This window comes from Artemia sp. Qi Xiang Cuo, chromosome 12 (genome assembly GCF_049724085.1).
Source record: "Artemia sp. Qi Xiang Cuo chromosome 12, ASM4972408v1, whole genome shotgun sequence".
Classification (NCBI taxonomy): domain Eukaryota; kingdom Metazoa; phylum Arthropoda; class Branchiopoda; order Anostraca; family Artemiidae; genus Artemia; species Artemia sp. Qi Xiang Cuo.
Window position 1 is genome coordinate 6,408,814 of NC_142805.1, and position 144,179 is coordinate 6,552,992.

At 36.5% G+C, this 144,179-nt stretch overlaps 2 protein-coding genes and 1 pseudogene across 2 annotated transcripts; all 3 read right to left on the reverse strand.

Moving 5' to 3' along the window:
* Positions 1-8,941: 8,941 nt before the first annotated feature.
* Positions 8,942-9,466, reverse strand: LOC148945707 (uncharacterized). Its single transcript, XM_089098250.1, has one exon. It carries the CDS (start codon positions 9,464-9,466, stop codon positions 8,942-8,944), a length of 525 nt encoding a protein of 174 aa, XP_088954376.1.
* A 10,881-nt stretch (positions 9,467-20,347) lies between these two features.
* LOC148945708 (uncharacterized) lies at positions 20,348-91,800 on the reverse strand. The gene is made up of 5 exons (XM_089098251.1): positions 91,752-91,800; positions 52,795-52,965; positions 49,382-49,552; positions 34,248-34,337; positions 20,348-20,941 (listed from the first exon to the last, which is right to left on the reverse strand). Exons 1-5 carry the CDS (start codon positions 91,798-91,800, stop codon positions 20,874-20,876), a joined length of 549 nt encoding a protein of 182 aa, XP_088954377.1. The 3' UTR covers positions 20,348-20,873.
* Positions 45,732-47,130, reverse strand: LOC148945709 (uncharacterized; annotated as a pseudogene).
* Positions 91,801-144,179: the final 52,379 nt, after the last annotated feature.

Below are 144,179 nucleotides of genomic sequence, written 5' to 3' on the forward strand. Positions count from 1 at the left end.
CTTTGAATTTCCAATCTAATGAGCCTGTTTTGAAGTTTCTACGACAACGTCTTCAATAAACACCATATATACCCCCAGGGCATAACTTAAAACCTTTGCCCTGATGTTTGTGGGGGAGTGTCATCCTCAAAAACTTATTTTATATCTGAAAATCAACTACGCTAAACAAAATTGCTATCTCAAAATTTTGATTGGATATGTTTGGGGGAATGACAAACGTGAGGGGGGGGGGGCTAGTTGCCCTCCAATACTACCGACTATTAAAAATGGCACTAGAACTCTCGATTTCTAATTGAATGAGCCCCTTTTGAAGTCTCTACGACGACCTCTTCTATATGAAGTGCCCTGCTTTAAAGAAAAAAAAATAATAAACTGTACATTGTTAACATTGAACTTATATGCCCTCAGGGCATAACTTGAAACCTGACGGTTGTGGGGTAGTGTTCTCCTCAAAAATATATTTACTATCTGGAAATCAACTACGCTGAACAAAATGGCTATCTCACAATTTTGATTGGATGTGTTTGGGGGAATGATGGGCGTGGGGGGGGGGCTAGGTGCCCTCTAATCACTTTCGACTATTAAAAATGGCAAACATCCTTTGAATTTACAATTAAATGAGCCTTTTTTGAAGTTTCTACGACAACGCCTTCTATAAAAACCTTATGTACCCCCAGGGCATAACTTAAACACCCTTGTCCCGAGGGCTGTGGGGGAGTGTCCTCCTCAAAAAGATATTTTCTATCGCTGCCAAAATGCCTATCTCAAAATTTTGATTGGATGTGGTTGGGGGAATGATTGGCGTGGTGGGGGGGCTAGTTGCCCTCCAATCACTTTCGACTATTGAAAAGGACACTAGCCCTTTGAATTTCCAGTCGAATGAGTCTGTCTTGAATTTTCTAAGAAAACGCCTTCCATCCCCAGTAGAAGATGGCATATAATGTCTACCTCCAGCAGACCATATATTCCCCTAGGGCATAACTTAAAACCTTTGCCCTGAGGGTTGTGGGGGAGTGTCCTCCTCAAAAACCTATTTTCCATCTGAAAATCAACTACGTTGAACAAAATGGCCATCTCACAATTTTGATTGGATGTGTTTTGGGGAAAGATGGGCGGGGGGGGGGGGGGAGCTAGTTGCCCTCCAACCCCTTTGGGCTATTAAAAAGGGCACTAGCCCTTTGAATTTCGAATCGAATGAGCCTTTTTTGAAGTTTCTACGACAACGCCTTCTATAAAAAAGTTATATGCCCCCAGGGCATAACTTAAAACCCTTGCCCTGAGAGTTTTGGGGGAGTGTTCTTCTTAAAAACATGTTTTCTATCTGGAAATCAACTACGCTTAACAAAATGGCTATCTCACAATTTTGATTGGATGTGTTTTGGGGAAAGATGGGCGTGGGGGGGGGGGAGCTAGTTGCCCTCAAACCCCTTTGGGCTATTAAAAAGGGCAATAGCCCTTTGAATTTCCAATCGAATGAGCCTGTTTTGAAGTTTCTACGACAACGCCTTCTATAAAAACGTTATATTCCCCCAGGGCATAACTTAAAACCCTTGCCCTGAGGGTTTTGGGGGAGTGTTCTTCTTAAAAACATATTTTCTATGTGGAAATCAACTACGCTGAACAAAATGGCTATCTCACAAGTTTGATTGGATGCGTTTGGGGGAATGATGGGCGTGGGGGGGGGTCTAGTTGCCCTCGAATCACTTTCGACTATTAAAAAGGGCAAACACCCTTTGAATTTACAATTGAATGAGCCTGTTTTGAAGTTTCTACGTTAAAGCCTTCTATAAAAACTTCATATACCCCCAAGGCATAACTTAAACACCCTTGCCCTGAGGGTTGTGGGGGAGTGTCCTCCCCAAAAAGATATTTTCTATCTGGAAATCAGCTACGCTGACAAAATGCCTATCCCAAAATTTTGATTGGATGTATTTGGGGGAATGATGGGTGTGGGGGGGCGCTAGTTGCCCTCTAATCCCTTTCGACTATTAAAAAGGGCACTAGCCCTTTGAATGTTCAATCGAATGAGCCTGTCTTGAAGTTTCTAAGAAAACGCCTTCTACCCCCAGTAGAAGGTGGCATATAAGGTCTACCCCCAGCAGATCTTATAATCCCGCAGGGCATAACTTAAAACCCTTGCCCTGAGGGTTGTGGGGGAGTGTCCTCCTCAAAAACACATTTTCTATCTTGAAATCAACTACGCTGAACAAAATGCCTATCTCAAAATTTTGATTGGATGTTTTCGGGGAAATGATGGGCGTGGGGGGGGGATAGTTGCCCTCCAATCACTCTTGACTATAAAAAGGGCACAAGCCCTTTGAATTTCCAATCGAATGAGCCTGTTTTGAAGTTTCTAAGACAACGCCTTCAATAAAAACCTTATATGCTCCCAGTGTATAATTCAAAACCCTTGCCCTGAGGGTTGTGGGGGAGTGTCCTCCTCAAAAACATATTTTCTATCTGGAGATCAACTACACTGAACACAATGGCAATCACTTTAGACTATTAAAAAGGGCACTAGAACTCTGGATTTCTAATCTAATGAGCCCCTTTTGAAGTCTCTACGACGACCCCTTTTTATATGAAGTGCCCTGCTTTAAAGAAAAATAATAATAAACTGTACATTGTCAACATTGATCTTATATGCCCTCAGGGCATTAATTAAAACCCTTGCCCTGAGGGTTGTGGGGGAGTGACCTCATCAAAAAGATATTTTCTATCTGGAAATCAACTACGCTGAACAAAATGGCTATCTCAAAATTTTGACTGGATGTGTTTGGGGGAATTAAGGGCGTGGGGTGGGGGGCTAGTTGCCCTCCAATCACTTTCGACTATTGAAAAGGACACTAGCCACTCCCATTTCCTATCGAATGATTCCTTTTCGAAGTTTCTACGACAACTCCTTCGATACGAAGTGCCCGGGTATGGAGAAAAAACCAAAAAACAACACATTGTGCCCACACCGTTCTTTACTTAGGCAGTGCTAGCGCGCTGCCTATGAAACACAAGAAAAAAAAAATCTGAGCCATTAGACTCATCAGGAAGAACTCTTTCCATTACAAATATGACTAGGCTTAACAAAAGAAATGCAAAAAGCCTGACGCCGAGTAAGTCAATCTTGGTTGCAATGGAAACCGAGCTCAAGAATGATCTATATCTTTAAGGGCAAAAAATCCCTTTCAAGCACTACAAGGCAAAGCCTTTATACTGCATCAAATGTATGTACATGGCCACACTAAAAATAATTTTCAGCATCAAATCCCTCCTGCTCCAAAGGTGGAAAAGCCTACCATAACTCAACATCATGTCCTTCTCCTGAGCCTTACTGCAAAAAATGTAAGATCAAAGGGCACAGTGCATTTTAAAAAGATCTATGCCCCTCCCACCATCTACGAGCAGACATGCTGAGAATCGCAACTGAGCAATACATTCTTTTCTCAATCGTCGCAGCAAAAATACCTAAGACTCCAAAGCCAAGTGCTGTCCAGACATGACAAAGAACCAAGGCCTTCTCAAGTCATAATTCCTCTGGTCTTAAGGAAGAGACATCCAAAATGACAAACAAACTACGGAGGAACAATTCTCCCTCAGTGACAGTGGATGATAACTCAGAATTTATGTCTTCAGAAGAAAACATGGAGGTTGTATCTACTAGCCATGAATATTTTCAAGATTTTGCAATGGAATATCGTGTCTCTAAATAGTTTAAAACTAAATGAACTAATTGAATACATAATTAGATATAATATTGATCTTGTTTGCCTCCAGAAAAAAAATTTACACAGTGTCAGTCTCTTGGAATACCTGGATTCCATTTTTATTGAAAGGATAGATCAACCGGTAGGAAAGGAGGGGGAGTGGCAATTCTCATAAAAAAGGATATACCACATTCGGCAGTAGCCCAAAGATAGTACCGGAATGAGATTGATGTGGTCAGCGTGAATTTAAATCTCCAAGATAGACATCCCTTAAAAATCTCATCCTTTTACAATCCTAATGGCAGCAATGATATTAAAACCATGCTTGAAGAAGAAACAAGATATAAGAACGCTGTCATTTTAGGTGACTTTAATGCTCATAGGTGACTTTAATACTCATATACACTCCAACATTGCGGGTAAGAATATAGAAGAATATATCCTCACCTTTAACAATTTCACAGTTCTATTTCCGCATGGCCTCCCCACCCACCACAGTATCAGGGATAATACCTCATCAATGATTGATTTGCAGATTGATCCAACATGGCTTAAGTCTGAAATCAAGATTTCTGTTGTCCCAAATCTTCAGACCGACCATACTGCAACCCTTGTCGAAATTCATGCAGCAAAATACACTCCTGCTCCCCCGACAATGAGATTCAATCTAAAAACAGCAAACTGGACCCTCTTCAAAACATATTAGATAGTACTGATTACTTTACTATCAGGCTAGTGGAAGATATTGAAATTAAAGCCAGACAACTAACAGATACTCTCTTAACAGCAGCAGAAAACTCAATCAAGAAGTTTTCTGACCAAATGCCTATTTATTCGTTAAAGAAGTCGAACAAAATCTGGTGGAGTCAAGACAGCAGAAGTGCAGTTCTAAGTAAAAAAAAAAGCAAAAAAATTTTCCAGAGGCATCCAAGCCAAGAAACTTTCATTGCTCTTAGCAAGGCTGAAGCTTTAGTGAAGAAAACAGTTTTGAAGGCCAAGCACTCAGCTTTTAATGACTTTTCATCCAAAATTGACCAGGATGTTCTTTCAAGTAAAATTCATTCGTTCATAAATCGAATGGCTGGCAATAACAAAACTTACAATTCAAAGATCCCCTGTCTTACAACAACAAAATCCACTTTAAAAACTGGCAAAGACATTACTGAAGCATTTGCTATTCATTTCAACAGAAATGTCCTCACAGTGCAAAGAGGAAGGCCTAGAGTAGGCAAGTTGCATGAGAAGACAAATTTCAAGAAGGAACTTGTATGTATGTTTACCACATATGAGCTAAAGGAGGCTATAAGGTCGTCCAATTCCTCTTCAGCATCAGGAGAAGACGAAATAGGTATCCAGTGGATCATAAATGCAGGATAAAATTTCCATAATGCCTTACTTCATGTATATAACTACGCAAGGACTACAAAAATAATCCCAAGGATATGGAAACAGGCAATTTTAATCCCAATTAGAAAAAAAGGCAAACCTCCAGATTTAATCAATTCCTAAAGGCCTATCTCACTACTACCAGTACTTGGAAAACCTTTTTGAAAAGATGCTACATAGGAGGTTAGAACTGTTTGTGGAAATTAATAAAATTCTATCTAATTCCCAGGCTGGCTTTTCGTAAAGGGCGTAATACTGTAAAGAATGTAATCCAGCTTGAAGCAGCTGCAAGAAATCCCATAGATAGTGGCTAGATCATGATAGCAGTCTCCTTTGACTTTGAATCAGCTTTTGACCACGTTTGAAAGTATCTCATTTGTCAAATTCTAAAAGTGATGGATTTCCCGGATGGAGTCATTAAGTTCCTCTTCAATTATCTATTTGATAGAAGCTAGTAAGTCCGGATGCAAAATAAGGTGTCCAGTATTTCAGCACTACATGCTGGTTTCCCACAGGGGTCCATACTCAGCCCCTTTCTTTTCTTATTAGTTTGAAGTGAGTTTCAGTTCAGCAGTGATTCAATATCCAAACTTGAATTTGCTGATGACTTAGTTCTTTGGTCAGTAGGTAGAGATGTAAATATTATTGACAATAATATTAACTTAGCGTTAGATGAGTTAGCAACTTTTTTTGCTGCATTTTTCCTACCTTTCTCCAAGTCTAAGACAAATGCAATCATATTCTTCAACAAAAAGTCCGTCATACCACCAAAATTCTTCGTCAATATTGTGGAAATGGAATATGCCGTAGCCCCTAAATTCTTATGAGTATACCTGGATCCAAGACCGACTTGGCAAAATCAAATCAACTGTGTAAAAAAAATCATGTAATGAAAGGTTACTCATCCTTAAGTGCCTGGTGGGGTCAAAGTGGGCTAATTCCCAAAAAAATACTCTTCGATTTTTACGGAGAATATAGTAAGACTAATCTTGGCAAATTAAGAACAATCTAAAATATGGCTAGCAAAATTGCCCTAGGGCTTCATGCTCAGTGCTCCTCAAACAAAGTGAAACCCTTCACTGGCCTGCCCTCTATTTTAGAAAGACGAAATATGCTTATCATTTAATATTACAGCAAGATACAAGCTATAGGTCACGAGTATGATATTTTTAAGCTCACTTTTGCCAAAGATGGTACCTCCCATAGTTTGACAGCTATGAGGTCATGGAAAACATTTAACGAGCTTGTCCCATCTTGGAAACTCGACTCACCCTGTTTCCGTCATTTTCTTGTCCCCTCAAGATGGCAAATGTCACCTCCAAGTGGTTGACTAGTTTTGATACCCTTTCAAAAGACAAAGTACCTGCTAATCCAAATTCAGACACTTTTTCATGAGAAAATGACCACTTTGTATCCAGATTCTCTCCAAATCTACACTGATGGCTCAGTTGAATGCAGTACAATCCGCCCTGCATCTGTTATCCCAAGCTATGCACCGAATAGAAAAACCAGACTTTCTGACAAAAGTTCCATCCTCACGGCAGAGCTATCGGCAATAAAAGAGGTTATAAAGGGCATCAATATTAATCCACCGGCTTCCAAAAGAGTAGTATTGCTCTCAGACTCCAAAGGCACCCTTCAGCTCATTGATAATATCTATTGGAATGCTAAGGATACAGACCCGAGGCCAATCAGAGGTCAATTAATCAGTCTCCAAAACAGCTTCATTGAAGTCAAGATCCAACATATCCCCAGCCCCCAAGGCAGCAAATATAATGAGGTAGCAGACCAGTTAGTTAGTAGCTCCTTGAATAATCCAGTCAATCCCAATTTGAAGGCCAAGAGCTTCAGAGACATACTCAGAAGAAGGGTTCCTTAAAAAACAAAAATGCCCATTCCATCCTTATTTCCATCACAGGAAGATAACATTCTTTATTATAGATTCAAAAGCAACTCATTGATCCTGAGCAGGGGTGAAACTCCAGCATTTTTATTTGGGAGAAGGGGGCAAGAAAATTCCATATCTGAATAGTCAAAGGGCATGGGAGGTATAATATTTTTTCTGCTCTCCCTGCTACCCCCAAACGACGCCCCTGATCCTGAGGAAACAGGAGTTTATTTTGCATAGAGCCGATTCTCTATACAAAAGTATTTTCCATTTCCTAAGACATAACAATATCTGCGAGTAGTTCACATAGATGGTAGCAAAACTTATTCCTGACCCATCATCCCCTGTAGATTGAAAATGTCGTGACGCCAAAAGGAGACCGAAGTGGATTCTAGAAGGTTTAGCATTTCAAGAAGAAGAAGAATTAGGGGATAGTATAAAATTCGGGCAATTTTATTGCCCAAATCGGAATTGGGAACAACAGCAACACTTTAAGAATATTGTAATAACATTTCTTGTGATATATATTTCTAGATTTATCAGTAGTTAACTCAACCGATCTTGCTCAAAAACCTCCTCTGGAACACACTTTGGTGGGTTTTTTTGTGGATGGTGAAGTTTTTCCCTCACTAGAGTGCAGATAGTCTGGTATTTTTCTTTTTGTTGTTTAGCATAAAGCTTATTCCAATAGGCAATGTAAAGAACAACCGGTGGAAAAATCCCCCCGAACCCCACCCCAAAGACCAACAAAATCGTTCCACTTATGAATATAATTTAGCATTTTCAGCTAAATTATATGGCCCACTAGAAATTTACCCATTTTTCTAACCTAATCCCTCTCCAATATAGCCAAAAGTAGCTAAAGTAGAAATTTACAAGTTTTATTTTCCTAACCTAACCCCTTTCCAAGAGAGTGGAAAGTAGCTAAACTGGAATTTTATCATAAAGTAAAATGAAATCATTTTCAAAATTTAGAATTAGGCTATCCTATTCAAAGTAGACTAGTTTTCATAATTTTTAAGTGTTTCCTTTTGAGCGGGGCAAATGAACTAACTTGAACTTGACCTAGCACTCTTACTGAGCAGGGTCGCCAGCGTAGAGGGAGCTAATTGACAGCGCTGTCAGTCTTCTCCAAGCAGCTCTGTCCAGGGCTAGGGATGGGGCCTCATTAGGGTCGATGTTGCGGTTGAAAAGACGTTGATTCATAACATCAGCCCATCTGGTGCGCGGCTTCCCTGGAGGAATTTTTCAGACAATCGAGATATTGAAGTCCAAAATGATCCTTTCAAGGGTAGTTGGCGGGAGGCGGAATAAGCGGCCGTACCATCTTAGAGAACGACCTTCTACTTGGGTGGAGAGTTTCGCTAACTTGAAGGTCTTCCGGATCTCTGTATTGCAGATCTTGTCATACTATTTGAAGCCTTGAACTCGACGCAGGTGTCTAGTTTGGATGGCATCGATCTTTTTTAGCTGTGTTTGGGTTATCCGCCATGACTCAGAAGAGTACAGAATGGTGCTTGAGACTGTGGCGTTGTAAATTCGGGCTTTTGTAAGGTGACTAATTTGCGGTTTGTGGAAGACTGCTCTCAGGAGCCGTCCGAATACAGAGTTTGTATTGGCTGATCTTGCTGATATTTCGGTGCCAAGTTTGCCCTTTGATGATATAATTATTCCTGCTTTGCCGCGTCAACAGTTTGGCCGTTGATCTCAACAGTTTAGGGTGATGCCGATGCGGTCTTTTCTATGGGCATGGTCTTCATTTTCTTCCAGTTGATTTGCAGCCCAAATCTAGAGGCAGTGGAGGAGAGCGTCGCGAGTGTAGTTTTAAGTTGGTCGAAATTTTCGCTAAGGCCGGCTACATTGTTGGCAAGTTCAACATCAGACATAAGTCCTCCCGCCATAACTTATGCCAAAAGGGCGCGCTCGGTGTGTTTCGTTCAAAATGTGGTTGATGACACAGTAAAACAACTCAGGTCAGCAGCGCATCCTTTCCGTATACCATTTTGATGGAAAAGGAAGAGGAAAGCTTCCCGTTAACAAGGATGGCACTTTCTGTGCAGCTGTAGAGTTCTTTAAAGAGGCTGACTATCTTTGTTGGTAGGCCCGCAGCTTTCAGGATTAGCCAAAGGGACCGTCTGTCAACGGTGTCAAAGGCAGAATGAAAGTGAATGAAATTTATGTTAGCTTTTATGCTTAATGTCTTCTCAACGATCTGTCTGACCGTATGAATCTGTTCTTTTGTCGATCTTCCTGGCATGAATCTGGCTTGTTGGGGGCAGTGCAAAGAATGTACGAAACTTATTGCAGGTTTCAGCAGTAGTATTGTTAACAGCTTTCCAGGAGCAGAGAGTAGGGTGTTACCACGGTAGTTGCTGCAATCCATCTTGCTGCCCTTGCGCTTAAACACTGACACGATGATTCCTTTCTTCCAGTGCGACGGTATAACTTCAGTGTGCCAGATTACACTGAACACTATCTGCAGCCAAAGTATCATTGCTTGCTGCCCGTAGTAAGTAACTCTGAAGTGATGCCCCAGGTGTCAGCTGCTTTATTTTTTCAGTTTCCTCACGGCCGATTTAATCTCCTTATGAGAAAATTTGGCACCGTCGGGGGTATGAGTAGCTTCTGCAGCAGTAGCAACAAGCCCTGGGTCAATGCAATCGGGTGGATCTGAGTTTAGCAGCTTATTACAGTGTTTCTCCAAGAGACCAACACATTGAGATTGATCGTAAATGGTTTCTCTATTCATTGCTCTCAAGATTGTCGACATCAAGGTATGTTGGCCAGTCAGCTCAAGCAGGATCTTGAATGTTGCACCTATGTCTATCTTTTGGGCAGATTGCTCGAGCTCAGTGGTATTGCCCGCAATGAAGTCTTTCTTGTCCCTGTGAAGCAAGGAGTTACGTTATTTGTTGACCTCTCTGTAGAGTTTCATATCTCATCGGAATCTCGCTTGCCGTCTCTGCTCAATTTTTTCAAACGTCTGGTTGCTAATCCACTTTTTATTCTTTCACGGCTTCGAGTCCAAAACTTCGGTAGCTGCTCTCAGAATATTGTCTTTGATAGTGGTCCATGCTGACTTGCTTTCTGAACACTGGCGGAGAGCCTCGAAGCAGTTAGAGACTTAAACCATATACTGCTCACGAGCCAGGGGACCTTGCTTCAGTCAAGAGATGTCTTTCTTCTTGATGGATGACGAGTTACTCTTATTGGCCACCAGCCGGAGTTTGATCCTTGCAGAGATGAAACAATGGTCGGCATTGCCTAGCTAGGTCCCTCTGTATGAGTGGTAGTTCTGGACAAACGAACTCCAGTGTCGTCGAACAATGATGTGGTGAAGCATCTTTTTTTCCCTCCCGTCATTGCTGTACTATGTGTACTTCACAATTTCTTTTCTCACAAACAAGTATTTGTGACTGATAAAGCGTGGGTGATGCAGCAATTGAGCAGTTGCATCAATTAATTAACCAGTACTGATAATAAAGATGTTTGACAAAGAAGCGGGAAAACTAAGTATACTCAAAGATCAGGATATTTGTATTCTCTTTCTTGTAAAAATTAATAGTATATGCATTTTGATTACAAATGTAGAATGCATGCATGCATAGGAGAATAATGCGGAATGTTTTTAGCTGATTGAATATTATATATTTGTTAAATATTTTTCTCAATTTTCAGGAGCTTGCTAAGACGTGTAAATAAAGTTTTAGAACATTCTTGTCTGCATCCATGTAGATTTTTATGGAAATCAGGGCGTCACCATAGCTTGGTTTTGGTTCCCCTCTGGCCAATTATATCTAATATGACAATAAAAAATCTAATACCATTCCATTCATAAATTGTTCCAAACCCTTATTAAATGACTTCACAATTAAAAAACAAATTGGAAGAGTCAAATAAATATTGTTGCAGGCTAGAGTAGTTCAGCGTCACGTTGAAAATACTACCACGATTATTTACAAGTCAAAACATTTCACAAATTATTAGCGACGTCATTACCACTATAGTTGATGAAACTATATTAATTAAAATTGTGTTTGGAAAAGAAAAAATATAGACAAGGAGTAAGTTAACAAAGAGTAAGTCTTTTAGTTCATCATAAGTTCCAATCCTTACATGTTGTTAAAACTCTTTGCATGCTTTTCTTTTGACAAAAACTACATTTGTCACGGTTCTGGTTAAGTAAATTCGTGAAAGTTCCACCAAGGTACCATAGAGAGCCAACCTAAGAATCATTTTCCTTTTTAGAATAGGGAAGGATGAAAGAGCTTGTGACGAACCTTAGACTCCAAATGATACACAGGGTAAAATTTCCTTTTGCCTTGGTAAAAATTATTTCCGTGGTAAGGGAAACCTACTAAATTTTTCACTTTTTCTACAAAGCAAATATAATATAAAATGAACCAATACATAACTTCAAGGGCTTCAAAAATCTTTGAACATATCTATAGAGGCTACTGAAAAGAACAAACTCTAATTGATGAAAGTGAAACTAAACTTCTCCATTCAATGTTCTACTTTTGAAATTTTTAGTTTAAAATCGGTTTTTAATTTTAAATTTTTAGTTATAATATTTGTTTGTTTGTTAGTGTGTTGTTTTCAAATTCAATTCTATAACACTTTTTATAGTGTGTTTTTTTTTTAACAGAATAGGCTCTTTAAAATTATTCTTCGTCTTTAATATTCCTTTCTAGTTAGAATTTGGTTAATTCTAGCTGAATACCTAGAAGTGATTCAGTTTTATCCAAATTTAAATTTTCTGCCAGAGTCTGGGGAAAATATCATAGGACAGATTTAATTAATTGTCATTGCTCACGAGGCTCTGAAAGGGTTATTTATTTAAGGCTTTACCTATTTGAGAGGCCGAAAGTTTATTGTCAATACCATCATTTTTATATAATCTACAATCTATATTGATTGTGTTACTTAGAAATATACTAAATTTATAGAACCCAAATATAAAATCGTATTGAGCCTAGGATGCAAGGAAATTCACTGAAAGGATCAGAAATAAAAAAGTACGAGAGCGCGTTTTAAGTGCAGAAAAGACTGGAAGACAGCTGCCCCTCCCATAGCACTTTTCCCCTAAAATTACAGAATCAAAATTTCAAGGTATCAATTTTGCTTAGCAAAGCAGTAAAATCCAATAACTGTGCCTTTAGGGGAAAGCATAAACACCCAAAAGCCTTGGGAAAGGGTTATAATTTATGGCATTTCACAATTGTTTAAGCATCGTATTGGTTAATTTGAAAGCGTGCAAACTTTTTTTGGGAGGGAGGGGGGATTTTCTGGTTAAGAGGGTTCTGCACGACGAGAATTTTTCGTTAAGAAAGAGAAGTTTCTGGGAATTTGCTTTCCGGGAGAAATTTAAAACTAGTGGGATTTGCCCGGATTTATATTCGAAAATCGTTATGTCTGTCTTATTTTTTCTCTTCCACCACCGTTTGAATTTAAGTCTTTTATGAAAGTATGAATTTATGGAGGATTTTCAGCAAGGATGAAAATTTCTGGGGAAGTGTTTTCAGGAAGGGGCTATTTCAAATAAGAGGAACTTTATTTTGAGGCATTTTCTATGGGGAGGAGGGAGTTTTCCATAAAAGAGAGCTGAATGTCCCAGCATTATAAGAAACGCTATCAGAAATTAAAAAGAAACACAAGGGGTTTCAGATGAAAATAATAAAAAACATACAAACATAAAATTAACAAAAATTATTTTGCATATGAAAAGGTTTACCGCCTTTCAATAATGGTATTATAAAACAGTTAAAAATAATAAGCTAGATGCTCCAAACCTGGAAGGAGAGTGTGGACTGAAACAAAGTTTGGGGTATAAGACAGGAAATTTGGGGTTGGAGTTCAGAAACAATGCCTGTAAAAAATGTCAATATCCCGTATCTATAAATCCTAAGAAAATCGAAAATATTTATGTGTTGATGAGTACAGGTACAATCTGCTTCTTCCAAAACGTATTTAAGTCTATTATAAACCTAAGACAACAAGTCTTTAGACTTAAGACTTAACACTATTGATCGTATTATTGGTTAAGTTTGCATTTTTATTCGTTTTGCCGTTTTTTCATTGACAAATAACACTTGAAAGTGTTTCATTCTTGTAAATTTATGCAAAACGGCATCCCTAATTGCAAGCAATGTTACTGAAACAGTAAAAAAAAGATTGAAAAAATAGTGCTTATAAAGATAACCTATTTAAGTCTATTATAAACTTAAGACAACAAGTCTTTAGACTTAACACTGTTGATTGTATTATTGCTTAAGTTTGCATAGTTTGTAGTTTCGTCTTTGACAAATAACACTTAGAATTATTTAATTTTTGTAAATTTATGCAAAATGACATCACCGATTCCAAGCAACGTTACCGAGGCAGTAAAAAAGAATGAAAGAAAAAAAGAAAGTGCTTATAAAGATAACTTATTTGAGTCTATCGTAGGCAGCGCAATCGCCCTGCCTAAGTAAAGAACGATGTTGGCACAATGTATTTTTATTCCTTTAGACCAGGGCACTTCGTATCGAAGGAGTTGTCGTAGAAACTTCAAAAAGGGCTCATTCGATTGAAAATTCGAGAGGCTTGTGCCCTTTTTAATAGTCGAAAGTGACTGGAAGGCAACTAACACCCCTTCCACGCCCACCATTTCCCCAAACACATCCAATCAAAATTTTGAGATAGCCATTTTGTTCAGCGTAGTTGATTTCCAGATAGAAATTTTGTTTTTGAGGAGGACCATCCTCCACAGCCCTCGGGGTAAGGGATTTAAGATATGCCTTGGGGGCATATATAAATGTTGGCACAATGCATTATTTATCATTTTTTTCCCTTTAGTGCCCTTTTTAAGAGGCGAAAGTGATTGGAGGGCAAGTAACCCCCTCTCATGCCCACCTTTCCCCCAAAAACATCCAATCGAAATCTTGCGATAGCCGTTTTCTTCAACGTAGTTGAAAGTTCTGAAAATTAGGTCTTTGAGGATGACAACCCCCACAGCCCTCAGGACAAGGGTCAAAAGTTATGCTCTGGGGGCATATTAGGTTTTTATTAAAATCTTTGTCATAGAAACTTCAAAAAAGGCTCATTCGATTGGAAATTAAAAAGGCTAGTGCCCTTTTCAATAGTCTAAAGCGATTTGAGGGCAATTAACCCCCTTGACACGCCCACATTTCCCCCAAACACATCCAATCAAAATTTTTAAATAGCAATTTTACACTTCAATGTGGTTGAAAATTTTGGAAATTAGGTCTTTAAGGGTGACAATCCCCCCCCCCTCAGAGCCCTTGGGGCAAAGGTTGTAAGTCATGCCCTGGGTGCATATAAGCTTTTCATAAAACAGAGTTGTTATAGAAACTTAAAAAGCGGCTGATTCAGTTGGAAATTCAGACGGCTAGTGTTCTTTCTAATAGTCAGCGCTGATTGGAGGACAACTAACCCCCTGTCAGACCCACCATTCCTCCACACATCTAATCGAAATTTTCAGATAACGATTTTGTTCAACGTAGTAGAATTAAGCAATAAAAACGGGTTTTGATTTTGATAAAGCAGTGAATAAATACAATAAAATAAACACTTAATTAAACAAGCATACCCCGAATATTTCGGCCCCACATCCGGGAGCCTTTCTCAACGAAAAAAGGGAGAAAATGAAGCAAAAATGTTCTTTTTTAAAACTTAACTTACATCAGAATAAAACATACTAAACACACGAAGAGAAAGAAAAAAACAAAAGAAAAGAAATATAAATAAATAAGTAGGAATCAAAACTCACAAATTAATTAACACTTTCATGCACTGGCGTATAAACAAAATCGAATGTCTATAATGATACACTCGTCTTCTGACAGTATATAAATGGAAATCTATAAAAAAAAAACGAAGAATATATTTATACTTAAGCCAAAACAAAAAAGGTCAGCTAACCCTCGGCCCATAACCTCTAATTTAATATCACGAGTTCATCAACCAATTTATGAATTATAAATTGATTGGATTCGTTTGGTTGCAAGCCTAGCTGCTGTTCGTTTACTTTTCCCAGCATTTAACCCATTCGGACCTTTGTTCGCAAGGTCATCATTCGTTTCAAAGAATTTATTAATATCAGAACTGGTGGAATATCTTACCTGCTTTTTAATTAAACTATTATAAATTGAATTGATCCTGAATTCCCGTTCATCTCTATTGATACTAATGCTCCCATAGATCATCTGTTTTATTTCTACAATTTCCCTGAAACTTTGTAAGAGTCCTACAGACGAATCTACTATTTTTGTTTGATCAAATAAAATACCGTGATGAGGAAAATTATGAACATGTTCTGCAACAGCTGACTCAAACGTTTCCAGTGTTTTATTGTGTTTTAGAGAGCAATCTATAGTATTCTTGTGTTGCTGTAGCCTATTTTCTAAAATGTCTGTTGTGTTCTTATCACATAAAATTTACCACAAGAGCCATTGTATTTTGTATACTCCCTTTTGCATATTTCTTGGTACCCTGTCTTTCCCCTTATTTACCAAAGAGCTTATAGTTTGTCCTGATTTCAATGCCGGTTTAATATTATGTTTTTTTTTATTCTCTTCTTAATTTTTGTGATAATATTGGGATAAAAGGCAATATTGGGCTATGGGCCGGAGGTTAGTTGACCTTTATTGTTTTGGTTTAAGCATAAATATATTCTTCATTTTTTGATAGATTTCCATTTATATAGTGTAAGAAGACGAGCGTATCATTATAGACATTTGATTTTGTTTATACGCCAGTGGATGGAAATGTTATTTAATATGTGAGTTTTGATTCCTACTTATTTATTTATATTTCTTTTCTTTCTCTTCATGTGTTTAGTATGTTTTATTTTGATGTTAGTTGAGTTTTAAAAAAGAACATTTTTTGTTTCATTTTCTCCCTTTTCCGTTGAGAAAGGCTCCCGGACGTGGGGCCGAAATATTCGGAGTGTGTTTGTTTAATGAAGTGTTTATTTTATTGTATCTATTCACTGCTTTATAAAAATTAAAACCCATTTTTCTTGTTTAATTTTTCGTAAATGGAAAAGCAGTGTGGTCTAAGAAATTATTCAACGTAATAGAAAGTTCTGGAAATTAGGTCTTTGAGGATGAGAACCCCCCCCCCCCAGGCCTCAGGGCAAGGGTCGTAATTTATACCCTGGGGGCATATAAGTTGTTTATATATTTTTTAATAGTTGACAGTGATTGGAGATAAACTAACGCCCCTCTCACGCCCACCATTTCCCCAAACACATCCAATCAAAATTTTGAGATAGAAATTTGGTTTAACGAAGTTGAAAGATCTGAAAATTAGGTCTTTGAGGATGACAACCCCCCTCACAGCCCTTAGGGTAAGGGTTGTAATTTATACCCTGGGGGCATATAAGGTGTTTATAGAAAGCGTTGTCGTAGAAACTCAAAAAGGGCTCATTCGATTAGAAATCGAAACGCCTAGTGTCCTTTTTAATAGTCGTAAGTGATTGGAAGGCTTGACATTTTTATAGTTAAGATCGATGTGGGTACAATGTATTATTTTTTTTTTTTAGACCAGGGCACTTCGTATCGAAGAAGTTGTCGTAGGAACTTCGAAAAGGGCTCATTCAATTGAAAATAGAAAGGTCTGATGCCAAGTTTTAATAGTCAAAAGTGATTAGAGGGCAACTAATCACAGTGATTGGAGGCCATATTTATTGTAATTTCTGTTCGTTTTGGGTTTCATTTGTTTATCGATGCTAATTTGTGGTAGTTTCACGCTTGGTAGATTATTTGATTTTATTTTTGTTCATTTTTGGTTTAATGGAGTTGAGTTCTTTACTTTTCTTTGAAAAAATTATTTTGTGAAAAAAGTTTTTTTTATTAATTTTAGACTTGAGACTTAAGTCTTTAGACTTAAAACTTTACACTGGTGATTGTATTATTGCTTAAGAACGCATAATTTTGCAGTTTCGTCATTGACAAATAACCCTTAGTAATGTTTCAGTCTTGTAAATCGGTCCGTTCATCTTTTGTGTTGAACAATCGACTTTTATTTCATTAGTCTACTTTTTGATGTTTATTTACATCTCACCCTGCGTTTATAATATTCATTTTATTGCTTTATGCGTAAAATAATTTTAGCGGTAAAATAATCTCGTAAATGTAATAATTAATTTGTACACGAGAAAATTTAAAACATTCGTCTCAAAACGTACATTTCTATTTCTTTTTTTTAAAGTTTTCTATTACTTAGTCACGGAGAACTGGTACGGCCTTCGTCACTGTTTTTGTTACTTTCTTGACAAAGAATGAACATGGGGGATTAGCCCCTCTTTTTGAAACTCCCTTTTTTTTGTTCTGCCAATAATTTGTAGATTTCTTCTGCCATAAAAAAGTCAAGTTTTCATTACGGAAAGGAAACCAAACATCATCTGATGACTGACATTTTTGGCCTAGAATTTCCTAATCCTCATGGTCTTTTAAATAGCAGCTATTCTTGACTTAGAAACAAATGAATGCTTTTGTCTAGATAGCTGAATTGTTTAAAATAGACTGAAGGACAAATAACCATTATTCCAGGTTTTGCATATGCCCCCCCCCCATCTTTCGGGGTAATGGCTAAAAGTTATACTAAATGCTCATTGTTAACATATAAGGTAATATGGGTTTCTAAATTAGCTTTAGTTATTAAAGCAAAATTTTAAGGAAATGTTGAGAGGAATGTCGAACACAATCAAAACATTCCATGTGTTTTCTGGTTGTGAAAACGGAATTCCAGCAATATTAAAGAGCAGCGGAGAGTATTAAATTGAATATTTTAAGGTATGTTGAGATGTTGAAGAAAGATTTTAGGTCAACCAGCCCCCCGCTCTTTTTAGTTGCCCCCTTCCAAACAAGGACCGAAATCTTGGTATTGTCATTTTGTTAAAACTAATCAAAAGGTCTTATAGCTATATTTCCAGAAACGCCACGCCTCATAGCCTCAGGGCAAGGATTGTAAACCATGCAATTTACCCATTGTCTATATACAGGGTTTATCATTAGGAAAAAAGGAATATCTGATTTTTAGTGTATCCGTAAAGGCTAATGACATGAAAGACAGAGGTCAAGACCCCTAGAGGCATAGCTACCTAAACTTTTCACCAAAGACATGACCTACTTTGCTTGATGGTAAACAATTTATCAGAAGAAGCCAACAATTTAGAACTGACTTTATTTAACACATCTTTACAACTGACTTTATTTATTTAACACATAGTACATTAGAAAAACATGTAGTAGAACAAAGATGTAAGGAAAGTTCTTATTAATTCTTGTATTATTATTATTAGAGTCATTCATTGGTATTCACTCATTGTCCTTAGGGTTTTTGTCAGTACAATTCAGGGCACTATAATTTTTGCCTTCTGGAATCTTTGTAACCTGTAAGTCATCATAATAATCTTATATTTTTATAATCATGTATCTTAATTGTTCATGTTGACATTTATAAAAGATTATTGGTCCAAACCTCCATTTTTACCTCAAGGCCACAACCCAAACTTAAGGTAAACATAGCTTATACTTTTAGGCTAACTGTTGATACACGCTTAACACATAAATAAACTAGGCTAAACGAAACCTGAAGCCAAATGCAACATCTGGCGAAAGCTAATAATAACACCCTTCTCCACATTGTCCCTCTACAAATGGAACTACCAGATGCGGATATTCACAAAAAATGGTGGGTGCGTGTAATTTTCAAGATTAGCTACTAAGGGTGATACGACTAAGGGTGAACCACATGTCCAAACCTCTATTTATACCTCAAGGCTACAACCTAAACTTAAGGTAAAAATAGCTTATAGTTTTAGGCTAACTGTTGATACACGGTTAACACATGGATAAACTAGGCCAAACAAGACCTGAGGCCAAATGCAACATGTGGCAAAAGCTAATAATAACACCCTTCTCCACATTATCCCTATACAAATGAAACTTACAGATGCAGAAATTCACAAAAAATGGGGGGTGCGTGTAATTTTCAAAAATAGCTACTAAGCTTGATACGACTAAGGGTGAAGGAACGACTAAGGGCGATAAGTTAGAACTTTAAATATATGTTGAACAACGAAAGAAGGGCAGTCCCCCCCCCACTTTTTCCCTTTTAGATTTTCTCTAAACACTGATAGATATCTTAAAAATCTATTTTATTCGAAATAGTTACAATGTCTAACAGCTAAGCCTCTGGAGAAGCCATGCCCCTGCAGCTCATAAATTATGCAGTTTGTCATTTTTTACATAAAGGATTTATCATTAGGAAAGGGGGGATTTTTTATCCTGGATGTGTCCAAAAAGGCTATGGGCACTGAAGCAAAATCTTGGGAAATATGTCGAGCTAAATAAAAAGAAAATATATGTATTGAAGTTTTCAAAAAAGACATATCTGCAGTAATTTAGGTACAGACAAGGGCATGAGCTTGAAACTTTCAGGGCCACTTCTACTGCTGCTACTATTGCAGTGCGGCGGCAAATGAGACTGATTGTGACTGCAAAGTAACTACTTCACACTGCGACACTTCAAAACTGCGAGTATTTGCAACTGCTACTACATCTATTGGTGACTGTATACAGAGAAAGTAGAGAAGAATGAAACTGAACTTTGAAACTTTAATGTTGAAAAAAGATAGATGTTGAAAAGGGGAATGTAGAAAATTGAAACTTTGGCAATTAAAAACGAACAGAAATTAATTTTTAAAATATTATCGAAAAAGAAGTTTTTCAAAGAAATGTATAGAGCCATTTTAAACTTAGGGCTAACAGTGATAAATTCCTGTAATAATTCAAAACTGAAGACGACCAGCACTAACTTTTAAACAGTAACTGAAGCCAAAACGATTAAAAATTAAACAATCAAAGCAAACAAACACACAACTGGTACTAATATAAATGAATAAATAAATCTTAATACGAGTAGAACTTCAATTGAATATTCAAATCAAACTTGAAACGAACAAAAGCACTACAAACAAGAGATTGACAACTGCCCCATTCCCTAACTGTAAAAGTCTAAAGCCTTCTTTGTCATCTATTCTATAGTGAAAGCGAATTATATAACAAATATATTCTCTCTTAATTACAACATTGAAAACAAACATATAAATTACAATGAAATAAAATCTTGAACTACTGATCTTTCAGAAATCAACATCATAGTATATGACATGTTTTATTTGATTTATTAATTCTTTCCAAGAACTGTTCAAGACACATATAGTTTTCAGTTCAACCCAAATCACGCAGTGGGTTGTAGACTTTTACAGTTAGGGAGGGGGCAAGTAGCAAAACCTCTGTTTGTAATGATTATTGTTCGTTTTAACTTTGCGTTGAATATTCAATTTAGGTTTTACTCGTTTTAAGATTTATTTATTTTTTATTTACACTATATGAGTTATGACAATTAATGAAACAGAAAAAAATATATATATTACTACATTTAGAAACATGAAGGTGTTCATTTAACTAAAAAAATAGGAAGAAACCTGCAGCAGAAGATAAATAGATCCTAATCAAGCAAGGGTTTAGATGAAGAACGCTTAGTTTCTTAAATAATAGGTTCTGCTTTATTATAGATTTTCGGAAGTCTCTTCAGGGACGAAGAAAAGGTCAACATCTAAATAGCAGGACAATATGAAACATGAAACTGAACTAAGCTGTATAAAAATATTCACATAACTTGGTGTGGAAGCATGAGTTTTAAAGTTCTAAGAATTCCAAGACTTCTGGAAACTTCCATCTTAATCAGTAGACCCAGACACCGTGCCGATTTTCTTTCCGGTGGCGAATAGCTTATTTTAGTAAAAACGCTGGCCCGCCGCGGCATGCCACTGCCTTTTCTTATTAGAAAGAAGTTTCAAATCTGCTCAAAATACTCCAAGTGACACATCATCCAAATCCGAAAATACCAAAGAGTCTGTTAAAGCAAAACCACGGAGGAACGTACTGCAAGAACACTAAGAACAAGAACATCTCTAATATAAAAAGGCATAGTTAAATTCAAGAAAAACTCAGAATAAGCAACATCACTCAAAAATCTGTAGAATCAAAAGTCTTTTTTCAGACTTATTGAGCAAAATATTTTTAAATAGACGATAGAGCTCGCCTCCTTTCGTGTTTTTTTGTTGTTGTACTCCATTAAACCCAGTAATTGCACTATAACAGAACAATAGTGAAGCAGCTCTTATTCTGCGCATGCAGCAGAACACAGAAGAAGATAACGATTGATAGGGATGGTAAAGGGAAATTTCCTAGAAAGGCTTATGCATAAACGTTATTATTACGATTTATTTTTAATACAAAAGAACTCTTTATTACTAGATTTTCAACTAAGGACCTTGTTTTGAATACCGTATCTTCGTTAGAGCTTTAATATGAAGCAAACTCCCAAAACCTATTGAAATATGGTTTATGGAATTTGAACTTAATGCATACCTCACTTTGTGAATGGTTTAAATATTTGGGAGCAATATTGTAAAATAAAGGTGGTTGGACAGAATATTTCAAAGATATGACTACGAGAAGACAACTTTAAAACGGACATTCTTTAAGGTCAGCAAACATATTAATGAAAAGGTAAAGAAAGAGGAGCAATTCAAGTTTATGCTTTTTTCTGTGATGTTCTTTTTTGGAAAGACGAATTTTTTTAGTTATGATATTGTGATATTTGCCTTAGAACCCTGTTTTGTATTGCTTTAGCGGCTTTTAAGAGAACTTTTTAATATTATGAAAGAAAAACTTATAATTGGCATATCACACTTTAGGGTAGACAATGCATAAATCACATTCTGTATTTGGCTCTCACCACAGCCATAAAGAGGGACCCTAAAAAAACTGTAACAAGTTGAGCGTAACAAATTAGCATTTGCGGAACTCTGTCCTGGAGACCCACTGGAAAAGAATGTCATTAACACTTTTTCCTAACAAATTTATCAAATTTCATATTGCACTAGGACAATCTTTCTTAAAAGAATTTTCTCATGTGTACAAACTACAGAATATCAACCACTATAATTTCTACCAAACCTTAATTTGGGAAAAAAAACTAGTTTTACTAAACATGTTTCAAGCGATCATGGTTGCAGCGGCAGCTGCAACCTAGTAAAGAGCGAACCACAGCCCATAGTAATGAAAAGTTGAAAAAAAAGTGTTTTAAAAAAAAACTCTAGTGATAAAAAATTGCCATTTGACACTGAATCAGGAATGGTAACTATTGTTTCGGTTAGTCTTAGAAGTAAAAGTTTATTGCGAAAAGAAATTTATGGTGATTTCGAAAGAGCCTAAAACCCCTTAAAATGGCGTCAAATCGAAATAAAAAGCACACCATTAGAATCAGCATGTTTGAAAACCTTTTATAGGGTAATTACAGTCCCCCACCTTGAACACCAAGGAAAAGGACTCTCATGCATGGGTAGCACTAATCTGTCTCCTTTTTTTCCAGGGCTAGCGGTTTACCAGAAGATCATAAAGAGATGCTTAATGGCTCATTAGAAAGCTGTTTCTCACATCCACGTGCTTTTTACAAATTCCACTATCTGCAAGTACCATATGGCACAAAAATGGCACATTTGTGCCATTTCTCAAGGGGTTGGGCTAGCGGGCTAGAAAAACATCGTATACAGATGTTTAATAGCTCACATTAAAGCTATTTCTCATATCTACGTTTTATTCATGAATTCTACCACCTGCAACTGCCAAATGACACTATTGATGCCATGTCTTGAGTGGAAAAGCTAAGGGCTAGTGGGCTGCCAGAACTACTTAGAGAGATGTTTAATAGTTGATTTGAAAGCTATTGTTAATACCTACGTGATTTTAATCAGTTTTGCCATCCGTAAGTGCCAAATAGCACAAAAAATGGCACCTTTTGTGCCACTTATTAAGTCGAGTTTCGAAGTATATAACGGTACCATCGAAATAATTATGGTCCAAAACCCTTAATTGGAGATTTACAAGGAACCCTCACCGTATACTCCCATCCCAGCCCCCTTAGTAAGTCTCATTAGTGCGTTGGATAATTCACTATGAACTCTTTAAGATAATGGAATGGTAACTATTATTTTGGTTCGTCTTAGAAGTAAATGTTTATTGCGAAAAGAAATCTATGGTTATTTCGAGAAAGAGCCTGAAATCCCTTGAAAATGACGTCGAATCGAAATAAAAAGTGCACCATTAGAATCAACATGGTCGAAAACGTGTTGTGGGATAATTACAGTCCCCCACCTTGAACACCAAGGAAAAAGATTTTTTTTGCATGGGTAGCACTGATCTGTCTCCCTTTTTTTCAGGGCTAGTGGTTTACCAGAACATCATAGAGAGATTCTTAATGGCTCATTAGAAAGCTGTTTCTCACATCTTCGTGCTTTTAAAGGCGGTATATTTGCATAAACGCTAATCTGAAACATATTAGGAACTGTAGTGAATCACTATTTTGTGTTTTTTTTTTTTATAGTTAGCTTGTTGTATCATTTATTCAATTTAATCATGAATCTACGCGTTATATCGTGAAAAATCACTAGATTTAGGTAAAAATCACTAGTCTTAGAACGAAAATCACTAGCTAGAAAAAATCACTAGGCAACATAAAAAATCACTAGAAATAGTGATAAGTCGCTAGGGGTGGCTAGCCTGCTTCTCCTGCATACTCCCTTTGTTATAAGATTAGTGATTTCTTATTATATTCAATGTTTTGAATGATGTTTTGTTTGAAATTTTATTTCTTCAGAGATAGAAGGGGTAATTCTTTATGGCATCAGTGGCTGCCTTAGTAAATATGATCAAATATTTGAATAGAACAAGCTATCAATATAAATATTTTCCATTCACAACCTGAGGAAAATAATAACAAACTCACCATTTTTTGTTGAAAATCAGTCGTTGAATCTATGAAATTCATTTTTTCTTCAATTTATGTACTTCGTGAATATGAGCTAGTTCAAAATATGAATGATGAATTGTTGAAAATTCGGTTTTCTTATATAGCGCAAGAAATACTGTATTCTAGGAAGTATTTTTAGTGCTAATTGCTAAACATCTAAATGTGACCTACTTTTTACACATTCTCTAGGGAGTGTTTTCTGCTATTTATCAATTGTTTCGGCGAATAGCGGATATATACTGCTCTTTGATTTAAGGGGGAAATGTAAGTTTTTGATAAGCTGAGTAGGGAAAGGAAAATGGAAAAACTATTTATATAAGAAAAAACAATAAAAAAAGGTAGGATGGCACATAGGATGCAAACTGGTTACAGCTTCTATTCATAAGGGTTTAAAATTGAATTTGTGCCAAAAACAATTATTATATTCGGAAGAAACCTAAAAATAGGCATCAAGTTGTATGTTCACTTGAATCATATGTCATATTTGTGAATATTTTCAACTGAAACTAAGAAGTGACATTAAAACGTCACATTTGAAAGCTATTTCTCCAATATGAGTTCTTTTATGATTAGATAAACTGGAAATGAAAGTAAAAGATTTCTTACTAATATCACATTCAAAAGGTTTTTCTCCCGTATGAGTTCTTTGATGATTAAATAAAAAAAAACAAGTTTTTTTTTAACTGAAAGTTAGGAACGACGTTAAAACTTAAAACGAACAGAAATTATTCCGTATATGAAAGGGGCTGTCCCCTCCTCAACGCCTCGCTCTTTACGCTAAAGTTTTTTATTGCTAAAAAATAGAGTTGGGAGAAAGTCAAACTTTAGTGTAAAGAACGAGGCGTTGAGGAGGGGACAGCCCCTTTCATATACGGAATAATTTCTGTTCGTTTTAAGTTTTAACGTCGTTCCTTACTTTCAGTTTAAAAAAAACTTCTTTTTTTATTTAATTTTTGAATGTTTTTGAATTAATGCAGGTTTCGATTTTGGCTCCCCGTACATGAATAATTACAAAACAATTTGAATATCAATTTTACTTTTATTTGGTTAAATGGCTTTCTCGAAACTTGTTTATTTTATTTACTAACGTTTTTATTAGTAATAAATATACGTAACTTACGAATTAACTTACATAACGAACTTCTATATTTATAGATTTTTAATACTATATTAGGGGGTTTGCCCCCTAGTCAATACCTTACTCTTTAAGCTAAAGTTCAAATTTTGTTCCAATTCTTTAAAAATGACCCCTTCATTCTGTTTCTTGCAATATTAGCAAGGTCTTTGAGTATATTCTTTTACCTAATCTACCTCAAAATGTTTTTTTCTTTGGTGAAAATCAACTTGGTTTCAAGCATGGTTTGGGGTTCCAACATGCTCACTATGTCCTTTCTTCTATTTTTCTGTCTAATTCCTCTAAGGGTAAAGGAATATATCTCTGTAAATTTAATATTTCAAAATCTTTTGATTCTGTTGTTCATAACCAGCTTTTCTTTTCTTTGGCTTTTTCTGGTGTTAATTTTTCAGTTATTTACCTTCTACGGTTTTGGTATTCTAATTCTTACCTCCGCCTGAAATCTTCTCCAGAAACAACTATTAAAGTGCTTCGTGGTGTTATGCAGCGAGGTGTTTTATCACCAACCCTGTTCAAAATTTGTATTTCTACTGTTCTGGAAAAGATCTCAGGCACTTATTTTTCCGGTTCTACTGATATTTCTTACATTGCCTATGCTGATGACATTCTGTTGATTAGTCGTACTAAGTCTGCTCTTTCTGCGATGGTTTCCTTGGTTTCTCAGTCTTTCCTAAATATTGGTCTATCCCTGAATCTTGACAAGTGTGAATTCTTATCTTATAATCTGTCTTCGTCTACTCCTCTGGTATGTAGTGAATTTTCTGTACTTTCTGTCTCTTCCTTTCGGTGGCTTGGTATTACTGTTTCTAATTCTCTAGCTCTCCTTCGTAAACAGATTGTTGCTGATTCAGTAAGAAAAATTCAGTTCAGAGATTCAAAAATTGTTGCAAACCGTGGAAAATATAATAGAAGAGCTCTTGGGTGCTTATTCTCGACTTTTTCTGATCATTCTGTGCTTTATTTTTCGGGTGTTCATTCTGTTCTTAAGCTAAAGGATTTAAAAAAGATTAAAGTTACTTATTTCAAATTTTACAAATTTCTTCTTTCTCTGCCGCCATGGACTAGAAATCGGTATCTAGTTAAAAAATTGTATGTTACGGATGTAACTCAAAAGCTCGGTGACCTACACAAAAAGCTTTCTACAGATGCATTTTGTAAATTTGGCCCTGACCACGGTCTTTTACAGTTCTTTTCTTAGTTTAATTTAATTGCTAGTGTTTGTTGAGTTCTTTTTTGTTTTTCTTTTTTATTATTATGTACTCCACTTGTACTAGTTTTTGTTAGTTGTGGGTAAATATTGATTGATTGATTGATTGAAAGGCCGTTAATTAGAATAAATAGCTCTTATGAAAGTACTAAAAAATTTATGGCTTAAAGAGCGAGGTGTTGACTAGGGGGGAACCCATTCATATACGTAATATTTTCTGTTCGTTTTAAGTTTTGATGTTGTTCCTTACTTTCAGTTGAAAAACTTTTTTATTTATTTAATTTCTGATCTTTTTCTATAATAATGATGGGAAATCTGGCGCCCCCTTCATAACAATGTCCCCACCCCTATGAAAACTTCCTTCATGGAAAGATCCTCCCATATAACCCCCGAACCCCCCCCCCCTCCCCCTCCCCATCTACCAGAAAAGATCCTCCCTGAAAACGGCTGTATACTTCGCAATAACCAATACTATATGTTAACATTGGGTAAAGTTCATAACTTTCAGCCCTCCCCCTGGGGACTTCGGGGACTAAGTCATCCTAAAAGACATAGTTATCATATTTTCGACAATGTTGAACAAAATGGCTATCTCAAAATTTTGATCAGGTGACTTTGGGAAAAAAGATCGTGGGAGGGGGCTTAGTTGCCCTCCATTTTTTGGTCACTTATAAAGGGCACTAGAACTTTCAATTTCCTTTCCAATTAGCCCTCTTACGATATTCTAGGACCACTGGGTCGATACAATCACCCCTGGAAAAGAAAAAAAAAATTAACACGCTCTTTCTTCTGGCAAAAAATGCAAAATTCCACATTTTTGTAGATAGGTGCTTGAAACTTCTACAGTAGGGTTTTCTTATACGCCGAATATGATGGTGTGATTTTATTATGGTTCTATAACTTCTAGGGTATTTTTCCCCCTTTTTTCGAAAATCAGCCAAATTTTCTCAGGCGCGTAACTTTTGATGGGTAAGATTAAACTTATATTGATGAAACTTATATATTTGAAATCAGCATCAGAATCTGATTCTTTTGATGTATCTATTGGTATCAAAATTCCGTTTTTTATATTTTCGGTTACCATTGAGCCGGGTTGCTCCTTACTTACAGTTTGTTACCACGAACTGTTTGATTAGATGAACTGGAACTTGAAGTATAATATTTCCTACAAATATCACATCCAAAAGGTTTTTCCCGAGTAATAGTTCTCTGATGAAAAGATAAACTGGTACTTCTAGTAAAATAGTTCTCACATACATCACATTTGAAAGGTTTTACTCCTGTATGAGTTCTTTGACGAATAAATAGATGGGCTTTTCGGCAGAATGTTTTCTCACGTATATCACATTTGAAAGGTTTTTCTCCAGTATGAGTTCTTTGATGACTTGATACATTAACACTTGTAGTAAAGTGTTTATCACATATATCACATTCAAAAGGTTGTTCTCCCGTATGAGTTCTTTCATGAATAGATAAGTTGGAACTTGAAGTAAAATATTTTTTGCAAATATCACATCCAAAATATTTTTCTCCTGTATGAGTTCTTCGATGAAGAGATAATTGGAACTTGAAGTAAAGTATTTCTTACAAATATCACATCCAAAAGGTTTTTCCTGTATGACTTCTCTGATGAGAAGATAAATTGGTAATTGTACTAACATTTTTCTCACATACATCACATTTGAAATTTTTTTCTCCTGTATGAGTTCTTCGATGAATTAATAGATGGGCCTTTGTGAAATGTTTTCTCACATATATCACACTCAAACGATTTTTCTCCAGTGTGACATCTTTGATGATTCGGTACATTACCACTTGTAGTAAAGTGTTTATTACATGTATCACACTCGAAAGTTTTTTTTTTCAGTATGAGAAGCCTCTTGTTTTCCCACATCATTTTCTACAAATACATAAATGTGACTCGGCATCTCATTTTGACAATTTTAATTCATTTTTTTTTTAGACATAAACTTGAAAGACCTGGCATGCTAGTTTTCCGGGAAGAATTTATCGGCAAATAATATCGGTATCGAACCCCAAAAATACATATCGTTCAGGCCCTAATTATTACATAAAGAAAGAAAAACAAGCAAAAATGGGGTTTTTATAGGCCAAATGAAGATACTGAAAAAACAAAGCGAATATTTCGAGAGGACAAACGCCTCTCTTCTTCAGCGCGAAACGAAACGATGTATCAATAAAAGCTAAAAATTAAAAGAATTAAAACCAACTACCTAACAACAATAAAAGCGAGTTATTCACCAATATCCGCGATTTGCACAAAATCCAAAAAAAACATGAACTGCCATCGACGGATACTAGCGAACAACTGACAAATGAAAGGAATCAATTCATTCACTCGAAAAAAGCAAAACGAACCAGCAATTAAATAAGTTGGAAAACTATGTCATTTGATTTCGGATTTTAATTAAGGCATTTCTTGCAGACACCCTTTGAGACCTAAGGGGTTGTTCAAGTGTTTGATTAGATGACTGGGAAAGTGGTTCAAGGTTTATTTCCGGGGATTACTAACGTATCGGCTTCTCTTTTGAGGAAACCGAAATATGACTCGTTTATTCTTAAATCACCGGAATCTCTGTTTAAAGCTAGACCTAAATGTTGGTATTTATATTCAACAGCTTCTCTGTAGTGCTGGACAATACCTTTATCATGCAAAATAAGACTAGCTTGATTAAACAAAATAGTATGGTCTCGTTTTTCAAAAATGTGCTCTGCAAGGGCAGAGTCAAAATTTTCTGGTTTTTTCCGCTTTTTAAGTGTATTATTAATTGAACTAGAATGCTGGGTTAATCTATCTGTTAGTCGTTGATTAGTTCTTCCGATATACCAAATACCACACGAACAAGGAATTCTGTAGACACCGGAATTTTCATCTATAGGAATAGGGTCTTTACCTTGATAAATTTGGGACCTGATTGTTTTACTGGGTTTATAATAAGTGTAAATGTTATTTTTCCTTAGATTTTTTGAAATGTGGTCTGAAACTCCTTTAACGTATATGAGGTCAAGATAAACTGAATTTTCCCTTTGATTTGTGTTTTCTGTGGAACTATCTGATAATCTTTTAATTAGTTTTGTAATTAAAGAATTTATTAAAATAATTGGATAACCATTCCCAAATAAAATATCTCTAAGGTGGTTGAGTTCTAAATCCAAGAAACGTGTTGAACAAACTTTCAATGCTCTATCAACTAGAGAAGTGACAACTCCTCTTTTCACAGCAGGAGAATGATTGGAGGAATAACTTAAGTAACGGTCATTATGTGTGGGTTTTCTATATACATTAAACTCGAAACACGAATCATTTCGGTGCACCAGAACATCTAAGAAAGGAAGACGCCTCTCTATGTCTAATTCCTGAGTAAATTTCACTTTTGGATCCAAGGAATTGAGCAAGTGAAGAAAAGAACCCAGAGACTCGTCACCATGCTCCCATAAATAAAAAATGTCATCTTTAAAACGAAACCAAAATTCAGGTTTACAAGAACTTTGCAAAATAACCCTTTCTTCAAGGTCTTCCATGAAAATATCAGCCTGTATTGGAGAAAGGGGGGCACCCATGGAGAGCCCATACTTCTGTCTATAAAAAATGCCTCTATAATGGAAGTAAAAAGAAGTTCTGTTACAAAAGGCTGTAAGCGAAATAAGCGTCTGATTCGAAAAAGTAGAATTTTCTGATATAGACGGGTTAGAATTAAGTTTTTGCTCCAAAAACAGTTCGGCCTTTTGAGGATCACAATTGGTATACATTGAATCTGCATCAAAACTGCCAATTCTTGTATTTGGTTTAACCGAAACTTGCTTTACCTTGGAAACAAAATCAGCGGAATTTTTAATATAGGATTTTTGAGCCTGAATTAGTGGGCGAAATATCACTGATAAGAATTTTCCTATTTTTGCTGTAGGAGAATTAAAAGAAGAAACACTGGGTCGAAGTGGATTATCGGGCTTATGAACTTTAGGAAGACCATAAAAGCGAGGGGATGTGCATCCGCGTGGGTAAAACCTTTTGTACAACTGATCTGTAATTTCACCTTTTCCTTTTAGATAAGAAAGCTCTTTTCGGACTTCCTGTACAAATTTTTCTGTGGGATCGGTAGATAATATTCGAAATATTCGCTTTGTTTTTTCAGTATCTTCATTTGGCCTATAAAAACCCCATTTTTGCTCGTTTTTCTTTCTTTATGTGATGTCAGGCCAATGTGGTTTAAGAAATTATCTTCCTAATTATTACATTACTTACAGTGTGGTATCAATGAAAAAAAAATCCTGAACAAGCGAGCAAACTTCTTACGCCATTTAGATCAAAGAGTATACAGTGGTCATGTATCATGTTAATGTCTCATCTGTATAGTAATGTATTAGTTTGTTTAATTCATTTTTATTTGACAGGCTTGTTGGGTTCATCGCTGTATGTTTTATAATGTACTTATGTTGTACTTGTATACTCATTTTTCATATACTCTGGAAATGATTTACTAATTTTATAAAAGTCCATTTGAGGCAGTATTCTTATAACAGTTCGAATTCTCTATTTCTCTCTTTATTCAATAATTCTGAATTCGGGTTGTATATCAATTTACTTAATAGTGGGTTCGTATATAAAAAAAACATAATTGAACTGTAATAGTTCAAGTTCAAGTTCAATATGGGTTTTAATTAAAAAAAATATATATATAAAAATACACTTAACTCAATTTCTTGTGCATTGATGCATGTTTGGGCCCGTAATAATTGCATACTCTAATTACAACGTGGTCTTCTGTCTTCTCCAATTTCCAAACCGCCATCAACTAACAATAAAATAAATACAACTTCTCCTCCACTCACACCCCTTGAATTATCAAACTAAAATATGATAATTATTAATAATATTGAAAAATTCTAAACATAATAATAATAAAATAAATCTAGTAAATAAATATTTGATCTTTTAGATATTTTTTCACATTCTTTTTAAAGGAGCCGAGAGACCTATATGACTTCAGCTCTTGCGGAAGTGCATTCCACTGTCTAGCACACGCAATTCTAGGAGAAAATTCCGACCTAGCTGTCGGTGTCGGGGGTATATAAATGTCTGATGAAGATCGTGTATTTAAACTATGGATTTGTAATGTTGGTGTGAATAAACTTTTAAAAGGTGATGGGAGTGTTCTTGAAAAATATTTGAAACAAAAAACGATACACGATAGTATGTAAAGTGATGCCATTGATAGTCTGTTCAGTGCTGGGCCTAAAATTTGAAGTACTTTATTGTGAACTGAGTCTAGTCTCTGTAAATGTGTCTTGAAATTAGATTGCCAAACTGTAGAACAATATTGAATGTGAGGTTTGATAACTGCATTGTAAATCAGGATCAGTATTTTTTTAGGGAAATGGTGACTGAGTTTTCTCAAGATTCCAAAGGTTCTTGAAAGCTTCGTCTCGACACTTGCTATGTGGTGTCTGAACGAGAGGTTTCCGTGGATTAAAACCCATGGGTAACGAACTTGGCCTTTTTCTGGCCTTTTGATAAGTCAACAAGAGGTTTCAATACCAATTACATCAGGAGCCAGCGAATCTATACGTGAAAAAAATAAAACACTCGATTTGTCAATGTTGATGACTAGACGATTTGCGTCCATCCACAGGTACGTTTCTTCAAGAATGGCTTGAAGCTTCGTTTTGAGAGACTTGATGTTCCATTCTGAGCTTGCCATAAGTGAATCATCTGCAAATGTCGTTAGTTCGTTTTCGGCTTCTACTATAGAACCCGGCATCGTTTGTGGGTGACATAGTTTGCGGCAATAAGGGTTACGACTTGCAGGAGTCAGTACTTGCTGAAGATCATTTACGTGAACAAGAAACAATACCGGTCCCAATTTAGAGTCCAGTGGCACCCCGCAGTTAACTAAGACATCATTTGTATGGTCATTTCCTGTGTACATTCAATGATTTTCCAGGTAAGACTTAAACCAATCTAGGACTTGGCAACGAACTCCAATATGATCCAGCTTTCCTAGTAATATTTCGTGGTGCATGCTATCAAATGCTTTCTTAATATCTAGAAGCACTGCTGCAGGTAAAGCACCCGAATCTAGGATTCCGTTTACGAATAAACTTAGTAAAGTAAGGGCATCTTCGGTTGAATGGCCAGCCCTAAACCCAAATTGGCGGCTGTTAAAAAAGTCTTTGGCCTCTAAATATTGGTAAAGCTGGTTTTTCATTGGCGTTTCAAAGACTTTCGAGAAAACTGATAAGATTGAGATTGGTCTATAATTTTCTGTGTCTGTATGACTTCCACCTTTGTGAAGAGGTATTATCTTTGCCTTTTTTAACATTTCAGGAAAGACCCCTTTATCTAATGAAATATTTACAAGGTAAGTTAGCGGCTCAGCAATGGTCGTCACTACTGCTTTCAGTTCCTTTGTCTGGATTAGGTCGAAACCTGAAGCAGAAGAGCCCTTCAAAATTTTTTACGAGTAATTCGAGCTCACCTAGTGTTACAGGACTCCCTGCCATTGATTTCATACACTTTGGGCCAAGGTATTCTTTGTATGATTTAGATGGTATCCCGACGGAATTTGCTGTGGTATCGCCAATATTTGCGAAAAATGTACTTAGTGATGCGGCAACCTGTGTAGGTTCGGTAATTTCTTCATCATTCACGACCAATTTCGCTGGTAATGTAGAAGACCTAGTGGTTGGCCGTAGTACCGAGTTGATAGTTTGCCAAACTTTTCGACCATTCTTCCCGCTTTCCGTCAGCTTTTGCTGAAGGTAGCCACGCTTTGCTCTTCGTAACACAGTCCGAAGGACTTTCCTGTATTGCTCATACTCCTCTAGCCGCGCTAAGCTCGGAAAGCGTCTATACTCTCTTCAAAGGTGTTTTTTCTTATTCACACAGGCCAGAAGACCATCCGTGATCCAGGGGCTAATTGGCTGGTCTTTTTTTCGTTTATTAGTTCTCGGGTTCTCACGCAACATCTACTGTATACATCCAAGAACGTCGAGTAAAATGACCCAAATGCTTCGCTTACATCTTTAATCTCCATTACGTTATCCCAGTTTAATTGCTCTAGTTCCTGTTTTAAATTCTTCAAGTTTTCCTCTGTTAAACATATAATTGGTAACATAGGGTTAATTCGGGACCTTATCTTAGCTGGTTCTGAAAGGCCGAATGTTGCATGAATGGGGAAGTGGTCTGATGTGTCGCTGACAAGGACTGCCACCGACTCTGGGAGCAAAGAGCTGAATGTGTTGTCGATAAGTGATTGCGTACTCTCAGTAACCCGTGTCGGAATCGTAACAGCAGGATATAGGCCTGAACCTGCAATATTACTTAGCAAATCTGCTGCTTCGGCCGTTAGCGGAATATTGAGGTTAATATTAAAATCTCCGATGAGAATAAGCTCATTTTTTTGACACTGTGCTAGCTCCAGAACTTGAGCCATATGTTCCATAAACTGTGACGTTGACCCTGACAGAGAACAATAAATTTCACCCACAATAACTTTTTATTTGGGGAGAGCCATACTTCTAGGAACAACGACTCGAAAATTCCTTCAATATTTCGTGTAAGGTCTTGCCTAATTGGAACCGTGTATGTGTCGCGGATATAAATTGCTATACCACCCCTTTTCATCTGTTTACTGTGGAGAAAATGGCTAGTTTAACCTGGAATATCTAAAAGACTGTCGGTTTGTTATGTAACAAATGTTTCACATAGGCCTGCACAATCTGGTCTAAGCTCCTGACATGTCGACTTTAGATCAGAAAATGAGGAATACAGTCTTTGGCAATTCAAATGAAATATCAAAAGTTAAGAATCGGAAGACCTCCCATTAATTAAATTAGAAATTACATATTTACTTCTAGGAAAATTTTTATCATCAAACAAATGGAGATCATTTTCTTGACCAATTTCTTGATCAAAAATAAGCTTGAGATTTAAATAAGACACTTCTAAATTCTTTAATCTATGTATATCAAAAATCTCTGATACCTCTCCGGGATGAAGCTGAAGAAAGAGTCATCACTTACCAACTGCAATCGGCGGTCCGGCGTGAAAATTCCAAAAGAGCGAGGAGTCAAAAACAATGAACATACACGATTGAACTTCTTTATGGAACACTGAAAGGAAACAAAAACAAACTAGATACCTTGAATCTCGGGAACATGAAAAAAGAGAAATGAAAATTGAACAAATATGAAACAAAAAATGAAGAAAAAAAAATTTTCGCTTTACATCCTTCACTGTCATACAACTTAAAACAGAATTACTGTGCGGCTTCAACAATAATTAAAAAAAACTTCTCACGATATCACTTACATAAAAATTAAATATCGGAGAAAAAAAAAATGACAAAACTACTGGTCGGAAACAACCTCCTCTGGGTCATATTTGGTAAACAGTTTTAGTGGATCGAAATAGTCATCATCGTATTTAACCCACTGCTGTGAGCTTTTTGACTTTTTTGTCTCCAGCCAGAGTTTCACGTTACGCTGGACCCCACAATTCTCACTGACCTTCTCTGCTCCCTTTGCATTTTTTAGCTTGTAACCGAGAGCCAATAATTCCTTTCTTAGCTTTCCTAATTCAGCAGGTAAGTCAGTTGACACGCTGTAGCCCGTTTTCTTTTGTTTACCACATTCTTTAATAATCAATGAGCGATCATAATTCTTGAGCTGCACGAAAATAGCCTCAACTGTTTTTTTCCTACCGCTCCGCAGACTAGGGCCAACACCATCATCAGACGTGGTGAATTTTTTGACCCTATACACAACACTGATACCTATTTGATCAGGATCTGCAACTTCGAGTTTTCTTCCGAAGAAATTTTTGTACTGTATCACGAAGATTTTCAGATTCATTTGGCGTATCGATCCCGTGAAGCAGAATATTGTTTCTCCGTGTATGTAAATCCACTCGAAGTGCAGACGATTTCACCTTAATCAGTTCCAATTTTAACAACTTATTTTCTGTCTTGAACACCTTATTTTCTTGTTGTAGCATCGAAATCGTAGCAGTTAACTCATCCATTCGCCGGTCAAAATTCTCTTTTGTTAGTGATGTAGCCATCTCTTATTTTTTCAACAACAATGCCGCACAATTCCGAAAATCCTTGAAAAGTCATGAAAGGAAACTTACTCGCAAGGGCCCGTAATTTGTAATATCCAGATATTACTTAGGGCCCACTTTTAGCAATTGCAATCAGTCAAAACTTATTATTCAAATTGTTTATCCAAGCAGCGTCCTTTGGACAAGTGACGTAGCTAATCAAAATTTATTTCACACCCGGAGACCTTCACTGTCTGAATGCTAACAGGTAACCGAAGTTCATATCCATGAACTACGTTAGCCCCCTACTCTTATAAATTAATGTAATTTCTTCAAATAGCTTAATTATATCTATCTCTAGATAAATTTATATTTTGGTTATAAAATAAGACATTTTAAATAATTTTACACTATATTCGAAAAGTTTATTCAGGGTGTTAAAGCAATTAAGGATCTATCTTATAACCAAATCCACAACTTCTTATCCAAACTCTTTTTCGTTCCAAAGAAGAACTTGTTTTATATTTTCATTTTATCGTGATACGTTTTTTAAGTATATAGGAGGTGGACATCATACTTAATATGTGGTTGGTAAGAAATTAGGAAAAGTGTGACTTCCTTCCTCTGGTCACCAAAACAAGTGAATTAAATTTTGTTTTTTTCAAAAATAAAGGTGTTTATGGTGGTCAAAAAGCAAATAAAATAAACTATACTTCTTGGTAGAAAAAATAACAACGAATCAAATCTGCATCGACCGATAGCATAACAACTATAAAATATGCACTGTGCAACAAGCAACAATTGTGATAATCCTGAACACATAAATTTTAATCTCTGTCTTTTGAATCCAAAAGCTGCAGGTAGCCAAGAGCGCTTTTAGAAGAATCATTAAAAATTATTAAATAAGGTTAATTCAGTGGTACTATCTTATTGAGCGCAGTCCACATTCAAACCTGTAAAAGGCAATATTTATGAAAAAATTCCCTTTGTAATTGAATTGACTTTCCTTGATTTTTATTTAAACACACTATTAGAGAAGGCTTACCCCGGGTAGCCATCCTTAGTCAACCTCTAATTAATCAACATAACTCTGAGTTTCAATCACAACATGCAACATTTGAGCTTTAAGGTGGCTGAATTTTTTTTTATCTTTTAAAAAGCTCATTATTCTAACTAAACGGCATTTGTATTTCAGGAGTAATTCTTAAATAACGGGAACGAAAAGTCAAAGTTTAACCTAAAACACGATGTACTGAAGAGGGAGCAACCCCTCTCATATAATATAATGTAATTTGAATTTTATAGATGATATAGATCTATGTTTGAGAATATAGATGATACAAATGTTTAATTTTAAATAAAAGTGCTAAAAAAAGACAGAACATTTTTACTAACTGTTTCATCGGGGCTGTAAGCAACGAAACAATCAAACTATAAAATGTTAAAAGGCAATTTGATTCATCTTAATTTATAAATTTTGAATGTTTTTCAAGAACTGAGATCCCCGGCCCCACCGCATTCTAGGTGTCTTGGGCTCATATTTGCGCTCCTGTTTCAAGTACCACAATAGTGTCGTAATTTGTTCTGATAACTTTGCATTTACTTTTATTGCTACTAAGGACTTGTTGCATTATCAAACTGGCTGTCTCTAGGGTGAGGCTCAAGAGGAATACTAAAGTCCCACCCCAATTTTGAAATACAATTAGAACTTCGTACAATAATAGCTAAAAATATCATCAAAACAATTTTGTTTTCCTGTTATACAAGGTCAAGCCTGACCCCCACCCCCCACTAAAAAAAGAATAAGGCACATACTTTTTGAGATATCTCTCTCATTTAGTCACCTATGGCTTAAATTTCACACGACATGTAAGAGCCAATATGTGATTCGGAATTCCATTGGAATACATAAGACAGCTCGTGCAAGAGAATCAAAGTCTCTGCACTAATCCATGCTGCAGTTTATGCACCAGATTTAATGTGACAGACCTTCCGCAAATTAGGAATTAACAGAATACATTCAGAAGCATTTGAAAGAGGTTAAGCACTCTGAAAAGCGTGGGACCATGGGTTGTTTGGAGGACAAATGATCAATTTCATTTGATATTTTGGGGGCTATCTTGATATTTCATTTGTGCTACTAGAGGTGATTCGAATAAACCAATGTTAAATTCAAGAAATTTGAGGATATTGGCCCTTTATTGTTCACACTATTGTTGAAGACACTAAGCCTTTTATTGTTCAGTTTTTTTCTGTCGGATTTAAAGTTCAGCTCTGATAATGCTTGCAAAACGGAGTTTGGTGACGATCTTTTTATTTGGAGCTCTGGATCCCATACAAATGATATTGCAACAGAATGAAACCAAATAATGAAAGAGCCGAGGGCTTTTTCTATGGCTTATTCTCTTCCAGTTCAATTCAATTCAATTCAAACTTTTTATTTCCTCCGAATGCAAAGAGTAAAAATTAAAAAAAAACGCTAATCAACAGGTCATAAAATTCTTTTAAACTGTATAACAACAAATACGCAAAAGCCTTCAATCAAACTTACCACACAAATTAACACTTCATTCAATAAATAATAAATCAAGGAAAAAAATTAATTAAGCTTCATGTGCTGCTTTATACAAATTATGAGAAACAAGAGGTAATTTGGATAAAAATTTCTTTTGCTTTTTCTCCAAAACTTCAACAGTGTTGTTTTTTTTATGTTTTTATTAAAAAAGTATTTGATTCAGATTTAGAAAAGCGGCAAAGGAACTTAGCAAAATTAAAAAATGTGGTTTTTGCATGCGCAATAATATTAATTCTAAAAAACGGGAGAAGCGATGAAAAAAATTAAATCTGAGGCAAAGCGACTGTATTATATACCCGAGCCAGTGATTTCTGAGAAAGAAGATCGCATAGACAAATTACTGCCCCGAAACTAGACGCTATTCTACTTTTAACTGCTTTGGAAATACAAGCACGGCATAGAGCTAAAGTTGGTCCATAAGGCACACCAAGATATAAAAAAGATTCCAAAGGTTTTAAAATAATATCATAAATACGAATAGAAGTTTCTGAGTTAATGAAATCATTAGCCTTAGGACCAAGAATTAAAAACTGATACTTTTCAGGGCGAAAACGAAGTCCCTGCTCATTAAAAACCTTTGCTAAAATATCTAGATTTTGTTGAAGTGACAGAAGTGATCGACTCAAAAGGAGTAAATCATCTACGTAAGCAATCCACGACAGAACATAACCGTCACTATAAATAAAAGTCAACTGAATTTGATCAAATAGCCCCGAAACAGTAATATTGAAAATCGAAGTAGAAATAATGCTTCCTTGCCTCAGCCCCCTACATAACTTAACATTATAATCACTAAACTGATTCTCCCACTTAATACGAATACGAGAGGAGCCATACCGCTTTTTTAAAACCAAAACTACCGGTAGTGGGATATTATTCTTCAGAAGCGCAGTCATAGCCCAAGAATGGAAAATTGAATCATACGCTGCCGCAAAATCTAACGCAAGTGTATAAACTCTATACCATTGATTACAATAGGATATTATTCTTGAAAGGAGGGTATGAGCAACATCCATGCTTAGACCCTTACGGAACCCAATTTGATTCAGGCCTTGGTTACAAGACTCCTGATACTTTAGTAAAACTAACTCAAAAACTTTGCTAATTTGGAACGAAACAGTAATCGGCCTGTAATCAGAACATTGTTTCGTATTCCCTCCTTTTTTTGAAAGGGGTGAAGTGGTAGCACAAGAAAAGCTAGTTGGAAGAACTCTAGAAGAAAGAATAGTAGTAAAACGAGTAGCGAGAAGAAGCATTGCTTTGGGGGATGCCCATTCTATATGGTTAGAATGTATACCATCATGATCAAAAGAATGCTTACTTTTTAGAGCTTTAATTGCTGCCGTTACATCTTCAACAAAAACAGATATTTTACTATTTGGGCGGGGCTTTGAAATTTCTTCCGATAATAAAATGTAAAGCCATGATTCAACTGCCACATCACCGGATGAAAAAAATATGATTATAATGAGTTATCCAATCATCTAGTTTCAGAGAACTATTAGAATCTGGTAAACAATTATTATTACGACGTCTAGATTTAACCAAACTCCAAAGCTCATTCTTATCTCTAGTAATCCTTGAACCGATTTCATCTTTTATAATGTCATTATGCAAACGCTACTCAGCCCGAAAAAACGCCTTTCTTTAATTTCATACCATCATACAATGGTCCAGATCACGGTTTTCCCGCGTAATTCCAAAGGTAACAAGCTTGAGATGCATTCTTTTGGCTTTGCTTTAAAATCGGGTTAAGGTTCCAACCTAAAACACGAGATCCACGACGGAAAGAATCAGTCGTAAATGCTTTATTAGCCCCGACTTTTAAACTATGAACAATTTCAAAGTAAAATAGATCAATATCAATTTGATCAACATCCTCAACATCCTGATCCGGATCAACATCAAGGCAAGGGTTTTAAGTTATACCCTGGGGGCATATAAGGTTTTTTATAGAAGGCGGTGTCGTAGAAACTTCAAAAAAGGCTCATTCGATTGGAAATTCAAAGGGCTAGTGCCCTTTTAACAGTCGAAAGTGATTTGAGGGCAACTAACCCCCCTCTCACGCCCACCTTTTCCCCAAACACATCCAATCCAAATTTTGAGACAGCCATTTTATTAAACGTAGTTTGAATCGAATAAAATAACAACAAACAAGAGATTCGGTATCACCTCACTGCAGAAGCCTAAAACCCCGAACGAACAGAAATTAAAATTAACTTTTTTACAAATGTGAAGATAGCCGGGGCAAATATAACTAACTAACGTAATCTTACATTTTTTCAACATTTTTTATTATTTTCCGCCCAGAAATGTTGTCCACACACGGGTTAAAAACGCCGTTTGATTAAAAATAGTTGAAAGGTTAAGTAACAAAACTCTGGCGCCGACAAAACCCCCCAGGGCCCGGGGGCAGGAAGTAATTCTCGCATAAACGTCAGAGAGGGCTCATTTGATTGTAAATTGGAAGTTCTAGTCCAGATCTTAAGAGTCAAAATTGATCAAAGGGCAAATAACCCCCCAGGCCCTTTTTCCCCACCCCTTCCTTTGAACTAATTCTGTTTATACCTGAAGGCCCAATGAAAGTTATAATGTTTTGGTATTAACATACACCTATTAGGCATCTGATCTCCTCCCTAACAAGGAAAGAAACAGAGAGTGTAAGACAGTAGCGGATCCAGGGGAGGGGCGAGGGGGATACTAAACAGACTTTTCGAGCTTCGGAAAGAAGTTCATATGTTTCTTCTGGAGCAAAAGTCTGCATTCAGTTCACCTTTTGAAAACCAAGACTGGGTCTGCAGGCTGGCCTATCCTGCGGATGTTTTCGACAAACTGAATAACTTGAATCTCTCAATGCAAGATTTCCGGACAAAGACTCCAATAAACAGCGTTAGTGTCTTCCCGACCCTTGACAAGTTTGCGGACGATAGTGAAATTGATAAACCCAACACCATGTATGATTGTATTCGGAGCATCTGACAAAGTTGCGAGATGAACTCGTGTCATATTTCTCATCGATTATGACCCCCGATAGAACCCAGGATTGAATCCAAAATCCAGTTGCCAGTTGACCTCAAGCTCCGGTCTTAGTGACAAGCTTACAGAGAGTCTGATCGAACTTGCCAGTGATCGCGCCTTAGAACTGAAATTCTAAAATGTAACTGTTTCCCAGTTTTGATTAGAGGTGAAAGCACAATACAAGGAACTAAGTGAAATCGCCATGTCTGTTTTGTTGCCCTTCGGATCCACTTACCTTTGTGAAGTGTCATTTTCGTCAATGTCATTGATCAAAACCAAACATAAAAACAGACTGAGTGTACAAAATGACCTTATAATTGCCATTAGTGACGTCGAGCCAAGATTTGATAATACTTTAGCTAAAAAGCAGCCTCAAGTTTCTCATTGATTTTGTACGTACTTTTACACATCTGTGCACCGTCATATATGACAATAAATCTCGTGTTTTGGAGAATCTAACTTTAGTTAATAAAAGTAAAACAACGATTCTCAAGAAAGGGGTACGCAACCTTTTGTAGCCTTGATTAGAGGTACGCGGAACGAAAAAGGTTGGGAGCCACTGCCCAAAGCCATTCCTGAATAAAGTTTTGACCATCGGCTTGGACATAGTATGTTTTGACTTAGTATAACTTCCATTGAATATTCTCTTTAATATTTACCTTCCTACCGTTAGAAGTAGCATACTAGTAGTGCTGTGTTAGTAGTAGTATAAAACTAGTAGCAGTTATGATACATATACATTGGCTCTTCGTCAGTTAAACATCTTCCTCATTAAGCCCTGGAAGTTTGAGCTTGATATGTTAAGCTGTTCCTTAGATGTTGCTCAAATACCTTTTTCATAATCTCTATGCATATAGTATGCTTCGATTTATTCAACTTTCCCCTCAGTATTTCCTAAAATTTTCACCCAATTATCCTCAGTCGTAGTAGTAGTGGCAACAAAAGCAGTAGCTGTAGTGATGGCAGTTGAAGTGGTAGCATTACAAGTAATAGTCGTAGAAATAGCGTAGTAATATTGCCTTTTTTGTCGATTGATTGTTCCCTTTATCATTCCCTAGTCAAAACTTAAGACCTTTATTCATTCCAGAGTTATGCCCTTTTGAACACCTTCGTGCAAATTATGTGTTTTCATTTAGTTCAACACTCTTCTTTGTGTTCTCTAAAATTTTCACCTGAACGGCCTTAGTCTATTTGAACACTAAAGATTAAACATGTCCTCTTTTCCATTCACAAAAAATTAATAAACAATTTGTGAACTGAAAAACTTCAAGCCCATGCAAGTAATGATCAAAATACTTTGATAAAGTATCTCAAATATAAAAGTTCAAAAGTTTTTAAATATGTGTTTCAAATACTTGGCAGCAAACTTTTCTCTTCTTGAGGCACCCATCTTACTTTGAAAAAACTATATGAGAATCTGCATGTTTCAGAGGACTGTAACATTTCATTTTACCCAGATTCTATCTTTGTGCCCAATCAGGACAACCAATTGAGTCTTGGCACCAATAGCTCATCACATGCATTCATCAGTTTATCTGTCTCCTGGACGACTGTGCTTAATTTACAGCATAAAACATTGAATGCTATTTGAAGAAAAAGCTTCTGCCCCGTGTGTTCACATTTTATCTTTTTGTCTACTTCATCATCCCTTCACAGTGCCTTAGATTGTTTCAACTTAATACTTTAGGCCTGTTTGGAATTGCTGGTACGTACAGTTGATAGATAATCTGTATGTGCAAATTGTGATTTGATTTAGCCCAACATTCCCCTCAATAGCCCAGGAAATATCTACATTGTATATATAATTACCTACACTAATTGCGGTTTTAACTTCATTGGTAGTAATACTACTGCTAGTAGTGGTAACAGGCAAATCGGGTATTTTTTATTAGAACAACACAACCCTTGACATACCCTGAAAATTTCGACCTAATATGGTCTTTTGACAGCCGACATGTTTAATGCTATAAGCTGTTTCTATGATCCCACAAGTATTTTCTGAAATATTCACTTTCATGCACTTAGCCTTAGTTGTAACAGTAGTGACAGTTATAGTAGTAGGAGTATTATAACTAGTTTTAACAGTTGACCACTAACAGTATTTGCAGCATTACTTGTATCAGTAGTTGTATGTTGGGTTTTCGTCAGTTGAACATCTCCCTCATTAAGCCCTGGAAGTTGATACAGTAAACTCTTCCTAAGATATTGGTGATACACCCTTTTGACAATATGCAGGCATATAGTATGTTTCGATTTAGTTCAAATTCTCCCCCCCCCCTCCCCATACATTTCCTCAAATTTTCATTTCAATTTTCTCAACCTTAGTAGCAATCACTACAGAAGCGGTAGTCAGGGACGCGGCTAAGAAGGAGGGGAGAACCAACCTCCAATGGTCCATAGAGTCGGTATGCAACACCGACACCTTGAAATATTTGGCCTCTTACTTTAGCTTCTGTCCCAGCTTTTGTTCGCTTGTTGACATTGTATTAGCGAAGGTTTTGACAAAGCTGTAAAAATATAAGCAGTTGTGGTTCTTTGAGACTATGCTCCTTCTTCAGCTGACTGTCTGGCAAGCCAAATACAGGTCTATTGGCAAGTTTCATCAACCCGATAAAGTTCCTAAAAGTCTCATGTGACAACAACTTTGTTCCAACTATGCATTCACTCGTGATTAAATTCCCCTTTCTTCCTGTTACCACGGCATCTCCAGAGCGTTGATTTGGCATGCTAAATCAGTTCTCATGGAAATCAGACAAGTGAGGGCAGGATGAATGGTCTCGAACACCTGTCTATCAATCGGGATGTCAAAGTGGATATTGACCATGTTTTAAGCAACTTTGGGAGGAAATCAAGAGGGATTAATATATAAGAAATACTTACAATCTTTTTTTGTTTAGTCTGACTCAAGGATTATAGTTAGAGCTCTCTAATTTGCTCAACTTAACTCTTTATTTTATCTTTCTTTTAGGAGTATAGTAATAAATAAGCTAAAAAGGGGACTATGGCAGCTGCTGAGCCGTTTCTGAACCTCTGATAGCGGTTATCTAGTCCAACTCCCCCCCCCCCTTGGAAATCCTAAACATATCCGTGAAGATAACCCTATTAATTTTAAGTGCTGTGGAAAAGTTTTTTTGGGACCTTTCTGGCCATTTTTAGCCCTCTGTGTTATAGAAGGGACAAACTTCAAATGAACCAATCCTTTGAACGATTTTTTGTTTGAGTCCCTTGACCCCAAGACTTACGAGTGTAAGTTTCAGAACAATGAAGGAAGTAGGCTTTTGGGGCTTGTTCTTGGGCCCCTGGCCTCTCTCACAGAAACAAGCTGATGGTCCTTTTGACCAAGAGAAAGTTGCTTGAAAGTTTCACACCATAGGAGTCCCAAGATCAAACTTTCATCCCCTTTCTTCCGTTATATAATATTCATATACAAAATTCGTTGTTAACATAAATTAATGGCTTTATTCCGAGGCCTCTGCGGAGTTAAGACATCCTTGGGTGCATGATTATTTAAACTTTCAACTATTAAAAAAAAATTAAAACCTCGATATTTTGAACTAATGTTCTAAAGGTATTCATAAACCGGGTGTCAAAAAAAAAATTCAAGGATAGAAGTTGGTCACTCTCTAATCAATTCTGAATTTTAAAAAAGACACAAAAACTCTCAGTTTCAAATGAGAATCTTCTGAAATTTAAAAAACCAAGGGAAGGAGAGTTTTAGGAGGGGCCTCTTTTTTTATAAAATAAGTTTTGCTCATTTTAGGGTTTAAAACTGCTTTTTAATTTCTTGTGACAGTACTTGTTGCGGTACTGCTTGTTTAATAGCAGAAAATGCAGTCAGGTTTGGATTATGTTTGCCTTATCAGATTTGAGGTTCTAGGGATCGCTAGCTACGCAAAGGCATCAAGAAGTTGCTAAAGGTATTGTCTGAAAAAGAAACGCACAGTTGAGCAAATAAAAAAACTACGTATATCAGCCATTTCTCATAAACTACTAGGGAGACTGAGCTGACGCTTCGAAGAAGCGTTGGATGTCAATTGGACCTCAAATTTTGATTTAAGGAATGGACTGAGAGGAACCAAAAGACTATGTGCGTCCAGTCGTCTATGTGTGCAGCCAAGGGCAGATTCACTCTTCTTTATAAAACTTGGCTGGACTTCTGATATTTTATAATCTAACTGAATTAACATGCACCCTTGATCGACGCTTAATCGCTTTTAATAGTTAACTTCAGATAGTATTCAGTTGAAAAAAAAATTAGGGGTTCAAAATGACAAACAAGGGAGAAAATACAAAATATCTCGTAAGATTAAAACTTATTGTTGTAATCCCGTCATCATTGTAGATTTTCTTTGGTTTATCTGTTCCCCAATCTCCCTAGAACTTGAATATGGTTTGTAGAGATAGCAAAGGACAACTTCCTAAAAAGACATATATACACTTTATAATAGTTGCAAATGTTATTTATTAAAAAGAAGTCAGACATAGCTCAGGTTCAAAACTAAAATCAAAGTGAAAATATGACAGAAAAACATAATCCTTAAGCTTATCTGAATCAATTGTCACCTGACACCGCTGTTATGAAGGCGATACTGTTATCTTAGTTGGTACTATTACAGCAGCATTTTTTGGATTTAATATATTTTTTTTCAATTTAAGGAAATAAAACAAAAAAACACAAACAATATTGAAAATATATACAAAGCAAAACAACAAAACAACGTTTCCTTTCTTGAAAAGAAAAACGACATTTCAGATAAAATACCAACGAGGATAAGAAGACAGCTCAGAGGACATAGTTTCTAGGCTTGAGCATACTGTCAAATTCAACTCCAAATCCCACATGTACTAGTATATGTTTTCAAAGAAGGGGTGCACTTCTTGTATGATTTTCTTATGCTTTATAAAAGAACATATCAATTGTTTAATGAAAGCTTGAAAAAATTGTATATCTTTTTATTAGGTATTTATAGATACGCTTAGGCTTTGTGGGCATTTTGAAAAAGCTTTTTTGATGAATTGCCGACAAAAATATAACGTAATCTCAAAATTGCCATACAAAAAGTTTTTCTCTGGCATAAATTGTTAGATAAATAAAACATTAAAATTTTGATAAACATATAACGCCCAAACACAATCAAATACACAAAGGCTCAGTGTGGCTTCTTAGACGATAAGATAACCCAGTACTCGAAGTAAAACATTTCTTACACACATTGCATTCGAAACATTTTTCTCCAGTGTGAGTTCTTTGACAATCAGATAGGGTGGATTTTAGGAGGAACTTTTTCTCACAAATATCACATTCAAAAGGTTATTTTCCAGTATGAGTTCTTATATGATGAGATAAATTAGAACTGGAAGTAAAATATTTCTTACATATATTGCATTCAAAGGGTTTTTCTTCAGTATGTGTTCTTTGATGAATAAATAGGTTGGCTTTTTTGAGGAATGTTTTGTCACATATTTCACATTCAAAGGGGTTTTCCCCCGTATGACCTCTTTGATGACTAAATAGGTTGGCTTTGTCGCGGAATGTTTTGTCACATATTTCACATTCAAAAGGTTTTTCACCAGTATGAATTTTTTTATGATAAGATAAACTGGCACTTCTAGTAAAACATTTCTTACAAGTATTACATTCAAACGGTTTTTCTCCCGTATGAGTTCTTTGATGAATAAATAGGGTAGCTTTTCTGCTGAATGTTTTGTCACATATATCACATTTAAAAGATTTTTCTCCCGTATGAGTTCTCTCATGAATAGATAAATTGGAACTTGAAGTAAAACACCACTTAGATACATCACATTCGAAAGGTTTTTCTCCCGTATGAGTACTTTGATGACGAGATAAACAGCTACTTTTGGTAAACCGTTTCTTACATATATCACATTCAAAAGGCGTTTCTCCAGTATGAGTTTTTTTATGATGAGATAAACGACTGCTATGTGTAAAACATTTCTTTACATATATCACATTCGAAAGGCTTTTCTCCAGTATGAGTTCTTTGATGATCAAAATGGTGGGCTTTTCTACTGAATGTTTTGTCACATATATCACATTTAAAAGGTTTTTCTCCCGTATGAGTTCTTTGATGACGAGATAAACTGGCACTTGTAGTAAAACATTTGTTACACATATCGCATTCGAAGGGCCTTTTTTCAGTATAAGAAACCTCCTGTTTTGCCACATCATTTTCAGCTGATGCATATATGTGACACGACATCTCACTTTGACAGTTCGAATTCATTTCCTTTTTCAGACATATTCTTGCAAAGTGTTTATTCTGAAAACACTTTGAATCCTTTATTCCTATCTTTATTCGATTAATTCAAAAAACCTTTTTCACAAAACAAGTTTTTCAAAGAAAGTAAAGAGCTGTATTAAGTCATAAATGAGCAAAAATAAAAATAAATTAATCTTCCATTGGGAAAACTACCAAAAATCACCATCAATAAATAAATGAAACTCAAAACGGACAGAAATTAGAATAATTGACCCAGTCAAACTCAAGACGAGCGAAAAGTAACATAAATAGGGCTGAAATCCCCATCCCTTCCCAAGACAGGAACATAATTTGGACTTTACTGAAAAAAAATGACCGGGGATTGTCAGTTTAATATACGTACATATATTTATTCCTTAAAGTTTTAAAACTTTTTGATTTATTAAAGTAAAAAAACGTTAAAACACTTGAAATATAATTTTGTTTTCAGTAAATGTATTTTATGTCCCTCTAATCCCTTTCGACTATTGAAAAAGACAATAGAACTTCTGATTTCCAATCCAATGAGTCCCCTCTAAAGTTTATACGACCATCCTTTGCATAATAACTTATATGCCGCCTAAGAATTAATTAAAACCCTTCCCCTGAGAACTCTGAGGGAGGGGAGGGAGGGTGTAATCTTCAAAGACGTAATGACTGGACTTTTTAACTATGCTGAATAAAATGGCTATCTCAAAATTTCTATCGGATATACTTGGAGTAATGATGGGCGTGGGGAGAGGGCTGGTTGTCTCATTCCTAATCCAATGAACCCCCTCTGAGGCTTATACGACCACCCTTTCCAAAAAAAACCTTAAAAGTCCTCAGGACATAACTTACAACCCTTGCCCTGAGTGCAATGGGGGTGGGGGATTTATAATCTCCAAAGACATAATTACTGGACCTTTCAATTACGGTGAACAAAATGGCTATCTAAAAATTTTATTTGGATATATTTGGGGAAATGATGAGCGTAGGGGGAGGGGGCTGGTTGCCCTCGAATCACTATAGACTATTAAAAAGGGCACTAGAACTTTCAAATTCCAATCAAAAGAGATCTATATATATATATATATATATATATATATATATATATATATATATATATATATATATATATATATATATATATATATATATATATATATATATATATATATATATATATATATATATATATATATATATATATATATATATATATATATATATATATATATATATATATATATATATATATATATATATATCTGCCTGTAATAATTCAAAATTCTGGTTGAATATCAGTTTACTTAAGGGTGGATTTGTCAAAAAAAAACATTGCTATGCTGTATCATCATTGAACTATAAACCACCTACTTTTATCAATTAACAGTTTGTTCAAATAATAGTTTACACAAAACACTGCAGGTAACATAAAGTCATAAGGCTGCGGGTGGCCAAAGAGGGCTTTTAGAAGAACCCTTAAAAGAATATGAAATAAGGCATATCCTTTTATCATTTGATACTCTTATTAACTGTCCCTTGAAACATAGTTTGTAAGCCACAATTTACAGGTTTATGATAATAATCTTAAAAGAACACCCTTATTATTAGCATATGTTGATTGTTATCTGATTGTAAATGTTTTAAGAAAATTGTTAGGACTATGCAATAATCAGTGAAAGTATGCAAGGGAATTAAGTTAATGGATTCCATTCTGGAATTTACAGCCGTCGTAAACATATAGAAGGCAAAGATTTTGAAATCATCCTTGAAGATTCAGCTCCATGTAAATTAACCACTTTTTTGGAGACTGTGTTCCCAAACTGCCAACAAAAATCAAAAAACAATCAAACAATCAAGGGAAACTAAGGTGTTTCTATACAAGAATAACTAAGCTACGGAGTTGTTTATTGGCTAATTATTGAGGTATATATGCTATAAAAGGCATATTACTTTTATTCCGCATACCTACACCAATATCTTTAAATTTTAAAGTTCTAATGAGTCCTAAAAGCAAGAAAAAGTTCCAAATAAAATTCAGTTTGTCGTTTTATTCAGAAGTTTAATTGGGATATAAAATTTTATTTCATATTAATAAAAAACCATCTTGGATTATTGCTTACTAAATGTCTTGTTTTTCAAATACAACCAATCTAATCAGATCTAATCAGATGCAACAAACACCTCTCTTTCCTCCCTGCCACAATTTCAATGGAACTTTGAGATACACCTTCTGAATTTGGACATACATAAGATGAGAATATCTGAAGCATACCTTCGCCCTCGTCAATTTTCAACTCCAGCTTAACCGGGTCAGCATTATGATGACAATCATCAGAGATGCCAGTAGAAATAGCAGAAAGTTTGGCTTCTTGTTTCATTAATAGCATGGTATGTGTACTTCTAAATATATCCTTATCATCATTTGAGGATTCATCTTCAGCTTCTACAAAAACAGAGCACAAATTAAAGAATTTTTTTATTTATTAAGTAAAAAAAAGTTAAAACATTTGAAATCTAATATTGTTTTCAATAAATGTATTTGGTTTCCCTCAAATCACTTTCGACGATTGAAAAAGACACTAAAGCTTCTGATTTCAAATCCAATGAGTCCCCTCTAAAGTTTATACGACCACCCTTTGCATAAGAACTTTATATGCCCCCTTAGAATAAATAAAAACCTTGTCTTGAGAACTCTGAGGGGGGGGGGGAGGAGGGAGGATGTAATCTTTAGAGACATAATTACTGGACTTTTCAACTACGGTGAACAAAATGGCTATCTTAAAATTTTTATTTGATGTACTTGGAGTAATGATGGGCGTGGGGAGGGGGCTGGTTGTCTGAATCCGAATCCAATGAGCCCCTTCTGAAGTTTATACGACCACCCTTTCCACAAAAACCTTATAGGCCCTCAGGGCGTATTTTACAACCCTTGTCCTGAGTGCAATGGAGAGGGGGGTTATAATCTCCAAAGACATAATTACTGGACCTTTCAACTACGGTGAAAAAAATGGCTACCTAAAAATTTTGTTTGGATTATTTGGGGAAATGATGAGCGGGGGAGGGAGCTGGTTACCCTCGAATCACTTTCAACTATGAAAAAAGGCACTAGATCTTACAAATTCCAATCGAAAGAGCCTATTTTGAAGTTTCTACGACAACCCCTTCTATTCGTGACCTGGTCTTTAAAATATATATATGTACATATATAATATATATATATATATACAAATATATATATATATATATATATATATATATATATATATATATATATATATATATATATATATATATATATATATATATATATATATATATATATATATATATATATATATATATATATATATATACATATATATATGTATATATATATATAATATATATATATATATATATATATATATATATATATATATATATATATATATATATATATATATATATATACATTTTGATATATATTTGTATATTAATTTTTTGATTTTGAATCGCAGTTATCAAGTATTTTGCAGTCAATAAGAATTCCAAATAGGGATAGGTCCTTTTATTAGACAGTGAAACGAAAATATAAAACAAAGACTCTAAATATTTCGATGACACAGTCAATCATCATCAGTAGAGTTACTAATATATCAAAATTAAAACAAACTACTTTTATACTAAACAAAATAATCACTTCCGGGTCAAAGTAAGTTACCGGTCCATTGACTTAGAAAGTTCACTAACTGTTCTTGAATTTTTAATACTGCGTTGAGTAAAGGTGGTACAATTTTCTTCGAAATTGTAGGTCAAAGCAGGTTACTGGTCCATTGACTTAGAAAGTTTACTAACTGTTCTTGAATCTTGTAATACTGTGTTGAATATTCTTCTAATTAAAAATGAAATAATGCTGAATTTACAGGTGCTAAATTTATCATTTTATTCTTCGAATAGCAAATGAAATGTTGCTGTTTCTGAAGTTGGTCTCTCATCCCCGTATATAAGACCAACATAAGAAGTTGTATATATATATATATATATATATATATATATATATATATATATATATATATATATATATATATATATATATATATATATATATATATATATATATATATATATATATATGTATATATATATATATATATATATATAATATGATATATGATATATATATATATATATATATATATATATATATATATATATATATATATATATATATATATATATATATATATATATATATATATATATATATATATATCTGCCTATGATAATTCAAAATTCCGGTTGAATATCAGTTTACTGAAGGTTGGATTTGTCAAAAAAAAATATCCATTAACTATTAAAACCTCCTACTTTTATCAATTAACATATTTTGTTTAAATACTAGTTTGCACAAAACGCTGCAGGTACCATAAAGTCATAAGGCTGCAGGTGGTCAAAAAGGGCTTTTAGAAGAACCCTTAAAAAAATATGAAATAAGGTATATCCTTTTATCATTTGATACTCTTATTAACTGTCCCTTGAAACATGGTATGTAAGCCACAATTTACAGGTTTCTAATAATAATCTTAAAAGGACACCCTTATTACTAGCAAATGTTGATGGTTATTTGATTGTAGATGTTTTAAGAAAATAGTTAGGATCATCCAACAATCAATGAAAGTATGCCAGGAAATTAGGTGATTAGATTCCATTCTGGAATCTACAGGCCTAGTAGACATATACAAGGAAAAGATTTTGAAATCATCCTTGAGGATTCAGCTCCATGTAAATTAACCACTTTTTTGGAGACCGTGTTCCCAAACTGTCCAACAAAAATCAAGAAACAATCAAACAAAACTTGAGGATTGAGCCCGATGTAAATTAACCTTGAGCTTATGACTTGAGCTATACTGAAAACTTATCAAATTGCAAAAAGTTCACCCTAGACATTTTATTTACCTCAAGTATAAGAAACAAGACGCAATGCACAATGTTGCCTTTTGGCAAAAACGGAATAAAAATTAAGCAAATAATTTGGTTGTAAATTGAACAACTGTCTAAGTAGCAACTAAATAAAAAACGCAAAGCACTTAAAATTGAAAAGAAACATTGAAAAACATCAAAAAATCTGAGAGTGAACCGAACCTTAGACCAAGGCCGTACCCAGAGTGAACCGTAAGAGAACCGAACCTTAGACCAAGGCCGTACCCAGAGGGGGGGGGTCGGGGGGATTGAATTTAGAGTATTTTGGAGAGAGTGTTCCTAAATTGTCTCCAACAAAAATCAAGAAACAATCAAGCGAAACAAAGGCGTTTCTATAAAAGAACTATTAAGCTTCGGAGTTGATATTAAGACATATGTAATTATTGAGACATATATGATATAAAAGGCATATTACTTTTATTCCGTATACCTAAACCAATATTTGTAAATTTTAAGAGTTGTAATGAGTCCTAAAAGCAAGAAAAAAATTCCAAATAAAATTCAGTTTGTCGTTTTATTCAGAGGTTTAATTGGGATACAAAATTTTATGTCTTAATAATCAAAACCATCTGGGATTATTACTTTCTAAACATTTTGTTTTTCAAATGCAACCAATCCAATAAGATGCAATAAACACCCATCTTTCCCGCCCTCCCACAATTTCAACGGAAGCTTAAGATACACCTTCTTAATTTGGACACGCAAAAATGCGTATCTGAAGCATACCTTCGTCCTCGTCAATTTTCAACTCCAGTTTAACAGGGTCAGCATTATGATGAAAATCATCAGAGATGCCAGTAGAAATAGCAAAAAGTTTGGCTTCTTGTTTCATTAATAGCATAGGTGGTGTACTTCCAAAAATATCTTTATCGTCATTTGAGGATATATCTTCAGCTTCTACAAAAATAGAGTAAAAATAAAATAAACACTCAAAACAAATATGTGAGCTGACACATGATTTTGATATGTTAGTTCGATGATGAGCACAAGTAGATTGATCCACCCCACATTTAGACAAGAGCACTACATTTGGAAAAGAAACTATAATACTAGGATAATGGCCAATTATCATAGGCTCTGTCAAAAAGTATCTTCATCAAGGTTATAGTAACAAAAAGCCTAAGAACTATTTAGAAAAAAAACTGTCAAGTTAGAAAAATATAGCATTTCAAGCTGATTAGTAATTCACCACTCAGGTGAAAATGCATAGTGGCAAAAAAATTGACTAATATTTTGGGTTATGTTAATAGTAAAAGTTTATAAAGAAAACAAATTTATGGGAATTTAAAAAAGAGCTTGGCTCCATTAGATTGAAAACCATTAGACGGAAGTTTACTATCTTCAGTCTTTAACATCAGATTCTTTTAGAAAAACAAAAATAAAATACGCATTTTGAGAAAAAAACAACAAATGACAAAAAAAGAATTTCAAAAAGGTGAAACCAATTTAGTGACAAGCCTAATGCTGTAACTTACACCAAAATGGAATTTTATTTATATCATTAAATTCGTTAGTTTCCGATCCATCCATTTATTCTGGCAGAATTATGATATTACTTAACCTTTTTCCTCGAGTCGGTTCTAGACCAGGGCTGTTCAACCTAAGGCCCACGGGCCACACTGCGGCCAAACTGACATTAACTAGTCATTTCCCAGTGACTAGTAAGCAAGTCATTTTCTAATGACTAGTAAACTATTCAATTTTCAGTCTATTTTGTTTCAAGTGAAAATGCAGCCCACTATAAAATAAGGTTAAGCACCCCTGTTCTAGACTTTCTTTAAAAACTGGGAAATTGACCTTACTTCAAGATTTTCAGCCAATTTTCTATCTAGAACACCAAGCATAACATATTTGAAAATTGTACTTCGAAGATTTATGGAGTTCAATTTTAGTTACAAAATTATATCATACTGTCGTCTAACATTATAACATTAAACTGTAAGAGAGCTATAAACACACTAGGCGTTTGTATTCCTTCTTGATTTATCCCTCTCCCAGTAACCAACAATGAGGCAAATTTTCAAAAAATCTACCGCACAAAAAATAACTTAAATTCAAAGCAAATTCATTAACTATAGAGGCTATTTATTTTTGTTGAGTCTCAAATCTTGAGTCTCCACATTTTTCACAAGTAAACTCTGTTTCTCTGCTGCAGTTTTTGTTAAGTCTCAAATCTCAGTTTCTGTTAAGTCTCAAAATTCCAAAATCTCTAACTGAGGATTTTTCAGCAATTAATACCATTATATAGACAAAATTCAGATTAATTTTATTAGTTCTTTCCAAGACTATTCAAGACACATATAGTTTTGATGTGCTTTACATGAACATTTGTTGGGAATTTCGAAAAAGAGCCGGAAACCCTGGTGAATCTTCTGCTTCTTTTCCAGTACAAAAGAAGCATTTCATTTTTACAGGGGTGTTGAAACAAATAATGAAAACATGGAAATCAGCCCTATGTTGCAAAATTATTTTTATCACAACCTTTCCTTTTTATCATTGGGTAAAATGACCGTTACTGTATTTGAATTTTGGGACTATGAGTTACAACAGTTCATTAAATTTAGAAGCAGAGTAATTTAAAAAAATTGAAATTAATTTTGAGAATTTTTAAGACCAGTCTGCCAAAGAATTAACATCAACCTCAACTTCGACTTGAATAAAAAGTTAAATAACATTTTGCATGGGTAGCACATATGCATCCCTGTTTTTTTTTCTCCCAGGGATTATTGTGCTAAGACAAAGGGCTTTAAATATTGGAAGACGGCTGATTTGAATTCAAATGGTGATCTTTAGTGCCCTTCTGGAATTTGACCTGTAAAAATTTATACTGGGTAAATTTTGAAACCCGTTATGGAAGTTACTATAATCCCAAATTCAGTCACCGACCAGTTCCGAGCTTTATAATCTGGATTATTTGATTCACTATTATGTCAAGGTCCATGAAATTTAGTTGCCCATAGTGCAAACTTCGTGCAGCTAGTGGAACAATGCAGTGCAGTCGGTGTCAACAGTGGTTTCATCCAAAGTGTGCAGGCATTTCTATTGAGGAGAGAAAACAATGTAGTGAGTGGTTATGTTTAAACTGCCAGTCCCCCCGTTCTCTGAATGATGACCCTGAACCACCTTTATCACAACTTTCTCTTACCCCTGTCTTTAAACCACGCTGTACACCCAAGTCTGTCACAAAATCAACAACTCCAAAATCAGTCTTTAAAAATCAAGCTTCCCAGGTCCCTCCTTGTGTTGATTGTGTTAAATTTATCAAACAGCCTGCTAATTCTCGAGCTAAATACAATTCACAGTTAGAGAAAAATTCAGACCATGAAGCAGCCATAAAAGATTTGAAAAACAAGTTGACGGATTTCTTAGCGACCAAAAAAAGGGTAGAGATATACTCCATGAACATGATCTGGAAATTAAAAACAAAGTGAAGATAACAACTCCTATAATTCCCATCGCCTTCTTATGGAAGATGAAATTTTAACTCTACAAAACAATCAAGTGACCCTAAAATCAAAAATCATTAAAGTTCAAGAGAACTTAATTAACAACGAAGTAATTATTACTACACTAGGGGATCAACTATCAAAGTTCAGTAACTCCAGCATTAACTGCAAAATATCCCAAGAGAGCATACAAATACCTACTTGTAGTATGACTACGGAGGAAGCTTTTGAGTTCATGAATGTTTCAGTGACTTCCGGTTTGTTACATAAATTATCAGGTGATAATGAAACAAGTGAAAGGAATAGCATGGTTCTTGAGAAGTCATTACCAGGTTTTTTCAGGTTCATACATTTTTATTAACAAAAAAAACAACTCAATGTGAAAACATGTCGTACTAAAGCAAGAAGATGTTTTAAAAAGCGACCGGTTGGATATCATGCATGCCAATTCAACATACTAAATAAAATGAAAAAAGGGCATAACAATAATAATAACTGAAATTAATGATAAATATATAATGGCACAAAATATAAAAAAATAAAAATAAAATATCTACAAAAAAAAAAAAAAAAAAAAAAAAAAAAAGCCTTCTCTCGAACCTTTAACACTACCAAATTCCTGAAAAGAAATGATTTTTAATACGGGTTTTAAGTTGGGGCACACATTCAGCTTGACAAACAGAATCTGGAAACGAATTCCAAACTGACGGGCCCATGGGTCTGGTCACTTGACTCGCTCTCGTTGTGTTCCGTGGCTCAGATGCAAGACTATCCGCACTCCTAGTCAAATAATCGTGATAAAACAAATTAGGCTTAAAAATATTCATATAAAATTCCGGTGCAAGACCATTCAGACACTGAAATACAAATACTCCAATTTGATAATCCCTTATTTCACCAACCTTTAAAATTTTAAACTTTCTAAAAAGTGATTCAGTGCTATCAATACCACGATCATACCTTCCAATCAACCTTATAGGCTTATTCTGCAGAACTTGAACTCTTCTAAAATTGCAACTAAAAGTGCTCGCCCAAATCAAACAACGATAATTTATATAAGGTGATATAAATGAAGAATACAATAAAAGCAGAATTTTCCAAAATAAAAAAATGTGAAAACGGTTAAGAACTTCTAGGCCCTACACCAGCTCACATGCTATGAAGTCGCAGTGTTTTCTTAACCTCAAGTTTTGATCCAGGATGAATCCCAAATATCGGATCTCTTCGACTTGTGAGAGCGGTAGGCCATTGTAAATAATGACACCAGGGAGTGGGAGCAGAACCAGTCCTCGTAAACATCATAAAATTAGTTTTTGATGCATTGACGCTAAGTAGGGCAGCACAAACAAATTCTTGTAGGCCATCAAGCACCTTATTCGCCTTGAACAAGAGCTCTTGCAGCAAATTTGCTGCAATCACTAAAGCCGTGTTGTCAGCAAACGAAGTAACTGAAGCTCCGGGAATGTAGAATCTCATTGTGTGTACGAATATCAGGTACAGGAGAGGACCAAGAACTGAGCCCTGTGGAACACCGCACTTTATGGGAAACGGCTGAGAAGATTTGTTACTCAAAGTCACTCGTAGCTTCCTTTCACTTAAATACGATTCAAACCAATTTAAAACACTACCCTTTATGCCTAAATAACACAGCCTTTCCAATAAAATCTTAAAATCAACAGTGTCGAAACCCTTTCTAAAATCAATAAAAACGCCCATGCACAGCTCGCCATTCTCAAGTGCTGAGTTAATATTTTCCAGAAGATGCTGGACTGCCTGCGTCGTCAAATGTCCTTTCCAGAAGCCAAATTGACCATCATGTAAAACACCAATTTTCATCAGATACTCATAAAGCCGGTGATGAATAATCTTTTCATAAATTTTTGAATAAATCGGGAGAATTGATATTGGTCTCCAATTAGATATGTCAGTTCTGACTCCACCTTTGTGCAACGGTACAACCTTAGCTATTTTAAGCGCACTAGGAAACATCCCCTTTTCCATAGAAATATTGATAAGGTATACGAGGACAGGAAGCAAATAAACCGGAACCGACTTGAGCGTTCTAAGGCTCATTCCATCAACTCCTGCACTGTTTGACTTAATCGTGCTAACAATTTTGCGTACCTCATCTTCAGTATAAGGCTGGAAATTCGTTTCGAAACCTCTTCCTCGCTCATCCAAAAAACGGCTTGATTCGAAAACATGGGAGTTCCTTGCTTCTTCTTGAATCTTGCAGCCAATTTCAGAGAAATATTGTCCAAATGCGTTTCAGATTTCCTCAGTTTCTTCCAAGGTCCTATTATTTAGCACAATTTTTGGCTCCGATGGCTTCAGAGGACTTTTTAGAAGACCATTCACAACTTGCCATGTTGCTTTGGGGTTACCTGTACTTTCTTCAAATACATTTGTAACATATGCCTTCTTTTTTTTTCCTTCTTAGGGCATTTGCCCTATTCCTTAGCTCTTTATACATCTCATGGAGCTCATTATTCTGCGGATGATTCAGATGCTCCTCACACGCCTGATTTCTCATATTAAACAGATTAAGCAGCTCATCATTACACCATGGTTTTCTCGGTTTATTCTTTCTAGGGTTTGTTTCTTTAAGCGGACACGTGCTATCATAAATATTCGACACTTTTTGGTTAAACTTTTCAAATGCTTCCGACGGATGATCTTCATTCAGTACTGTTTCCCAGTAAATAACACTAATTTGTTCTTCAAATTTTTTCAGATTAACTGGCTTCAGTTCACGCATTGGTATTTTATTCTTTCTGTTATTTTTCTTCACTTCAGAATTCAAATGCAATACAACCGGAAGCGAAGATATAGTTATTATTTTGAAAAAATTACGAAAGAGAAGGATACAAGGAAAAGAAATGCAAAGATAAGCAGAAAGGAAATGTGATCTGTAATCATTTTAATAGTAGTTCCTGCAAATTTCGCAAACAATGCAAGTTTCTACATATTTGTCGTCATTTTATTTCGGGAATCTGTGTGTCTGATAAGTGTATTTTTAATCATGTTTACCTGCGTTTTGTTTTATATTGTATTGATAAATCGTGTAATTTTGCACATATATCTTCAGGGGTAGAGGGTAGGTTTAAAACCCAACCTTTTTTAGGGCAGTGCCGAAAGTATTTACGACCCCCTCCTCCCCAGAAACGTGTTCCATTTGACTTTCAGCCCTATCCCTCTGCATACCCGATGCAGAGCAGTATACCCCAGGAATCCATCTCACGATACAATCCTCCACCCCAAGTACTTGAGCGTGTCCAGTCAACCAAACATCCAAAATCACTTTACTCAATTTGGACCATCCCCCCCCTCACCCACATTCCTCCAAAAAATCCACTTCCCTTCGCATCGTTCCTCTCTGTGCGTCCAAGAAGTTACCAACTAGTTCTGGACTCCACCCGTAATTGGCCGAAATAAACCCGACCCCTCCCCTCTCAGAAACCCTTGCCCCGTGCTTCCTTCTCCCAACATCATCTTGCCTTCCCATCCTCCCATATAAAGAACACTCCTAATTTGACTTATTCCTGGATCACCAGTAAACCTTTCCCCCAACCCTTGGACTTTATCCCCCCTGGCTACCCTACCAGTGTGACTGGTTTGAGAGTTTCTACATACAAAAATTATTCTGTAATAAATTGTCTGCCCTATAAATTATCCGCTCCATCTCATCGCCCAGTTAAAGCTTCACTCTCAAAATCCAACCATAGACCTGATAATGCTTCACTGATTACCCGTTATTATCATAGGCAGCGTACTAGCGCTGCCTAAGTAAAGAAAGATGTGGACACAATGTGTTGTTTTTTTTTGTTTTTTTTTCTCCAGGACTGGGCACTTCGTATAGAAGGAGTTGTCGTACAAAGTTCGGAAATCGCTGATTCGATTGGAAATTGGAGTGGCTTATGCCCTTTTTAACATTAGAAAGTGTTTGAGGGCAACTAACCCCTCCCACGCCCATCATTCCCCCAAACACATCCAATCAAAATTTTTAGATAGCCATTTTTTTAAGCGTAGTTGATTTCCACATAGAAAATATCTTTTTGAGGAAGACACTCCCCCAAAACCCTCGGGGCAAGGGTTTTACGTTATGCCGTGGGGGCATATAAGGTTTTTATAGAAGGCGTTGTCGTAGAAACTAAAAAAAGGCTCATTCGATTGGAAATTCAAAGGGCTAGTGCCCTTTCTAATAGTCGAAAGTGATTGGAGGGCAAATAGTCCCCCCCCCACGCCCATCATTCCCCCAAACACACCCAATCAAAAATTTGAGATAGGTAGCCATTTTGTTCAGCGTAGTTGATTTTCAGATAGAAAATATCTTTTTGAGGAGGACACTCCCCCAAAACCCTCGGGACAAGGGTTTTAAGTTATGGCCTGGGGGCATATAAGGTTTTTATAGCACGCATTGTCGTAGAAACTTCAAAAAAGGCTCATTCGATTGGAAATTCAAAGGGCTAGTGCCCTTTTTAAAAGTCGAATGTGATTGGAGGGCAACTAGCCCCCCCCCTCACGCCGATCATTCGCCCAAACACATCCAATCAAAATTTTGAGATAGCCATTTTGTTCAGCGTAGTTTATTTCCAGATAGAAAATATATTTTTGAGGAGGAAACTCCCCCACAACCCTCGGGGCAAGGGTTATAAGTTATGCCCCGGGGGCATATAAGGTTTTAATAGAATGCATTGTCGTAGAAACTTCAAAAAAGGCTCATTCGATTGGAAATTCAAAGGGCTAGTGCCCTTTTTAATAGTCGAAAGTTATTGGAGGGCAACTAGTCCCCCCCCCCCGCCCATCATTCCCCCAAAAACATCCAATCAAAATTTTGAGATAGCCATTTTGTTCAGCGTAGTTGATTTCCAGATAGAAAATATCTTGTCCCCCCCCCCCGAACGATGTGGGCACAATGTATGTTTTGTTTTTTTTTCTCCATACCCGGGCACTTCGTATCGAAGGAGTTGTCGTAAGTTCGAAAAGGGCTCATTCGATTGTAAATTGGAGTGGCTAGTGTCCTTTTTAATAGTCAAAAGTGATTAGAGGGTAACTAGCCCCCCCCCCGCACATCGTTCGCGTTGTCGTAGAAACTTCAAAAAAGGCTCATTCGATTGGAAATTCAAACGGCTAGTGCCCTTTCTAATAGTCGAAAGTGATTGGAGGGCAACTAGCCCCCCCCCACGCCAATCATTCCCCCAAACACATTCAATCTAATAGTCGTAAGTGATTGGAGGTCAACTGCCCCCCCCCCCACGCCCATCATTCCCCCAAATAAATCCAATCAATATTTTGAGATAGCCATTTTGTTCAGCGTAGTTGTTTTCCAGATAGAAAATATCTTTTTGAGGAGGACACTCCCCCACAACCCTCGGGGCAAGGGTTTTAAGTTATGCCCCGGGGGCATATAAGGTTTCAATAGAAGGCATTGTCGTAGAAATTTCAAAAAAGGCTCATTCGATTGGAAATTCCAAGGGCTAGTGCCCTTTTTAATAGTCGAAAGTTATTGGAGGGCAACTAGCCCCCCCCCCTAACAATGTGGGCACAATGTGTTGCTTTTTTTGTTTTTTTTTCTCCATACCCGGGTACTTCGTATCGTAGGAGTTGTCGTAGAAAGTTCGAAAAGGGCTCATTCGATTGCAAATTGGAGTGGCTAGTGCCCTTTTTAATAGTCAAAAGTGATTAGAGGGCAACTAGCCCCCTCCCCCCACACCCATCGTTGGCGTTGTCGTAGTCACTTCAAAAAAGGCTCATTCGATTGGAAATTCAAAGGGGTAGTGCCCTTTTTAATAGTCAACAGTGATTGGAGGGAAACTAATCCCCCCCCCCCACGCCCTTCATTCCCCCAAACACATCCAGTCAAAATTTCGACATAGCCATTTTGTTCAGCATAATTAATTTACACATAGTAAATATCTTTTTGAGGAGGAGACTCCCCCATAACCCAAGGGGCAAAGGTTCTAAGTTATGCACTGTGGGCATATAAGGTTTTTTATAGAAGGCATTGTCGTAGAAACTTCAAGAAAGGCTCATTCAATTGGAAATTCAAAGAGCTAGTGCCCTTTTTAATAGTCGTAAGTGATTAGAGGACAACTAGCCCCCCCCCCACGCCCCTCAGTCCCCCAAACACATCCAATCAAAATTTTGAGATAGCAATATAGTCGAGAGGGCAACTACCCCCCCCCCCCGAACGATGTGGGCACAATGTGTTGTTTTTTTCTCCATACCCGGGCAATTCGTGCCCGGATATGGAGAAAAAAAAAAAACAACACATTGTGCCCACATCGTTCTTTGCTTAGGCAGCGCTAGTGCGCTGCCAATGAAAAGTTGGGCGTGAGAGGGGGGTTAGTTACCCTCCAATCAATTTCAACTATTAAAAAGGGCACTAGCCCTTTGAATTTCCAAACCTTATATGCCCTCAGGCCATAACTTAAAACCCTTGCCTCGAGGGTTGTGGCTGAGTGTCCTCCTCAAAAACATATTTTTTATCTGGAAATCAGCTACGCTGAACAAATTGGCTATCACAAAATTATGATTGTATGGGTTTGGGGGAATGAGGGGTGTGGGGGGGGGGGCTAGTTGCCCTCCTATCACTTTCGACTATGAAAAAGGGCACTAGCTCTTTGAATTTCCAAGTGATTGAGCCTTTTTTGAAGTTTCTACGACCACGCCTTCTATAAAAACCTTATTTGCCCCCAGGGCATAACTTAAAACCCTTTCCCCAAGGGTTGTGGGGGAATGTTCTCCTCAAAAAGATATTTTCTATGTGGAAATCAACTACGCTGAACAAAATGGCTATCTCAAAATTTTGATTGGATGTGTTTGGGGGAATGATGGGCGTTGGGGGGCTGGTTGCCCTCCAATCACTTTCGACTTTTAGAAAGGGCACTAGCCCTTTGAGTTTCCAATCGAATGAGCCTTTTTTGAAGTTTTTACGACAACGCCTTCTATAAGAATCTTATATGCCCCCAGGGCAAAACTTAAAACCCTCGCCCCGAGGGTTGTGGGGGATTCTCCCCCTCAAAAACATATTTTCTGCCTGAAAATCAACTACTATGAGCAATATGGCTCTCTCAAAATTTTGATTGGATGTGTTTGGGGGAATGACGTGCGTGGGGGGGGGGCTAGTTGCCCTCTAATCCCTTTCGACTATTAAAAAGGGCACTAGCCATTCCAATTTGCAATCGAATGAGCCATTTTCGAACTTTCTACGACAACTCCTTCGATACGAATTGCCCGAGTATGAAAAAAAAAAAACACATTGTGCACACATCGTTCGGGGGGGGGGGGGGGTAGTTGCCCTCTCGACTATATTACTATCTCAAAATTTTGATTGGATGTGTTTGGGGGAATGATGGGCGTGGGGGGGGGCTAGTTTCCCTCCAATCGCTTACGACTATTAAAAAGGGCACTAGCTCTTTGAATTTCCAATTGAATGAGCCTTTCTTGAAGTTTCTACGACAATGCCTTTGTATAAAAACCTTATATGACCCCAGGGCATAACTTAAGACCCTTGCCCCGAGGGTTTTGGGGGAGTGTCCTCCTCAAAAAGATATTTTCTATCTGGAAATCAACTACGCTGAACAAAATGGCTATCTCAAAATTTTGATTGGATGTGTTTGGGGGAATGATGTGTGTGTGTGGGGGGGGGGGGGGCTAGTTGCCATCCAATCACTTTCGACTATTTAAAAGGGCACTAGCCACTCCAATTTGCAATTGAATGAGCCCTTTTCGAACTTTCTACGACAACTCCTTCGATACGAATTGCCCGGGTATGGAGAAAACAAAACACATTGTGCCCACATCGTTCGGGGGGGGGGGGGCTAGTTGCCCTCCAATTACTTTCGACTATTAAAAAAGGCGCTAGCACTTTCAGTTTACAATCGACTGAGTCCATTTTGAAGTTCTACGACAACGCTTTTTATAAAAACCTTATATGTCCCCAGGGCATAACCTATAACCCTTGCCCCGAGGGTTGTGGGAGAGTGACCTCCTCAAAAAGATATTTTCTATCTGGAAATCAACTACGCAGAAGAAATTGGCTATCTCAAAATTTTGATTGGATGTGTTTGGGGGAATGATGGGCGTGGGGTGGGGGGGGGGGTTGCTAGTTGCCCTCCAATCACTTTCGACTACTAAAAAGGACACTAGCCACTCCAATTTCCAATCGAGTGAGCCCTTTTCGAAGTTTTTACGACGACTCCTTCGATACGAAGTGCCCGGGTATGGAGAAAAAAAAACAAAAAACAACACATTGTGTCCACATCGTTCTTTACTGAGGCAGCGCTAGCGCGCTGCCAATAAAAAGGTGGGCGTGAGAGAGGGGTTGGTAACCGTCCAATTAATTTCAACTATTAAAAAGGGCACTAGCCCTTTGAATTTCCAAATCTTATATGCCCCCATGCCATAACTTAAAGCCCTTGCCCCGAGGGTTGTGGGGGAGTGTCCTCCTCAAAAACATATTTTCTATCTAGAAATTAACTACGCTGAACAAAATGGCTATCTCAAAATTTTGATTGGATGTGTTTGGGGGAATGATGGGCGCGGGGGGGGGCAAGTTGCCCTCCAATTACTTTTGACTATTAAAACGGGCACTAGCCGTTTGAATTTCCAATCGAATGAGCCTTTTTTGAAGTTACTGCGACAACGCCAATGATGGACGTGGGGGGAGGGGGCTAGTTGCCCTCTAATCACTTTTGACTATTAAAAAGGGCACTAGCCACTCCAATTTGCAATCGAATGAGCCCTTTTCGAACTTTCTACGACAACTCCTACGATACGAAGTACCCGGGAATGGAGAAAAAAAAACAAAAAAAGCAACACATTGTGCCCACATTGTTAGGGGGGGGGGCTAGTTGCCCTCCAATAACTTTCGACTATTAAAAAGGGCACTAGCCCTTGGAATTTCCAATCGAATGAGCCTTTTTTGAAGTATCTACGACAATGCCTTCTATTGAAACCTTATATGCCCCCGGGGCATAACTTAAAACCCTTGCCCCGAGGGTTGTGGGGGAGTGTCCTCCTCAAAAAGATATTTTTTATCTGGAAAACAACTACGCTGAACAAAATGGCTATCTCAAAATATTGATTGGATTTATTTGGGGGAATGATGGGCGTGGGGGGGGGGGCAGTTGACCTCCAATCACTTATGACTATTAGATTGGATGTGTTGGAGGGAATGATGGGCGTGGGGGGGGGCTAGTTGCCCTCCAATCACTTTCGACTATTAGAAAGGGCACTAGCCGTTTGAATTTCCAATCGAAAGAGCCTTTTTTGAAGTTTCTACGACAACGCCAACGATGTGCGGGGGGGGGGGGCTAGTTACCCTCTAATCACTTTTGACTATTAAAAAGGACACTAGCCACTCCAATTTGCAATCGAATGAACCCTTGCATCGAATGGGGCAAGGGTTTTAGGTTATGCCCTGGGGGCATATACGATTTTTGTAGAAGGCATTATCATATAAACATCAAAAAGGCTCATTCGTTTGGAAATTCCAAGGGCTAGTGCCCTTGTTAATCGTCGAAAGTTATTGATGAGCAACTCGCCCTCCCCCCCCCTGAACGATGTGGGTACAATGTGTTGTTTTTTCTCCATACCCGGGGCAATTCGTATCGAAGAAGTTGTCGTAGAAAGTTCGAAAAGGGCTCATTCGATTGCAAATTGGAGTGGCTAGTGCCCTTTTTAATTGTCAAAAGTGATTAGATGGCAACTCGCCCCCCCCCCCCACACCCATCATTCCCCCAAACACATCAGATCAAAATTTTGAGACAGCCATTTTATTCAGCGTATTTGATTTCCATATAGAAAATATCGTTTTGAGGAGGACACTCCCCCAAAACCCTCGGGGCAAGGGTTTTAAGTTATGGCCTGGGGGCATATAAGGTTTTTATAGAATGCGTTGTCGTTAAAACTTCAAAAAAGGGTCAATCGATTGGAAATTCAAAGGGCTAGTGCCCTTTTTAATAGTCAAAAGTGATTGGAAGGCAACTAGCCCCCCCCCCCCACGCTCATCATTCCCCCAAACAAATCCAATCAAAATTTTGAGACAGTCATTTTGTTCAGCTCAGATGTTTTCCAGATAGAAAATATGTTTTTGAGGAGGACACTCCCCCACAACCCTCGGGGCAAGGGTTTTAAGTTATGCCCCTGGGGCATATAAGGTTTCAATAGAAGGCATTGTCGTAGAAACTTCAAAAAAGGCTCATTCGATTGGAAATTCCAAGGGCTAGTGCCCGAAAGTTATTGGAGGGCAACTGGCCCCCCTTCCCGAAAAATGTGGGCACAATATGTTGCTTTTTTTGTTTTTTTCTCCATACCCGGGCACTTCGTATCGAAGAAGTTGTCGTAGAAACTTCGAAAAGGACTGATTCGATTGGAAATCGGAGTGACTAGTGCCTTTTTTAATAGTCAAAAGTGATTAGTGGGCAACTAGCCCCCCCCCCCCCACGCCCATCGTTGCCGTTGTCGTAGACACTTCAAAAAAGGCTCATTCGATCGGAAATTCAAAGGGCTAGCGCCCGTTTTAATAGTCAAAAGTGATTGGAGGGCAACTAGCCCCCCCCCCCGCGCCCATCCTTCCCCCCAACCCCTCCCATCCCAATTTTGTGCTAGCCAGTTTGTTCAGCGTAATTGACTTCTAGACAGAAAATATTTTTTAGAGGAGGACACTCCCCTACAACCCTCGGGGCAAGGGTTTTAAGTTATGCCCTGGGGGCATATAAGGTTTTTATAGAATACATGGTCGTAGAAACTTCAAGAAAGGCTCATTCAATTGGAAATTCAAAGAGCTAGTGCCTTTTTTAATAGTCTTAAGTGATAGGAGGCCAACTAGTCCCCCACCACATCCATTATTTCCACAAACACATTCCATCAAAATCTTGAGATAGTCATTTTGTTCAACGTAGTTGATTTACAGATAGAAAATATGTTTTTGAGGATGACACTCCCCCACAACCCTCGAGGAAAGGGTTTTAAGTTATGGCATGGGGGCATATAAGATTTGGAAATTCTAAGGGCTAGTGCCCTTTTTAATAGTTGAAATTAATTGGACGGTTACCAACCCCCCTCTCACGCCCACCTTTTTATTGGCAGCGCGCTAGCGCTGCCTAAGTAAAGAACGATGTGGACACAATGTGTTGTTTTTTGGGTTTTTTTTTCTCCATACCCGGGCATTTCGTATCGAAGGAGTCGTCGTAAAAACTTCGAAAAGGGCTCACTCGATTGGAAATTGGAGTGGCTAGTGCCCTTTTTAATAGTCGAAAGTGATTGGAGGGCAACTAGCCCCCCCCCCCACCCACGCCCATAATTCTCCCAAATACATCCAATCAAAATTTTGAGATAGCCATTTTGTTCAGCGTAGTTGATTTCCAGATAGAAAATATCTTATTGAGGAGGACACTCCCCCACAACCCTTGGGGCAAGGGTTTTAAGTTATGCCCTGGGTTAATATAAGGTTTTTATAGAAGGCACTGTCATAGAAACTTCAAAAAAGGCTCTTTAGATTGGAAAATCAAAGGGCTAGCGCCTTTTTTTAATGGCTAAAGTTATTGGTGGGCAACTTGCCCCCCCCCCCCCCCGAACGATGTGGGCACAATGTGTTTTGTTTTCTCCATACCCGGGCAATTCGTATCGAAGGAGTTGTCGTAGAAAGTTCGAAAAGGACTCATTCGATTGCCAATTGGAGTGGCTAGTGCCCTTTTAAATAGTCGAAAGTGATTGGATGGCAGCTAGCCCCCCCCCCCACACACACATCATTCCCCCAAACACATCCAATCAAAATTTTGAGATAGCCATTTTGTTCAGCGTAGTTGATTTCCAGATAGAAAATATCTTTTTGAGTAGGACACTCCCCCAGAACCCTTGGGGCAAGGGTTTTAAGTTATGCCCTGGGGACATATAAGGTTTTTATAGAACGCATTGTCGTAGAAACTTCAAGAAAGGCTCATTCAATTGGAAATTCAAAGGGCTAGTGCCCTTTTTAATAGTCGAAAGTGATTGGAGGGCAACTAGCCCCCCCCCCACGCCCATCATTCCCCCAAACACATCCAATCAAAATTTTGAGATAGCCATATTGTTCAGCGTAGTTGTTTTCCAGATAGAAAATATCTTTTTGAGGAGGACACTCCCCCAAAGCCCTACGGGCAAGGGTTTTAAGTTATGCCCTGGGGGCATAAAAGGTTTTTATAGAAGGCGTTGTCGTAGAAACTTCAATAAGGCTCATTCGATTTGAAATTTAAAGGGCTAGTGCCCTTTTTATAAGTCAAAATTTATTGGAGGGCAACTAGCCCCCCCCCCGAACAATGTGGGCACAATGTGTTGCTTTTTTTTTTTTTTTCTCCATACCCGGGCACTTCGTATCGTAGGAGTTGTCGTAGAAATTTCGAAAAGGGCTCATTCGATTGGAAATTGGGGTGGCTAGTGCCCTTTTTAATAGTCAAAAGTGATTAGAGGGCAACTAGCCCCCTCCCCCCACGCCCATCGTTGGCGTTGTCGTAGACACTTCAAAAAAGGCTCATTCGATCGGAAATTCAAAGGGCTAGAGCCCTTTTTAATAATCAAAAGTGATTGGAGGGCAACTAGCCCCCTTCCAGACCCCCATCATTTCTCCAAACACATCCAATCAAAATTTCGAGATAGCCATTTTGTTCAGCGTAGTTGATTTCTAGACAGAAAATGTGTTTTTGAGGAGTACACTCCCCTACAACCCTCGGGGCAAGGGTTTTAAGTTATGCCCTGGGGGCATATAAGGTTTTTATAGAAGGCATTGTCGTAGAAACTTCAAGAAAAGCTCATTCAATTGAAAATTCAAAGAGCTAGTGCCCTATGAATAGTCGTAAGTGATTGGAGGGCAACTAGCAGCCCCGCCCCCCCGACGCCCATCATTCCCCCCCACACATCAAATCAAAATTTTGTGATAGCCATTTTGTTCAGCGTAGTTGTTTTCCAGATAGTAAATATGTTTTTGAGGAGGACACTCCCCCACATCCCTCGGGGCAAGGGTTTTCCACAACCCTCGGGGTAAGGGTTTTAAGTTATGGCATGGGGGCATATAAGATTTGGAAATTCAAGGGGCTAGTGCCCTTTTTAATAGTTGAAATTAATTGGACGGTAACCAACCCCCCTCTCACGCCCACCTTTTTATTGGCAGAGCGCTAGCGCTGCTTAAGTAAAGAACGATGTGGGCACAACGTGTTGTTTTTTGGTTTTTTTTTCTCCATACCCTGGCACTTCTTATCGAAGGAGTCGTCGTAAAAAATTCGAAAAGTGCTCATTCAATTGAAAATTGGAGTGGTTACTGTTCTTCTTAATAGCCGAAAATGACTGGAGGGCAACTAGCCCCCCCCCCCCCCCCCACGCCCATCAGTCCCCCAACCATATCCAATAAAAATTTGGAGATATTCATTTTCTTCGGATTATCTGATTTCCTGCTAGAAAAGATCCTTTTGAGGAGGTCACTTCTTGACAAACCTGAGGGATCGAGATGACAACTATGCACTGGGTGCAGCTCAGCTCTTCATATAAGGCTCTGTCATGAAAACATCAAAAAGGCTCACTTAATTGTACATTCAAAGGGCTAGTGTCCTTTTTAATAGTCTAAAGTTATGGGAGGGCAACTAACCCCCCCCCCCCGAACGATGTGGGTACAATGTATTGTTGTTTTCTCCATACCCGGGCAATTCGTATCGAAGGAGTTGTCGTAGAAAGTTCGAAAAGGGTTCATTCGATTGCCAATTGAAGTGGCAAGTGCCCTTTTTAATAGTCGAAAGTGATTGGACGGCAACTAGCCCCCCCCCCTCCCATCATTCCCCCAAACACATCCAATCAAAATTTTGAGATAGCCATTTTGTTCAGTGTAGTTGATTTCCAAATAGAAAATATGTTTTTGAGGAGGACACTCCCCCACAACCCTCGGGGCAAGGGTTCTAAGTTATGCCCTGGGGGCATATAAGGTCTTTATAGAAGGTATTGTCATAAAAACTTCAAAAAAGGCTCATTCAATTGGAAATTCAAAGGGCTAGTGCCCTTTTTAATAGTCGCAAGTGATTGGACGGCAACTAGCCCCCCACGCCCATCTGTCCCCCAAACAACTCCAATTAAAAATTTGAGATATCAATATTGTTCAGCGTAGTTGATTTCCCGACAGAAAATGTCATTATGAGGAGGACACTCCCCCAAAACCCTCAGGGCAAGGGTGTTAAGTTATGGCCTGGGGGCATATAAGGTTTGGAAATTCAAAGGGCTAGTGTCCTTTTTAATAGTTGAAATTGATTGGACGGTAACCAGCCCCCCTCTCACGCCCGACTTTTTATTGGCAGCACGCTAGCGCTGCCTAAGTAAAGAACGATGTGGGAACAATGTGTTTTTGTTTTTTTGTTTTCTCCATACTCGCGCACTTCGTATCGAAGGAGTCGTCGTAGAAACTTTGAAAACAGCTCATTCGATTGGAAATTAGAGTGGCTAGTGCCCTTTCTAATAGTCGAAAGTGATTGGAGGGCAACTAGCCCCCCCCCCCCCGCCCATCATTCCCCCAAAAAAAAACCAACAAAAATTTTCGTTATCCCATTTGTTAAGCGTAGTTGATTTGCAGATAGAAAATATCTTTTTGAGGATGACACTCCCCCACAACCCTCGGGGCAAGGGATTTAAGTTATGCCCTGGGGGCATATAAGGTTTTTATAGAAGGCGTTGTCGTAGAAACTTCAGAAAAGGCTCATTCGATTGGAAATTCAAAGGGCTAGTGCCCTTTTTAATAGTCGAAAGTTATTGGAGGGCAACTATCCCCCCCCCGAACGATGTGGGCACAATGTGTTTTTTTTTCTCCATACCCGGGCACTTCGTATCGAAGGAGTTGTCGAAGAAAGTTCGAAAAGGGCTCATTCGATTGCAAATTGGAGTGGCTAGTGCCCTTTTTAATAGTCGAAAGTGATTGGAGGGCAACTAGCCCCCCCCCCACACCCATCATTCCCCCAAACACATCCAATCAAAATTTTGAGATAGCCATTTTGTTCAGTGTACTTTATTTCCAGGTAATAAATATTTTTTTGAGGAGGACACTCCCCTAAACCCCTCGGGGCAAGGGTTGTAAGTTTTGACCTGGGGCATATAAGGTTTTTTATAGAAGGCGTTATCGTAGAAACTTCAAAAAAGGCTCATTCAATTGGAAATTCAAAGGGCTAGTGCCCTTTTTAATACTTGAACATTACTATCGGGAACATAGCCCCCCCCCCCACGCCCATTGTTTCCACACACCCAACCACTAAAACTTATGTGACAGCCGTTTGTTTTAGTGCAGTTGATTTCCAGATAGAAAATATCTTTTTGAGGGGGACACTCCCCCAAAACCCTCGGGGCAAGAGTTTTAAGTTTTGCCCAGTGGTCATATAAGGTTTTTATATAAAGCATTGTCATAGAAACTTCAAGAAAGGCTCAGTCAATTGGAAATTCAAAGAGCTAGTGCCCTTTTTCATAGTCGTAAGCGATTGGAGGCCAACTCGCCCCCCCCCCACGCCCATCCGTCCCCCCCATACCTCCAATTAAAATTTTGAGATAGCTATTTTGTTCAGGGTAGTTGTTTTCCAGGTAGAAAATATGTTTTTGAGGAGGACACTCCCCCACAACCCTCGAGGCAAGGGTTTTAAGTTATGGCCTGAGGGCATATAAGGTTTGGAAATTCAAACGGCTAGTGCCCTTTTTAATAGTTGAAATTGATTGGAAGGTAACTAACCCCCCTCTCACGCCCACCTTTTCAGTGGTAGCGCACTAGCGCTGCCTAAGCAAAGAACGATGTGGGCACAATGTGTTGTTTTTTTGGGTTTTTTTCTCCATATCCGGGCACTTCGTATCAAAGGAGTCGTCGTAGAAACTTCAAAAAGGGCTCACTCGATTGGAAATTGGAGTGGCTAGTGCCCTTTTTAATATTCGAAAGTGATTCGTGGGTAACTAGCCCCCCCCCCCCCCCCCACGCCCATCATTACCCCAAAAACAAACCAAAAAAATTTTTTTAAATCCATATTGTTAATCAGAGTTTATTTAAAAATATAAAATATCTTTTTTAGGACGACACTCCCCCACAGCCCTCGGGGCAAGGGTTTTAAGTTATGCCCTGTGGGCATATCAGGTTTTTATAGAAGGCGTTGTCGTAGAAACTTCAAAAATGCTCATTCGATTCGAAATTCAAAGAGCTATTGCCCGTTTTAATAGTCGAATGTGATTGGAGGGCAACTAGCCCTCCCCCCCCCTGAACACTGTGGGCACCATGAGTTGTTTTTTCTCCATACCCGGGCACGTCGTATCGAAGTAGTTGTCGTAGAAAGTTCGAAAAGGGCTCATTCGATTGGAAATTGGAGTGGCTAGGGCCCTTTTTAATTGTCAAAACTGATTAGAGGGCAACTAGCCCCCCCCCCCCACGCCCATCGTTGCCGTTGTCGTATAAACTTTAAAAAAGGCTCATTCGATTGGAAATTCAAACGGCTAGTGCCCTTGTTAATAGTCAAAATTGATTGGACGGCCCCTAGCCCCCCCCCCGCGCCCATCATTCCCCCAAACACATCCAATCAAAATTTCTAGGTAGCCATTTTGTTCAGCGTAGTTGATTTCCAGATAGAAAATATGTTTTTGAGGAGGACACTACCCTACAACCCTCGGGGCAAGGGTTTTAAGTTATGCACCGTGGGCATATAAGGTTTTTATAGAAGGCATTGTCGTAGAAACTTCAAGAAAGGCTCATTCAATTGGAAATTCAAAGAGCTAGTGCCCTTTTTAATAGTCGTAAGTGATTTGAGGGCAACTGGCCCCCCCCCTACGCCCATCATTCCCCCAAACACATCCAATCAAAATTTTGAGATAGCCATTTTGTTCAGCGTAGTTGATTTCCAGATAGAAAATATGTTTTTGAGGAGGACACTCCCCCACAAACCTTGGAGCAAGGGTTTTAAGTTATGCCCCGGGGGCATATAAGGTTTCAATAGAAGGCATTGTCGTAGAAACTTCAAAAAAGGCTCATTCGATTGGAAATTCCAAGGGCTAGTGCTCGAAAGTTATTGGAGGGCAACTAGCCTCCCCCCCAACAATGTGGGCACGATGTGTTGCTTTTTTTGTTTTTTTTTCTCCATACCCGGGCACTATGGCCTGGGGGCATATAAGGTTTGGAAATTCAAAGGGCTAGTGTCCTTTTTAATAGTTGAAATTGATTGGACGGTAACCAACCCCCCTCTCACGCCCGACTTTTTATTGGCAGCGCGCTAGCGCTGCCTAAGTAAAGAACAATGTGGGCACAATGTGTTGTTTTTTTTTCTCCATGCCCGGGCACTTCGTAACAAAGGATTCGTCGTAGAAGCCTTGAAAAGAGCTCATTCGATTGGAAATTGGAGTGGCTAGTGTCCTTTTTAATAGTGGAAGTGATTGGAGGGCAACAAGCCCTCCCCAACGCCCATCATTCCCCCAAACACATCCAACCAAAAATTTGAGATAGCCAATTTGTTCAGCGTAGTTGATTTTCAGATAGAAAATATCTTTTTGAGGATGACACTCCCCTACAACCCTGGGGGCAAGGGTTTTAAGTTATACCTTGGGGGCATATAAGGTTTTTATAGAAGGCGTTGTCATAGAAACTTCAAAAAGGCTCATTCGATTGGAAATTCAAAGGGCTAGTGCCCTTTTTAATAGTCAAAAGTTATTGGAGGGCAACTATCCCCCCCCCCCCCCGAACGATGTGGGCACAATGTGTTGTTTTTTTCTCCATACCTCCGGATACCTCCCATACCTCCATTTTTTTGTCACATCCAATCAAAATTTTGAGATAGCCATTTTGTTCAGCGTAGTTGTTTTCCAGATAGAAAATATGTTTTTGAGGATGACACTCCCCCACAACCCTCGAGGAAAGGGCTTTAAGTTATGGCATGGGGGCATATAAGATTTGGAAATTCAAAGGGCTAGTGCCCTTTTTAATAGTTGAAATTAATTGGACGGTTACCAACCCCCCTCTCACGCCCACCTTTTTATAGGCAGAGCGCGAACACTGCTTCAGTAAAGAAAGATGTGGGCAAAATGTGTTGTTTTTTGGTTTTTTTTTCTCCATACCCGGGCACTTCTTATCGAAGGAGTTGTCGTAAAAACTTGGAAAAGGGCTCATTCAATTGAAAATTGGCGTGGCTTCTGCGATTTTTAATAGTCAAAAGTCATTGGAGGGCACCTGGCCCCCCCCCCACCCCACGCCCATCAATCCCCCAAACACAACCAAACAAAAATATGAGATAGCCAATTTGTTCAGCGGAGTTGATTTCCAGATAGAAAATATGTTTTTGAAGAGGACACTCCCCCCAACCCTCGGGGCAAGGGATTTAAGTTATGCCCTGGGGGCATATAAGGTTTTTATAGAAGGCGTCGTCATGGAAACTTCAAAAAGGCTCATTCAATTGGAAATTCAAAGGGATAGTGCCCTTTTTAATAGTCGAAAGTTATTGGAGGGCAACTATCCCCCTCCCCCGAACGATGTGGGCACAATGTGTTGTTTTTTTCTCCATACCCGGGCAATTCGTATCGAAGGAGTTGTCGTAGAAAGTTCGAAAAGGGCTCATTCGATTGCAAATTGGAGTGGCTTCAAGAAAGGCTCATTCAATTGGAAATTCAAAGGACTAGTGCCCTTTTTAATAGTCGTAAGTGATTGGAGGGCAACAAGCCCCCGCCCCACGCCCATCATTCCCCCAAACACATCCAATCAAAATTTTGAGATAGCCATTTTGTCCAGCGTAGTTGTTTTCCAGATAGAAAATATGTTTTTGAGGAGGACACTCACCCACAACCCTCGGGGCAAGTGTTTTAAGTTATGGCCTGGGGGCATATAAGGTTTTTATAGAAGGCGCTGTCATAGACACTTCAAAAAAGGCTCATTTGATTGGAAATTCAAAGGGCTAGTGCCCTTTTTAATAGTTGAAAGTGATTGGAAGGTAACTAACCCCTCTCTCACGCCCACCTTTTCATAGGCAGCGCGCTAGCGCTGCCTAAGTAAATAACAATGTGGGCACAATGTGTTGTTTTTTGTTTTTTTTTCTCTATACCAGGGCACTTCGTATCGAAGGAGTCGTCGTAGAAACTTCGAAAAGGGCTCACTCGATTGGAAACTGGAATGGCTAGTGTCCTTTTTAATAAACGAAAGTGATTGGAGGGCAACTAGCCCCCCCCCCACGCCCATCATTCCCCCAAACACATCCAATCAAAATTTTGAGATAGCCGTTTTGTTCAGCGTAGTTGATATCCAAATTGAAAATATCTTTTTGAGGAGGAAACTCCCCCAAAACCCTCGGGGCAAGGGTTTTAAGTTTTGCCCTGTGGGCATATAAGGTTTTTATAGAAGGTGTTGTCGTAGAAACTTCAAGAAAGGCTCATTCGATTGAAAACTCTAAGGGCTAGTGCCCTTTATAATCGTCGAAAGTGATTGGAGAGCCACTAGCCCCCCCCCAAGCCCATCAGTCCCCCAAACAAATCCAATCATAATTGTGAGATATCGATTTTGTTCAGCGTAGTTGATTTCCAGATAGAAAATATCTTTTTGAGGAGGACACTCCCCCAAAACCCTCGGGGCAAGGGTTTTAAGTTATGCCCTGTGGGCATATAAGGTTTTTATATAAGGCATTGTCGTAGAAACTTCAAGAAAGGCTCATTCAATTGGAAATTCAAAGAGCTAGTGCCCTTTTTAATAGTCGTAAGTGATTGGAGGGCAACTAGCCCCCCCCCCCCGAGCCCATCATTCCCCCAAACACATCCAATCAAAATTTTGAGATAGCGATTTTATTCAGCGTAGTTGTTTTCCAGATAAAAAATATGTTTTTGAGGAGGACACTCCCCCACAACCCTCGAGGCAAGGGTTTTAAGTTATGGCCTGGGGGCATATAAGGTTTGGAAATTCAAAGGGCTAGTGCCCTTTTTAATAGTTGAAATTGATTGGAGGGTAACTAACCCCCCTCTCACGCCCACCTTTTCATTGGCAGCGCACTAGCGCTGCCTAAGCAAAGAACGATGTGGGCACAATGTGTTGTTTTTTGTTTTTTTTCTACATATCCGGGCACTTCGTATCGAAGGAGTCGTCGTAGAAACTTCAAAAAGGGCTCACTCGATTGGAAATTGGAGTAACTAGTGCCCTTTTTAATAGTCAAAAGTGATTGGAGGGCAACTAGCCCCCCCCCATGCCCATCAGTCCCCCCCACACAGCCAATCAAAATGTTGAGATAGCCATTTTGTTCAGCGTAGTTGATTTGGAGATAGAAAATATGTTTTTGAGGACGATACTCCCCCAAAACCCTCGGAGCAAGGGTTTTAAGTTATGCCCTGGGGGCATATAAGGTTTTTATAGAAGGCATTGTCGTAGAAACTTCAAAAAGGCTCATTCGATTGGAAATTTAAAGGGCTAGTGCCCTTTTTAATAGTCGAAAGTTATTGATGGGCAACTCGCCCCCCCCCCCCCTGAACGTTGTGGGTACAATGTGTTGTTTTTTTGTCGTTTTTTTCTCCATACCCGGGGCAATTCGTATCGAAGAAGTTGTCGTAGAAAGGTCGAAAAGGGCTCATTCGATTGCAAATTGGAGTGGCTAGTGCCCTTTTTAATTGTCAAAAGTGATTAGAGGGCAACTAGCCCCCTCCCCCCACGCCCATCGTTGGCGTTGTCGTATACACTTTAAAAAAGGCTCATTCGATTGGAAATTCAAACGGCTAGTGCCCGTTTTAATAGTCAAAAGTGATTGGACGGCAACTAGCCCCCCCCCCCCCCGCGCCCATCTTTCCCCCAAACACATCCAATCAAAATTTTGAGATAGCCATTTTGTTCAGCGTAGTTGATTTCTAGACAGAAAATACGTTTTTGAGGAGTACACTCCCCTACAACCCTCGGGGCAAGGGTTTTAAGTTATGCCCTGGGGGCATATAAGGTTTTAATAGAAGGCATTGTCGTAGAAACTTCAAGAAAGGCTCATTTGATTGGAAATCGAATGCCCTAGTGCCGTTTTAAATAGTCAAAAGTGATTGGCTGGCAACTAGCCCCCCCCCCACACACACATCATTCCCCCAAACACATCCAATCAAAATTTTGAGATAGCCATTTTGTTCAGCGTAGTTGATTTCCAGATAGAAAATATCTTTTTGAGGATGACACTCCCCCAAAACCCTAGGGGCAAGGGTCTTAAGTTATGCCCTGGGGTCATATAAGGTTTTTATAGAAAGCATTGTCGTAGAAACTTCAAGAAAGGCTCATTCAATTGGAAATTCAAAGAGCTAGTGCCCTTTTTAATAGTCGAAAGTGATTGGAGGGCAACTAGCCCCCCCCCCCGCCCCTCATTCCCCCAAACACATCCACGCCAAAGTTTGGGCTATCCATTTTTGTCCGCGGAGTTGTTTTGCAGGCAGAAAATGTCTTTTTGTGGAGGACCCTCCCCCAAAACCCTCGGAGCAAGGGTGTTAAGTTATGGCCTGGGGGCATATAAGGTTTGGAAATTCAATGTGCTAGTGTCCTTTTTAATAGTTGAAATTGATTGGACGGTAACCAACCTCCCTCTCACGCCCGACTTTTTATTGGCAGCGCGCTAGCTCTGCCTAAGTAAAGAACAATGTGGGCACAATGTGTTGTTTTTGTTTTGGTTTTTTCTCCATACCCGGGCACTTCGTAACAAAGGATTCGTCGTAGAAGCCTAGAAAAGAGCTCACTCGATTGGAAATTGGAGTGGCTCGTGTCCTTTTTAATAGTCGAAAGTGATTGGAGGGTAAATAGCCCCCCCCCCGCGCCCATTCGTCCCCCCACACTATCCCATCAAAATTTTGAGATAGCCATTGTCGTGAGCTGAGTTAAATTACATATAGAAAAAATCTTTTTGAGGAGGACACTCCCCCTCAACCCTCGGGGCAAGGGATTTAAGTTATGCCCTGGGGGCATATAAGGTTTTTATAGAAGGCGTTGTCGTAGAAACTTCAAAAAGGCTCATTCGATTGGAAATTCAAAGGGCTAGTGCCCTTTTTAATAGTCGAAAGTTATTGGAGGGCAACTATCCCCCCCTCCGAACGATGTGGGCACAATGTGTTGTTTTTTTCTCCATACCCGGGCAATTCGTATCGAAGGAGTTGTCGTAGAAAGTTCGAAAATGGCTCATTCGATTGCAAATTGGAGTGGCTAGTGCCCCTTTTAATAGTCAAAAGTGATTGGATGGCAACTAGCCCCCCCCCACACCCATCATTCCCCAAACATATCCAATCAAATTTTGAGGCAGCCATTTTGTTCAGCGTACTTAATTTCCGGGTAAAAAATATATTTTTGAGGAGGACACTCCTCCAAAACCCTCGGGACAAGGGGTGTAAGTTATGCCCTGGGGGCATATCAGGTTTTTATAGAAGGCGTTGTCGTAGAAACTTCAAGAAAGGCTCATTCAATTGGAAATTCAAAGAGCTAGTGCCCTTTTTCATAGTCGTAAGTGATTGGAGGGCAACTTTCCCCCCCCCCACGCCCATCATTCCCCCAAACACAACCAATCAAAATTTTGAGATAGCCATTTTATTCAGCGTAGTTGTTTTCCAGACAGAAAATATGTTTTTGAGGAGGACACTCCCCCACAACCCTCGAGGCAAGGGTTTTAAGTTATGGCCTGGGGGCATATAAGGTTTGGAAATTCAAAGGGCTAGTGTCCTTTTTAATAGTTGAAATTGATTGGAAGGTAACCAACCCCCCTCTCACGCCCGACTTTTTATTGGCAGCAAGCTAGCGCTGCCTAATTAAAGAACGATGTGGGCACAATTGTTGTTTTTTGGGGTTTTTTTTTCTCCATACCCGGGCACTTCGTATCGAAGGAGTCGTCGTAGAAACTTTAAAAAGGGCTCACTCAATTGGAAATTGGAGTGGCTAGTGCCCTTTTTAATAGTCGAAAGTGATTGGAGGGCAATCCGTATCGAAGGAGTTGTCGTAAAAAATTCGAAAAGGGCTCATTCGATTGCAAATTGGAGTGGCTAGTGCCCTTTTTAATAGTCGAAAGTGATTGGATGGCAACTAGCCCCCCCCCACACCCATCAGTCGCCACAACACCTCTAAGCACAAGATTGAGTTAGCCAGTTTGTTCAGCGTAGTTGATTTCCAGATGGAAAATATCTTTGTGAGGAGGACACTCCCCCAAAACCCACGGAGCAAGGGTTTTATGTTATGCCCTGGGGGCATATAAGGTTGTTAGAGAAGGCGTTGTCGTAGAAACATCAAAAAAGGCTCATTCGATTGGAAACTCAAAGGGCTAGTGCCCTTTCTAATAGCCGAAAGTGATTGGAGGGCAACTAGCCCCCCCACACCCATCATTCCCCCAAACACATCTAATCAAAATTTTGAGATAGCCATTTTGTTCAGCGTAGTTGATTTCCAAATGGAAAATATCTTTTTGAGGAGGACACTCCCCCAAAACCCTCGGGGCAAGAGTTTTAAGTTATGCCCTGGGGGCATATAAGGTTTTTTAGAAGGCATTGTCGTAGAAGCTACAAGAAAGGCTCATTCAATTGGAAATTCAAAGGACTAGTGCCCTTTTTAATAGTCGTAAGTGATTGGAGGGCAACAAGCCCCCGCCCCACGCCCATCATTCCCCCAAACACATCCAATCAAACTTTTGAGATAGCCATTTTGTACAGCATAGTTGTTTTCCAGATATAAAATATGTTTTTGAGGAGGACACTCACCCACAACCCTCGGGGCAAGTGTTTTAAGTTATAGCCTGGGGGCATATAAGGTTTTTATAGAAAGTGTTGTCATAGAAACTTAAAAAAAGGCTCATTTGATTGGAAATTCAAAGGGCTAGTGCCCTTTTTAATAGTTGAAAGTGATTGGACGGTAACTAACCCCCCTCTCACGCCCAACTTTTCATAGGCAGGGCGCTAGCGCTGCCTAAGTAAAAAACGATATGAGCACAATGTGTTGTTTTTTGTTGTTTTTTTTCCATACCCGGGCACTTCGTATCGAAGGAGTCGTCGTAGAAACTTCGAAAAAGACTCACTCGATTGGAAATTGGAGTGGCTAGTGCCCTTTTCAATAGTCGAAAGTGATGGGAGGGAAACTGCCCCCCCCCCCCACGCCCATCATTCCCCCAAACACATCCAATCAAAATTTTGAGATAGCCGTTTTGTTCAGCGTAGTTGATATCCAAATTGAAAATATCTTTTTGAGGAGGAAACTCCCCCAAAACCCTCGGGGCAAGGGTTTTAAGTTATTCCCTGTAGGCATATAAGGTTTTTATAGAAGGGGTTGTAGTAGAAACTTCAAAAAAGGCTCATTCGATTGGAAACTCAAAGGGCTAGAGCCCTTTCTAATATTTAAAATTGATTGGAGGGTAACCAACCCCCCTCTCACGCCCGACTTTTTATTGGCAGCACGTTAGCGCTGCCTAAGTAAAGAACGAAGTGGGCATAATGTGTTGTTTTTTGGGGTTTTTTTTCTCCATACCCGGGCACTTCGTATAGAAGGAGTCGTCGTAGAAACTTCGAAAAGGGCTCATTCGATTGGAAATTTGAGTGGCTAGTGCCCGTTTTTAATAGTCGAAAGTGATTGGAGGGCAATCCGTATCGAAGGAGTTGTCGTAAAAAGTTCGAAAAGGGCTCATTCGATTACAAATTGGAGTGGCTAGTGCCCTTTTTAATAGTCGAAAGTGATTGGATGGCAACTAGCCCCCCCCTCCCACACCCATCAGTCCCCCAAACACATCGAATCAAAATTTTGAGATAGCCATTTTATTCAGCGTAGTTGATTTCCACACAGAAAATATGTTTTTGAGGAGGACACTCCCCCACAAGCCTTGGGGCAAGGGTTCTAAGTTATTCCCTGGGGGCATATAAAGTTTTTATAGAAGGCTTTGTCTTAGAAACTTCAAAAAAGGCTCATTCGATTGGAAACTCGAAGGGCTAGTGCCCTTTCGAATAGTCGAAAGTGATTGGAGGGCAACTAGCCCCCCCCTCCTCACGCCCATCATTCCGATAAACACATCCAATCAAAATTTTGAGATAGCAATTTTGTTCAGCGTAGTTGATTTCCAGATAGAAAAAATATTTTTGAGGAGGACACTCCTCCACAACCCTCGAGGCAAGGGTTTTAAGTTATGGCCTGGGGGCATATAAGGTTTGGAAATTCAAAGGGCTAGTGCCCTTTTTAATAGTTGAAATTGATTGGACGGTAACCAACCCCCCTCTCACGCCCGACTTTTTATTGGCAGCGCGTTAGTGCTGCCTAAGTAAAGAACGATGTGGGCACAATGTGTTGTTTTTTGGGGTTTTTTTTTCTCCATACCCGGGCACTTCGTATTGAAGGAGTCGTCGTAAAAACTTCGAAAAGGGCTCATTCGATTGGAAATTGGAGTGGCTAGTACCCTTTTTAATAGTCGAAAGTGATTTGAGGGCAATCCGTATCGAAGGAGTTGTCGTAAAAAGTTCGAAAAGGGCTCATTCGATTGCAAATTGGAGTGGCTAGTGCCGTTTATAAAAGTCGAAAGTGATGGGAGGGCACCTAGCCCCCCCCCACACCCATCATTCCCCCAAACACCGCTAATAAAAATTGTGAGGTAGCCATTTTGTTAAGAGTATTTGTTTTTCAAATATAAAATATGTTTTTGAGGAGTACACTCCCCTAAAACCCTCGGAGCAAAGGTTTTAAGTTATCCCCTGTGGGTATATAAAGTTTTTATAGAAGACGTTGTCGTAGAAACATCAAAAAAGGCTCATTAGATTGGAAACTCAAAGGGCTAGTGCCCTTTCTAATAGCCGAAAGTGATTGGAGGGCAACTAGCCCCTCCCCCCCACACCCATCAATCCCCCAAACACATCCAATCAAAATTTTGAGACAGCCATTTTGTTCAGCGTAGTTGATTTCCAGATAGAAAATATCTTTTTGAGGAGGACACTCACCCCAAAACCCTCGGGGCAAGAGTTTTAAGTTATGCCCTGAGGGCATTTAAGGTTTTTATAGAAGGCATTGTCGTAGAAACTTCAAGAAAGGCTCATTCAATTGGAAATTCAAAGGACTAGTGCCCTTTTTAATAGTCGTAAGTGATTGGAGGGCAACTCGGCCCCGCCCCCTGCCCATCATTCCCCCAAACACATCCAATCAAAGTTTTGAGATAGCCATTTTGTCCAGCATAGTTGTTTTCCAGATAGAAAATATGTTTTTGAGGAGGACACTCACCCACAACCCTCAGGGCAAGTGCGTTAAGTTATAGCCTGGGGGCATATAAGGTTTTTATAGAAGGCGTTGTCATAGAAACTTCAAAAAAGGCTCATTTGATTGGAAATTCAAAGGGCTAGTGCCCTTTTTAATAGTTGAATGTGATTGAACAGTAACTAACCCCTCTCTCACGCCCACCTAAGTAAAGAACGATGTGGGCACAATGTGTTGTTTTTTGTTTTTTTTTCTCCATACCCGGGCACTTCGTATCGAAGGAGTCGTCTTAGAAACCTCGAAAAGGGCTCACTCGATTGGAAATTGGAGTGGCTAGTGCCCTTTTTAATAGTCGAAAGTGATTGGAGGGCAACTAGCCCCCCCACCCCTCACGCCCATCATTCCCCCAAACACATCCAATCAAAATTTTGAGATAGCTGTTTTGTTCAGCGTAGTTGATATCCAAATAGAAAATATGTTTTTGAGGAAGACATTCCCCCAAAACCCTCAGGGCAAGGGTTTTAAGTTATGCACTGGGGGCATATAAGGTTTTTATAGAAGTTGTTGACGTGGAAACTTCAAAACAGGCCCATTCGATTGGAAATTCAAAGGGCTAGTACCCTTTTTAATAGTCGAAAGTGATTTGAGGGCAACTAGCCCCCCCTCCCACGCCCATCATTCCGCCAAATACATCCAATCAAAATTTTGAGAAAGCCATTTTGTTCAGCGTAGTTGATTTCCAGATAGAAAATATGTTTTTGAGGAGGACACTCCCTCAAAACCCTCAGGACAAGGGTTTTAAGTTATGCCCAGGGTGCATATAATGTTTTTATAGAAGGCGTTGTCGTAGAAACTTCAAAAAATCTCATTCGATTGGAAATTCAACGGGCTAGTGCCCTTTTTAATAGTCAAAAGTGATTGGAGGACAACTAGCCCCCCACCCCACGCCCATCAGTCCCCCAAACACATCCAATCAAAATTTTGAGATGGCCATTTTATTCAGCGCAGTTGATTTCCAGATAGAAAATATGTTTTGAGGAGGACACTCCCCCACAACCCTCAGGGCAAGGGTTTTAAGTTATGCCCTGGGGGCATATAAGGTTTTTATAGAAGGCATTGTCGTAGAAACTTCAAAACAGGCTCATTCGATTGGAAAGTCAAAGGGCTAGTACCCTTTTTAATAGTCAAAAGTGATTGGAGGGCAACTAGCCCCCCCCCCCGCCCGTCATTCCCCCAAATACATCCAATCATAATTTAGAGATAGCCATTTTGTTCAGCGTAGTTGATCTCCAGATAGAAAATATGTTTTTGAGGTGGACACTCCCCCAAAACCCTCAGGGCAAGGGTTTTAAGTTATGGCCTGGGGGCATATAAGGTTTTTATAGAAGGCGTTGTCGTAGAAACTTCAAAACAGGCTCATTCGATTGGAAATTCAAAGGGCTAGTTCCATTCTTAATAGTCGAAAGTGAGTTCCATTCTTAATAGTCGAAAGTGATTTGAGGGGAACTAGCCCCTGCCCCATGCCCATTATTCTCCGAGACACATCCAATTAAAATTTTGAGATAGCCATTTTGTTCAGCGTAGTTGATTTCCAGATACAAAATATGTTTTTGAGGAGGACACTCCCCAACAACCCTCAAGGCAAGGGTTTTAAGTTATATCCTGGGGTATATAAGGTTTTTATAGAAGGCGTTGTCATAGAAACTTCAGAAGGGGCTCATTTGATCGGAAATTCAAAGGGCTAGCTCTCTTTTTAATAGTTAAGTGATTGGAGGGCAACTAGCCCCCCCCCCCCCCCGCGTCCATCATTCACCCAAACACATCCAATCAAAATTTTGAGATAGCCATTTTGTTCAGCGTGGTTTATTTCCAGATAAAAAATATATTTTTGAGGAGGACACTCCCCCAAAACCCTCAGGGCATGGGTTTCAAGGTATGTCCAGGGGACATAAAATGTTCTTATAGAAGGCGTTGTCGTAGAAACTGCAAAAAAAGCCCATTCGATTGGAAATTCAACTGGCTAGTGTCCTTTTTAATAGTCGAAAGTGATTGAAGGGCAACTAGCCCCCCCCCTACGCCCATCATTCCCCCAGACACATCCAATACAAATTTTTAGATAGCCATTTTGTTCAGCGTAGTTGATTTACAGATAGAAAATAGGTTTTTGACGAGAATACTCCGCCACAGCCCTCAGGGCAAGGGTTTTAATTTATGCCCTGGGGGCATATAAGGTTTTTATAGAAGACGTTGTCGTAGAAACTTCAGAAAAGGGCTCATTCGATTTGAAATTCAAAGGGCTAGTGTTCTTTTCAATAGTCGAAAGTGATTAGTATTATTTTTGTTGTTCTTGTTCTTTAGACCAGGGCACTTCGTATCAAAGGAGTTGTCATAGGAACTTCAAAAAGGGCTCATTCGATTTAAAATAGAAAGGGCTGATGCCCTTTTTAATAGTCGAAAATGGTTGGTCGGCAACTAATCCCCCTTCCACACCCACCCTCTCATTTGCCCCATATGTTTAAAAACTAAATACTGCTTCAATATTAAATCAAAATGCACTGTGATAATGCTAATTCCCAATAAGGAATCTCAGCAGTATCCCAAGAACGACTGACGATATTCTGTTCAAACTTTCGAGGCTACTTCTGCTCTTAAAATTTAACCAAATCAAAATAGTGTAAGTGTATCCAAGCTATCAAAGAAAATAAACAGATTTTTTTGCGAATGGTATCAAGTTTTTCATTTAAGGTCAACTAGAGGAGGTATGAAACTAAGTTAAACAGTACTATTTGTGTCCAGATTTTTAAAAGGGTATATGTTGTTAAAAATTGCTGAAAGTTTTTCTCCAGCATATAAATAGCAGGCCCAACTATAAAGTCTTAAAAAAACGAAAAGATTTAAAGTATTATTCTCTTTTTCCCTGAAAAGACTATGTCAATATAAACCGAACAGAAATAAATTTTAAAAACTTTTTCCACAAAATAAGTTTTTCAAAGAAAAGTAAAGAACTCCATTAAACAAAAAATGAGCAAAAATAAAATAATCTACCAAGCTCAAAACTAACACAAATCAGCATCGATAAATAAATTAAACCCAAACGACCAGAAATTAAAATAAATAACCGAGTCAAACTCAAAACGAGCAGAAATTAACATAAGTTGGGCTCAAAATCCTTATGCCTTCCCAAGGCTAAAACATAATTTGCACTTTACTGAAAAACATATAAATGTTTTTACTTTTATAGCTTTAATAAATCAAATAATATTAAAATTTTGATTACTAAATATCAGTATATGTTTATCAAACTGACAATGCACATTTATTTGTATTTTTTCAGTAAACTGCAAATTTTGTTCTGGCCTCAATTTACCCACAACTTTTAAAAGTGAATATTTCCCTCCCAATTCAAAACCAGTTTAGTAGTCTCTTGGTCCAGGGTGGTGAGTTTGAGCCTTACGATAAACCTTCCTACAATACCCTGAATGATAATATTTTACATTTAGGGGATGTTCTCACCACTCCCAGCATTAATTTTAATACTTACACCCTGCAAAATTTGGCTCAGAACAAAGCTTTTTTGAAGACATTTGTTGTTTAAGAGTTTGATAAAAAAAAAAACGTTATCGTTTTTCCCCGTTTTCTTCCTTACAATCCCCGAAAGTTTGAATTTTGAAAAGTTAATCGAGGTAGAAGCAACAGCAAAATTGAACCATATTGATATAACTGCGGTTACTGAATTTCTGGCTCAAAATCCAGATCTTCTTAAAACGACTGGTTTTCAAGAGTTTATAAACCTACGCCCGGTTAACCACCCACTGAGGAAAAAGACAGAGGAGTAATGATTTTCGCAAAGGATTGCCTATCACCTACCCTTATCCATGTGCCAAGACTAAGTGATTGTGATGAAATCATTTGGATATCTACTAAGCCCAAATGCCTACCGCGGCCTTACACTAATTTAATAATTTGCTCATTTTATTATTCACCAAGACAGAATGATTGTTATCATCAAAATTTTCATCACTGGCTACAAGCAAGTCGTGACTTTATGACGAAATAGTATCCAATTGCTGGCATTTTTATAGCAGGAAACGCAAACGAACTAGGTCTTAATTATCTGTGCAAAGATCAGAAGCTTAAGCAAGTTGTTGATTTCCCTACTACAAAAGGGTGAATCAGTTTGGATGCTATTTGCACCAACCTTACAACCTTTTACAATATTCCAACTATCCCCCCCCCCTTGGTGGTGGCAATCATTTCATGCTACATTTGAAACCACTGCTAGTTTTTCAAACAAATTACTTAGTTTCTGAATTTTCGTACCGGCCAATAACAAGTCAAGGGCTTATTTTATATTGGAACTTGGATTATGTCGGACAGTTGGGATGATGTTTTGTCGTTTGTAAATCATAATTCAAAGGTTAGTTTGTTTCAAACAAAATTAATGACAAATTACCAAAATTGTTTCCCAGAGGTTACCAAGAAGGTATGTTCCTCAGATAAACCTTACATTAATGAAAAAATAAAAGAACTAATCCATTCAAAACTAAAAAATTTTCCCTTTGGAAAGAAAGAGGAAACCTTAACCCTCCGTAAACAAATAAAAAAAGAAATACGTCGTGCTGCTTCTCGATATAGTAAGAATAAATTAAATTACTTAAAACAGAGAAAACTTCAGCAATGATTTAAGAAATTGAAAGAAATAGGGGGTCACTCGTGCAAGAACCTTGATTTTCTTCTGGATGAACCGCCTGAAGAGACAGCCAATGAGCACCTAGCTAGCACTGTGCAAACGTTTCGTCCTCTCTCGGAAAACCAACTAATCCCAGAAACTCCAAAATATGAAATCCCTGAAATTTCAGTGAAGCAAATAATAGAAAAAATACAAAAACTGAAAAAAATAGTATTTGATTAATCTAATAAAAGCATTCCCTAATAAATTATCAACACTCCTTGTTAGTATTTCTAATGATATTAGTAATTCCGGATGCTACCCGTCGTGCTGGAAGCTGGGATATATTACCCCAATCGAAAAGAAGGGAGGCCTGAACGATTTTACTGGAGTACGACTAATCACCTTGACTCCAGTTTTTTCAAAAATGTACGAGGATTTCTCAGCTAATTGGTTAAAAGCAGAGATTCTTGAACTTATTGACTTACAACAATTTGGAAACCTGAAGGAGACATCTACTTCACACTACCTTGTTGGTCTTCTTGACACCATTCTTAAAAACCCAGATACTTTGTTGAATATTTTATTAATTGATCTCCAGAAAGCGTTGGGCCTAATTGACCACAAGATCCTTGTAAATAAACTGCTGACGGAGTTTCAAGTGAGTCCCTTTCTAGTTAAAATTGTTGCCTTCTTTTAAAAAGATTGTTGTCAAGTCTCAAATTTAAAAAATTTTCTTCTGATCCCTTTCCTATCTTTTGTGGGGTCCCCCAGGGAACTCTGCTGGGTCCCATTATATTCCTTATAATGGTTAATAGCCTCATGACTAACCACACAGAGCGATGGAAGTATGTGGACAACCTATCTCCACTTGAGGTTTGTCAACAAAATATTAAAGCTCAATTATGACATTACTTGACGATGTCAAACAGGATGCTTCTTTGTCAAAGATGAGAGTTAACGCTAATAAATCGTCAGTTATGACAGTTAATTTTTTATAATCATCCCCCTCTTTTAAAAACCCCATTCCTCTCAAAATCCCTGTCAAGTGAATTAAACTACTTGGGGTGACAATTACTGCTTAATTGAAGTGGGACACCCATGTTCAAAACATCCCCAAATAAGTTTCCCCTTCAGATTCCCTTTCGAAACTTTTGATAAAATTTTGTTGCCCCCCTAAGGATCTTCTCCGACTTTTTTGTGCCTTTATTCGGCCAATACTCGAGTCTGCTTGTCCAGAGTGGCATTTCGGTCTATCTTCGGAACATATATATATATGATTGAAAATATCCAAAAACGAGCACTTGGAATCATAAATGGTAAAGGAAAGGTTCCATATCATCATTTTTTAGGTAAGTTCAAGCTCACTGCATTGGCCAAGAAAAGATACCTCCTGTGCTTTTGTTTCGGTACCAAGACCCTATATATACACATACATCCCTATATATATATATATATATATATATATATATATATATATATATATATATATATATATATATATATATATATATATATATATATATATATATATATATATATATATATATATATATATATATATATATATATATATATATATATATATATATATATATACCCCTAACCCCAGTTTGCCCCCCAGCTGAAATTTAATTTCTTCCAAATCTTGTAAAAACTCACATAAACCTGCATAATTCAAGCAACAACAGAAACAGATCAGTTCTTTAGTAGCCTACATATTTACCTTTATAGTACTATAGGCTACCTTTATATAGGCCTAGTACTACAGAGTACCTTTATAGTATATTTAAAATACTAAATACTACTTTTATGGCACTAAACAGCTTATTTATTTTAGTTTTTAATGCCATTTTCACTTGATTTGGGAAAACTGGCTTCAACTTTGCCTCTGTACCCAGGATTTAGACAAGATTATGCCCCTGGGTTGCAATTGTAAAGTTCAAACTTTCCTGTAGACTGTAGAGTTAAAATTACCTCCTGAATCCAAATTTATAATGTTGTGAGATTTTGTCATAAAACAGAAGCCGAAGACATACATATGAGACAAAATTGTACTTGGCAAAGTCCTTCAACAGTTTCGATTGTTATTTTATTTGTGTTTTCCTTTTAATGAACTTCGAATTAGTTTTGTACATTTCTTTATCATATATTGTATTTATCTTCGACTAGTATTCAAAATAATTTTCAAAGATAAACAGCAAACCCTCTTTCTATATCGCCCAAAATGTCCCCAAGAGTTTCATTTTCATTGTCATTGGATGGTTTTTTTGCTGTCATACATGCCAATGACAAATCTATTCAGCATAGCGGGTGTAGCATCAAAGTCCCTACAGCACTTTCCCTGGCAATTTAGCCTAAGTCGGATGGTCACAGTAGACTTAACCATTTTAAGGTGCATCCTGTTTCGAATTTTGTACTTGACAAGATTCATAACAGAAAACATTCTCTCTAGAAGGGGTTGCTGATGGGTAAGCTTAAGACAGAAAGAGCTGCTTGACCTATGTCGAACAAAGGTCAGCTTTTCCCACTCTTTTATGTATTTTTTTCGAAATTTGACCACTTTCCTATTTGTTTTTTCACCCTAAAATAATGCAAGCTTAGATAATTTAAAATTTAGGTTGTCATGGAGCCTGGAATATGATATGAGAATCCCTACGGCGTTCAGAAACTTCCACCTCGCTTTATAGACAGATTCCTGAATCTGGCAGTAGAAGTTGTCAGTAAACACCAGACTTTAATATTTTGAGTTATGTGATTGTTGTTGTGAAGGCAAAATGCGCCCACTTTGCGCCGAATCTTTTTGACATGCGCAAAATCGGCACAATGCGCCAATTGGAAAATTCAATAAGCAATCAACACAAAAAAGCGCCCATGGCAAGCAGCGTATTGTAAAAAAAAAAATAAAGATTTGCTCGAGGTGTTACCTTTCGACGTTTAGATCCTCTTAACGTAAAATAATCTTATTACCAAAACAATTATTTTTCTTTTCCCTAATGATGCAAGATTCCGTGACCTGTCAGACCCTAAGTACGTTGAATTATTCGATGCCTCTGGCGTCGTCATCGATGAACAATTTCACTCTTATAGTTAATCCATTGTTAATATTTTGCTGAACTTGATATTTTACCCAGCTTATACAAAAAGTTTACGGGGAACACAAAACTTTAAGTGAATTAAAAATAGCTACCATCATTGAACATAACATATAAAATTTGCAAGGGAAACACAAATCCTTAAGAAAATTCAAATTAGCTACCATCATCAAACATAACATAAACTTTGCACGGGGAACACATAACTTTAAGAGAATTCGAATTAGCTACCGTCATCGAACATAACATATAAAATTTGCAAGGGAAACACAAACTTTAAGAGAATTCAAATTAGCTGCCATCATCGAATATAACAAATAAAGTTTGCACGGGAAACACAAAACTGTAAGAGAATTCCAATTAGCTACCATCATTGAATATAACATATAAAATTTGCAATGATAACAAAAACCTTTAAGAGAATTAAAATTAGCTACCATCATCGAATATAACACAAAAAATTTGCATGGGGAACACAAACTTTTAAGAGAAATCAAATTAGCTACCATCGTACAAGTAAAGGAAACGATCAAAAATGGGGTTTTTTAAAGCCAAATGAGAATACAAAATAAACAAACAAAACCAATATTTTGAGAGGACAAACGCCTTTCTTCTTCAGCGTAAAATTAAATAATATATTCAAGGAAAGTGCCTAAGAATAAAAAACAACAAAAAACCAACGTGGAGAGTCAATGCGAAAAGAACCAAAAAACCGATGAAAAAAACAAAAAACTAAAAGATGAATAAAATTCAATAAAAGCCAAAATTTATAAGAATTAAAACCAAATACCTAACAATCATAAAAGCAAATCATTCGAAAATATCTACGATTTGCACAAAATCCAAAAAATTTTGAACTGCAATCGACGGACACTAGCGAACAACTGAGAAAAAAAAAAAAAAATTCATTCACTCAAAACAAAACGAACCTGCAATTAAATAAGCTCGAGAACTATGTCATCTGATTTTAATTATTGCATTTCTTGCAGACACCCTTTCAGACCTAAGGGGTTGTTTACGTTTTTGATTATATCATTGGGAATGTGATTCAAGGTTTATTTCAGGGATTACTAAAGTATCGGCTTCTCTTTTGAGAAAAGCGAAATATGACTCATTTATTCTTAAATCACCTGAATATCTGTTTAAAGCTAGATCTAAATTATTATTATTATTGTTATTTATTTTCTACCCGTCAAAAAAATGTTCAAAAGACGGAGTATCACTAAAAAAGAAAACACACCCACAAAACATATAAAAAAAACCACATCGAACAAATTACAAAGACGAAAAACAAAAACTCAGTTATACACTGCACTGCAGGTACGTAACATATTTCACTTTTTAAACTCCTAAGTACTGAACAAACATAAGCAATATGAGCATCGTTGCATCAAGACACAATTGGTAAAAATTTAAACCAAATAATCATCAGTGAATTAAAAAATGTATAGAGAAAAATTGACACCAAGATTGAAAATAACCAGTGTCACATAAAATGGACTCTTACGAAAAGAGACTAAATAATCATTTAATTTAAAATTGCAACAATTACAATGTTAGTGCAATTACAGCTGACTTAATTAAACTTGGAGCCGACGATAAAATTATAAACTCCCACATAATAGATTTGAGGCAGGAAAGGCTTTCCTCATTTTCAATTAAGTCTTTGTTTATTTGTAACCCGTCTACAACAAAAATAAAACACAGACGGAGTATGAACGAAAAAAAAAGAAGAAAGGATGAGGTACTAGGGCGAACAAAATTAATTTGACAGCGATTCACTGCAAACGATACCAAGGTTGGGAAGAAAATTTCTCGTCGTATCGTTTAATTATAGCTGCCGTCGGGTCTGCAATTATAAAATTTTCAACAAGGTGCGAATTTCTTGTCCGTGGCAGGAGCCGCAACAAGAACTTCGCATACTTAAAAAACGTGGTTCTGAGCTTTCTTTTCTCTGGCTCGGAAAAAATTCTCCAAAATGGGCTTAGATACAGGAAATGGGGAAGGGATACTACGCTATAAAGTTGAGCCAGAATTAAACGATTGAAAAAGGGTTTTAGACGAAACTACTCTACTGTAAGCAAAAGCCAGGCGTTTACGGAGATGATCAATAAGAAGGGAGCGGGTAGTTTTGAGATCCTTCCCGATTGGTAAGCCAAGGTAAATAATTTTCGAGACAGGGGCTACAGACAATTCTCCCAGCCTCACAGGCAAGACCTCTTCTTGGCGCCAGTTGAACAGAAGAATCTCCGCCTTCTGCGGGTTAAATTCAAGGCCAATGCGACTGTAATTTGATTGTAGTGTGAATAAGGTGGTCTCTATACCTGCGACTGTGCGGCTGGGGTTCAGAATTTCATCGGCGTAGGCTATCATTACGTCAATTTCACGAGCTATGCATGTTGTCTCGATAGTGGACTGTGGCTCAATAATACAGCTATTAAAGGCACAAGGAGATATGACTGATCCTTGTCGAGCACCCTTTTTTACTGGGATCACAGGATTCCCTTGGTTAGACAGCTTCAAGTCTGGTGTATATTCAGCGAGGGCTTGACCATTGCCAGAAAGTAGGAGTTCAGCATGTAGGTAGTCCTACTTGTCTTTAATGGGTAGTGGTATGTCCTTTTGTACACCTCTCTTTCCCATGTCCAGACTGAGTTGGTCATGAAGAAGTGAGTCGTAGGCACGGCGGACGTTATGTAGACCTATACCAATGGACTCCTTCGATTCATCGGTGTCAATCAAGCCTGAAGCCAAAGCAAAAATGGTGTGGCCGCAACCATGACCCTTCTGGAACCCAAACTGGAAAGGGAGAGTCCAGTATTTTTCTTGGATTTCATCACTGACCAAAAGTTCAAAGACTTTGCAAAGCATTGGTGTGACTGTGATCACTCCGAACGAAGCACATTCCGAAGTACTTTTTCCTCTCTTCGGGACTGGCCTAAGCAACCCAGTACTGAATGCCAATGGTACGAGTCCAGCGGTGAAGATCATTTGAAAGAGAAGATTTAGGTGTCCCATGAAAGTCGGGCTGCAATGGCTAAGGTGAAGGGCGGATACACGGTCAATGCCAGCCAACTTCTTCTTTTTCAACTGTCTGATCACGGACGTCACCTGTGATGTGGTAACTAGGAAATCTGAATCAGGAATTGATGAGAGGAGGGATGAAAGCTTTTCTTGAACAGAAATGTTAAGATCCTGTTTTGGGGCTGAAAACTCATCAAGGTAATAGTTTATCCATGTTAAAGACGGAATATCTGTCTCGGGAACCACTGACTCCTTTTTAACAAACATTTTACATAACATATTAGGGTTTGTAATTACTTCTTCAGAAGGCTCATATTTCAACAAAGCTTGGTATTTAAGAAATTCAGCCGCTTCCCTGTAGTGCTGGACAATACCTTTGTCATGAGAAATTAAACTAGCTTTGTGAAATAAAATAGTATGTAAAAATCAAAGATATGTTTTGCAAGGGCAGAGTCAAAATTTTCCGTTTTTTTCCACTTTTTCAGGTTGTTATCAATTGAGATAGAGTGTTGATTTAATCTATCCATAAGCCGTTGGTAAGTTCTTCCGATGTACTAAAGACCACACGAGCATGGAATTCTGTAGACACCAGAGTTCTTACCTTTTGGGATTGGGGCTTTACCTTGATAAATTTGGGAACTGATTTTGGGATTTTGGGAACTGAATTTGGGAAGACTTGGAATATTTTTGTTATCACCATATCACTACTACACTCTGTTGGCTTTATCAATTTCATTCTGGAATTTATTTAGTTGAAATGAGAGACTTGGAAAATTTTCGATGCATTGTGTCTTGTCATAGTTCTGGTTGGAATTTTTCGTTGAAATGTAATGCTTGGAATATTTTTGTATTGCCGTCTCGTGGTTTATCCTGTCATTATTAAGTGTTATATCATGATTTACCTTCTCATAGCAACACTCTCTTCATGTTTCAAAGTTCATTTTGGTTTTTTTTCATTGATATATGAGACTTAGAATATTTTTTACAGTTTCGTTTCGTGGTTCACCGTGTCTCTGCTATATTCTGTCGGTTTTTTAAAGTTCAATTTAGGATTTTCCCTTGAAATGTAACACTTGGAGTATTTTGTAGCGTTGCAGTTTGTCACTGATACACTCTATTGATCTTTTAATGCTCACTTTGCAATTTTTTCATGAAATGCCAAACTTAGAATATTTTTATTTTGTTATATCATGATCTACCTTGTAATAGCTACACTCTCTTCATGTTTCAAAGTTTATTTTGGAATTTTTTCGTTGAAATGAGAGACTTTGAATATTTTTGACGCATTGTGTCTTGTCACTACTAAACTCTGTTGATATTTGAAGCTTCACTTTACAATTTTTTAATTGAAACGAAAGCCTTGGAATATTTTTTTACTGATCTACCTTGTCAGTGCTTTATTCAGTTGAAGTTTCTTTATTTACTTGGAATTTTTTCCTTGAAATGACAAACATGGAATATTTTTTTATTGTTATGGCATGATTTACCTTCTCATAGCTATACTCTCTTTATATTTCAATGTTCATTTTGGAATTTTTCATTGAAATGTAACACTTGGAATATTTTGTATAGTGTCATCTCATGGTTTACCGTGTTTCTGCCATATTCTGTCGGTGTTTCAAAGTTCAATTCAGGATTTTTCTGTTGAAATGTAACACTAGGAATATTTTCGTAGCGTTGTGTCTAGTCACTGCTACACTCTGTTGATCTTTTAATGTTCACTTTTCAATTTTTTCCTTGAAATGCCAGACTTGGAATATTTTTATAGTTTTATGTCATGATTTACCTTGTCATAGCTACACTCTCATCATATTTCAAAGTTTATTTTGGATTTTTTTTTGTAGAAATGAGAGTCTTGGAATATTTTTATAGTGTTATGATGCGATTTACCTTGTCACTGCTATACTCTGTTGGTGTTTCAGGTTCATTTTGGAATTGTTTCGTTTAAATGAGAGACTTGGGATATTTCTGTAATAGTTCACCATATCCTGCTACATTCTGCCGGTGTGTCAAAGTTCAAAACAGGATTTTTTGCTTGAAATGTAATAATTGGAATATTTTTGACGTGTTATGCCTTGTCAATGCTACACTATTTTGCTCTTTTAAGGTTCACTTTGTAATTTTTTCATTGAAGTGTAAGTAAATAAAAGTTCAAATAGGGATAAAATCCATTTAATAGACAGTGATGATGATAACAGTGATAGAAATTCACAAAAATACCAGATATTTCGGTCACATATACAGTGACCGTCATCAGTAGTAAAACTAAAATAAAACAATTTAAAACAAAAGTTTATAATCTAAATCAAATAACACTACATATTGTTTGAATCTCTAATTCTTTTCAAAGCAAAGGCGGAAGCTATTCTCTTTGACCTTCTTGGATTCGGTTCATTAGCGTTCAATGATATAACATTTGGACAGAGGTCAACTACATTGGGTGAATTGAACTTTACTCTGTCAGATTTTAATAAATTATTATAGACAGAGTCCAGCCCATATTCACCTGTATCCCGATTCAAAGAAATATTCTTGAATAAGATTTTCTTTATTTCAAAAATTTCTCGAAAATTTTGCTTTAAACCCCGATCCCTAGAAATCAAAGAGACATTCTCGAACAAAATAAAATGGTCTGGAAAATTAAAAATATATTCTGAAAGGGCTGAAGTAAAATCTTCAGACTTAGAATCTTGCTTTAAAGCCGAAGAAATAGAATCTTTGTGTTGTAATAATCTCATTTCCAAACTCTGGTTAGTACGTCCCACGTATGAGCTTCCACAAGTACATGGGATCTGATAAACCTCACTTTGTTGCCCCAACGAAGTTAGATCCTTCCCAGAATTAGGAAAACTACCCAAAGTATTATTACTCTTTAAAGCTACCCTTAGACCATTGCTTTGTAAGATTATTTTAAGTTTTTGACTTAGCCCGGTTACCTATGGTAAGGAACAAAAAAAATCCTTCTCCCTAGTAGTCTCAAAGACTTCATTAGAAATCTCTAAAAACCTTTTTCTTCTTTTTGAAAAAGTCTGGTTAATTAACCATTCTGGATACATGTTACTTATTAGTATTTTCGTTAGAAAAGACAACTCCTCCTCAACAAACTTTGGAGAGTAAACATTAAAGATCCGATCAGTTAAAGAAATGATCAAACAAATTTTTACTCGGCAAGCGTGACCGGAACTATAAGACAAAAATCTATTGTTATTTGTAGGTTTTCTGTAAATTTTAAAATCCAGACTATTTTGATTTTTCAAAAGAAGAACATCAAGAAAAGGAAGTTTCCCATTCTCTTCCAATTCAACGGTAAACTTTAAATCCCCTCCCAAACAATTAAGATATTCCAAAAATCCTTTTAATTCCTCCTCCTCATAATCCCATACTGAAATATTATCATACATATACCTGCCCCAGAAAATATGTTTTAAAAAATATGAATCTAACGCAATTGTTTAAAAATTATACACAAAAAAATTAGCTAACAAGCTAATATTAGCTAATAGCTAATAAGGGGATAAAGGGGCCCCCTTACGTAAGCCATTTATTTGTTCGAAATACTCCCCTCTAAATTGGAAAAAATAAGAGAACTTATTGCACAACGTTACTAAATACATAATTACAGAAACTTCCAAATCTGTTTTGCCACTAATCAAATCCAAATTTCTTAAGAGCTTTCCTTCTAGAAGAGTTTAGGCTGCTTATACATCAATATTTGTGTACATTGATACAATGTCGAAGCTTGAAAGCAAATAATTAGAATAAATTTATACTTTTTTAAGTTTTTCAACCAAATTCGAATAATTCTTAATATAAGAAATTTTTGGACAAAAGTGGTTTACAGATTGACACTAACCATTTGCTCAAAACACTTGTTGGTGACCTTGTACTTGACATAATTGGTCGTAATGGTAGGTTAGGCTTATGAATTTTGGGAAGTCCATATAATTTAGGGCACAAAGAACTGCGTAACAGGCATTTGTATTAAAGTTGAGGCGTAATTTGTCATTCATCCTTTAAACATTTCAAGTCGTTCTTATACTTATTTGTAAACTAATCTGCTGAATTATAAAATAACTCCTTGTATGTTTTTTCATACTCTAATAAACTTCTTAATTTTTAATAATAATCCTCAGTATTCATCACAAGTAAAAGTGTTACTCTTATCTGCTTTTGTAATGGTAATTGAACCATCCTTTTTCCATTATTGAAACCGAATTTTCCTAGTACGACCATCAAAGACTTAAGAATTCTTAAAAACTTGAAAAAGGATGGTTCAATTACCATTACAAAAGCAGATAAGAGTAACACTTTAGTTGTGATCAATACTGAGGACTACGAATCAAAATTAAGAATTTTACTAGAGGATGAAAAAACATACAAGAAGCTATCGTATAATCCTACAGACTCTTTTACAAATAAGTTTAAGAAAGAATTGAAGTGCTTAAAGGATGAAGGAAAAATTACACCTCAACTCTATTACAAATGCCTGCCACGCAGTTCCTTGTGCCTTAGATTATATGGACTTCCCAAAATTCATGAGCCTAACCTACCATTACGACCAATTGGGTCAAGTACAAGGTCACCAACAAGTGTTTTGAGCAAATGGCTAGTGTCAATCTGTAAACCACTTTTGTCTACACAAATTTCGTATATTAAGAATTCTTCGACTTTGGTTGAAAAACTGAAAAAAGTAGAAATTTCTTCGAATTCTTTGCTTTCAAGCTTCGACATTGTATCAATGTACACAAATATTGATGTAGAAGCAGTCGAAACTCTTCTAGAAAGAAAGCTGTTAAGAAATTTGGATTTGATTAGTGGAAAAACAGATTTGGAAGTTTCTGTAATTATGTATTTATTAAGGTTGTACAATAAGTTCTCTTATTTTTTTAAATTTAGAGGGGAGTATTTCGAACAAATAAATGGTTTACCTAAGGGGGCCCCTTTATCCCCTTTATTAGCTAGTATTTTTGTGGAGAATATTGAAACAATTGCGTTAGATTCATATTTTTTAAAACATATTTTTTGGGGCCGGTATATGGATGACATTATTTCAGTATGGGATTATGGGGAGGAGGAATTAAAAGGATTTTTGGAACATCTTAATTGTTTGGGTGGGGGGATTTAAAGTTTACTGTTGAATTGGAAGAGAATGGGAAACTTCCTTTCCCTGATGTTCTTCTTTTGAAAAATCAAAATAGTCTGGATTTTAAAATTTACAGAAAACCGACAAATAACAATAGATTTTTGTCTTATAGTTCCGGTCACGCTCGCCAAGTAAAAATTGGTTTGATCATTTCTATAACTCATCGGATCTTTAGACTTTGCTCTCCAAAATTTGTGGAGGAGGAGTTGTCTTTTCTAAGGAAAATACTAATAAGTAACATGTATCCAGAATGGTTAATTAACCAGACTTTTTCAAAAAGAAGAAAAAGGTTTCTAGAGATTTCTAAGGAAGTCTTGGAGACAACTCGGGAGAAGGATGTTTTTTGTTCCTTACCATATGTACCCGGACGAAGTCAAAAACTTAAAAGAATCTTACAAAGCAATGGTCTAAGGGTAGCTTTAAAGAGTAATAATACTTTGGGTAGTTTTCTAAATTCTGGGAAGGATCTAACTTCATTGGGGCAACAAAGTGGGGTTTATCAGATCCCATTTATTTGTGGAAGCTCATATGTGGGACGTACTAACCAGAGTTTGGAAATGAGATTATTACAACACAAAGATTCTATTTCTTTGGCTTTAAAGCAAGATTCTAAGTCTGAAGATTTCACTTCAGCCCTTTCAGAACATATTTTTAATTTTCCAGACCCTTTTATTTTGTTCGAGAATGTCTCTTTGATTTCTAGGGATCGGGGTTTAAAGCAAAATTTTCGTGAAATTCTTGAAATAAAGAAAATCTTATTCAAGAATAATGCTTTGAATCGGGATACAGGTGAATATGGGCTGGACTCTATCGATGATAAATTATTAAAATCTGACAGAGTAAAGTTCAATTCACCCAATGTAGTTGACCTTTGTCCAAATGTTATATCATTGAACGCTAATGAACCGAATCCAAGAAGGTCAAAGAGAATAGCTTCCGCCTTTGCTTTGAAAAGAATTAGAGATTCAAATAATATGTAGTGTTATTTGATTTAGTATATAAACTTTTGTTTTAAATTGTTTTATTTTAGTTTTACTACTGATGACGGTCACTGCATATGTGACTGAAATATCTGATATTTTTTGTGAATTTCTATTACTGTTATCATCATCACTGTCTATTAAAAGGATTTTATCCCTATTTGAACTTTTATTTATCATCATGGAAAGGCAGTGTGGTCTCCGAAATTATTGAAGTGTAAGATTTGGAATATTTTTGTAGTAGTTCACCATATCACTCGTAGCGTTTTGACTTTTCACTGCTACACTTTGTTGATCTCTTAATGTTCAATTTGGAATTTTATCATTGAGGTGTAAAACATGGAATACTTTTTTTTAGTGTCGTCTTGTGGTTCACAGTGTCTCTGCTATATTCTTTCGGTTGTTTAAAGTCCAATTCAGGATTTTTTCGTTGAAATATAACACTCGGAATGTTTTTGTAGCTTTGTGACTTATCACTGCTACCTTCTGTTGATCTTGTAAGGTTCAATTTGCAATTTTTTCTTGAAATACTAGATTTGGAATATTTTCACAGTTCTATGTCATGATTTTCTTCGTCATACTTACACTCTCTTTATGTTTAAAAGTTTATTTTGGAATTGTTTCATTGAAATGAGATTCTTGGAATATTTTTATAGTTTTATGTTATGATTTACCTTGTCACTGCTACACTCTGTTGATCTTTTAAGGTTCACTTTGGAATTTTTTCGTTGAAATGAAAAACTTGGGATAAATATTTAGTAGTTCACAATATCACTGCTAAATTCTGTCGGTGTTTCAAAGTTCAAATCAGGATTTTTCTTTGAAATGTAACACTTGGAATATTTTTGACGTGTTGTGTCTTGTCACTGCTACACTATGTTGATCTTTTAAGGCTTATTTTGTAATTTTTTCATTGAAGTGTAGTGCTCATGAGTGCTCATGATAACCTAAGCTAGATGAGCCTAACTTAAACGTAGAGAAAGCTAACTTTTTGCATGCAACCCACTACAAAGATATTTCAGGCCTAATATTTCAAAGAAAAATTCCAAAATGAACTTTGAAACGTAAATCAAGTGTAACAGTTATAAAGTGTATCATAACATAATACTAAACAAAATATTGCAAGGCTTACATTTCAATGAAAGCATTGCAACCTGAACTATGAAACATCTACAGAATGGAACGGTGACAAGACACAACACGTCAAAAATCTTCCAAATCTCTCATTTCAACGAACAAAATTCCAAAATGAACTTTAAAAAGTAAAAAGAGAGTAGCAGTGATTTGGTGAACTACTACAAAAATATTCAAAGTCTAACACCTCAGTGAAAAAATTCCGAAGTAAACCTCATGAGATCAACAAAGTGTAGAAGTGACAAGACACAGTACATCATAAATATTCCAGGTCTCTCATTTCAACGAAAAAATTGCAATATGAACTTTGAAACATCAACAGAGTGTAGCAGTAACAAGACACAACAACTCAAAAATATTCCAAGTCTCTCATTTAAATGAAAAATTCCAAAATGAACTTTAAATGAAATGAAATGAAATACGTTGATATTTCATTTAAATGAAATATCAACAGAGTGTAGCAGTGATACGGTGAACTGCTACAAAAATATTCCAAGTCGTGCACTTCAATGAAAATTGCAAAGTGAGCCTTGAAAGATCAACAGAGTGTAGCAGTGACAAGACAGAACACGTCAAATATATTCTAAGTGTTACATTTCAACAAAATAAATTCTGAATTGAACTTTGAAACACCTACAGAATGTGGTAGTCATATGGTGAACTACTATAAAAATATTTCAACTTTAGCATTTCAACAAAAATTCCAAAATCAAGTTTAAAACATCAAAAGAGCGTAGAAGTGACAAGGTAAATCATAAAAAAAAACACTATGAAAATATTCTCAGTCTCTCATTTCAACGTAAAAATTCCAAAATAAACTTTGAAACATGAAGAGACAGCTATGACAAAGTAAATCATGACATAACACTATGAAAATATTTCAAGTCTAGCATTTCAAGGAAAAAATCGCAAAGTGAACCTTAAAAGATCAACAGAGTGTAGCAGTGACTAGACACAACGATAAGAAAATATTCCAAGTGTTATGTTTCAACGAAAAAATCTTGAATTGAGCTTTGAATTGCCGAAAGAATATAGCAACACGGTAACCCATGAAACGACACTAAAAAAAATATTCCTTGTCTTACACTTCAATGAAAAAACTCCAAATTTAACCGTAAAAGATCAACAAAGTTTCACAACGCTAGGAGTGATATGGTGAACTACTAAAAAAGCATTCCAAGTCTTACACTTCAATCAAAAAATTACAAAGTAAACCTTAAAAGATCAACATAGTGTAGAAGTGACTAGACAAACACGTAAAAAATACTCCATGTTTTACATTTCAATGATTAAATCCTGAATTGAACTCTAAAACACTGACAGAATGTAGCAGCGATATGGTGAACCACTACAAAAATATCCCAAGTCTATCTTTTCTTCGAAAAAATCTAAAATGAACTTTGAAACATCAACAGTGTGTAGCCGTGACAAGGTAAATCATATTATAACACTTTAAAAATATTCCAAGGCTCCCATTTCAAAGAAAAAGTTCCAAAATAAACTTTTAAACATGAAGAGAGTGTAGCTTTGACAAATTAAACCTTGACATAGCACTATAAAAATATTCCAACTCTGAGATTTCAAGGAAAAACTTTTAAAGTGAACCTTAAAAGATCAACAGAGTGTAGCAGTGACAAAACACAACGCTACGAAAGTATTCCAAGTGTTACATTTCAACGAAAAATCCTGAACTGAACTTTGAAACACCGACAGATTATAGAAGAGACACACTAAGCCACGAGACGACACTATGAAAAATATTTATAAGTCTTACATTTCAATGAAAAATTCCAAAATAAACATCGAAACATGAAGAAAGATAATTTACCTATGAGAAGGTAAATCAAGTCCTAACACCACAAAAATATTCCAAGTTTTGCATTTCAAGGAAAAAATTCCAAGTGAATAAAGAAATATCAACTGAATGTAACATTTACAAGCTAACTCAGTATAAAAATATTCCAAGTCTTACGTTCAAATGAAACAATTCCAAAGTGAACCTTTAAACAGTAACAGAGCGTAGTAGTAACAAGATACAATGCGTCCAAAATATTCAAAGTCTCTCATTTCAGCGAGAAAATTAAAAAATTAACTTTGAAACATGAAGAGAGTGTAGCTAAGACAAGGTAAATCATGATATAACGCTATAAAAATATTCCAATTCTTGTATTTCAAGGAAAAAACTGAAAAGTGGACCTTATAAAATCAATAGAGTATAGCAGTGACAAGACACAATGCTAAGAAAATATTCCAAGTATAACATTTCAAGGGAAAAATCCTGAATTGAACTTTGAAACACCGATAGAATATAGCAGAGACACGGTAAACCACGAGACGAATCTATACAAAATATTCCAAGGCTAATATATCAATAAAAAAAATCCCAGAATGAACTTTAAAACATGGAGAGAGTGTTGTTATGAGAAGACAAATCTTTATATAACAATTAGCATTGACAGGATAAATCACGAGACCACACTATAGAAATATTCCAAGTCTTACATTTCAACAAAAATTTCAACCAGAACTATGAAATATCTAGAGATTTAAATAAGAACTATGAAATACGTCTAAAATATTCCAAGTCTCTCAGTTCAACGTAAAATTCCAGAATGAGCTTGGAAACTTCAACAGAGTGTAGCAGTGATATGGTGAACTACTACAAGAATATTCCAAGTCTTACACTTCAAAGAAAAAATTCCAGGTGAACTATAAAAGATCAACAAGGTGTAGCGGTAAAAAGGCAAAAAGCTACGAAAATATTCCATGTGTTACATTTCAATGGAAAAATCCTGAATTGAATTTTGAAAACTCAATAGAATACAGCAGTGAAACGGTAAACCACAAGACGACACTATAAAAATATTCCAAGTCTTACATTTCAGCAAAAAAATTCCAATCAGAACAAGGAAACATTTACAGAATGTAACGAAGACAAGATACAATACGTCAAAAATATTCCAAGTTTCTCATTTGAACAAAAAAAAGATCCAGAATGAACAGGGAAACATCAACCGAGTTTAGCAGTGATATGGTGAACCAGTACAATATTATTCCAAGTCTTACACTTCAAAGAAAAATTCCAAAGTGAACTGTAAAAGATCAACAAAGTGTAGCAGTGACCAAAATAGTAAAGCAAACATCCTAAATCATAGGTTTCAGACAACACACACCTATGAAAGGCTAAGAAACCTAGCTCAGAAAGGAACAAAATAGTAAGCCAAACATCAACAATAGTAGGTTTCAGACAAGACACCTATGACGGAGTAAGAAAGCTAGCACAGAAAAAGTCATAAACAACAAACTGTACATTCTAAATCATAAGATGAATACGACATACACTTATGAAAAGCTAAGAAACCTAGCTTAGAATAGTCCTAAATAATAAGCGAAATATCCAAAATTTTGGGTTTCATACAACACACCCATGAAAGGCTAGGAAACCTAGCTCAGATAACTTGAAAATAGCAAACTAGACATCCCAAATCATAAGTTTCATGCAACACACACCTACAAAAGGTTGTGAAACCTAGCTAAGAAAAGTCCAAACTAGTAAACAAAACACCCCAAATCATAGATTTCTGACAAAACAAACCTACGATAGGCTAAGAAACCTAGTTCAGTAAAGTGCGAAATAGTAAACCAAGCATCCCAAATGACAGGTTTCAGAAAACAACCATGTACAAACGTTAAGAAATCAAGCTCAGAAAAGCCTGAAATAGGGAACTATGCATCTAAAATCATAATTTTATACAACAAATACCTACAAAAGGCGAAGAAACCTAGCTCAGAAAAGCCTGAAATATTAAACCAATCATCCCAATCATAAGTTTCAGACAACACACACCTACGAAAGACTAAGAAACCTATCTCAGAAAAGGCCCGAAATAGTAAATCAAGTATCTCAAATCATGGGTTTAATACAACACATACCTACGAAGTGCTAAGAAACTTATCTCAGAAAAGTTTGAAATAGTAAACCAACCATCCCTAATCATTGGTTTCATACAAAATACTAGGAAATCTAGCTCAGAAAAGTCCAAAATAGCAAACTATACATCCCAAATCATAAGATTTATGCAACACACACATACGAAAGGTTAAGAAACCTAGGTAAGAAAAGTCCAAAATAGTAAACCAAATATCCCAAATCATAGATTTCAGAAAACATACACACCTACGACAGGCTAAGAAACCTAGCTCAGAAATATTCAAAATAGTAAACCTAGCATCCCAAATCATAGGCTTGAGACAACACATCTACAAATGTTAAGAAATCTAGTTCACAAAAGTCTGAAATAGTAAAACAAGCATCTAAAATTATAAGTTTCATACAATATATACCTCCGAAAGGCTAAGAAACCTACCTAAGGAAATCCTGAAACAGTAAACCAATCATCCAACCTATTATCAACCAACCTAGCTCAGAAAAGCCCCGAAATAGTAAGCCAAAGATCTCAAGTCATATGTTTCAGACAACACAAATCTACCAAAGACTAAGAAACCTAGCTCAGAAAAGCCCAAAATAGTAAACCAATCATCCCAATAATCAGTTTCAGACAATACACACCTACGAAAGGTAAAGAAACCTAGGTAATAAAAGCCAAGAATAGTAAACCACACATTCAAAATCATAGATTTCACAAAACATACATACCTTTGACAGGCTAAAAAACCTAACTCAGAAATGTTCGAAATAGTAAACCAACCATCCCTAATCATAGGTAAAATACTAGGAAATCTAGCTCAGAAAAGTCCAAAATAGCAAACTATACATCCCAAATCATAAGTTTCATGCAACACACACTTACGAAAGGTTAAGAAACCTAGGTAAGAAAAGTCCAAAATAGTAATCCAAATATCCCAAATCATAGATTTCAGACAACATACACACCTAAGACAGGCTAAGAAACCTAGCTCAGAAATATTCAAAATAGTAAACCAAGTATCCCAAATCATAGGCTTTAGACAACACACATCTACAAACGTTAAGAAATCTAGCTCAGGAAAGGCCGAAATTGTAAACCAAGCATCTAAAATCATATAACATATACCTACGAAAGGCTAAGAAACCTACCTCAGAAAATCCTGAAGTAGTAAACCAATCATCCCTACCATTAGTTTCAGACAGGAGACACTTACGAAAGACTAAGAAATCTAGCTAAGAAAAGCCCCGAAATAGTAAACCAAATATCTCAAGTCATATGTTTCAGACAACACAAACCTACTAAGGACTAAGAAACCTAGCTCCGAATATCCCGAAATAGTAAGTCAATCATCCCAATCATTAGTTTTAGACAATACACACCTACGAAAGACTAAGAAACCTAGCTCAAAAAAGCCCCGAAAGAGTAAACCAGACATCTCAAATTATATGTTTCAGACAACACACTCCTGCGAAAGACTAAGAAACCAAGCTCAGAAAACCCCAAAATAGCAAACTACAAATCCCATGTCATAAGTTTCAGACAACACACACACCTAGGAAAGGCTATAAAACCTAGATAAGAAAAAGGTCAAACTTGTAAACTGCAAAACTCACCATCGACAGAGTTGAATTTTCTTGGTACTCCAAAGAAATTTAATTTCTTATTGTCATGACAATGCACGCATACATTTCCAAAAGTGCTACCACTTGTACTTGTTTCATAGTTTAAATACTCCTCCTTATCAGCATGCAATGCTACAATAACACTCATGTGAATACACGTTCTTATAAAAAAGAATTCTAAGTCCAAAAATAGCCAGTCCAAAAAAAGTGCTACTACAGACATTATTTTTCAAATAGTAATAGTCACGACTAGCATATTTATATCATTCCCATTTTGTATTTTGAAAAAATTAAATGAGATTTTTCCTTTTTTATGTATATTTCATGTCATTCTAAGACAGGTAAAATAAAAAGTTGAATAAAAAGTTCAAAAAAACAAAAAAAGTATAAAAAAATGGCAGGGGGAGGCAAAAATTTGGAGGCAGGTGGCTTCTTGGAGGTTCAGGTCCTTGGTGGTTAGGGTCATTAGTGTTTGTGGTCCTTCATGGTTCAAATCCATAACCATCTCACTAGTTGATTTCTAAGGCTTTCTAAGGATTGTTCTGAATTTCTATACTAAAATGCTTTTCTTGGCATCTAAATCTTTATTAGTTTCAACTTTATAGTATACTACAATGCTAAGGAATATTATACATTACCCTATTCCTTCAATATGTACTTGTGTATTATAGCAACTACGTCCGAGAAGTGAAAGCTAGGTCAAGTCAAAAGCTAGGTAAATTGGTAATAGTGTATTATACAGAACACGGCCAAGAAGTAAAGCTAAGCTAAGTCACAAAATGTTCCTGTCATCGCTAACCGTTTTCCATAGATTGGTACCAATGATATTATTCCAAATTTATGTTAAATTGCGTTAGACTTACCTTCCTCTCAGACATACCTAAACTGGTAAGCAGTTTTAACTTTTTTGCCTCTTTCATACAATCCAGAATATTATCGACCTCTGTTTCATCCCTATTATTCAATCACCAATTAAGATCATTCAGGGCAGAGCTATGCAAATGAAATACCTTTTCAAATTGTGGTAGCCTTATGAAAATGATTTAGCTTTTTATCATTATTAGTTACAGCTAATAATGCCATCAATTCTGGGGGAGATGCAAAATAGCTTTAAGCTAGCGGTTATTAGACTGTTTGACTAATTTTGACTCAGAAACATATCCGGCTTAGCTGTACATTTAGTTCAAAGGATTATTCAGGATTTTGTCGTTGAAATGTAACACTCGGAATATTTTCGTAGCGTTGTGTCTTGTCACTGCTACACTCTGTAGATCTTTTATGGTTCACTTTGCAATTTTTCCTTGAAAAGCCAGACTTGGAATATTTTTATGGTGTTATGTCCTGATTTTAGCTTGTCATAGCTACACTCCCATCATGTTTCAAAGTTTATTTTGTAATTTTTTTCCTTGAAATGAGAGTCTAGGAATATTTTTATAGTGTTATGATATGACTTACCTTTCCCCTTCTACCCTTTTTTGATGTTTTAAAGTTCATTTTGGAATTTTTCGTTGAAATGAGAGACTTTGGATATTTTTGTAGTAGTTCACCCTATCACTGCTATATTCTGTCGGTGTTTCAAAATTCAATTCAGAATTTTTTGGTTGAAATGTGGCACTTGGAATATCTTTGACGTGTTGTGTCTTGTCACTGCTACACTGTGTCGATCTTTTAAGGTTCACTTTGTAATATATTCATTGAAGTGTAAGAATTTGAATATTTTTGTAGTACTTCAATATATCCCTCGTAGCGTTGTGACTTGTCAATTCTACACTTTGTTGATCTTTTACGGTTAGCTTTGGAGTTTTTTTCATTGAAATGTAAGACGTGGAATATTTTTTTAGTATCGTCTCAAGGTTTACCGTGTCTCTGCTATATTATGTCGGTGTTTCAAAGTTCAATTTAGGTTTGTTTTTTTAGACAGTATTTCAGACAGCTAAGAAATCTAGCTCAGAAAAGTCCGAAATAGTAAACCAAGCATCTAAAATCACAAGTTTCATGCAACACATACCTACAAAAGGCAAAGAAACCTAGCTCAGTATTGTGTTAAATAGTAAGGCAACCATCCCAAATCAAAGTTATCAGACAACACATACCTACGAAAGGCTAGGAAACTTAGATCAGAAAAGTCCAAAATGGCAAACTATACATCCCAAATCATAAGTTTCATGCAACACACACATACGAAAGGTTGAGAAACCTAGCTAAGAAAAGTCCGAAATAGTAAACCAATCATCCTAATCATTAGTTACAGACAACCGACACCTACGAAAGACCAAAAAACTAGTTCAGAAAAGCCCCAAAATGGTAAATAAAACACTTCAAGTCATGTTTTTCAGACAACACAGACCTACTGAAGACTAAGAAACCTAGCTTGGAAAAGCCTAAATAGTAAACCAATCATCCTAATCATTAGTTTCAGACAACAGACACCTACGAAAGACCAAAAAACTAGCTCAGAAAAGCCCCGAAATAGTAAACCAAACATATCAAGTCATGTATTTTAGACAACACAGACCTACGGAAGACTAATAAACCTAGCTCAGAAAAGCCCGAAATAGTAAACCAATCATCCCAGTCATTAGTTTCAGATAACACACATCTACAAAAGACTAAGAAACCTAGCTCAGAAAAGCCCCGAAATAGTAAACCAAACATGTCAAGTCATATGTTTCAAATAACAAACACCTACGAAAGACTAAGAAACCTAGCTTTGAAAAGCCCGAAATAGCAAACTACACATTCCATGCATGTCATAGGTTTCACCCAACACACACACACCTAGGAAAGGCTCTGAAACCTGGATCAGAAAAGGGTTGAATTAGTAAACAACACAACACACCATCATAAGAGCTGAATTCTTTTGGTACTCTAAAGAAATTTAATTCCTTACTGTCATGACAATGCACGGATAAATTTTCAATAGTGCTGCCACTTGTATTTGCTTCATTGTTCACATACTTCGTCTTGTCAGCATTCAATGCTGCAATAACACTATCATGTGAACGCATTTTCTTATGAAAATTTTTTATGTCTAATAAAGTTCAGTCCAAAACAAGGAAAGGGGGCCCCTTGGAGTTTGGGGAGAGGGGGCCTTTGGAGGTTGAGATCCTTGGTGGTTAGGGTTATTGGTGGTTGCGGTCGTTGATGGTTCAACACCATAACCAATTCACTAGTTGATTTCTAAGGATTTCTAAGGATTGTTCTAAATTTCCATATCAAAATTCTTTTCTTTGCGTCTACATCTTTATTAGTTCTAACTTTTTAGTATACTAAAATGCTAAGATATATTATACATTACCCCCATCCTTTAATATGTACTTGTGTATTATAGCGAGCACATCCGAGAAATCAAAGCTAGGTCAATTCAAAAGCTAGGTAATTTGGTATTTGTGTATTATACAGAACACAGACAAGAAGTAAAGCCAAATTAAGTCACAAAATCTTCCTGTCATCGCTAACCGTTTTCCATAGATTGATAAGAATGATGTTAATCCAAATTTATATTAAATTGCGTTAGACATACCATCCTCTCAGACTTACCTTAACTGGTAAACTTACCTTTAACTTTTTTACCCCTTTCATACAATCCAATTAAAAATAAGAATATTATCGAGCTCTGTTTCACCCCTAATATTCAATCATCAATTGAGATCATTCAGAGCAGAGTTATGCAAATGGAATAAATTTTTGCATATTATGTTAGCTTTATGAAAATGATATAACTTTTTATCATTATTAGTTAAGGGTCAGAGTGAACAAATTCTTTATAAACATTCTTTATCGATAACGTTTGTCGGATACGTCGGATAAGGCAAAATTTATGTATTAGAATGAATAAATTCTTTATCAACATTTTTTCTCGGTTACATCAGATAACATTCACAAAATCTAAGTAACAGAGTGGATAAATTCCTTATCATCGTCCTTTGTCAGATATGCCTGATAAAATTGAGTAAATATAAGTATCAGAGTGAATAAATTCTGTATCAATGTCTTTTGACAGATACTTTTGGTAACACTGATAAATTTTAGTATCAAAGTGAACAAATTCTTTTTTAACATTCTTTATCGATAACGTTTGTCGGATACGTCGGATAACATTGACAAAATCTATGAATTAGAAGGAATAAATTCTTTGTCAACATCTTGTGTCGGATATGTTGGGATAAAATTGATAAAATCTAAGTATCAGAGCGAATTGATACTTTATCAACATCCTTTGCCGGAAATGCCAGTTAACAGTATCAAAACCTAAGTGTCAGAGTGATTAAATTCTGTATCAACATCTATTGTCAGATACTTGGGATAACATTGACAAAATCTAAGTATCAGAGTGAATAAATTTTTCTATCATCACCTTTGTCGGATAAATCGGATAAAAATGAAAAAATCTAATCATCAGATTGAATAAATTCTGTATCAACATGTTTTGTCGGATACGTCGGATAAAATTATCAGTCTAAGTATCAGAGTGAATGAATTCTTTATCAACTTGTTTTGTCTGTTACACTAGATAACACTCACAAAATCTAAGTGTCAGAGTGAATAAAGTCTCTACCAACATCCTTTGCCGGATAGGTAGGTTAACATTATCAAAAATTAGGTGTCAGAGTGATAAAATTCATTATCAACATATATTTCCAGATACATGGGATAATATTCATAAAATCTGAGTATCCGGGTGATTAAATGATGTATGTCATCACTTTTGTCAGATACTTTGGACACTATTGACTAAATCTAAGTTTCAGAGGGAATAAACTCTTTATCAATATCATTTGACAGATACGTTTGTGAACACTGACAAAATTTAAGTATCAAAGTGAACAAACTCTTTATTAAAATTCTTTATCGATATCATTTGTCAGATATATCAGATAACATTGACAAAATCTATGTATTAGAATGAATAAATTCTTTATCAACATCCTTTGTCGGATACATCAGGTAACATTCACGAAATCTAAGTATCAGAGTGAATAAATTCCTTATCATCGTTTTTTGTTAGATTTACCGGATAAAATTGAGAAAATCTAAGTATCAGAATGAATAAATGCTTTATCAACATCTTTTGTCAGATATGTCGGATAAAATTGATAAAATCTAAGTTTCAGAAGCGAATAAATTCTTTATCAACTTCTTTTGTTGGATACATCGGATAGCATTCACAAAATCTAAGTATCAGAGGGAAAAAAATCCATTATCATCATCATTTGCCAGATACGCTTGAGTAAATTGAGAAAATCCAACTATCAGAGTGAATATATTCGTAATTAATGTCTTTTGACAGATACGTTTGATAACATTAACAAAATCTAAGTATTAGAGTGCATAAATTCTCTATTAACATTTTTTTATCGACATCATTTGTCGGATACGTGGGGTAACATTGAAAAATCTATGTATTAGAATGAATAAATTTTTTATAAGCATCCTTTCTCGGATACGTCAGATAAAATTGACACAATCTAAGTATCAGAGTGAACAAATTCTTTATGAATGTCCTCTGCTGAATACTTCGGATAACATTATCAAAATCTAAGTAACAGATTGATTAAACTCTATATTTTCATCCTTTGTCGGAAACATAGGATAACATTGACAAAATCCAAGTGTCCGAGTGAATAAATTCATTATCAACATTCTTTGGATACGTTGGATACCATTATCAAAATCTAAGTTTAGAGTGATTAAATTCTATAACAACATCCTTTTTTCGGATACATAGGATAAAATTGACAAAATCTAGGTGTCAGAGTGAATAAATTCTTTATCAATGACTCTTGACTGATACTTTTGGTAACACTGATAAAATTTAAGTATCAGAGTGAACGAATTCTTTATTAACATTCTTTATCGATTACATTTGATAGGTCGAGATAAAATTGAAAAAATCTAAGCATCGAAGTGAATAAATTTGATATCAACGTCTTTATCGGATACATCAGATAACATTCATAAAATATAAGTTTAGATGTTGTGAATGTTATCTTATGTATCAGACGAAGGAATTTGATAAAGAATTTATTCACTCTAATACATCGATTTTAACAATGTTATCCAACGTATCTGACAAAGAATTTTGATAAAGAATTTAATCAATCTGATACTTAGATTTAGTTAATTCTATCTGATGTATCTGACGAAGATTTGATCGAAAGATTTATTCACTCTGATTCTTAGATTTCGTCAATGTTATCCCTTATATCTGACAATAGATGTTGATACAGAATTTCATCACTCTGACTCTTAGGTTTTGATAATGTTAACCGACATATTCGGCAAAGGATGTTGATAAAGAATCTATAGGTTCTGATACTTAGAATTTATCAATTTTATCCTGACCTATAAGAAAAAAGATGTTGATAAATAATTTATTCATTCTGATACTTAGATTTTTTTCCATGTCAACCTATCTATCTGACATATGATGTATGCAAATTCCTTTTCTCACATCAACGTGTTTTATAGGCATTCTAAATGTTTGATATGCCAGCATACTCTAAAAAATAATGAACACATAACAATGTAATGCATAATATATTTTTAATGAAATTAAGTCATGCAGAATATTACTACAAAAAAATATATAATTAGACATTATTAATATCAATGAACAACTTTGGACATTTTGAATCTGTTCCATGAAATAGTTCACCATGTTCTTTCTTGTTATTGTTGGGGAGTGTCCTCCTCAAAAACATATTTTCTATCTGAAAATCAACTACGCAGAGCAAAATGGCTATCTCAAATTTTGATTGGATGTGTTTGGGGGAATGATGGGCGTGGAGGGGGGGGCTAGTTGACCTTTAGTCACTTTCGACTATTAAAAAGGACACTAGCCCTTTGAGTTTCCAATCGAATAAGTCTTTTTTGAAGTTTCTACGACAACGCCTTCATTAAAAACCTTATATGCCCCCAGGGCATAACTTAAAACCCTTGCCCTGAGGGTTGTGGGGGAGTATCCTCCTCAAAAACATATTTTTTATCTGGAAATCAACTATGCTGAACAAAATGGCTATCTCAAAACTTTGATTGGGTGCGTTTGGGAGAATGATGGGCGTGGGGGGGGACTAGTTGCCCTCCAATCACTTTCGACTATTAAAAAAGGCAGTACCCCTTTGAATTTCTAATCGAATGAGCCGTTTTTGAACTTTCTATGGCAATGCCTTCTATACAAACCTTATATGCCCCCAGGGCATAACTTAAAACCCTGCCCTGAGGGTTGTGGGGGATTGTCCTCCTCAATAACATATTTTCTATCTGGAAATCAACTACGCTGAACAAAATGCATATCTAAAAATTTTGATTGGATGTGTTTGGAGGAATGATGAGCGTAGGGGGGGGGGGGGGGGGCTAGTTGCCCTCCAATCACTTTCGACTATTAAAAAGGGCACTATCCTTTTGAATTTCCAATCGAATGAGCCTTTTTTACGACAACGCCTTCTATAAAAACCTTATATGACCCCAGGGCATAACTTAAAACCCTTACCCTGAGGGTTGTGGGGGAGTGTCCTCCTCAAAAACATATTTTCTATCTGGAAATCAACTACGCTGAACAAAATGCCTATCTCAAAATTTTGATTGGATGTGTTTGGGGAAATGATGGGCGTGGGGGCGGGGGGCTAGTTGCCCTCCAATCACTTTCGACTATTAAAAATGGCACTAGCCATTTGAATTTCCAATCGAATGAGACTATTTTGAAGTTTCTACGACAACGCCTTCTATAAAAACATTATATGCTCCCAGGGCATAACTTAAAACTCTTGCCCCGAGGGTTTTGTGGGAGTGTCCTTCTCAAAAATATATTTTCTATCTGAAAATCAACTGTGCTGAACAAAATGGCTGTCTCAAAATTTTGATTGGATGTGTTTGGGGGAATGATGTGGGGGGGGGGGGGTCTAGTTGCCCTCTAATCATTTTTGACTATCAAAAAGGGCACTGGAACTCTTTATTTCCAATTGAATGAGCCCCCTTTGAAGTTTCTACGACGACCCCTTCTGTATGAAGTGCCTCTGGAAAAAAAAATAATAATAAAAAATTGGAGCCGTATTCACTTGGAGGTGATATTTGCCATCCTGGAGGTACGTGAAAATGACTGAAACAGGGTTCGTCAAGCTTCCAAGATGGGAAAAACTCGTTAAATGTTTTCGATGACCTTATAGATGTCAAACTATGCGAGATAAAATCATTGGCAAAAACATTTTGGATGGTTTCAAATTTAGCAATATTATTTCTTCTACATTCTCCATATGATTCAATGGCATACTCAATCTTAGAACAAATAAATCTCTTGTAAAAATCAATAGGTATTTCCTGGAAACTTACCCAATTTGACCCTGCCAGTCGCTTAAGGATGAATAATCTCTGCATACATGAATTTTTGACACAGTTGATTTAATTTTGCCAAGTCAGTCTTGGATTCAGACATACTCCTAAGAATTGAGGTGCTATGACATATTCAATTTTCACATTTTTGAGGAATAAATTTGGTGGTAGGACGAACTTCTTGTTGTGGGAAATGACTACATTTGTCTTAGACTTAGAGATAGGTATTGAAAATGCAGCAGAGAAGGCTGCTAACTCCTTTAATGCTGAATTATTATTATTGGCAATGTTATTTATTTCCCTATCTGCTGACCATAGAGCCAAGTCATCTGCAAAATCAACCTTGGATGTTGAATCATTGCTAAACTGAAGCTCACTTAAAACATAAGAAAGGAAGGGGGCTGAGTGTGGACCCCTGTGTGAGCCCAACATGCGATGCTGAAATACTAGATAGCTCATTTTGGGCTCGAACTTTATAGCATCTATTTGAAAGATAAATGAAGAGGAACCCAATGACTTAATCTGGAAAATCCATCCCTTTAAGAATTTGACAAATGAGATTCTTGCAAACAAGGTCAAAAGCTGATTCAAAGTCAACTGATACTGCTATCACAACCTCACCACTATTTATGGCGTTTCTTACAGCTGCTTCAAGTTGGATTATGCTATCTACAGTATTCCGCTCCTTACGAAAGGCAGCCTGGGAATTATTTAGAATTCTATTAATTTTCACAAACCACTCTAACCTCCTATGCAGCATCGTTTCAAAAAGTTTTCGAAGCAGTGGTATTAGTGAGATTGGCCTGTAGGAACTGACTAGATCTACAGGTTTACCTTTTTTCCTGATTGGATTTATAATTGCATGTTTCCATATCCTTCGGAATATTTTGTAGTCCATGCGTGGCTGTAAACATGAAGTGAGGCATAATGGAAAGTTTCTCCTGCTTTTATTATCCATTGGATGCTTGTTTCGTCTTATCCTGATGTTGAAGAGGAATAGGACGTCCTTAAAGGTTTCCGTAGCTTGTATTTAGTAAATAGACACACAAGTTCCTTCTTGAAATGTGTTTTCTCATGCAACTTGCACACTCTAGGTCTTCCTCTATGTACTGTGGGAACTTCTTTTTGAAATGAATGGCAAACGCTTTGGTAATATCTTTGTCAGACTTTAAGTTGGCTTCTGTTGTTGTAAGATCCTTGAATTATAAGTTTTATTTTTGCCAGCCATTCGATTTATAAACAAATTATTTTACTTGAAGGCACATTATGTTCAATTTTCGATGTAATGTCATACCAGGCTAAGCGCCTAGCCTTCAATTTTTTTCACCAAACCTTCAGCCATTCTAAGGGTAATGAATGTTGCTTGGCTTAGATGCCTTGGCTTAGATTTCATTATCGTTCTCTAAGCTGATAGTTGAAAAATCTGTGCTATCTAGTTGGTTTTTGAAAAGGATCCAATTTGCAATCTTTAGGTTGAATCGTATTGTTGGGGGATCAGGAGTGTATTTTGCTGCATACATTGCGATAAGGGTTGTAGTATGGCCAATCTGAAGATATTTAAGGTTGCCCCTACTTAATCAGGGCAAAAATTTGGTAGCGTATTATAACTGAGGCTTGGGTAAGATCAGTACTCAGAACCCAGTGACAACTGATATTTATTATAAAAGGAAATAAAAGGAAAATATTCTAACTCTAATTATTTTGAATAATTCTAAACCTCTTCTAGGTATGTTGTCTAATATTCTATGGGTCTGCTTGTTCAATCCACAAATTTTACTGAAAAAAAAAGATTAATTATAGGCTATCGAATGTTTTTAATTGAAAGAGTTACACTTGAATAGCTAGTCAAGTCTTGAGTTCTGGGGTATTAAATCCTTTAGTTCAAATCATTGCTTCTCGAGTGAGCCAAACTAGGAATAACCGTACTTGATTAGTACTAATTCATTACATTAACCGAAACCAAGATATCCTTTTGTTATATCTTGTAAAAGGGATTTGTGTTCCTTGGAATTTTGATAAGCTTCAAATAACCAAAGGTTCAAAGAGGGGGAACTTTAACCAAGAAGTCAACGTTAGGAGAGCCTTTTATGCTTTCCTTTTGACTTTTTAAGCAAAAAGTGAAAATGAATTATTCAGCGAAAGTGTGTACACACGATGAAATCATCGTCGTGTTGAATGCCTACATAGATCGATATTTAAACTATGAAATAAGTATTAATCGAGATCTTATTGGAAATGTATGTGTACGTTGTCATGACAGCGAAAAGGTAAATTTCTTTGGACTAGCGAAACCATTCAACATTGCTCAAGGTGGATATGCGAGAGTGAGAGCACCAGAGATAATAGTTCTAAAGGAGAATGCCAACTTAAAAATAATAGTTGATGGTCATCTTCTTGGTAATGGTTCTGGTAACACTCTACCTATTGATAGATCCTATTCCCATCGTTCTGGTATTACATTTCAAATGAAAGCAAAGGGGATAAGAAAAGCCAACTGTTGAACTAATGTAATAAATCATATATTGTCTACGTGCCAGAACTGTTACCTTTGTAAGCACAATGTGAGAATAGACAGTGAAGTCGCCAGCAAAATAAAAGGACATTAGTAGACAATATCACTAATGAATATAAGGATAATTTGATAGAAAAATAATGAGCAAGTAGACATTATTACTACTATTGATCATATATGCCAATGAATCTAATAATATCAATGATGAAACATATTTGAACCCAAAGGTGACATCCCCCTAAAAATTGTATATGACTCAAAATGGAATAAGGATTATTCTACTGGTTACGGAGTAAGAGAAGAGAGTGGCTACAGTATCAAGAGAGAACATGATGAATTATTTTATGGAACAGATTCAAAATTTCCAAAGTTGTTCTATGATATTAATAATGTATAATAATGTTGTAACATATTTATATGTTAATATTCTACATGTTGTTATTTCAATAAAAATATTTATGCCTTACTTTGTTATATTATCATTATTTTAGAGTGCGTTAGCAAGTAATACGTTTAGAGTGTTTATTTAAAAGTCAGAGTTGTAAGAAAATATAAAAACAGAATTGAGAGACTATTGGTGACATCTTCACACCTATAGTTTTAGATGGAAGCAGAGTCAGACAGACACACGACTAGAGTGTGAGGGACAAGCAAAAAAAATAGGTTTATTTAAGGTCACTTAATCTATTCTAAAGATGCTTCAGATACCATAATAAAATAAATCAAAAAAACGACTACTTGTAACTAAAATAAATAAATTAAAATATACTTGAAGAACTATTTTAAATATTGCCTAACTGTGTATATTCTAATGATGCTTCAGATACTAGAATAAATGGATATTAAAACCATTCTACTTGCAAAAATAAATAAATAAATAAAATATATGCGAAGAATTTTCTGTATGTCTGGGTTGGTGTTTACAAGTCCAAGTGTTTGTCTTCTATTGGTTTGTACGTATAAAGCGTCTGTCATTCTCTGTTTGGATGTCTGAATCTATTTTTTTGTATGTCTTGGTTAGTGTTTGCAAGTCCAAGTGTTTGTCTTTGTTAATTTGTATGTCTAAAGTGCCTGTCTTTCTCTGTTTGTATGTCTGAATTTATTTGTTTGTATGTCTGGGTTGGTGCTTGCATGTCCAAGTGTTTTTCTTTGGTGGTTTGTATGTCTAAAAAGCATGTGTATCTCTGTTTGTATGTCTGAATCTATTTGTTTGTATGTCTGGGTTGGTGTTTGCAAGTCCAAGTGTTTGTCTTTGTTGGTTTCTATGTCTAAAGTGCCTGTCTTTCTCTGTTTGTATGTCTGAATCTATTTTTTTGTATGTCTGGGTTAGTGTTTGCAAGTCTAAGTGTTTGTCTATGTTGGTTTTTATGTCCAAAGTGCCTGTCTTTTTCTGTTTGTATGTCTGAATCTGTTTTTTTGTATGTCTGGGTTGGTGTTTGCAAGTACAAGTGTTTTTCTTTGTTGGTTTGTATATCTAAAGAGCCTGTCTTTCTCTCTTTTTATGTCTGAATCTGTTTGTTTGTATGTCTGGGTTGGTGTTTGCAAGTCCAAGTGTTTGTCTTTGTTGGTTTGTATGTCTAAAGTGACTGTCTTTCTCTGTTTGTATGTCTGAATCTATTTGTTTGTATGTCTGGGTTGGTGTTTGCAAGTCCATGTGTTTGTCTTTGTTGGTTTGTATGTCTAAAGTGTCTGTCTTTATCTGTTTGTATGTCTGGGTTGGTGTTTGCAAGTCCAAGTGTTTGTCTTTGTCGGTTTGTATGTCTGAAGTGCCTGTCTTTCTCTGTTTGTATGTCTGAATCTATTTATTTGTGTGTCTGGGCTGGTGTTTGCAAGTTCAAGTGTTTGTCTTTGTTAGTTTGTATGTCTAAAGTGCCTGTCTTTCTCTGTTTGTATGTCTGAATCTAATGTTTGTGTGTCTGGGTTGGTGTTTGCAAGTCCAAGTGTTTGTCTTTGTTGGTTTGTATGTCTAAACATCCTGTCTTTCTCTGTTTGTATGTCTGAATCTATTTGTTTGTATGTCTGGGTTGGTGTTTGCAAGTCCTAGTGCCTGTCTTTCTCTATTTGTATGTCTGAATCTATTTGTTTGTATGTCTGGGTTGGTGTTTGCAAGTCCAATTGTTTGTCTTTGTTGGTTTGTATGTCTAAAGTGCCTGTCTTTCTCTGTTTGTATGTCTGAATCTATTTGTTTGTATATCTGGGCTGGTGTTTGCAAGTCCAAGTGTTTGTCTTTGTTGGTTTCTATGTCTAAAGTGCCTGTCTCTCTCTGCTTGTATGATTGGGTTGGTGTTTGCAAGTCCAAGTGTTTGTCTTTGTTGGTTTGTATGTCTAAAGTACCTGTGTTTCTCTGTTTGTATGTCTGGGTTGGTGATTGCAAGCCCAAGTGTTTGTCTTTGTTGGTTTGTATGTCTAAAGTGTCTGTCTTTCTCTGTCTGTATGTCTGAATCTATTTGTTTGTATGTTTGGGTTGGTGTTTACATGTCCAAAGTTTTTGTCTTTTTTGGTTTGTATGTCTAAAAAGCCTGTCTTTATTTCTTTGTATGTCTTAATCTATTTGTTTGTATGTTTGGGTTGCTGTTTGCAAGTCCAAGTGTTTGTCTTTGTTGTTTTGTATGTCTAAAGTGCCTGTCTTTCTCTGTTTGTATGTCTGTATCTATTTGTTTGTATGTCTGGGTTGGTGTTTGCAAGTCCAAGTGTTTGTCTTCGTTGGTTTTTATGTCTAAAGGGCCTATCTTTCTCTGTTTGTATGTCTGAATCTATTTGTTAGTATGTCTGGGCTGGTGTTTGCAAGTCCAAGTGTTTGTCTTTGTTGGTTTGTATGTCTAAAGTACCTGTGTTTATCTGTTTGTATGTCTGGGTTGGTGATTGCAAGCCCAAGTGTTTGTCTTTGTTGGTTTGTATGTCTAAAGTGTCTGTCTTTCTCTGTCTGTATGTCTGAATCTATTTGTTTGTATGTTTGGGTTGGTGTTTACATGTCCAAAGTTTTTGTCTTTTTTGTTTTGTATGTCTAAAAAGCCTGTCTTTATTTCTTTGTATGTCTTAATCTATTTGTTTGTATGTTTGGGTTGCTGTTTGCAAGTCCAAGTGTTTGTCTTTGTTGTTTTCTATGTCTAATGTGCCTTTCTTTCTCTGTTTGTATGTCTGAATCTATTTGTTTGTATGTCTGGGCTGGTGTTTGCAAGTCCAAGTGTTTGTCTTCGTTGGTTTTTATGTCTAAAGTGCCTGTCTTTCTCTGTTTGTATGTCTGAATCTATTTGTTTGTATGTCTCGGCTGGTGTTTGCAAGTCCAAGTGTTTGTCGTTGTTGGTTTGTATGTCTAAAGTGCTTGTCTTTCTCTGTTTGTATGTCTGAATCAATTTGTTTGTATGTCTGGGTTGGTGTTTGCAAGTCCAAGTGTTTGTCTTTGTTGGTTTCTATATCTAAAGTGATTGTCATTCTCTGTTTGTATGTCTGAATCTATTTGTTTGTATGTCTTGGTTGGTGTTTGCAAGTCCAAGTGTTTGTCTTTGTTGGTTTGTATGTCTAAAGTGTCTGTCTTTCTCTGTTTTTATGTCTGAATCTATTTGTTCGTATGTCTGGGTTGGTGTTTTCAAGTCCAAGTGCTTGTCTTTGTTGGTTTGTGTGTCTAAAGTACATGTCTTTCTCTGTTTGTATGTCTGAATCTATTTGTTTGTATGTGTGGATTGGTGTTTGCAAGTCCAAGTGTTTGTCTTTGTTAGTTTGTATGTCTAAAGTGCCTGTCTTTCTCTGTTTGTATGTCTGAATCTATTTGTTTCTATGTCTGGGTTGGTGTTTGCAAGTCCAATTGACTGTCTTTCTCTATTTGTATGTCTGAATCTATTTGTTTGTATGTCTGGGTTGGTGTTTGCAAGTCCTATTGTTTGTATTTGTTGGTTTGTATGTCTAAAGTGCCTGTCTTTCTCTGTTTGTATTCCTGGGCTGGTGTTTGCAAGTCCAAGTGTTTGTCTTTGTTGGTTTCTATGTCTAAAGTGCCTGTCTTTCTCTGCTTGTATGTCTGGGCTGGTGTTTGTAAGTCCAAGTGTTTGTGTTTGTTGGTTTGTATGTCTAAAGTGCCTGTCTTTCTCTGTTTGTATGTCTGAATCTATTTGTTTGTATGTCTGGGTTGGTTTTTGCAAGTTCAAGTGTTTGTCTTCGTTGGTTTGTATGTCTAAAGTGACTGTCTTTCTCTGTTTGTATGTCTGAATCTATTTGTTTGTATGTCTGGGTTGGTGTTTGCAAATCCAAGTGCCTATCGTTCTCTATTTGTATGTCTGAATCTATTTGTTTGTATGTCTGGGTTGGTGTTTGCAAGTCCTATTGTTTGTCTTTGTTGGTTTGTATGTCTAAAGTGCCTGTCTTTCTCTGTTTGTATGTCTGAATCTATTTGTTTGTATGTCTGGGCTGGTGTTTTCAAGTCCAAGTCTTTGGCTTTGTTGGTTTTTATGTCCAAAGTGACTGTATTTCTCAGTTTGTATGTCTGAGTTGGTGTTTGCAAGTCCAAGTGTTTGTCTTTTTTTGTTTGTATGTCTAAAGTGCCTGTCTTTCTCTGTTTGTATGTCTGAATCTATTTGTTTGTGTGTCTGGATTGGTGTTTGCAAGTCCAACTGTTTGTCTTTGTTGGTTTGTATGTCTAAAGTATCTGTCTTTCTCTGTTTGTGTGTCTGAATCTATTTTTTGTATGTCTGGGTTGGTGTTTGCATGTCCAAGTGTTTGTCTTTGTTGATTTGTATGTCTAAAGTTCCTGTCTTTCTCTGTTTTATGTCTGAATTTATTTGTTTGCATGTCTGGGTTGGTGTTTGCAAGTCCAAGTGTTTGTCTTTGTTAGTTTGTATATCTAAAGTACCTGTCTTTCTCTGTTTGTATGTCTGAATCTATTTTTTCGTATGTCTGGGTTGGTGTTTGTAAGTCCAAGTTTTGTCTTTGTTGGTTTGTATGTCTAAAGTTCCTGTCTTTCTTTGTTTGTATGTATGAATCTATTTGTTTGTATGTGTGGGTTGGTGTTTGCAAGTCCAAGTGCTTGTCATTGTTGGTTTGTATGTCCAAAGTGCCTGTCTTTCTCTGTTTGTATGTCTGAATCTATTTGTTTGTGTGTCTGGGTTGGTGTTTGCAAGTTCAAGTGTTTGTCTTTGTTAGTTTGTATGTCTAAAGTGCCTGTCTTTCTCTGTTTCTGTGTCTGAATCTATTTGTTTGTGTGTCTGGGTTGGTGTTTGCAAGTCCAAGTGTTTGTCTTTGTTGTTTTGTATGTCTAAACATACTGTCTTTCTCTGTTTGTATGTCTGAATCTATTTGTTTGTATGTCTGGGTTGGTGTTGCAAGTCCAAGTGCCTGTCTTTCTCTAATTGTATGTCTGAATCTATTTGTTTGTATGTCTGGGTCAGTGTTTGCAAGTCCAATTGTTTATCATTGCTGGTTTCTATGTCTAAAGTGCCTGTCTTTCTCTTTTTGTATGTTTGAATCTATTGGTTTTTATGTCTGGGTTTGTGTTTGAATGTCCAAGTCTTTGTCTTTGTTGGTTTCTATGTCTAAAGTGCCTGTCTTTCTCTGTTTCTATGTCTGGGTTGGTGTTTGCAATTCCAAGTGTTTGTCTTTGTTGGTTTGTATGTCTAAAGTACCTGTGTTTCTCTCTTTGTATGTCTGGGTTGGTGATTGCAAGTCCGAGTGTTTGTCTTTGTTGGTTTGTATGTCTAAAGTGTCTGTCTTTCTCTGTCTGTATGTCTGAATCTATTTGTTTGTATGTCTGGGTTGGTGTTTACATGTCCAAAGTTTTTGTTATTTTTGGTTTGTATGTCTAAAGTGCTTGTCTTTCTCTCTTTGTATCTCTGAATCTATTTGTTTGTATGTTTGGGTTGGTGTTTGCAAGTCCAAGTGTTTGTCTTTGTTGGTGTGTATGTCTAAAGTGCCTGTCTTTCTCTGTTTGTATGTCCGAATCTATTTGTTGGTATGTCTGGGTTGGTGCTTGCAAGTCCAAGAGTTTGTCTTTGTTGGTTTTTATGTCTAAAGGGCCTGTCTTTCTCTGTTTGTATGTCTGAATCTATTTGTTTGTATGTCTGGGCTGGTGTTTGCAAGTCCAAGTATTTGTCGTTGTTGGTTTGTATGTCTAAAGTATCTGTCTTTCTCTATTTGTATGTCTGAATCTATTTGTTTGTATGTCTGGGTTGGTGTTTGCATGTCAAAGTGATTGTCTTTGTTGGCTTGTATGAATAAAGTGCCAGTCTATCTCTGTTTGTATGTCTGAATCTATTTTTTTGTACGTCTGGGTTGGTGTTTGCAAGTCCAAGTGTTTGTCTTTGTTGGTTTGTATGTCTAAAGTGCCTGTCTTTGTCTGTTTATATGTCTGAATCTATTTGTTCGTATGTCTGGGATGGTGTTTGCAAGTCTAAGTGCTTGTCTTTGTTGGTTTGTGTGTCTAAAGTACCTGTCTTTCTCTGTTTGTATGTCTGAATCTATTTCTTTGTATGTGTGGGCTGGTGTTTGCAAGTCCAAGTGCTTGTCATTGTTGGTTTGTATGTCTAAAGTGCATGTCTTTCTCTGTTTGTATGTCTGAATCTTTTTGTTTGTATGTCTGAGTTGGTGTTTGCAAGTCCAAGTGTTTTTGTTTGTTGGTTTGTATGTCTGAAGTGCCTGTCTTTCTCTGTTTGTATGTCTGAATCTATTTGTTTGTACGTCTGGGTTGGTGCTTGCAAGTCCAAGTGTTTTTCTTTGTTGGTTTGTATGTCTAAACATCCTGTCTTTTTCTGTTTGTATTCTTCCAAAAGGGTCACATATAACAAAAGAAATATCCTTCCCCAAACGGGGTCAAAACGCAGACTCTTTCCCCAAACGGGGTCAAAACATAGACTAAAAAATAATAATAATCTTTACACAACTGTTCACATGGGTGGACCTCCTTTTGGCCCAGCCAATCAGCTACATCTTCATTCAAAACCCAATTCAACTTCTTAGATTTATTTTTCAATGACTCCCAAACCCGGAAGTAAAAAATAACCTTGGTTCAAAGCTTACCTATTGCAAAACCACTATCGCTTAGTAACGGGAATTTAACCTGTCTTTTGAAATTATACTATAAGCAAATGTAATCATGAAACAGAAAAAAGGTCATTTATCTGAAAGGAAAGAAACAGGGGTGGAACCCCCAACACCTCCCCCCGTAAGATAAATGACCGCCCACGCGCTACCTTGGTCCACCCTTACAAACATAAACACTTAACTTCAACTTTACAAAATCCATTTGCCTTCTCTCTTCCACCAGTGTCTGTGCTGCTACTTCCACCGCTTGGCACTGGAACGGTCGTCCTCGACACGTCTCTACTGTAGGATCACCATGGTCTAGATCGTATAGCATCTGCATTTGGTTTTGAAAATTGAAGTTCCCAAGATTCGTAGAAATCCATTGTGTACAACACAATCAAAAACAAAAATTTTCTTGCTCTCACGAATTTACATTTGAGATGAGCAGAGAATCAGTTTCTGGCACATGTGATGATGCCAGCCATCTTGAAAAATTGGCTGCACTAGCCTCTTAATTTCCATCTGTGGAAACAACCTCACATCTCAATCAAAAAGTAAATTGCCCCTTGGCATAATTTCAAATAATCTAAGGCCGAAAATGCAAAGGCCTATGAAAACGATAAGGGTACTGGGAATGAAGTAGAATTTTGAGCGAACCATGAATCGCCTTTTTTCTGGGTTCCCTCCCCTTGGATAATCAAATGCAGAATATGCGTTGATGCTAATTGAAAATGAAATTTGGGTACATCTCCCACTGAATACAATTTTGCCGGAAATAATTGTCGATTCCCATGAAGAATAACAGCTATAAATAGGGTTACTGCACAAAGGTTTGGGTGAAGTATGAATTGACTGGGAGAGAGTATCCCCCAAGGACTCCAGATCAGAAAGGCAAAATCTCGGTAAAGGGATCACAACTTGTCCATCAGTTGTGTATTGAGGAAAAGGGCTATCTTTCGCGACTTCCCGCAGGGGATCTCCCCCAAGGGATTCCTCCCCCTCATAAAGGAACAAACCCTCTTTTGAGTTGGTCAGACCAATATCAGATTCCTTGCCAAATCTTTCAAATCCGAATTGACATTCCATATTTCCCAACTTTCCCCCAACCCGTTGTAGGTCATCCATCTCTATTTTGTAACCATCTTCTTTTATTCCCCATGGGTCTTTGACCTCTTTATCCACCTTATTAACTATGTTTTCAAGGCACAGCCCATCCAACATTTTTTTATTTTTCGCCACTGCAGGCTTTTCTCCAAATTTTTTCTCTTCTTTACATTCCTCTTTTCGTCTCTACTTTTCTCAATTCTGTCATTCGTGCAAAATAATAAATCATCGTTATATCTGATTTGGACTCCAGTGTCCACTATCTTTGACTGCATTGCTTCATTGCAGCTCCGTTTAACATCTCTTTTCTCTCTTTTAGTCTTGTTTATTCTTACTGCCGAAACAAATAGTTCGTTATCAAATGGGAACTGAATTCTGATATTTGGTTTTTCATATTGTATTAAAATTTCTCGATTTTTACGGGGAAAAGCACGTACAATAAATTTCGTCTCCTTATCCTCTGGTACAATCTGCACTTCATTTTGGCCTGTACTTGTTAGTGTCTCATATTCATTAAAAGTGTTTTCAAGTTTTCCATTTTCTGGAAAATTTCCCGAAAAATCATTCTCGCGCGTCTTATTTTCAATATTTTGTGGTCTTTTTACATCCGCATCCCATTTTTGTGGATTATCAATATTTTGAACACGCCTATCAAGTATGTCATTTTTCTGACAGGGCGGCGTAGCCTCCCCATTTGTTTTATGGGCCGGTCTACCTCCCCCCGCAGTTAACGGGGTATTATATTTTTCTGTCGTAGTGTAATTTTGTAATTTTCCCACTGTTAAAGAAGTTGCTTTTAACGATAGGAGATTTCTGATATCTCCAAAGTCTCCTCCTACTAAAACATCCACTGCTAGCGTAGGTACTAAGCCTACTTTTATCGTTTACCTCTGGACCCTACCGTCCTTCTTTGCAATTTCTATTCTTTGTAGCTCCGTTTAACATCTCTTTTCTCTCTTTTAGTCTTCTTTATTCTTACCACCGAAACAAATAGTTCGTTATCAAATGGGAACTGAATTCTGATATTTGGTTTTTCATATTGTATTAAAATTTCTCGATTTTTACGGGGAAAAGCACGTACAATAAATTTCGTCTCCTTATTCTCTGGTACAATCAGCGCTTCATTTTCGCTTGTACTTGTTAGTGTCTCGTATTCATTAAAAGTGTTCTCAAGTTTTCCATTTTCTGGAAATTTTTCCGTCGTAGTGTAATTTTGTAATTTTCCCACTGTTAAAGAAGTTGCTTTTAACGATAGGAGATTTCTGATATCTCCAAAGTCTCCTCCTACTAAAACATCCACTGCTAGCGTAGGTACTAAGCCTACTTTTATCGTTTTCCTCTGGACCGTACCGTCCTTCTTTGCAATTTCTATTCATTGTAGCTCCGTTTAACATCTCTTTTCTCTCTTTTAGTCTTTTAGTCTTTATTCTTACCGCCGAAATAAATAGTTCGTTATCAAATGGGAACTGAATTCTGACATTTGGTTTTTCATATTGTACTAAAATTTCTCGATTTTTACGGGGAAAAGCGCGTACAATAAATTTCGTCTCCTTATTCTCTGGTACAATCAGCGCTTCATTTTTGCTTGTACTTGTTAGTGTCTCATATTCATTAAACGTGTTCTCAAGTTGTTCGTTTTTTGAAAATTTTCCCAAAAAATCATTCTCGCGCGTCTTATTTTCAATATTTTGTTGTCTTTTTACGCATTCCATTTTTGTTCATTATCAATATTCTGAAAGTGCCTATCAAGTATTTCATTTTTCTGACAGGGTGGCGTAGCCTCCCCATTTGTTTTATGGGCCGGTCTACCTCCCCCCGCAGTTAACGGGGTATTATATTTGTCTGTCGTAGTGTAATTTTGTAATTTTCCCACTGTTAAAGAAGTTGCTTTTAACGATAGGAGATTTCTGATATCTCCAAAGTCTCCTCCTACTAAAACATCCACTGCTAGCGTAGGTACTAAGCCTACTTTTATCGTTTTCCTCTGGACCGTACCGTCCTTCTTTGCAATTTCTATTCTTTGTAGCTCTGTTTAACATCTCTTTTCTCTCTTTTAGTCTTCTTTATTCTTACCGCCGAAACAAATAGTTCGTTATCAAATGGGAACTGAATTCTGACATTTGGTTTTTCATATTGTACTAAAATTTCCCGATTTTTACGGGGAAAAGCGCGTACAATAAATTTCGTCTCCTTATTCTCTGGTACAATCATCGCTTCATTTTCGCTTGTACTTGTTAGTGTCTCATATTCATTAAAAGTTTTCTCAAGTTTTCCATTTCTGGAAATTTTCCCGAAAAATCATTCTCGCGCGTCTTATTTTCAATATTTTGTGGTCTTTTTAGTTCTGCATCCCATTTTTGTGGATTATCAATATTTTGAACACGCGTATCAAGTATGTCATTTTTCTGACAGGGCGGCGTAGCCTCCCCATTTGTTTTATGGGCCGGTCTACCTCCCCCCGCAGTTAACGGGGTATTATATTTGTCTGTCGTAGTGTAATTTTGTAATTTTCCCACTGTTAAAGAAGTTGCTTTTAACGATAGGAGATTTCTGATATCTCCAAAGTCTCCTCCTACTAAAACATCCACTGCTAGCGTAGGTACTAAGCCTACTTTTATCGTTTTCCTCTGGACCGTACCGTCCTTCTTTGCAATTTCTATTCTTTGTAGCTCCGTTTAACATCTCTTTTCTCTCTTTTAGTCTTCTTTATTCTTACCGCCGAAACAAATTGTTCGTTATCAAATGGGAACTGAATTCTGACATTTGGTTTTTCATATTGTACTAAAATTTCCCGATTTTTACGGGGAAAAGCGCGTACAATAAATTTCGTCTCCTTATTCTCTGGTACAATCATCGCTTCATTTTCGCTTGTACTTGTTAGTGTCTCATATTCATTAAAAGTGTTCTCAAGTTTTCCATTTCTGGAAATTTTCCCGAAAAATCATTCTCGTGCGTCTTATTTTCAATATCTTGTGGTCTTTTTACTTCCGCATCCCATTTTTGTGGATTATCAATATTCTGAACGCGCGTATCAAGTATGTCATTTTTCTGACAGGGCGGCATAGCCTCCCCATTTGTTTTATGGGCCGGTCTACCTCCCCCCGCAGTTAACGGGGTATTATATTTTTCTGTCGTAGTGTAATTTTGTAATTTTCCCACTGTTAAAGAAGTTGCTTTTAACGATAGGAGATTTCTGATATCCCCAAAGTCTCCTCCTACTAAAACATCCACTGCTAGTGTAAGTACTAAGCCTACTTTTATCGTTTTTCTCGGGACCGTACCGTCCTTCTTTGCAATTTCTATTCTTACCCAAGCAGACGGGCATGGGTGCTTGTCTCCGTAATAACATAATGTTGTAATCTTATTTTTATGGTCTATCTCTGTTCTATTAATTAGGCCAGTTCGCACATAGGTTTGGTCACTGCAGGAATTAACTGCCATTTCAACTAATTCCCCGTTCAACTTTCCGTATATTTTATGCGACTCTGCAAATGTGTTTTTTTTCCTTATTATGGGTCATGGCCCAGGCTGTCGTTTTATGTGGTTTTTGGTCATATTTACTGGGGAAGTTTCTTTCAAAATGCCCCGTGGTACCACAGTTATATCAAGTTAGTTCTCCTTGCGCTGTGTTATAGTGCCTATTAATGTTATACTCTCTATATTGAAATATGTCTGTCTCCTCAACTTCCTCTCTTATTTCGGTCCACCTATTTGCGATTTCCGCCATTTCTTCGCTAGTTTTTGGGTTCTTTTCTTTCAAATATATTCTCAATTCTCTGTGGGTATTTTTTAAAAATTGTTCCATTACTGTTTTATCTATTATTTCCTTTATCTTTTCTTTTATTTCTTCCGGGTCTTCTAACATTCTATAGTTTTTTAACTCTATCCATTTTAAACACATATTTTTCAATTTGTACCCGAATTCTTTTTTAAGTTTCGTTGTCTCGTTTGCTTTCGCTTCTAAATCTCCTTTGAAAGTGCTCGGGGGAGAGTTGAAATTTTTCAAAAATGGCTTGTTTTAGTTTTTCAAAATCGTTTGAGCAGTCCATTGGTAATGCTTTGTATGCAATTTGTGCTTTGTAGTTAAGGAGGGGCTGTATTCTTGGCACCCAATTCTCTCTCGGCAATCCGCTTAAATCCGCCGTTTTTTGAAAACTGTATATGTATAAATGTACATCTTCGTTTTCTTTCATTGGTTGCAGGTTTATTGCCTGCATTACCTCTATTGTAGACGATTTCTGAGGCTCTTGGGAATTTCTCCCTGCAATCATTTTAATTATGTATTTTCTTTCCCTCTGTCTGCCTCCTCCTGTTTTTCTCTGGCTATCGTATCAGCCTCTTCCTTTCGTTTTCTTTCTTGTCTATATTTCTCTCTTTCTTTCTCCATGAAATTTAATAATTTTTGTGTCGTATCTATTTGAGTACTCCTTCGCGAGCTCCTGCTGGAAATTGAACCACTCGCCCTTTTCGGTCTAGAGTTAATCTCATCTCTTTCCGACATAATTTCAAAATTCCGTTAACTTCAAATTATCTCTTCAGTCTAAATGAAAATTCTTTTATCCATTTAACTTCCGGTTCTCTTGCGGAAAATTGTTTTGACACGCACCAATTTTAGCCTTATATTTTTGAATACTAATTAGTTGCGTGATATATTGATTCGTAAATTTTCCAATTATGATTTCACAAGGCATAGCCCATAATAGATCTTCATAATTGTATTAATTTATTCAGAATTTCTATCTTTTCTCTTTATATGTAACCACAATAGGCTACTATCACTATGCAGGCTAACTCGACTAGTCTCTTCGAAAACGCAAAATTCTTTTATTATCAACGCTGTTAATAATTCCTGTTCTTGCTGCCACCAATGTTCGTAGTGCTAGCTACCACTGGCACCACTGTTCGTGGTGTTTTGCCACCAGTGTTATAGTAGTAGGCCACAACGCCACTGGCGTGGTAATATACGGGTGTTATCACTTATTGGAGGGGAAAGCCCCGGCCCCAAATTATAATGCTATGCCCGTGTCTACCACACTGGTTCTGCAAATATCGGGTTTGGTACTACCCTATTTACAGTATACCCTGTCCCAGGGTACGATAATGCGGTCGAGTGGTCAAATGGCTACTTTCTAAAGCCCAATGTACCCGCCTTGGGTTACGGCTAGAAAATCTCTTAACTCTCTCCTTGGAGGTAACTAACCTCCCTGTCAATATAATAATGAAAGTACCCCGTAGCTTTATTTCTACCCTGCCTGGGCTACGGAAACTAGTACACAGTTGTAGAAAATACCTTACTTGTGTTCTTCCAAAAGGGTCACATATAACAACAGAAATATCCTTCCCCAAACGGGGTCAAAACGCAGACTCTTTCCCCAAACGGGGTCAAAACATAGACTAAAAATAATAATAATCTTTACACAACTGTTCATATGGGTGGACCTCCGCTTGGCCCAGCCAATCAGCTACATCCTCATTCAAAACCCAATTCAACTTCTTAGATTTATTTTTCAATGACTCCCAAACCTGGAAGTAAAAAATAACCTTGGTTCAAAGCTTACCTATTGCAAAACCACAATCGCTTAGTAACGGGAATTTAACCTGTCTTATGAAATTATACTATAAGCAAATGTAATTAAGAAACAGAAAACAGGTCATTTATCTGAAAGGAAAGAAACAGGGGTGGAACCCCAACAGAGATCATGATACAAGTGACATTTTTCTTAAACAATATTACAATGAAAGGCAATGGGAAAAGAAGAAGTTCAATACTGGTGATATAGTTTAAATCAATCAAATTAGTAATATTTTTAATACAGGAAATTACTTATGGTTCACTGAGCTTTTTAAAGTTTCATAAGTCCTTGAAACTAAACCTGTAACGTATCGCTTACTTGATATGAAAGATGAAAGGATTCTTGGCAGTTTTTATGACTATGAATAATAAAAACTGTCAAGTATCCTTGGCAGTTAAAAGTTAAAAATAAGGGGATGTATCAGAGTGAAAAATATTAAAGAGCCAAACTCAGAGTGGTAAGAGACAGTTGGTTGTTCGTTGGCCAGGACTCAACTCGGATTTTGAATATAGGATTGCCGCTGAAGACGTTCATAATGCCCAATGATTTTTATGTGACATTCATGTCCAATGTCTCTGCCCCTCTCTACGATGATTTGAATAAAACAAGCGATCTTTGAAAAAAAAATATCCCCTACCATCGAATTCGATGGAAAGGATGAAGTTGCTCTTATTGATTGTTGTCTCGAAAATGCATATAATATCCTGAGAAAAGATCGTACGGTAGAACGCTAGTAAGACAAAGTTGGACAAATTGACAGCTAGTGGGGATGGGGTTAAATTTTCTGAAGTAGATTTTAATTGTTTAAATGGTCAATATCCAGTAACACTTAAGGGAATTTGTATTCAATAGCTCAGTTTCCGTACAATCCGTTAGATTGGTTCCATTTGCAAATATGATCGCATGATTAAAGGCTTGTTTATTCACTGAATTCATCTGTGAGGGTTCAAACTTGTAAGATTAATCACGTATGTAGTTCTTTCTATCAAACTATTTCTAAAATTGTCAGGTGTTATTCTTTTTTGAATTAAAACATTAACATTATTATCAAGACATTATACATATTTTTGCAGTTTACATAATAGCCTTAGTGATTTTGAACTGAACATAAGAAATTTTCATCTTTTTTTTCACAACCCTATACTTCTTTCAGTCACAACAATCTGTAGTTCTTTTTTTTACTATAATTTTTTTGTTATTCAAGCCAAGGTTCGGTTAGTTTTCTACATAGAGGTATTGAAAAAGGCGGTTCTAATAGTGTATTTCTTTTTTTATTTGACTCTAGGTTTAGGAGTTATGGTTTTTTTTTTTGTTTGTGCAGAATTTATTTTAAATTTTCAGTTACTATGGGCTGTAGTTCGTCTTGTAATGTATTTTCCGTGTTAAGGGCTAGTTTATTTATTAGTATGGGACTTGATCGTCTCTTGCTAGGTTGCTAGTTACCGCTGCAACCCGGATTCTAGTTTTAATTAAAAAATTAAAATTATTGCTCGAACACAATAAATATTGTTGCAGTTTACATAATAACTTTAGCATTTCTGAGCTGAGAACTAAGACAAAACAAAAATTTATTTTCAAATTTTCATTTTTGCTATGGAAATATAGCATAATGTTATAGAGATGCGCACTTTATGAGTTAAGCCAAAAGAAATTGATTCCAGGAGACAATTATGACTTTGAACTGACAGATGAAATTAGATTATTTTATTTGTAATATTCAGGAATTACTCTAGTTTCAACTCAAAGATCAGATTATTTTAAACCCTAAAAGAATTACCCAATTTTACATAACTATACCTGCATGCTTTATTAATGTTAAAAATACTTTTTTTTTTCTTTATATGCAAGAAGATGTTAACAACCTTTGCAATTATAGTGTTGTAAAAATATGCAGTTTTTCGTAAAAAATTTATTCTTTTTTGAAAACTTTTTTTAAATACAAAAAGGAGTAAGATCTAGCAATTTCCTTACAAATGAGCCATTAAACGGCTCTCTATGATTTTCGAGTGACCCAATTGCTGATGAGAAAAAAAAAGAAAGAAAAAAAAGATGCCTTCGATGCAGAATATTGTGTTTTGAGCAACTTTTCTTGTTTGTCAAACTAATGAATTTTCATTGTTATTCAAGCCAAGGGACAGTTAGTTACTTATATAGGGGTATTGGACAAGAAAGTTCTGATAGTGTACGTCTTCTTCTTTTACTAGGTTGCCATTTACCACTGCAACCCGGATATGTAAAAATATACCTATGTCACTATAGCTAACATCATAATTTTGCGTTTAAAATTACGCCATATATGGTTAAAACCTAAGGTTATGACATCATTCATTAATCGTGTACATAACTCGGTATTGGAACTTTTTGCCTGTAATGATTTCTTAAGGAAAAGTTACAAATGTACTGATCCTTGTAATAAACCACAGCTCTCTCTACGACCATGATACAGATGAAACTTATATAATCCGTATTTATAGTGAACTATTTCGATCCTTTATGTAGCTTTAATATAACTTATCAATCTCTGAAGTTGCTCTTCATTTTGAACATTTCAGTTAGTTGAGGCTAGAGTATGTCTTTTATTACACTAATTTCCTTTAAAGTGAGCCATTAAACAACTCTCTACGATCTTCCAGTGCCAAACTATCTGAGGAGGAAAAAGTAAAGAAAAAAAAGAAAGAAAAGATGCCGTATATGCAGGGTATCGTGGTTTCAGCTACTTTTCTTTATTTTCAAGCCAATATATTTCCCATGTTGTTCAAGCCAAGGGACTATAAGTTTTTTATATGGGGGTTTCGGACAAGGTGGTTGTATTAGTGTACTTCTTGTTTCGATCTGACTCCATTTTTAGCAGTTATGGGTTATTGTATTTCTTGGTGTTGGAGGTGATTGCCTCTTACTAGTTTGCTGGCTACTGCTTCAACCCAGAAATCTTAATTATAATAATTACAAAAGCAAGTAGATGAGACAAATTTGTAATGCTAATAACATAAGCCATTACAGTGCTATAGAATAAAGCAGTTTTTCATAAAATAGATTTTCGTATTAAAATAGTTATTTTAATTTCAAATGGTTTTCAACCTCATCCGTTTCCTTTAAAGTGAGCCATTAAACAGCTTTCTACGATGTCCAGTGCCAAGATTTCTGAGGAGGGGAAAAAAAGAAAAAACATGTCGTATATGCAGAATATCGTGGTTGCAGCCACTTTTTGTGACTATCAAGCCAGTATATTTTTCTTGTTCTTCAAGCCAAGGAATGGTAAATTTCCTATTTAGGAGTTTAAAAAAAACGGTCCTGATATTGTATTTCTTTTTTTGATGTGGCTCTATTTAGGAGTTATGGGTTATTATATTTCTTAGTATTGGACGTGATTGTCTCTTACTAGGTTTCTAGCTACCGCTGCATTCTGGATGTATCATTGTTTAAGAGAGAATCTAAAAGGGTAAAATGAGCTAGAGCTGACTGCCTTTCGTTCATTTTTCAACTTGCCTTTAAGTTTCAACTTAACAACCCTAGGAGCTCCTTAAAAACTGCTCCTTAAGAAAAATTCCGATTTTGAAAATTTTTTATGAACTTTATAATTTCAGAGGTTATTCTTACGTTTAAGCTTATATAAACATCGAAAATAGCTGCGTTCGTTTTTGAAATCCACCGTTCTAACTTCTACTAGGATATCCTTGGTTTACTATTATATTGCGTTTTATTTCATTGTTCTAAAAACGTCGTTTTAACTGAAAAAATACCTTTTAAATTTTAGAAAGATAAAATTTTATCCAATAATAGAATTTCAATAAGCGAGATAGAATTTCAACCAAACGAAAATGTCAAGGGTACTTTTGGATGCAGCATGACAAGCACTGGAGATGCTAGAGGAGGAAACGGAGTCCGTCAATGAACTCCATCTGGAAGCTATTAGCAAATCAAAAGATGGCTGGTGGTTGGTTATTTCATGGTTTTTGATTGTCAAACTTGGCGTTCAAAAGTAATACGCAGCATGATTCTCAGTTGGACTTTCTAAAGAACAACAAACTATGAAAAGTATTTCAAAGAATGGCTTACTAGCAGAAAGAAAAATCAAAGTTTTTCTAACCAACAGCTTATTTGTAAAACCGGGGTTTGGATTTCAATAGAAGGGGGGAAAACAAACCCAGCAAATTATTTGCATCATGGTTGCAGCTTTAGCTGCAACCCTGTAAAGAGCGAACCGCAGCCCACAGTAACCAAAAGTTAAAAAATGCGTTCATAAAAAATTACCCAGTGAAAAAAATTTCCATCTAACACTGATTCAGGAAAGTTAACTATTATTTTGGTTTATCTTAATAGTAAAAGTTTATTTCGAAAAGAAATTTATGGTGATTTCAAAAATCCTGAAACCCCTCAAAAATGGCGTCAGATCAGAATTAGAATTTCACCATTAGAATCACCATTTGTGAAAACTTTGTGAAGAGAAACTACAGTCCCCCTTCTTGAACCAAAAGAAAAATCACTTTTTTGCCTGGGTATCACTGATTCGTCTCCCGTTTTTTTTTTCTCTTGTTTTTTTTGCAGGGATAAGGGGTGACCAGAACATCAAACAGAGAAGTGCAATACCTCATTCAAACGCAAATTAAATTTGCTAGTGTCCTTTTTAAGTGACAAAAAGATTAGAGGGCTACCTGCCTCCCTTCCTAAGACCCTCTCTGCCCAAAGCCATCCAATCAAAACTTTGAGATAGTCATTTTGTTCAAAATAGTTCAAAGGTCCAATTTCTATGGTTTTGGTTATGATATGACCCACTATAGTCCCTGGGGAAAGGGTTGCATGCTATATTGGTATTGGACGTATAAATATCACGCGTATCAGTATGGCCGTATTGTTAGTGGACGTATTGGTCTCCCAAATTACGGGATCGGGCACATCAATGCCGGTTTTTTTCGATCATTGTCTTCCAATATTTACAACGTTTTCTATGGCTTCCCAATATTTGAAAACAAATTTGCCCAAATCCCCTAAGAGATGGTATTAAAGCTAAATAAAAGCGCACCATTAGAATTAGCATGACTGGAAACATTGTTTAAGTCCGGAGGGACTCGCCCCCCCCCCTCCAATATTTTTTTGGCACCCTCAATCCATTTTTTCTTTTTTAAATAAACTTGCCCATTTTGTCAATTATTGGCGCCCTTGTCTTATTACTCCCCCTCCCCCCTGATTTTGCTTTAGATCAGCCTTTGTACAGAAGAATTACAGTCTTTAATTTTGAACAATTAAAATTCCTTTTGCTTTCATAGCGTAGCGGTTTGTTTACCCTTAAGCAAAAGCGCTAGGTTTTTAGATTAGACCTAGTGGCTAGTCTCAAAAGTGCTAACAAAGATCATACGTCCCGAAAAAGACCAAGATATACGAAAAAACAGCATCGTTAAATTCGGTATTAACATTTCCAGTTATGATTCTGAACCTCTTAGTCAGTTTCTCTCAGACAACTGAAGAATCAATGACGGTCCCATAACCAACGTCTACCGTTTAAAATGGCGTGCTTAGACCAGTATTCAAATCCATAATATATTACCACCCCTTTTGTTTACTAAATAATAATTTTAGATTTAAACAAAAATCTTTAAAGAATCTTACTCGGGGAAAAGATTAGTACAATTACGTAATGATCGATTGAAACAGGACCGATAAAATATAAAGCAAGTGTAACAGAGCTTAAATAGAAAAAGGTTGCTTTTGAAAACGATCTCGCAATCCGTGACTTGTGTATTGTGCCAAAAAATGGAAAGTGGAAAAGAAGTCTCTTCCCCCGCCTTAATGCAGATGTAGAACCCCAGGCCGTTAACCATGACGGTCTATTTGCTATCTGTTGATCTTTCAAGAGACAGCAAAACATGATAACTTTGTTTAATCCTACAAATAATTGCTTGCGTTCAATCACTTTCAATTATTAATCTCCTGGAATTTCCGTTTCCACTGTTGGTTGAAATTCCCTTGAAGTAGATGAGAACAAAAAACACCTTGTCTACACTTTATTTGTCTTTTCTAATTGCACTCTAATCTACATTATTTTCCTTTATATAGTTATTTTTATTTTACGAAAGGAAGAGTTCATTTTATGGTTTAAATGGCTTCTTTTTCCTACAGGGGGTAGATATTTTGTTTTCTATAGCTGGTCTTTATCCCATAGGAAAACTAGGTCCAGTAAATTCTGCTTAATTCAGAACCTGGGCTAGACCCTGGGGTTCTATATCTGCATTAAGGCCGGAGAAACGACTTCTCTTCTAATTTGCGTTTTTTTTTGCACAATACAGAAGTCACGGATTGCGATATTATTTTCAAAAGCATCCTGTCTCTCTTTAAGCTCTGTTACAAGAGCTTCATATTTTCATTGGGCCTGTTTCGATTGATCATTGCGAAATGTTACAGGTCCTTTCCTTAAGAAAGACTCTTCTAAGATTTTTTTTTTTTAATCGGAAAGTATGATATAGTAAACCAAAAGGGGTTGTGCTGTATTCTCTGTTTGATTGCTGGTCCGAGTTTTCTGTTTTAGTCTATAGAAGTTTTTTATGGGGCCGCAATTGATTCTTTAGTTGTCTGAGAGAAACTGACTGAGAAGGTTAGAATCATCAAACAGTTCGTGGTAACAAACTGTAAGTAAGGAGCGACCCGGCTCAATGGTAACCGGAACTGTAGAAAACGGAATTTTGATACCAATAGGTAGATCAAAAGAATCAGATTTTAATACTGATTTCATATAAATAAGTTTCATCAAGTTCAGTCCTACCTATCAAAAGTTACGCGCCTGAGAAAATTTGGCTGATGTTCGAAAAAAGGGGAAAAGACCCCCTAAAAGTTATAGAACCCTGATGAAAATCACACCATCATATTCAGAGTATCAGAGAACCCTACTGCGGAAGTTTCAAGCTCCTATCTACATAAAGGTGGAATTTTGCATTTTTTGCCAGAAGAAAGATCACGGATGCGTGTTTATTTGTTTGTTTGTTTGTAAGTTTTTTTTCCCCAGGGGTGATCGTATCGACCCAGTGGTCCTAGAATATCGTGAGAGGGCTCATTCGAACGGAAATTAAAATTTCTAGTGCCCTTTTTAAGTGACAAAAATGGAGGGCAACTAGGCCCCCTCCCATTCTAGTTTTTTTCCCAAGGTCACCCGATCAAAGTTTTGAGATAGCCATTTTGTTCAGCATGGTCGAAAATATGATAATTATGTCTTTTAGGATGACTTAATCCCCCAATTTCCCCGGGGGGAGGGCTGCAAGTTATGAACTTTACCCAATGTTAACATATAGTATTGGTTATTGGAAAGTATTAAGACGTTTTCAGAGGGAATTTTTTCTGGTAGTGGAGGGGAAGTGGGTCGGGGGTTATGTGGGAGGATCTTACCACGAAGGAAGTTTTCATGGGAGAAGGGACATTGCTATGAAGGTGGTGCAGGATTTCCCAGCATTATTTAAAAAAAGATCAGAAATTAAATATAATAAAACAAGTTTTTTAACTGAATGTAAGGAGCAACATCAAAACTTAAAACAACAGAAAATATTACGTATATGATCGGGTTTATCCCCTAGTCAATACCTCGCTCTTTAAGCCAAAGATTATTTAGTACTTGCATAAGAGCTATTTATTCTAATTAACGGCATTTGTGATTAAGGTGTCATTTTTAAAGAATTGGAACAAAATTCAAACTTTAGCTTAAAGAGCAAAGTATTGACTTGGTGGCGAACCCTTTAATATACGTACTAAAAATATAAGAATATAGAAGTTCGTTACGTAAGTTAATTCGTAAGTTACGTATATTTATTACTAATAAAAACGTTCGTGAATAAAATTAAACAGGTTTCGAGAAAGCCATTTGACCAAATAAAAGTAAAATTAATATTCAATTTTTTTTTAATTATTCATGTACGGTGAGCCAAAATCAAAACCTGCATTAATTCAAAAACCTTCAAAAAAAAAAAAAAAAAGTTTTTTTTAACTGAAAGTAAGGGACGACGTTAAAACTTAAAACGAACAGAAATTAGTCCGTATATGAAAGGGGCTTTCCCCTCCTCAACGCCTCGCTCTTTACGCTAAAGTTCGACTTTCTCACAAGTCTATTTTTTTAAACAATGAAAAACTTTAGCGTAAAGAGCGGGGCGTTGAAGAGGGGACAGCCCCTTTCATAAACGGAATAATTTCTGTTCGTTTTAAGTTTTAACGTCGTTCCTTACTTTCAGTTAAAAAAACTTGTTTTTTTTTATTTAATTAAAGGAAATGATAATACCAAATGTAGCAATACTGTTTTTTCGTATATCTTGTTCTCTTTTGGCATGATTGATCGGTCGTACTTCACTTTCTTATGACTGTTGAAAGTAAATATTGAGTGACTGAACTTATGCTTGCACAATTTGCTTTTTTTCATCCATGTTTCGTTTGGGAATCTTGCTACTTCCATACTATTCACTTTTTTCATAGAGCCTAGCTCATTTCTAAGTGCAATCTCGATTCGTGCAATGGTCTTAGAAAAACTAGTTACAAGATTTTACAAATGCCTGCCTAATCACTGAAGCCGTATCTTAAATATTAGTTGTGGGTTGGGGGCAGTATTGGGTCTAGGATTGGTCTCATTTGATTTACACCAAGCACATTTTTATTTTAAACCATAAGTCTCCTATATTTTTCACAAGCAGTTCATACTCTAAATCGAATATTCTTTTGCACTAAAAACACATCCAGTTACAGCATTCATTACATAGTAAAGCTTTTGAGTCTGCTTCTAGGTTAGAAATGCACAAAAGATATCTGTACATTTTTTGGGGAACTTTCTCTAGGAAGCTTTGGTTTGGGCGGTATGTCTGACGTGAGGCGTTATTCATTGGTTTCTTTAGGTATTAGATCTTTTCAAGATGGTAGCCCGCATCCAATTCAAAAAAGATTTGTCACAACTCCATTTAGAACTAAACGTTTGAAAGCGAAAATAGCTTATCTAGACGTTTTCTGTTCAGTTTTCTCAGTTCGAGGTTAAATTTATGATTAGCTAACGATGCAGAAGTCCCTGATTATCTCACTGGGTCTGTTTCAATATTTCACTTGGTATAATTTATATTAGCCTATCAACTTAGAGATAGGGGTAAATTTTTGGCAGTTCACATTATTGACTTACGAATAAAGTAAACATACCACTTGATGCCTTTTTTTATGCTCTTTCCAAATATAATAATCATTTTTGTCAGAAATGGATTTTACCCCCACCCCTATAGGCTATACACCAATTCAGGGTATATATTTGCACATTAGGGGGGTGGGGGTGAAGTTTATTTCTGATGTAAACAAGAGGTAAGTCTAAACTTTACCCCACCCCCATAATGTGCTAATATATACCCTGAATTGGTATATATAGGGGCAGGGGTAAAATTCATTTCCAAAAAAATGATTATTATATCTGTAAAGAGCATAAAAAAGGTATCAAGTAGTATGTTCACTTTATTTATATGTCAATCATATGAAGTGCCAAAAATTTAACAACAAGTCACACCCTACTTTATATCAACATTAAATCTAGGCTATGTTTTCTGTTGTGAAAAAGTAATGACTTCTGGGAAATGATAAATTTGTCCTTCATTTAGTTCCTCATTCATTATTTTTCCTTTGTACTAAGGGACAGCAATGATTTAAAGGAATTTTGTATAGAAAGTCATAATTTTAAAATATGGTGTCATTTGGATATCCCTCTATTTTAATACCAAGACAGATTTTCTAGCCCAAAAAAATGATAGCATTTAGGAATTATAAGGTAAATTTTTACTAAATCATATTATTGACTTACAAATAAAGGGAATTTACCACTTGATGCCTTTTTTATGCTCTAGGAATATAATAATCATTTCTGTCAGAAATGAGTTTTAGCCCCCATCCCTATATATACCAATTCAGGGTATATATTTGCACACTAGGGGGGTGGGGGAAAGTTTAATCTTACCTCTCATTTACATCAGAAATAAAATTTACCCCCACCCCTCTAATGTGCAAATACATACCCTGAATTCATATAAATAGGGGTGGGGGTAAAATTCATTTCCAACAAAAAAGATTATTATTTTTGGAAAGAGCATAAAAAAGGCATCAAGTGGTGTGTTTCCTTTATTTGTAAGTCAATAATATGATTTGGTAAAAATTTACCAATTATAACTCCAATGGTTTCACCTGAATGCTTAGGGTAGGCCAGCCAGTTGTTGGCCACTTTAATCACTTAGCAAACCTTTTGATATTTAATCTACTCTAATTATTCTATTATACCACCTAGAATTTTTTTTTCACAGTTAGAATTGGCTTTCTTTTCTAAACAAGTAGGTCATTAATTCAAATAGTTTTGCTTGTACAGCACTACCTGTTTTTAAATTTACTGACAGGTGACAAATCTGCTTTTTCTTGGACATAGGAAACACTCATTGACTAAGTTATTACACAATACTAGGCCTACCAAATCTTACTCATTTGAGATTTTTGTTCCAATTTATGCTAAAATTCTAGTTTAGCTACTTTTTACTTTCTTGAAAGAGGTGAGGTTAGGAAAATAAAACTTTCTGTAATGAATCCACCTAACCTAACATGGTACTCCTATGTTAAATGGACTCTTTTATATATTGCAATAGAAACCAGTCACAAAAAAAACATTTTTGATGGGATAATTCAAGACACCACTATAGAGAAATACAATGTATAGCATGGTTTTCATTGCATATACAATATTTAAACTGTTGTTTTTCGGAGTTTGGGGAATTGGGAAAGGTACCTAGGTTTTGTTAGGTTACATAATAATATATGCTATGCTTTACCACCCCCCCCCCCCCACCCCTAATGTGCAAATATATAGCCCAAATTTATTTTTAAATTATTATATATTCATCCTATTTTATTTCATTATCATTAACCAAACTAGCACTATATAAAAGAGTTGGTTTAAAATATGAGTACCCCTAACCTCTTTCTAAACATAGTAAAAAGTAGCTAAAATAGAATTGTACCAAATTTTACTCCAATAACAGCAATTGCATTTTCAGAACCAAAGCCAGAGAAAAAGAAACTGATAACTGAAAATTAAGGTAAAATGTTGTTTTGTCTAAAGTTCAATACATATAGACCTGTCATCTAGGCAAATTTCAGGACTCTCTAGAGGGAGAAGGAGTGGAGGTAAGTACTTCAAAATAACTTCCTGGGACACGCTTTAGCCTGTAGACCCATCCATGAAAGTTTCATTTTTCTAGCTTAACCCCTTTCTAAGGTAGCCAATAGTAGCTAAAATAGAATTTTACCAAATCCAGGCCCAAAAACATACTCTGTGAAGGTAATGTCAATCTTCTATGTTAATGCTTTTCTGATCTCTAAGTCTTAGAAATGTGCCTATTTATAGGCCTAGGGTAAAGGCACCAATGATTTGACAGTGCAATTTTGGAACCACTGTCAAAATTTTCCTTCAAAATAGGATAACTGCTTAGTTGTGACTTGGAACCCCAGCTCTTTAAGCTGTCATTATTTTTTGACAATGTAAAATGTTAACATCATATCCAATACACCCAGATAAGAAAAGAATATTCAATTCAATCAGTTTCCTGTTTTCAACACTAAAGGAGCTCCCAACAATCTTTATGTATCAAGATACAACTCATCTTCTCAAAAATATAGCCACATTTGCTTTTTCTTGATAAGATTAAGTTAAAATGGCAGCTAATATTATTAATTTAAAAAATAGTTTTCCAAAAGGAAGTAAAAAGCAGAGTTGAAACTTAAAATGGACCAAAATTATTACTTCACATCCTATTTAATACATATGAATAAAACTAGCACAAATAAACCAAATAATTATGTTTTCCTATGCTTTTAGGATTATACAAAACTAGTGCTTTACTGAAATCACAAAAGTCAAGTATAAAAAACAGGATTATTGTTTTAAGAGTCAAAAGTGAGTATGTAGCCTGACAACACTAAATGAATCTATAAAGCTTTTCATAGTCTTACACCAGTTTTGACATTAGTAACTTTCAGTATACAATTAAAATTATCTTAAAAACATAAGGGTAAAACTAAATTTTTTTTAAATAACTGCATAGTAATTGAACAGCTTACAGAAATATAGGATTGATTTATCAAGCAGCATTTTGGTCTTGCCAGCTATAATACCAATAGTGGGTAATATACAGTCTTAAATTGTAAGAGATATGCCTTAGTATTACTTGAAATGAAGATAAATAAGACATAATATGAACTCTGGAAATCTGATTATTTCTCTATACAACAGTGAATTTCAAACTATGATACAAATTCTAAAGCTAGTCTATAGTCCTTATCCTATCAAAATGGCTTTACTTTGAACTTGTTTACAAACTAATCATGACATGTCCTTTTCAGAACCAAAACAATAGCTGGTCATTGAACTGAGCCATTATGCAGAAGTGATACCAAACTAAACATAAAAAAAATAAAGCAAAATCCTAGAATGGAATGTTGCTTTATCTTAAAAGGGATTGATTCTTAAATGGATTGATAATATTTTTGTTCTGTAGAAAGTGTCGCTAATTGGTTCGCTTTTACTGTACCAAAACTCCTATATTTTTTTGTGTTTTCAGTAAAGTGCTTGTTCTGTATAATCCTAAAAGCATAGAGAAACATAATTAGTTTGTTTATTTTTACTAGTTTTATTGATATGTATTAAATAGGCTGTGAAGTAATAATTTTTGTCCATTTTAAGTTTCAAATTTGCTCTTTACTGCCCTTGGGAAAATATTGTTTTTTTAGATTAATCTTTGTTTGTTTTTGATTAAAGTTAAAGTAGAAACAACGCTGCCATAATATTTTTATTTCTACAGAATAATGTATGTTTGTTTTAAGTTTTAATGTCACTTCTTAGTTTCAGTTACAAACTTTTTTAAAATATAATTTCTAATTATCAACAATCTAGGGGAGATAAGACACCTCTAGAAAATGCTGCAAACAACCTTGACAGCTAACAAAAACTTTCAATCTACAACAAAACAATACATGTTTTTCATAAACGTTTGTTTTTTGATGAGCAAAAAGCTGTTTTTGCTTGGCTAACTTTGCCTGAAAAGGCCATAATGAAAACAGGGCTTAATAAATTACCTACTGACTAGCAGAAACTAGAAGGCTGCTCTAAAAAAAGAGAGCTGTTTAAGAGCTCATTTTAAAGCTTGTATTTATACCTAATTGCTTTTTATAAATTTGACTTGATAGCACATTCCCACAAAGTGCACTTTTGGTTATTTCCCCAACTTTTTTAAATGAAACAAGTGGCTCTTCCAATGAAATGACCAAAAAAGTTGTTTTTCAAAACTGAGGCAAGAGCAAAATTAAAGGGGCAAGGTCGTCCCTTCCCCTCAGTTACCACTTAGAACTAGCACACAGGCTTCATTGCAGAGTGAAGTTTGAAGGTTCAATTCAAAACTGTTGATCAATCAAGCTTAATTTTTGGTTCATTTTTAGTTGAAATTTTTTTTGTTTTAGTTAATTTGTTTTTGCAATAATCTTTTGCTTTTTGAGATGAGTAGATGATTTATGAAACTTACTAAGAGGGTCTGGAGGGGGAGTATATGTGAGGGTTTCTTATTAACCTCCAGTTACAGGCTTTGGACCATAATTATTGCAATGGTACCGTTTTATGCTTCCAAACTTTTCCACTTCAGAAATGGTAGTAAAAGGGCCGTTTCTAGTGCTATATGGCGCTTTTGGATGGTAAAATTGATAAAAAGAACGTAGATATGAGTTAAAGGTTTAAAATCAAGTTTCCTGGGATATGCCTTAAAAAAAATGAGTAGAGCACATTTGCAAAAATAGTGGATTATCTGAAAAGGAATCATTAAAAGGGACAAACCATGATTAAAAAAAAAAAAAATCCAAGCTGGAATCATATGCTTGATAATCTAATTTGAAGTCCAGCACTGTACTGACAGAACCACATCTCTAATAATGTAATTTAATATATTGGTGTTTGTTGGACTTTAATTACATAGCTTAGTAAAGGAGACTGGTGGAGGAATTTGAAGGTGTTCTTGCAAACCTCCAGGTAAGGGTTTGGGATCATAATTATTACAATGATACCGTACTGTTTTATGGTTTCAAGATTTTCCACTTAAGAAGTGGTACCAAAAATGTTGTTTTCAGTGCTATATATTTTATTTGAGCTATCAAAACTCTATCTAAGATGTTCTGGTAGTCTGCTAGCCCCACCCCTTCAGAAACAGCATAAAAAGTGTTTTTTGTGCCATATGGCACTTGCACATGGCGGAAGTTATATAAACTACATACATATGAGAAATAGCTTTTGAATGAGGTCTTAGGCATCTCTCTAAGATGTTCTCGTAACACGCTAGGTCTGGAAAAAAAAAAGAAGAAAAACGACTGTTTTAGCATTTTTTAA

Bases quoted from the DNA above. Each gene is read 5' to 3' on its own strand.
- LOC148945708 (XM_089098251.1), bottom strand. From the start codon at position 91,800: ATGATAGCCTACGCCGATGAAATTCTGAACCCCAGCCGCACAGTCGCA. The intron at 52,966-91,751 runs GTATAGAGACCA...CTATTTTTGTAG, and splicing joins CCCCAGCCGCACAGTCGCAG to AAGCTGAAGATATATCCTCA. The intron at 49,553-52,794 runs GTATGCTTCAGA...CTGTTTTTGTAG, and splicing joins GAAAATTGACGAGGACGAAG to AAGCTGAAGATGAATCCTCA.
- LOC148945707 (XM_089098250.1), bottom strand. From the start codon at position 9,466: ATGATACTTTGGCTGCAGATAGTGTTCAGTGTAATCTGGCACACTGAA.